Source organism: Gossypium arboreum, chromosome 12, assembly GCF_025698485.1.
Source record: "Gossypium arboreum isolate Shixiya-1 chromosome 12, ASM2569848v2, whole genome shotgun sequence".
NCBI lineage: Eukaryota > Viridiplantae > Streptophyta > Magnoliopsida > Malvales > Malvaceae > Gossypium > Gossypium arboreum.
In genome coordinates, this window is record NC_069081.1 from 105642328 (window position 1) to 105786506 (window position 144179).

The 144179-nt window shown below is 32.6% G+C and overlaps 6 protein-coding genes, 1 long non-coding RNA gene and 1 other non-coding gene across 17 annotated transcripts; 4 read left to right on the forward strand and 4 right to left on the reverse strand.

Moving 5' to 3' along the window:
* Window positions 1-9171: 9171 nt before the first annotated feature.
* Window positions 9172-11484, forward strand: LOC108479452 (mitochondrial outer membrane protein porin of 36 kDa-like). 2 transcript variants are annotated; one of them, XM_017782069.2, is made up of 6 exons: window positions 9202-9460; window positions 9554-9621; window positions 10072-10182; window positions 10368-10454; window positions 10594-10802; window positions 11027-11484. In XM_017782069.2, exons 1-6 carry the CDS (start codon window positions 9412-9414, stop codon window positions 11331-11333), a joined length of 831 nt encoding a protein of 276 aa, XP_017637558.1. In that variant the 5' UTR covers window positions 9202-9411; the 3' UTR covers window positions 11334-11484. The 2 variants fall into 2 exon arrangements, with proteins under 2 accessions (XP_052878693.1, XP_017637558.1); XM_053022733.1 differs by having other exon boundaries at window positions 9172-9621.
* A 252-nt stretch (window positions 11485-11736) lies between these two features.
* On the reverse strand, window positions 11737-15699 carry LOC108479451 (hypersensitive-induced response protein 1). Of its 4 annotated transcripts, none has more exons than XM_017782067.2 (6): window positions 15446-15699; window positions 14338-14529; window positions 13862-13982; window positions 12807-12898; window positions 12625-12721; window positions 11737-12393 (listed from the first exon to the last, which is right to left on the reverse strand). In XM_017782067.2, the coding sequence occupies exons 2-6, from the start codon at window positions 14524-14526 to the stop codon at window positions 12035-12037; spliced, it is 858 nt and encodes a 285-aa protein (XP_017637556.1). In that variant the 5' UTR covers window positions 14527-14529; window positions 15446-15699; the 3' UTR covers window positions 11737-12034. The 4 variants fall into 4 exon arrangements, with proteins under 4 accessions (XP_017637556.1, XP_017637555.1, XP_017637557.1 ...); XM_017782066.2 differs by having other exon boundaries at window positions 15435-15699; XM_017782068.2 differs by lacking the exon at window positions 15446-15699 and adding an exon at window positions 15025-15101.
* Window positions 15700-45013: 29314 nt separating this feature from the next.
* LOC108479895 (uncharacterized) lies at window positions 45014-52099 on the reverse strand. 6 transcript variants are annotated; one of them, XM_017782742.2, is made up of 12 exons: window positions 51806-52065; window positions 51610-51662; window positions 50926-51226; window positions 50209-50286; window positions 49521-50092; window positions 47793-48413; window positions 47531-47685; window positions 46996-47180; window positions 46761-46894; window positions 46311-46666; window positions 46130-46233; window positions 45014-45715 (listed from the first exon to the last, which is right to left on the reverse strand). In XM_017782742.2, exons 3-12 carry the CDS (start codon window positions 51203-51205, stop codon window positions 45645-45647), a joined length of 2556 nt encoding a protein of 851 aa, XP_017638231.1. In that variant the 5' UTR covers window positions 51206-51226; window positions 51610-51662; window positions 51806-52065; the 3' UTR covers window positions 45014-45644. The 6 variants fall into 6 exon arrangements, with proteins under 6 accessions (XP_017638231.1, XP_017638230.1, XP_017638227.1 ...); XM_017782741.2 differs by having other exon boundaries at window positions 50926-51498; XM_017782738.2 differs by lacking the exon at window positions 51610-51662 and having other exon boundaries at window positions 51806-52099.
* Window positions 52100-60361: 8262 nt separating this feature from the next.
* On the forward strand, window positions 60362-62772 carry LOC108478567 (aldehyde oxidase GLOX). Its single transcript, XM_017781031.2, has one exon. The coding sequence runs from the start codon at window positions 60861-60863 to the stop codon at window positions 62538-62540; it is 1680 nt and encodes a 559-aa protein (XP_017636520.1). The 5' UTR covers window positions 60362-60860; the 3' UTR covers window positions 62541-62772.
* A 1249-nt stretch (window positions 62773-64021) lies between these two features.
* On the reverse strand, window positions 64022-68227 carry LOC108476853 (protein NRT1/ PTR FAMILY 4.6-like). The gene is made up of 5 exons (XM_017779215.2): window positions 68061-68227; window positions 67766-67877; window positions 67435-67652; window positions 65402-65842; window positions 64022-65313 (listed from the first exon to the last, which is right to left on the reverse strand). Exons 1-5 carry the CDS (start codon window positions 68061-68063, stop codon window positions 64327-64329), a joined length of 1761 nt encoding a protein of 586 aa, XP_017634704.1. The 5' UTR covers window positions 68064-68227; the 3' UTR covers window positions 64022-64326.
* Window positions 64992-65937, forward strand: LOC128285736 (uncharacterized). The gene is made up of 2 exons (XR_008276277.1): window positions 64992-65106; window positions 65205-65937. It is a non-coding gene; the product is annotated as an uncharacterized LOC128285736 (long non-coding RNA).
* Window positions 68228-74261: 6034 nt separating the features above from the next.
* Window positions 74262-74368, forward strand: LOC128285806 (small nucleolar RNA R71). The gene has a single exon (XR_008276354.1). It is a non-coding gene; the product is annotated as a small nucleolar RNA R71 (small nucleolar RNA).
* A 28570-nt stretch (window positions 74369-102938) lies between these two features.
* On the reverse strand, window positions 102939-105532 carry LOC108479640 (ethylene-responsive transcription factor ERF119). Its single transcript, XM_017782357.2, has 3 exons — window positions 105364-105532; window positions 104671-104961; window positions 102939-104553 (listed from the first exon to the last, which is right to left on the reverse strand). Exon 3 carries the CDS (start codon window positions 104330-104332, stop codon window positions 103316-103318), a length of 1017 nt encoding a protein of 338 aa, XP_017637846.1. The 5' UTR covers window positions 104333-104553; window positions 104671-104961; window positions 105364-105532; the 3' UTR covers window positions 102939-103315.
* Between the last annotated feature and the right edge of the window lie 38647 nt (window positions 105533-144179).

Sequence of the window (144179 nt, forward strand, 5' to 3'; positions counted from 1 at the left end):
ATCAATTATAAAATATATATTGAAAAATAGTATTCACAATAAATATAATAAAATCAATTCAAAAATTTAGATGCGTTATTAATTTGTAATAATAACATGATACTAAATATAATAATTAAAATTTTATTAACATATTTTATATATAAGCATTATTTAGGAGCTAACCCAAACCTTAAAGAGATGTTTGTTTAGTCGGATAAAAAAACATGTATATGTCATGGGCTTAGAATTTTAGTTTGATTAACTGCGCGGCTTTAGGCAATTCCTTTGCTTCAATTCTATGTAAGTCAGCTTATCTCTCGAAAAGGCAAGAATTCTCAAGGAAAATTCTCTAAGGAACCGAAATGAAGCGGAAGCAAACTCTCCAGCGAAGAAGCAAAAAGTGAACAAAAAAGCCATAAGAAAGCTAAACACATTAGGTATTTGAGTAAATGCTCTCAAAATATTTTTATTATTGTAACGACGTAAAAATTTCGGTTTGGTCGCTAGTTGAGGCGGTTATTTGAAAATTTGATAACAGAATTCCGGTTTTAAAGAGAAAATGAGTGGCCACCAATCTTTTTTCTAGGTGTGGTCGGGCACCTAATAAATCCTCTTTTTTTAAAAGAAAATTTATTTTTGAACAAAAATGAAGGCCGAATTTGGGTCTACTCGAAAATCCAGAGAAAAATAGGGTTCGAGAGTCGATTACACACGAGGAAGGTATTAGCACCCTCGCGAGGCCCAAAATTGGTATCTTGTTAAACACGCGTTGTCTTAATTCTCAAAAATACAAGTTTAATTTAATATTTAATAACGATCCAATTGAAATACGAGAATTTGAAATTTTTGGTTTTTTAGAAGGACATCTCGCTTTTAACACGAGCCAATGATATCCACCCAACATAGCGATGAAATAAGCAACTTAGTGTTGAAATCGATATGTTGCCTTATTTATTGAAATTAAAAATAATAATAATATCATTTGCAATAGAAATTTGTAAATAATGCAAACAATGATACAATTAATGAAAAATATTAAAATACAATATTAGAATAAAAATAAAATAATATTCACAATAAAGAAATTATAATAAAATAATGTTCTAATAATATAATCAAAGAAATAATATAATTGTAATAATAGTAGAAAATACTAATATGTACATGAAAAAATACTAATATGTACATGAAAGATTCACATGTGTATGTATATGTTAATAATGATGATAATGATAATAAAACTAGCAATAATAATGAAATACAAAAAAAGCAAATATAATATAATAATAATGTTAAAATAAAGTAATTAAAAATAGTACTATATATAAATATACATATATATACATATATAATAAAATATACACTAGTATTAATAATAATAATAATAATAATAATAATAATAATATTGAAATACAAAAAGCAAATATAATATAATAAAAATATTAAAATAAAGTAATTAAAAAATAATACTATGTATAAATATATATACGTATACATACATATACAATAAAAATATACACTAATATTAATAATAATAATGATAATAGTAATAATATTGAAATACAAAAGCAAATATAATAAAATATTAAAATAAAGTAATAAAAATAATACTATATATAAATATATATATATACATATACATATATAATAAAAATATACACTAATATATAAAAAATATAATAATAGTAATAATATTAATAATATTAGAAATAATAATAATATTTAATAAAGAAACGAAAATAAACAAGAAAGGACTAAAATTGAACTAGAAACAGAGTTTTGGGGCAAATTTAAAAGAAACAAAGGGAAAAAGGATCAAAATGCAACACGCGCGTAATCTGGAAGGACCAAAACAACAATTATTCTTTCCCCTCAAAACGTAGCGCAGCATGGGGGACCAAATTGCAGAGCATAACGAATTTTAGGGCCAAATTTAATTAAATAAAAACTTGATTACAGAATATAAAAAAGCGGAAGGGCCTAATGCGCAAATAGACCATTAAGTAAAAAACACGCGGATCCTGAGGCGAGTTCGGGTCGGACGGATCGGGTCATGGGTTAAAGGCCAAAACGATGTCGTTTTGGGGCTTATGGACACCGGCCAAAACGACGTCGTTTTATGTAGCCTATTTAAAACAAATTTTTTTAAAAAAATTTCATTCTTTAACCTGTTTAAAAAAAAAAGCTCATCTTTCTCTTTTTTTTTTCTCTGCAGAGGGTTCTGCTCCGGTGAGGTTCATCCAGTCACCACCATCGGCCACCGTCGCCTGCCACCGTGGAAATTAAAAAAAAGGTAAAATTATTATTATTATTATTTTTATTATGTTTATATATAAATATATATATATACTGTTTTTTGAAAAAAATAGGAAAAAATATATGTATGTGTAGTCAAATACTGAAAATAAAAAGGGAAAAGAGATGGGACCTTAGCCTTTTGAATCTGTTTTTTTTCTTCAATGCTTGCTGTATTTTCTTTGTTTTGAGACTATTCTGTGCTAAAAAAATGAGATTTATTGCTTGTATTGCTTCTTCAAAAAAATCCAACCCCTTACATGATTTTTGAATGGCTTTTTATAGCCATTCTTTTACAAGTTTTATTATTATTTCTTTATACTGTCTTTTCCTTTTTGATTTTTGCAGGGTGATGGGCGGTGCTGACATGGGCGGTGGAGCAGGTGGCGTCAAGGGGTGGTTGCGGCTGTCAGTTGTGTTAAAGGGGCTAGGGTTTATTTTTTTTTTTTGTATGTTAAGGTATTGGGCTGGTTTAGTGGGCTTAGGGTTTGTTTCATTGGGCTAATTGGGTTTGGGTTTTTTTTTTTTAGGTTTAGTTTGGGGTGGGTTAATTTATTTGGGTTTTGGGTATTGGGTTGTAATGGGTTTAGGAAATTGGGGAGGTTGTTTATTTGGCCCCGGGCTAAATTGGGCCTCTACAATTACTTTGAAGAGTTACAGAGTTATTACAAATAAGGGAGAAGACCTCTATTTATAGTTGTGCTCCTCCAAATTCAACGGTACAATTTAAATTATATCAACAGTCGATATTAAAGTCTATCTACAAGATGAAAATCCTAAGAGATTTAAACTTTATACAGTTTTATCCTTAAAATTTACAATATTCACCATGGTAACTCTAGTTTAAATAAAGTGTTCCGCTGGGCCACCAAGGCTTCAAGTAAATTGGTTTCTCCATATGTTCCTATAACAGCCCAATTTTCAATGCTGTCGGAAACAATAGTTCGAGACCACTAAATCCGACGAGCAAGTTCAAAAATTATATTATTTATTATTTACGAGTCAAATGTGATTCTAGGAAGACTTTTGAATTAGTGATTCGTGTTTTAAAAGGAATTATTAAGTTAAGTGATTTTGAAAATGAGGTATCGAGACCCCGATTTCATAAACTAAGCCGTAAATATTTTTATAAATATTTACGGAGTATAATTGAGTTAGTAATAAAGTTTCGTTAGAAAATTTTAACATTTCGGTAGTTAATTAATTAAAAAGGACTAAATTGAAAAAGGTGCAAAACTTGTTAAAGTGATAAAATAACTTAAATTTAAATGAGGGAGGACTTAAAGGGAAAATTATCCCAAATAAGATGGTTGAAATGGCATAAGCAGAAAAAAAAAAACAAAGAAATTAGGTGACTAAGGGGCAAAATGGGAAATAAAACAAAATTTAATTAGATAAAAATGGGACTTAAAAGAAATATAAACATTTCTTCACAATTCTTCAGCCAAAAACACCATAGGAGGTTCCCAAGAAGCTAGTTTTTCATATTTTTACTTCAAGTGAGTTCAATTCTTGCTTTTTCTTTGAATTTTTTATGTTTTTGATACTTTTACAATTAGGTCCAACTATTTATTGATTCTATGAGTAATTTTGAAAGTAACCATTGATGAGTGCTATATATTTATGATGAAATAACATGGATTTGAAGTTTTAATATTGTTATATGATGATTTTATCAAGTAATTTCAATAGAAATTGATTTTAGGACCAAATTGTGAAAAAGACTAAATCTTAGGGTTTTGTATTAAATTCTGTTTATCAAAGGCTGTGTAATAACTTAGAATATTTAGATAAAATTTTAATTTAGAAAAATTAGTTTATTTGATTGGCTAATTGGTGGGGGACTAAATTGAAAAAAACTGTAAAAGTTACGGTAATTGTGTAATTTTGAAATTTGAAGGCATAAATTGTGAAGTGGACTGAAATTGAAATATGTGCTAATGAATGAATAATTTTATATTTATATCAAGAGCCCGTATATCAACGAGGAAAAAAAGGGAAATTAGCAAAATAATCCCTAACTACTACAAACTTACAATTTAGCCCAGGTAAGTTCGTATGGCTAAACTTTAATATTATTTGTTAAATTTTATGAATATTAAATTGTATTTATTCATATCATATTTTGAAAATAAAATTATTGTTCAAATTATGAAATTTAAATGAGTGTTCGAAGTGAACAGAACGCAGGATTGAGTACAGTCGTTCAGTGTGAAAGAAGAATTGACGGAAAACTACCCAAGTAAACCGGGGTTTAGCATTTGTTGCGAACTTCCATGTTTGATTTCCGTTTAGCTCTCATGAGCTCCAGTTGCGAACTTGCGTTTTTTTTTTAGCTCTCATGAGCTTCAGTTAACTCATATGAGCTTCAGTTTAACCCTTTTAGGTTTCAGTTAAGCTCTTTTGAGCTTCAGTTTAACCTTATGAGTTTCCGTTCAGCTCTTACGAGCTTCCGTTCAACCCTTACGGGTTTCCATTTAGCACTTATGTGTTTCTGTGCAGCCTTCGGGCTTCCGTATACGATGTACTCATATCCGTAATACGTTCACCGATTTGATAAAAAGTTGGTAATTTGGTAAGTGACATATGGAATTATTGTTCGTAGACTCAATGATATTATTGAATTTGAGATGAAACAAGTGGATTCATCAATTAAAGTTGTGGTTGGTAGGAAATGTGTAATGAATGGTTTACTTAAATGAATTGTTGTTGTATGTTCGATAAGATTTATACTAAAGCCAACTAACTTACTGAGCTTCATTAAGCTTACTGTTTTGTTTAATGTTCTTTGTAGATTATCAAGAAGTTCGGAGGATTGGATCAACACATTGGGTCACACTATCCAGATTGCTCCAATAGATTTTGTTATACATTTTATGGTTTATATGGCATGTATAGGATTGGTGTAGAAAATAACTAAATTTGAAGAATGGTTATGAATGACATATGTATACATATTTATATGCATATAACTAGTAGTAAATTTTGGTAAATTAATGAATTGAGTTATATTAATAAGTTTAGGTTGATTGGGTCTATTTGATGTATTGAAATAATGTGTGTAGGTTGATGTCAAAAAGGGTGAGAAAAGTGGCCTTAAAATGGCCTATTTTCATCCACACGGGCGTGTGTCTCAACCGTGTGTGACACACGGCCTGACATATGGGCGTGTAGTCTGGCCGTGTGTCCTCTGCACCTTAAAATTTCAAAACAGAATACCCAGGTTTTTACACAGGGCCTAACACACGGGCATGTGGTTGGCCGTGTGACCCAAGTTAGTAGCTACCCTAATTTGAACACGGGCTAGGACACGGCCGTGTGTCTTACATCGAATACCCATACGGCCTAAGACACGGGCGTGTCACCTGGCCGTGTGAGCCACACGGCCTGACCACACGGCGTGTGTCCCCTTTTCCTAAGAAAAATTTTAAAACTTTGGGAAAAATTCCCTGAGTGTCCGGTTTAGTCTCGATTCACTTTTAGAGTGTATTTTGGGCCTCTAGGGCCCATTTAAGGAACAATATGAGTATTATATGAATGATTCTTGATCTATATAATAAAGGTAATGAAATATTCGTAAATCAATCTGTAAAGTCCAGTAATGCTCCGTAACTCTATTCTGGCGATGAGTAAGGGTTAGGGGTGTTACAGTTCCACGAATTGGGCTAGTTTAAGTGAGTCAAATGAGCCCTATTTAATTGATTGACCTCTATGGGACGTTTTGTGTGCATTTGTCATGGGATTTGGTCCGCGGCTCATGACATTCTCTCCAACCATTCTTGTGACACCCTCATCGCATCCTCAAAATGACACTAGTTTGACTCGTCTCGAAACTACCTCAATGTCTCGACTATTTCCCAACTACCTCTTTGTTGGGTAGTTTCACCCCTCGAAACATTTTTCTTGGCTTATGTCTCCACAGTCGTTTCATTTGAACTATCTCTCTCGTTTGTGCATCTCAATTGTAGGAGCTTACCATTCTTACTTACTCCCATTTTGACTTGCCTCTATTGAGATCCTCTTGATCCTCACAAATAGGTTTAGGTACACCTAAATTGAATATTGGGTTAACCTTGAGTATTGACGCCAATTCCAATTTGTAAGCCTTTCGACTTACCCGCTTTAGAACTCTGAAAGAGCCCCTATGTCTTTGCCAAGCCAATGGTAAGTTATAATGAAAAACAATAGAAAAGTGTTTGAGATGTACCTCGTTCATAGCATGTACTTTGTTTAATTGTCCAATTTGCATCACTACTTTTCTCACAAAGTTTGATGCACAACCGACCTCTCTCATAGGTGGTAGCTCCACTAACAACTAAACAGACTTCATACCATTTTTCCATACCTCTGGCATATCCAATGAGGTCTTTTTGACGCTTCAATTTACCAAGTCAACATTTTCACCTCAAGGAATACCCTTGATTAGCTAGATTGTTGATAGTATCTTGGCTTCACTCTTCATGTCTCGACTCACCGGCATAACACATTGTTGTTGACTAGTATCTAAGAGACAAAAGCAATCGGAAAAAGGAACCAAAAGAACATTAATTTTGTCAATAAAATTCAAGCAAAAAACAAAGTCATAATCATTTAAGTGAATTACCTTGAAGACTTCCTTACATTTCTATTGGCTAATCTGTAACTCAACTCTTTGTGCTAATTCCATATTTGGGACCTTTTTGAAATTTATCATCTTGTCTTCTTAATTGATTTTCTAAATGAGAGACCAAGTTTTCCCACGACTCTTTCCGACATGAACAAATTGGATGCCCTTGTATCAACAAGTGCACTCCTCTTTCAACATGCGATGTTGATGTCCACAAACATCAACCATTTTTACTTATGATCCCTCTTCAAGTTCGTAGAATTGAGTATCATTAATCCAGGTCTCAATACAATTTCCTCATTAAGATCTACTTCCTCTTCTTTACTGATTGTGGATATCTTAGATCACTCTGGACAGTCTCACATCATTTATGGAGCACAACATATGAATCATTGTATTGGCTTCTTTTCATTCTCTTTACCCTTCATATAGTTGTTAGGTTTCCTTTTCTAATTCTGTTGTTTCCCATTACCACCATTCTTACTATTTCCATCGTTGTCATTTTTATCTTTGTTATTCATCATGATCTCCCTTACCATTGCATGTCCCTTTGTCTTGGAAACTCGAACTTCTCTTTCCTCGGACCAAGTTTGACAAAGGACTCTGCCTCAGCCATAACTTTAATAAGTTCTTTAACCACTAATTGATGCAACTCTTGCTTCACCCAATGCTTCAACCTATCCTTGAACTAGTAGAATGCTTTTTTTCCACTCAAATCAAGGATTGGAATAACAACTCAGTCCCGAACATACTCTCGAATTGTGCCTTGTTGCCTAAGTCAATGCAACTTAGCCAAAGCTTCTTCCTCAACCTGCTCAAGGGTAAAACTACTTATTAAATTCATTCTGGAACTCCACCTAAGTCCTAATAGCAATATCACATTATCTCTCATTTGTGGACCTATGACGCCACCATGAAAATGCAACGTTAGTAAAATAAATTGAAGCAGTGTTTACTTTAGTGGCATCATCTTTAATTCCTATCGTATGGAAGTACCGTTCCATCCCCCCGTAAGAAGTAGTCCATATCCCTTACGAACCTAGTCCCCTTAAACCCTTTCAGTTTGGAAACATCTATCTTACGTTTGGGTGCCGCCTTCATCATCCCTTTTCTCACGATAGCTTCGCACACAACGAGCTCTCTCTCGAGCTCCTTAATTTTTGTGGTCATGGTTTTAGTTTCCTCTTTCAAAGCTATGATCATAGCTTCAAGAGCATCATTCCTCTTAGTTATCTTTTCATCAGTGGATTTGAGAGTCCCTTGCATCTCTTCCACATTAACATTGATGACACCCAAATCATGTTCACTGAGTTGATTTTTCCTCGAATCTAGCTTTACAGTACGCCCGCAACTGCTTAAAGTGTCTCCCTTACATCACCCATGGAACCCTTGAGTTTGGCAACCTTGCCTTCTAAAGTTGACATCATATCCCTCAATCTGTTAGCTTTATTACCCCCCACGGGTCTCTTTAGGCTCAACCTGCTTGCCTATTCTTTATGTTATCTCAATTGGTGCCTTACCAGTAGCTCCTTATACCAATTGTCACGAGACTAGAACTTGTTGTATGGCAAATGTGTGGCCTTCAGTGATTCTTTTGCTTCAAAGCTGCTTAAGTTAGCCTATCTCTTAAAAAGAAGAGAATTCTCAAGGGAAATTCTCTAAGATACTAAAATAAAATGGAAGCAAACTCTAAAACGAAGAAGCAAAAAGCGAATAAAAAATCACAAAAAAACTAAGCACACCAATTATTTGAGTAAATGCTCTCAAAATGTTTCTATTATTTTGAAAAATTACAACTGAGTGATTACAAATGAAGGAGAAGGCCTTTTATTTATAGTTGAGCTCTCTCAAATCCAACGTACAATTTAAATTACATCGATGATCGAGATTAAAGCCTATCTACAAGATAAGAGTCTTAAGGGATTTAAACTTTTTACAATTTTATCCCTTAGGATTTATAATATTCACCACGGTAACTCTAATTTTATTGGAGTGTTCCACTAGGTTACTAAGGCTTTAGCTAGATGAATTTCTTCATGTGTTCTATGAATCGAGTTAATTTAAGTGGATTAAATGAGTCTCATTTAATCAACTAATCTTTATGAAACATTTTATGTATATTCCTAACAAATTTTGATGTGCAGCGCATAACATATAGCCTAACTTAAAAAAGAAGGTTGTAAGATTGGGCCCAGGTAAAATAGTTTTAGAAAACCAAACAGGGCCTACATAAAATACATATTAATTATCACATGTCCGTGACTGAAAACGTGATGAGATGCGGCGAATATCCCCAATCTAGATTCCCTAGTCCCAAGGCTTCAACAACCGTAACAGTTAATATCAACGGTCAAAAACAGCGAATATTTTAATCCGCGCAAGATCAACGGTCCATAATCACCAAATATTTAATTTTGCTTTTTTAACTTATTCTTTTTCTTCTTCCGTGTGTTTCGTAAACAACCAAAAGCCAGAAAACCAGCTCTCGTTTCTCTCGTTTCCTCTCCATTTTCTCGGGAAAAAGAAGCATGGGAAAAGGCCCTGGTCTCTACACCGATATCGGCAAAAAGGCAAGAGGTGATATTTCAATTACTTGTGCTTTTTTAGTTTATCTTTATTTTTTAAAATTTTTTCTAATGTTTTTATTTATTTTTTCTTTTCTTAATTTAGATCTTCTTTACAAGGATTACCAGGCCGACCACAAATTCACTCTCACTACTTACACTTCCAATGGCGTCGTGAGTTCGTCTTTTTAATTTTTGGATATCTAAGTATCGTTTCCTTTTTCAGCTAATTTCGCGAAGCTTCTGCTGTTCATTTCCGGTTCTTTTTATTTATTTTTATTTGTAAGAACTCACATTTTAACTTCCCTATTATCTGTGTCCCATAATTCACATCGACTTTTAGTCTATTATGTTTGTTGAATTTCAAGACTTATGTGTAAAATATGTGTGGCAGTTCAGCATGTTATTTACTTGCCATGTTTATGCATGAAATCATTTTGCTTTTGCCTAGTTATAAAGATTTCATATGATTTCTTTTGATATAGTTGCATGAATATTTTGTATGCCTGGTTTTGTGATTAATCTAGAGATTTATGGTTTAGGGTCATTGTTTCTTTTGTATATGCTACCTACTTTCTTCTTATATAATTGGTTTTCTTGTTCTTTAATTTGATAAATATTTAGGCAATCACATCAACTGGAACTAAGAAAGGTGAATTGCTGTTGGCTGATATAAGCACCGAGCTGAAGAACAAGAACATCACAACCAATGTCAAAGTTGACACCAGTTCTAAGGCAAGTTGTCAATTTTTCTTTTTTCACATTTGGTAAACCTTTAATTTCGATGCATGCAATCTCATTACATTGAATACAAAGTTAAGGAATGTTTTTGTCTTGTACAGCTCATGCCATGGTGAATTCAACCTTCTTAGATATACTATCTAATTATGATTTTTGGGGGTTTTATTTTTATGTTTTAGCTTTTCGCCACTGTTACTGTTGATGAACCTGCACCGGGTTTGAAGACAATCTTTAGTTTCATTGCCCCTGATCAAAGGTCTGGCAAGGTAATGGAGACTTCCTTACTCCTGTCATTAAGCTTTTTGTTCTTAAATACCAACATTTGAGCTTCTTGTTTGTCCTTCCCTTCTGTAAACTTGTAGATTTCATGAGTACATGACAAAGTCTTTATTATTGTTGTAACAGGTGGAACTGCAATACCAACATGAATATGCTGGCATAAGCACTAGCATTGGATTGACTGCAAATCCCCTTGTTAACTTCTCTGGCGTGGTTGGAAACAATAGTGTCACTGTTGGGACTGATCTCTCATTTGACACTGCCAGTGGTAACTTTACAAAACTGAATGCTGGGTTGAATTTCACCCATTCTGATCTCATTGCTTCCTTGACATTGTAAATGCATTCACTGGAGCAGGGGCCGGGGTTGATTATTTATGTTTCACATGGAACTTGTATTGAATAGCTTTATATGATCCTCTGGTCATTTATTGATTCATAAGCATTGAAAGTTGCCTAGAAATATCTGCCATTTCCTTTTTTTCCCTTGTGCACTGATTGCATTATTCTACTTGTTATGCTTCTGGTTTTGATAAGGTAGTTTTGTTGATTAACTCTAGGAATGATAAAGGCGACACTCTTAATGCTTCCTACTACCACATAGTTAGCCCATTGACTAACACAGCGGTTGGTGCGGAGCTGAGCCATAGCTTTTCAAGTAATGAGAACACTCTCACAATTGGTACACAACATGCTCTTGACCCATTGACAACGGTAAAGGCTCGACTGAATAACTATGGCAGAGCAAGTGCTCTGATCCAGCATGAATGGCGCCCAAAATCGCTCATCACAATATCTGGAGAGGTGGACACCGGAGCAATTGAAAAAAGTGCTAAAGTTGGGCTGGCCTTGGCACTCAAGCCCTAGGCAATGGCAAAACTGTTTTTGTTGTGTCAGATGGAAGGTGGGCCTTAATTTTGATTGGTTTGAGAACTTTGGAGAAAAATAATGTACTTTCATGGATTATAAAAATAATGTTATTGGCAAACTGAAATTAGCAATTTGCTTTGTTGAACAAGTGTTGCTTACATCCAATTAGTTCACTTGTTTACTTCTTTCAGTCACAAATCTTGCAGGCAGACATGGGATTTGGTCATTTGCCACTATTTGCCTGATTTCAGATTATCTTCCAGAGATCACTATTTATCTAAACCATTTTTTACTAAACATACTAGTTTTGTTTTAATACAATTAAAATGAATTAACACCCTGGCAATTGGTATTTTGAATTTTGTTGATTTGTTGATCATATCTCAAATTGTATCACATCTTTAGGTACAAAGCCATAAAAACATTTTATACAAATTCATAAACCGGGTCACATTTTCTTTAGGTACAATAATAAAGTGCTAATACTATCATTATTTTTTCACAAACAATATATAATAACCTAATTTATAAAGGAAATCTGAACCTTAAAACCTTGAGCTATTAAGACGTATAACAACCGTTTTGCCAAACTCGGATTATCACTCAAATGCATATCAAGAAGGCCATTGTTCTCGAGTAGAATGACTAAACAATACTATGCTGGGTTGCCCAATCTACAACGCAACACTTGAGGGTACTCAGTTGTTTTGGCTTGCTTGAAGAAGACCATCCCTGATTTGAGAAGCAATGTCTCTTACAGCACCTGGCCCATGTGGGATGAAAACAGAGTTGGATTTTGACGATGCACCGATCTCCTTCATTGTGTCAAAGTACTGTGTCACAAGAACCATGTCCATGACATCCTTTGATGATGTACCAGGTACATTCTCAGAGAAGGCCAGCACACTGTCTCTAAGTCCATCTACAATAGCCTGTCGCTGCCGAGCTACACCAAGCCCAGCCAGATACTTTGACTCGGCATCTCCTTCTGCTCTCTTGATCTGCAATATCTTCTCTGCTTCAGCTTTCTCATTGGCAGCCACCCTCATTCTTGCCGCTATTTATTACAAGCCAACATATGTCAGACCTATTTACAGAATTTATGGGGGTTTTTTTTTTGAGAGAACAAAATTTAAGTTAAACAAGCTAAAGATTTTCAAACATAATTTCTTCAAGTGAGGACAATTAACATTAACTAACAAGGCAAGTTCTCAAAAAATTAGGGGGAGAAGAGCCAAATAAATGGCGAAATAAATATATATAATTCATAAAGTTGCACGTATCATACCTGCATTAATCTCATTCATTGCCCTCTTCACATGCTCATCTGGTTCAATATCCACAATAAGAGTCTGAACAATCTCGTACCCATAATGTGACATGGCCTAAAGATTCAAACAATAGGTAAGTTTTAGCTTGTACAACCTTGGTTAATCCAAACCTAAAACAACAAAGCAGGCAGGGCAATACCTTTTCAAGTTCCTCTTCCACAGCTCTCGCTATATCATTCTTCTGTTCAAATACTGCATCCAGCTCCAACTTCGGAACACTTGCCCTAATAACTAAATTAAAGTATATCCCATTAGTTCATCGTCAGAACAGTTATCTACAATCAGATTAACTTGAATTACGAAAAGGAAAAGTATGAGATAGCATGATCAAATGAAAACACAGATTGCAAATTGTTTGGAGCATAAGATAATTAGGCAAAACATTCAAAATCCTTGATACTGAAAAGCTGATAATGATGAGGATGACGATGCTATATATCAATTATTCACATCCTCCACAAGGTGAGGATAAAATGAAAGTCTAGAGTAGTCATGAAACAGTGCAAGAGAATAATGGATTAGAAAGTTCTAAAATAATTGCAAGGAAATCCTTATTGAAACATTTCATAAGCTGCAATACAGCAGAGACAAGATTGGAACCTAAGCTGCACTGGAAAAGCCCAAAGCCAGTCCTAGGGAAAGTGAAGCTCTATAGGGTCTTTCAGTCCAGGTGTGGCAGTTTGCATCTTCATAGATCCCTTTTTTGTCCAATGAGAAAAAGAAGATGATTCCGTGGATAATGGAGGAGGAATAATGAGGAAGTTAGTGGTAGGGCCATTTAAATTCCCAAAACCCATGAACCGAATCATAATTCATGCATAATGCTGAGCATAAGTTACTTTAATCTAAAACAATATAATTATAGTGGGAAATTAAACATGTCAAATAGAGGGCATCATTAGCATTATCCTTTTTCTTTGAAAGTTAGAAAAGAGATATTAATTTAGTTCAACTGAAAACTTTCAAAAGGAAGAGCCCATAGAAGCACAGTAGATAAGTATTTAAGTCCCACACCCCATATTCCATTCTGAGCCCCTGATATGCAAACAAACCGCAATAGCATCCTGCAACCTTCGCAATAATTATAGATAAACTTCAAATAAGCACATACCACATATTTGACATTCTAGATTATGAGCAGAGCAGCTATCATTCAAGTTTTACACAATTTAAGGAAATCTAAAGCACACATACCATCAAAGACATAGGATTGAATCTGGGCTCTAGTGTTGCTGAGTTTATAGAAAGCATCTTGTGCCTTTTCAGCTAAGGCTCGGTATTGAATTGAAGCAACCACGTTAACAAACACGTTATCCTGAGGGCATAATAAAATATCAGAATCAGATGGAATAAATGATGGAGGACTAAACCAAAAAGCCTTTCAACTTAAATGAGCACATAACCAACTATAGCCTCAATATAAATGATTCAGAGGTCACAATGCTGGTATCAAACTAATTACACCTTTCTCTTTATATATATTCCAAAGAATGAAATTTAAACTTCCTCTACCAATTATTCCCCTTGTCTACCTGATGGCAAGCATTCCATAACACAAAATACAGTGATCTCATCTCACAATAACAGCTATTTGGGATTGACTGTTCTTTTTTTTAAAAAAAAAAAAAAAGATGCATTGTCATGCGGGTATCAATTATGCAACAACAAACCTTGGTTTTTGTTTCACATCGAACATCCAGTTGCTGCACACGCAAGGAGAGAGTACCAGCTGCCTGTTTCCCGAAACACCACGGCAAACAATGACAACCAGGCTGAAGCACATCATCAAACTTCCCAAATGCTTCTGTTATAGCTACAGTTGACTGCTCCACTTGAATACACCCAAGAGCCTGCCCCATTTTCTGATCAAAATAAAGTATTCCAAAAATCAATACGCATACACAGCCTTCAATCAATACATTAACTTTAATCCAAAAACATGCACACAAAAAAAAAAAAAAATCTTTTACACACATTTCTCGCCTGGTTTGTAGAAAACTGAATAAGCGATTTCTATAAGTCCTTTAAATACCCCCAAAAAGATATAATACAAGAAACTCATACTAATATTTAACACCCATCATAATAAACAAATGTTAAAGAAGACAGATGTTACCAGTTATAATCGAGGTTTTCGGACCAAAAAGATAAAATAGAAAAGATAATAACAAAACGATGAAACTTTCTTTGAATTTTTCTACATTAAAACTGACGGCAATCAAAGAATTAATAGCAATTCTGATGCAATTACAGTTCAACCCTTTCATTGAACTAATCAGTTTGAGTATAAATATAATTTAAAGATGCAAACAAAATACGCAACAAATAAAAAAACAAGTTTTGAAAAAGAACACAACTTTATCAAATGCGAAAAATCGTCAGCCGTTGGGTTGCTTAGAAACTAAGAAATTTGACAGCAAATCCGGCCTGAGAAACCACCTATAACATTTTCAAAGTATTAAAGAAGATTACTTCCATTAAAATATTGTTTAACTTAAAATTACTACTATTTTAAACTATTCCGAGTAAGACAAAATAAATTTTTTTTTTTAAAAAAAGTCAGGATTGAATTGAAATAAGGAAATCAGGACGGTTCTGACAGAAAACGAAGAAACCGAGTGAAGTCATAAAGAAACTGGAGATTAAGCCCTAATTTCCGACAGCAAAACAAACAGAAAACGAAGCAAGCGAAACCACAGAAGAAACAAAAAAATTGCAGCTGAATTAGCAAAACAAAAGTAATTAAGAAATAACAACAAAAGAATACCTTTGAAATACCTAAAAGAAGGTGAGAAATCGGAATTGAAGAGCCCCAAAAAGTTTGAATAAAATACTACGCTGTTTTGTTTTTTTATACAAAGTGTGCTGTTATTCTGCTGCCAAAAGATATGGTACATATAGTCATTTAATTAAGATTATGCAATTTCTAGGAAACGACGGCGTATAAGAAGAATCTGCAAGGAAACAATGGAAAAGGAATTGGAGACGTTTAGACTTCGGACTCGTTTTGTCTGTCAGTTTCAACTTTTAAATCAGCAAAAGCTGACATTTATCGCCCTCGTCTTTAAGTTATATATTCAAATACCTACCGCAACCAATTTGCAAATACTATGGCATTGGCAATCACAGTTTTGATTTAGTAAATGTATGCCTGAATCCTCACAAAGTGATTGCTCCATAAATCATATCAATACGATAAATTATGGAACCGGAAAAATAAAAAATTATTGATAATATTTTTGCAATGTTGAAATAATAAGAGAAAATGAGGATTTTGAATAAATTTTTCGAGAAATATAAATAGGAAGTCGATTGGGTAAATTAAATTCGTGAAATTTTTGGATGAATAGTTCAAACGTCTAAAGGTATAAAATTTTATTCCAAGTAAGGCCATCTAAATAACAAGTTTTATTTTATTTTTATATAAGCTCAAATTTCAAATATATATATTTACCCAAATTCTTTAACTTGGCGGAAGATGAAATTTGGTTTATGATAACACTCTCATTCCTCATCTTTCAATTCTTCCCTCTCTATATATAATTTTAGACCTTACTCATTATCCTTTTAAAACCAATTTAATAGTCCCTTTTCAATTTTTAATTTTAATTTTAAATAAATATAAATATAAATAATATCTTTTAATTTTAATAGAAATATAAATAACACCCTTTTTTTTACCGTTTTATAAATATAAATAATAAGCAAATATTATTCCATTTCTAATTTTAAGATAAAGCCTTTTTTATTTTAAAATTTAAATAAAATTGATTTAATTTTAAGATAATTTTTTAACAAAACCCTTTTAAATTTTAAATTTAAAATAGATATAAAATTTTTTAATATAAATTGAAAATCAATTGATTTTTATATTGTTAATTTCAAAATTTACTAAATATTTAAAGGTTAAGTAAGCAAATAAGATTTTAAAACGTTGATTGTCATGTTTTTAATATAATTTTAATTTTGAAAGGAAAAAGAAAATAAAATTTCCTATCATATGTTAAATAGAAAAATTAATTAGATAAATATTTTATTATTATTATCTATCTCTGTAGCAACCCTCTTCATTCTCTCCGCTTGTCGAAAATTTGCTTTCAAAATAATTGAAATAATATGTTCTAAATTGTTCAGTGAATTTCTTAATCCTCTAAAGCTTGATGATTTGGAGAAAGAAAATTGATTTATCCATTTGTTTTTGTTGCATAACACTACTTCGGATTTTATGATATTACTTTATTGACTGTTATTTATATTTTAAGATTATTTTTAATTATTTTTATTTTAATTTGAAGTACAAAACATGTTTAATATAATTTGAAAATTAATAAGCTTTTTTATATTTTTAAGTTGAAATTTTACTAAATACTTGTAATATGATTTTATTAAAAAATTAATGGATAATTAAAATTATAAAAATTAAATATAAAAATGGAAAGATTGCAACCTAGCATCACTATATATTTTATACCTTGTTATATTATATATATATGATTAGATATGATATATGATTAGGGTTAGGGTAGGGTTAGGGTGTAAATGAGACACTGGTACTCGCAAGCTATTTGAGTTCGAGTTGAAAAAATTTAAACTCGATTCAGTAATAATCGAGCCGAGCTCGAGCAGTTTGAGCTTAGTAATACGTGACTCGAACGACTCACAAGCATTATCGAGCTTTTCATATTTTATATTATTAAATTACATTATCGTCCTTAATATATATTATTAACCCTAAGCTTGATTTATTAAGTTGAGCTCAAGCTCAAGTAGCTTGATTATATCTAGAGCCAAGTTTGAGCTTAAAAATAAATGTTTGATCGAGCTAGAATCGAGTGTCAGGCTTGAGCTTGGTAGAATTTGGGCTCAACTTGGCTCAACTACACTCCTAACTAGGGTAAACCACACCATTAGTCACTCAACTATAGATAAATTTTTGTTTTGATCACTGGATCTCTAACGTTTTCGAAATTATACTTTTACTCACCCGATTGTTAAATGACTAATTGTGACACTTTTTAGTTGGTATAATAACAATTTTAGTCATCAATTTTTATATTTTCTATCAATTTAATCCTTATTTATATAAAAATGATAAAAAAATTATATTCTTTTTAAAAGTTTAGAAATTTCTAACAAAATTCTAAAACAAATTATAAATTATAAATTCCAAAAAATATATAAAATGAGAAAATGACGGAAATTTATTTTAAACCCTTTAAAATTTCTCTATTTGTATTATCTATATGGAAATATCCAATACCCATTATTTAGGAAAACATAAAAATTTTGAAATATTAAGTAAAATTATTGGTTCTTTGTTTTGACCTCTTCTATTTTTTAACAAAGCCTTCTCATTATAAGGAAAGAAAAAATCAGAATATAATTAAAAAAACTTAAAGATATCTTTAAAATATTGTCAATTTTTAAATAATTTTATAATTTTATTATTTATAATATTTTTTCATAATCATTAATAATTAATTACAAAATTTAAATAATTTTTACAACTTTTAATAATTTTGTAATATCCTAAATCTTGTTCGAATGAACCTACACAAATGGATGTCCAAATTTAAATGAACTTAGATATCCATTGTCTAGGTTTATTTTGATGGTCAACATTGGTCCATATCAGTCAATGATAGTCAACAACACTCAACAACAACCTCATCGATCAATGGTCATGTCATTGATAGCATAAGAAAAAGCCAAATACGTGGTGCGTTTTTCATTGGTTAAGTGTGCCACTTAATTTTTTAGCATCTTTTGTAACGACCCGATAGTCACGGGTGTCAGAAACTGTATTTTCGGGACTCTGTTTTTGTAAATTAGACTCGTAAATATTTATTAGAAATATTTATGAAGTCAGTTGTGCAGTTAATTAGGTTTTGGTTAAGTGAATTTGCATGAATTAAGAGTAATTAGGTAAAAAAACTAAATTGCATAAAAGGTGAAAGTTGAATTATAGATTAAAAAAAATTAAAGGGGCTAAAGAAGGAATTATGCTATTGTTTTAAAATGAGGTGGCATAAGGTGTATATTATTATAAAAATTTAAAGTTAAAATATATATTATAATATTATAATATTAAATCTTAATTATTAAGTATATATATATTATATTATAATAATAAAATAAGTAATAAAAGAAAGAAAGAAAGATAGAAACGAAACAGAAAGAAGAAAGAAAGAAAAGAAAAAGGAAAGAAAGAAAGGAGAAAGATAAGGCTAAGGGTTTCAAAGTTTCCAAGTTTAATTGGTTAGTTAATTCAGTCCTTTTTTCTTGTAATTTTTATATTTTTGGAATTTTGGTGTTAAATACTACTCGACTCATGCCAAAATTTTAGAAATTATTGAGTTTTTAAGTGTTGTTAATGTTGAATTATTTTAGTATTAGGGATTAAATTGATAGATTTTAAGTTAGAAATGAAAAAGGATTGAATTGTAGAATAAATTGTAAATTTTGAGTAATAGGGACTAAATTGTAAAAAATTCAAATTTAGGAATTTAAGTGAAAATAGAGAGTTAAATTTAGTCTAAAGTGGAATTTGCATGAAAATAAAGAATTAAATGTGAAGAATAAAAGTTAGTCTCGGTTTAGGGGCTAAATTGGAATCTAGGCAAACATTGAGTAAAAATTGAAATATTCAATATAAAATTTAATTGTGTTGTATTGATGAATTTCAATTGTTTTAATTCCGTAGCTAATGTCGTATTGGAATCCTCGATTAAAAAAGGAAAAGATAAGGTCGACGAGGAATTGCTCGAGATTTCTAGTTTTGTATTTCTATAATCCGAACTTAGTTATTAATTGTTGTATTTTTAATTTAATGCATATGGTAAGTGTTGACGTGAGTATTTGGAACTTTGTCATTTAATTGAATTTAAGTTGATTGAATGGATTGAATTAATTGGTATATATATATTGAATATATTGATTATTTGAATTGAAATGAATATTGGTTGTATTTGAAAAGTGAATTGGAACCCTATTAACTGTATCGGGCTGAGTCGGATATAGATGGCATGCTATAAGATTGGAAGAGTTTAGGGATTTCTTCAACTTTAAGTTGATGAGACATTGGGTGTCAATTTATTACTTTAGATTTATTCGATAAGGCACTAGGTGTCAATTTACTACTTCAAATTATCCAATGAGGCACTGGGTGCCAAACTGGTGTGTTTGGTTGGATCCGTGTATCCGTCCGAGTCTGAGTTGTGTTAATAGGGGTAATTAAATAAAACAGTATTATGATTGATGTGGTATGTGAATTGAAAATGAAATAGTTAATAGAAATATGCAAGTGAAATACATGAATTATGTATTCATGAATTGGATATGAAATGAGTAATGTTATTGTTAAATGATATATGGATCAAATTGTGAAAAGCTATTATATAGCAACTGATGAAAATTGAGTAAAGTATAAAATGATGTATTCATGATTTGAGTATTGAATGGTTAATGCTATTGTATAAATAAATGTGGTTTTAAATATGTAATTGTGCTTAACATTTAAATGTGTATGTTATATAGTTTTGTTTTTAAATATTCGGATTATAAAGATATCGCTGAGTTTTACTCATCGTACGGTTTTGTTTTCCATGCACAAGTTAGGTACATAATTTTGATCGCTGATTCAACATCCAACAACAATCCTGATCTCAAACGTGGTGATGTTTATCCTTTTGTGTCGACATATGTACCTAGGGTGTCTAACTATTAGATATTTTATGAATTAATTGTAATGAGATTATAAGTTTAATATTGGTTGGTTATATACATATAAATATGTGTTTGCGTTAAAGCTATATATGGCATGTTTAATTGGTGTTTAAGTATTCATAAATTAGGCAAATGGATTGAATTAGGCACGTTTATAATTTCGATTTGAATGATGTTTTGATTATATGAATTAATGATATAATTGTGGTACAATAAGGGTACATTGGTTAGGCACCTAGGATGATTGTTTTGACATGTTTTGAATGTGTTTGGTTGTGATTTGAAATAGTTAAATGAATAATTTTTGCGTTGTTTAGTGTGTAAGCTTGTAGGGAATGGTAAACTTGTTGTTTAAGGTACATTTTGAGTCCACACGGCCAGACACACGAGAGTGTGACTGGGCCGTGTGAGACAAACAGCTAGCACACGAGCGTGCGAGACCATTTGAAAAGAGCACACGGTCTGGCATGTAACAGACCAATTTTCGGCCTAATTAGAACAGTGGTTTCAGAACCACTATTTCGAGGCCGGAGATATTATTTTATGTGTTATAGCATAGTTATATGAGTGCATGAAAATTTCGGTGAAAATAATTTTGGCGATTGCATGCTTAATTGCGAAAAAGGACTAAATCGCACAAAGTGCGAAAGTTTTGTTCTACTAGTTAAAAGTGTCAAATAGCTATGGAACATTAAATTAGATGTCCTTATTGCGTAAATAGACCAATAAAATATTAGTGGCTGGACATGGAGCCTTAATTCAAGGGATGGTAAAATGTTAGGTGACTAAATTGATAAAATAATAATAAACCTAAAGACTAGCTATCATCTTTTTCATTTGTTCTCTTCACCATTGAAAATATTAGCCATTTTATGGGTTTTGGAGCTTAAAAATTTCAGCCACTCTTTACTCTTGCAAGTATGTGATTTTGATGGTCTTTTTTGATGATTTTTGTATTTTGGGGACCCTTGTAATATAAGCTAACTAATGGGGGGACTATTTTGCAAAATAGTTGAGATTCTAGGGTGTTTCCATTTGAGTACTTATGCTGTTTGCTGAAATTTTATGGAAGAAAATGAATCACGGTTGTTAAATAAACAACTTTTGTGAAGTAGTTTTCATGAAAACCCTAACTAAGGACCATTTTGCATAAGTTATAAATTATGTGGTAAATGTGTGAAATAATTGAAATTTTGAGATGCTACAGGCTTAAAATAGTTTCGGCTAGGCTTGGTTAATGTGGAAATTCGATGAAAATTGATTTACGAGCCTAGGGTAAAATCATAATTTTGTGAAAGTCTAGGGGCAAAAATGATCATTTTGCCAAAATATGAATTATGAAATACATTGATTAATATGATGATTAAATTAGTGAATTTTTATCATTTTAGATCAAGAAATACGAAATCGGACCTAGACAGGGGGAAGATCAAGCTAGTAGACTAAATTCAACTAGTCGTCCATTTCTTGTATACTGAAGTAAGTTGTACGTAAGTAAGGCAACTTTATTGTTATTCTGTGTTGAATGATTGAATTTGTGTAATATGGTTGAGTATGCTTATGAATAATGCATGATGAAATTTAAATGTGGTAAATTCCCGGTTGAACCTAGAAATAGATTGGATATCCATGCCATGACATTTGGGTGATATGTGTGCTAGTGTAAGATCATGTTTGGAACATAGTGTCAGCCACAATATAAGAGCCAGTGTAAGACCATGTTTGGAACATGGCATCGACAATGTTATGAGAGCCAGTGTAAGACCATGTCTGGGACATGGCATCAGCGTTGATATGTACGCTAGTGTAAGACCATGTCTAGGACATGGCATCAGTCACATTATGAGAGCTAGTGTAAGACCATGTCTGGGACATGGCATCGGCATTGAGACGAGAGCTAGTGTAAGACCATGTCTGGGACATGGCATCGGCCTCGACATGTGAGCCAGTGTAAGACCATGTCTAGGACATGGCATCGGTAATTTACCCTCTTATGTAATGCTTGTCGAATATCTTTTAGTATTCCAAATGGTTTTACGGGTTATTTTAAAGTTTATGATAAAGATATGGAATGATACATGTTGTGAGTGGTACAGGTTCTTATTCGAAACTCATGAGATATGAGTCTAGTTATGTTGCCTTAATGGTAATAATAACATGAGTAAGTTCTATATATGAAAATGATTTTGGGATGATTTTGTAATATTTGGCTTATACTTGTGATATATAAGTATGTAGTGATATCTACCTATGTTCACTCAAGAATGTTGTATTGATTTATAATATGATATGTGTTTAAATATGCATGGTTGATGTTGTTACTTATTTACACGCAACTTACTAAGTTTTATGATTACTCCCTCTCTTTTCCATTTTTTTATAATTCCACCAAGTTAGCATCGAGAATCAAGGGACGTCGAAGGCATCAATCACACTATCACCTGAAGCTTTTGGTATAGCTAGTTTAAATGTTTTGAGTGTGGCATGTATAGGGACTTGGTTTTTTTTTTTTGTTTAGTGTCATGTTAGTTTAACCACAACTGTTGGTTCATATGGATGATATATTCATATTGTATAGGCCATTAATGTTGGTTAATATTGATTATTATTAAATGCATTTGATGAAAATTTCTCATGGCTGTGGCTGTTTTGGTTATGTGTGTTTGTGCTTGGATTGGTTATGTTTGATGTTGTGTAGGTTGGTGCAAGTAAGAGTGGTAAAAAGGCTTGGTGATAGCCTTGTTTTTGTCCGTATAGGCAGACACACAGCTTGCCCCATGGGCATGTGGTGAGGCCGTGTGTCCCTTGCACTTAAAGTTGGCAAAATAGAATACCCACTAGCAACCACACGGGTGGAGACACGGCCATGTGGCTCAACTGTATGGAGGACACGGCCTAGTACACGGGCGTGTACCATGGCCGTGTGCCTTTAAAGGGTTGCTGACGTTAGAAACAGAATGTTAAGATTTTTGTACACGAGCTGAGACACGGGCGTGTCATGGCTGTGTGGAGGAGACGGGTCATAGACACAGGTATGTGCCAAGCCATGTGTAAACCTTTGTAGGTTCAAATTGAGAAATAAATTCACACGGGCTAGAGACACGGGCGTGTCCCGATATGTTCAGGCCTTGTAAACCACACGGGCCTTTAACATGACCATGTTAAGAAGACACACAGGCGTGTCACCCTTCCACACGGGCATGTGCCCCTGTCTGCTTGAAATTTTACAAAGTTTTCTAGAGTGCACAGATTAGTCCCAAATCAATTCCAAAGTGTGTTCGGGGCCTTGTAGGCCCATAGCAGGGATATTAAGCTATTGTGAAAAGTTTTAAATTTGAGCAAAATTTTATAACTAGGAAATGTATGTTTGCATGTGTTGAGATAGGTAGCGCCTCGTACTCTGATCCGGCGTTGGACACGAGTAAGGGGTGTTACATTTAGTGGTATCAGAGTTATGGTTTAGTCAATTCTCAAGCTAACGTAGTGAGTGTACAAGTCTATCTATACATGCCATAAATACATTGTGATAGTGTGACGACTCTTGACCTTTAAATTATGTTTTCATATAGTAAATGAATCTCGATGGAGCACTGGTGGATGATATGGAGAGTAATATGCCGGCTCCCATTAAGGGGACCGGGCCAATCGAGAGTGGGCCCGTGATACTGAGTCAGGGTAGAGGGGCTAGAGGAGCCTACCTCCATATGATAGATGCTTGGTATTCGGAGTTTCGTAAAAATTCGAACACTCTACCTCCCCCACCCCCTCCAATCTCTCAACCTAACCCCATAGCACCCCAAGGGGTAAAGATGTTAAGAAGGGAGAAACCTCCGGTTGATAGAATCAGGAAGCAAGGGGTCGAGGAATTTAGAGCGAATATAGATGATGACCCAGAGAGGGTGGAGTTCTGGCTAGAAAATACCGTTAGGGTATTCGATGAGTTGTCTTGCACACCTGAGGAGTGCATGAAGTGTGTCATGTCACTCTTACGAGACTCGGCCTACCAATGGTAGAACATTATTGTGTCGGTTGTACCAAGGGAAAGGATTACATGGGAGTTCTTCCAAGAGGAATTCTGAAAGAAGTATATTAGTCAGAGGTTTATAGTTCAGAAGAGGAAGGAATTTCTAGAATTAAAGCAAGGTCAAATGTCAGTAACAGAGTATGAGCGTGAGTTCGTGAGGCTCAACAAATATGCTAGGGAGTGCGTATCTACCGAAGCTATCATGTATAAGATATTTGAGGACGAATTGAACGAAGACATCCAATTATTAGTTGGCATCTTAGAGTTAAGGGAGTTTGTGATGCTGGTTGAAAGAGCTTGCAAGGCAGAAGAATTGACCAAAGAAAGGAGAAAAGCTGATATTGAGTCTCGTGACTCAAGGAAAAGACAGATAGAGAAATCACACCAGTCCTCATCTAAGAGATCGAGAGAGTTTACTACCCGATCAAATGCTTCAGTGGGATTCTCGAGTAGAAATAAGAATAAGCAGTCCACGGCGTCTAAAGCTCAAACCACTTCTATCGTGAATATTGGTATTGTTCGACTAAACAAAGCAGAATGTTCACAGTGCGGCAGACGCCATTTTGGTGAGTGTCGAGGGAATGAAAGAGGCTGTTTCAAATATGGGTCGCTAGACCATTTCATCCGAAACTGTCCTGAAATGGGAGAGAAAGATGAAAAGCAAGATGTGAGAGCAAGTAATGCTCATTTGAGAGGTAGACCACAGAAGAACCCGAGAAGAGGGGCTAATAGCAGAAGTGCGCCTAGAGATTCCGCCGTGAGGTCTAAGGGCAGAGCACCTGCAAGGACTTATGCCATTCGCACTTGCAAAGAGGCATCATCACCGGATGTGATTACAGGTACTTTTTCTCTTTATGATATTTCTGTTGTTACTTTGATTGATCCGGGGTCTACCCATTCGTATGCTTGTGTGAAACTGGTGTCTAGTATGAATATGTTTGCTGAGTCTACAGAATTTGTGATAAAAGTGTCAAACCCGTTAAGCAAGCATGTGTTAGTTGACAAAGTGTGTAGAAACTGTCCTTTGATAATTAGAGGTCATTGTTTTCCGGCTAACCTCATGCTACTACCATTTGATGAATTTGACCTAATTCTTGGCATGGATTGGTTGACTATTCATAACATGTTAGTAAACTGTGGTAGTAAGTTTATTGAGCTGAAATGTGAAAATAGGGATATTATTCGAGTTGAATCAGGTGAACCGAATAGCTTTCATGTACTAGTTTCTTCTATGAGAGTTGTGAAATACATGAGAAAAGGGTGTGAGTCTTATCTCGCATTTATGTTGAATACTCAAGTAGCGGAAGTAAAGATTGAGTCAGTGCTAGTGGTATGTGAGTTTTCGAATGTGTTTCCAGAAGAGTTACCTGAACTGCCTCCATCTAGGGAAGTCGATTTTGGTATTGAGTTAGTCCCTAGTACTGCGCCTATATCGGTTGCCTCGTATAGGATGGCACCGTTGGAGTTAAAAAGAGTTGAAGGCTTAGCTATAAGAGTTAACGAATAAGGGTTTTGCGAGACCGAGCTATTCTCCATGGGGTGCTCCGGTAATTTTTGTGAAAAAAAAAGACGGGTCGATGAGGTTATGTATAAACTACAAACAGCTCAACAAGGTGACCGTGAAGAACAAGTATCCTTTTCCAAGGATCGATGATCTGTTTGACCAATTGAAAGGAGTCACAGTGTTTTTTAAGATTGACTGAAGATCCGGCTATTACCAGCTAAGAGTTAAGGAGCAAGATGTACTGAAAACAACCTTTCAGACGAGGTATGGCCATTATGAATTCCTTGTCATGCCCTTTGGCTTAACAAATGCTCCTGCGGTATTTATGGACTTAATGAACCGTATTTTTCGACTATACTTGGATAAGTTCGTTGTTATTTTTATCGATAATATATTAATTTATTCTTGTGATGAGAGTGAACACGCGAAGCATTTTAGAATTGTTTTGTAGACTCTTAGAGATAAGCAGTTGTATGCCAAGTTTAGTAAAAGTGATTTTTGGCTCCGGGAGGTCGAATTTTTAGTACATATCGTGTCGGGTGATGGAATTAGAGTTGACCCGAGTAAAATCTCAACTATTGTTGAGTGGAAACCGCCGAGAAATGTATCGAATATTAGAAGTTTTCTAGGTTTAGCGGGTTACTATAGACGATTCGTTAAAGGATTCTCCATGATTGCTACTCTGATGACGAAGTTGCTATAGAAGGATGTCAAGTTCGATTGGACAGAAAAATGCCAATAAAGTTTCGAGAAACTGAAAGCACTATTGACTGAAGCACCAATCCTAGTGCAACCAGAACCAGGACAAGAATTCGTAGTGTATAGTGATGTACCCTTGAATAGATTAGAATGCGTGCTCATGCAACAAGACAAGGTAATAGCATATGCCTTGAGACAACTGAAGCCGCATGAGAAAAATTATTCGACACAAGACATAGAGTTGGCAGCCATAGTGTTCGCACAGAAGATTTGGAGACACCACTTGTAAGGCGAGAGATGCCGAGTATTCATTGACCATAAAATTATAAAGTATTTGATGACTTAAAAGGAATTGAACCTTAGCCAACAGAGATGGTTAAAACTCATAAAAGATTACGAGCTGGTGATAGACTATCACCCGGGGAAGGCGAACGTGGTCGCCGATGCTTTGAGTAAGAAGTCATTGTTTGCTTTAAGACCTATGAATACTCAATTGTCTGTAATTGACGATGGTTCGATTCTAGCAGAGTTAAGAGCTAGAACTATGTTTCTTCAAGAGATTTGTGAAGCTTAGAAAAGTGATAAAGATTTAAAGGCCAAGATGACTCAGTGTGGGACAGTTAACGAATCAAATTTTCAGATTAGTACTGACGGTTGTTTGATGTTTCGAGATAAGGTTTGTGTACCTAAAGATGATGAGCTTATTTAGAAAATTCTTTTCAAAGCACATAGTAGTTGTATGTCAATCCATCCGGGTAGTACCAAGATGTATAATGACTTGAAGAGATTGTATTGGTGGCCAGGTATAAAAAGAGATATCTCAGAGTTTGTGTCGAAATGTTTAATTTGTCAGCAAATGAAAGCTGAGCACCAAGTACCTTCGGGTTTACTTCAGCCTGTGATGGTTCCCAAGTGGAAATGGGATCGAATTACCATGGATTTTGTGATGGGATTGCTGTCGTCACCAAGAAAGAAAGATGATGTTTGGGTCATAGTTCATCGATTAACGAAATCAAATCATTTTATTTCGGTACATATCGACTACTTGCTTGATAAGCTAGCCGAGTTGTATATTTCTAAGATTGTGAGACTTCATTGAGTACCTTTATCGATTATTTCGGATAGGGATCCGAGATTCACCTCGCGATTTTGGAGAAATTTACAAGAAGCTTTAGGAACAAAGTTGAATTTTAGCACGGCTTTCCATTCGCAAACTGACGGCCAGTTGGAAAGAGTAATTCAGATTCTTGAAGACATGTTGCGGTGTTGTGTTCTTGAATTCCAAGGCAGTTGGGAAAAGTATTTACCGTTGGTAGAGTTTGCCTACAACAATAGCTATCAGTCGAGTTTGAAAATGGCGCCTTATGAGGCTTTATACAGGCGTAAATGCCGAATGCCTTTGTATTGGACCGAACTCAGAGAAAATCAGATTCATGAGGTTGGCTTAGTGAAAGAGACCGAAGAGAAACTTAAGGTAATTCGTGATTGTTTGAAGGCCGCTTTGGATAGACAAAAATTGAGTTTCAAGTGGGTGATAAGGTGTTTTTGAAGGTGTCCCCGTGGAAGAAAGTCCTCAGATTCGGTAAGAAAAAAAATTAAGTCCACGTTTTATTTGACCTTATGAGGTGACTGAGAGAATTGGATCAGTAACTTATCGACTAGCCTTACCATTCGAGTTAGAGAAGATCCACAATATTTTTCATGTGTCGATGTTGCGTCGCTACCGTTCTGCAATTCGCATGTTCTTTCGCCAACGGAGATGGAGATTCGGTCAGATATGACTTATGGCGAAGAACCGGTTAAGATTTTGGCTCGGTAGGTTAAACAATTAAAGAATAAGAGTATAGCACTTTTAAAGGTATTATGGCATAGACATGGGATAAAAGAGGCTACATAGGAGCCCGAGGAGACCATGAGAGACCAATACCCAAACCTTTTTAACAGTAAGATTTTTGGGGACGAAAATCCCTAACGGGAGGAGAATTGTAACAGCCCAATTTTGGGCCTAGACGGAACAGTGGTTTTGGAACCACTCTTCCAAGGCCAAAGAAATTATTTTTAATAATATTTTATGTGTTATATCATGATTACATAAGTTAATGGAAATTTCGGTGAAATAATTTTAGCGATTGCATGGTTAATTGCGAAAAAGGACTAAATCGCATAAAATGTGAAAGTTTTGTTCTACTAGCTAAAGGTGTCAAATAGCTATGGAACATTAAAATAGAGATCCTTATTGAGTAAATAGACCAATAAAATATTAGTGGCTGGACATGGAGCCTTAATTTAAGGGATGATCAAATGTTAAGTGACTAAATTGATAAAATAATAATAAACCTAAAGACTAGCTATCATCTTTTTCATGTTTTCTCTTCACCACAAAAAATGTTAGCCATTTTAGGGGTTTTAGAGCTTCAAAATTTCAGCCACTCTTCACTTTTGCAAGTGATTTTGATGGTCTTTCTTGATGATTTTTGTATTTTTGGGACCATTATAGCATAAGCTAACTAATGGGGGGACTATTTTGCAAAATGGTTGAGAGTCTAGAGTGTTGCCATTTGAGTACTCATGTTGTTTACCGAAATTTTATGGAAGAAAATGAATCATGGTTCTTAAATAAACAACTTTTGTGAAGTAGTTTTCATGAAAACCCTAACTAAGGACCATTTTGCATAAGTTATAAATTATGTGGTAAATGTATGAAACAATTGAAATTTTGAGATGCTATAGGCTTGAAGTAGTTTCAGCTAAGCTTGGTTAATGTGGAAATTCGATGAAAATCAATTTATGAGCTTAAGGTAAAATCGTAATTTTGTGAAAGTCTAGAGGCAAAATAGTCATTTTGCCAAAATATGAATTATGTAATACATTGATTAATATGATGATTAAATTAGTGAATTTTTATCATTTTAGATCAAGAAATACAAAATTTAGACCTAGATCGGAGGAAGGCCAAGTTAGTAGACTAAATCCAACTAGTCGTCCACTTTTTGTATACCAAGGTAAGTTGTACATAAGTAAGGCAACTTTATTGTTATTATGCGTTGAATGATTGAATTTGTGTAATATGGTTGAGTATGTTTATGAATAATGTATGATGAAATTTAAATGTGGTAAATTCCCAGTTGAACCTAGGAATAGATTGAATTTGTGTAATATGTTTGCTAGTGTAAGACCATGATTGGAACATGACGTCGGCCACAATATGAGAGCCAGTGTAAGACAATGTTTGGAACATGGCATCGGCGTTGATATGTGCGCTAGTGTAAGACCATGTGTGGGACATGGTATCGGCATTGAGACGAGAGCTAGTGTAAGACCATGTCTGGGACGTGGCATCGGCCTCGACATGTGAGCCAGTGTAAGACCATGTCTAGGACATGGCATCGGTAATTTACCCTCTTATGTAATGCTTTTCGGATATCTTTTAGTATTCCAAATGGTTTCACGGGTTATTTTTAAGTTTATGATAAAGATATGGAATGGTACATGTTGTGAGTGGTACAGGTTCTTATTCGAAACTCATGAGATATGAGTCTAGTTATGTTGCCTTAATGGTAATAATAACATGAGTAAGTTCTATATATGAAAATGATTTTGGGATGATTTTGTAATATTTGGCTTATACTTGTGATATATAAGTATGTAGTGATATCTACCTATGTTCACTCAAGAATGTTGTGTTGATTTATAATATGATATGTGTTTAAATATGCATGGTTGATGTTGTTACTTATTTACATGCAACTTACTAAGTTTTATGATTACTCCTTCTCTTTTCCATTTTTGTATAATTCCACCAAGTTAGCATCGAGAATCAAGGGACGTCGAAGGCATCAATCACACTATCACCTGAAGCTTTTGGTATAGCTAGTTTAAATGTTTTGAGTGTGGCATGTATAAGGACTTGGTTTTTTTTTTTGTTTAGTGTCATGTTAGTTTAACCACAAGTGTTGGTTCATATAGATGTGATATTCATTTTGTATAGGCCATTAATGTTGGCTAATATTGATTATTATTAAATGCATTTGATGAAAATTTCTCATGGCTGTGGTTGTTTTGGTTATGTATGTTTGTGCTTGGATTGATTATGTTTGATGTTGTGTAGGTTGGTTCAAGTAAGGGTGGTGGTAAAAAGGCTTGGTAGATAGCCTTGTTTTTGTCTACACGGGCAGACACACAGGCGTGTGTCTAGACCGTGTGTGACACACGGCTTGCCCCATGGGCGTGTGATGAGGCCGTGTCCCCCCCACCTAAAGTTGGATAAATAGAATACCCAGTAGCAACCACAAGGGCTGTAACGCCCCTTAAACCTAAACCGTCGCCGGATCAGGGTTACGGAGCATTATTGGACATATTAGACAACTTAGAAATAATTCATAAATAAATAACATTCATAACATAGTTCAACTTTTAAGTCTTTATAATAGACCCTTAAGGCCCAAAATACGTATTAGGAGTGGAACAAAATTTTATTTTTTTTATTTTTTTATTTTTTTTAAATTTCAGCAGACATTTACGCTTATTTTGTATAAAATCCCCTGCAAGTTCAAACCAAAAACAACCAATACCATATATAAATACTATATAAACTTTTATACCATTTCATTAGTATTAACATTAAAATACTAAATACCATTTTTTTTTACAACAAAAGTCTTGTAACATTCTAATGTGATCAAAATAACACCTATGTACATGCCACTTTTAATTCAAAATATGGTACCTACTTATAAAGCTCTTGAGGATGTGATGAGATGAGAGATCTTCTAGCCGACTCTACCTCTTCGAGTCTAACTGTACCTATGCGTTAAAATTAAACGCGTTAAGCCGGTGAAGACTTAGTTAGCACTACAAGAATAAATAGGCAAATAAATCCTATTAAAATATTATAATCCCATTTGATCAATATATATTTATATGCATATAAGTTTCTTTAGTTGTATCTTATGTTATTAGTACATTGATAATTCGCTTTGGTTCATAACTTATAACTTTAGCCCAAAGTAGACTTTATAGAACACACTGGATATACGGAACAAATACAGAAGTGCATTATTATGCATAAACGAACAGAGAGCACTAAAGTGCTATATAGGGAGCACAGATATGCTAAACAGAGAGCACTTAACGTGCTAATAATAGAACGGAGAGCACTAATGTGCTAATAATCAGAGAGCGCGCTAGAGTTCTTTAATGGCATGCCACTAATATCCTAGTAGTTCTAAACTCATCTACTTGGGCATTAAAACTGAATTTCATACATTTAAATACTTTACATAAATATCTCGAAAAAAATTTCTCATTTCTTTATCATTACAATTTAGTGCATATTACACAATTCACAAATATCACATCTTTTTCACACATATACTTTTATCACAACATTATAACTTCTTACATTCTCCAATTATAATTTTCTTTTCAAATTTCATAATTCCATAATCTATTATTATTATTATTTATTTACTTATAAATTTAAATACATACATATATATTACATTTTTACTTCTAAATAATTTTATACTACAATATAAGCATCTAAATAAAATTAATTTAAAAAAATCTTGTAGTACTTACAACAAAAAGATTGAGATGATGTCTTCCTTCACTCCTTAGCCTTCTCTTTTCCTTTTCTTCAATTAAGTCCTCTCTTTTCTTTTCTTTCTCTTCCATTTTATATAAAACATATAACATTTATATGTTAGAGAAAATAATTAAATGACTTTCCTATGCTATAAAAAAAATAAACATGTATGATATAATAAATTAATCATTTCTTACATTAACTTACATTTCAATTTATTCCATAACTAAAATTATTTCCATTTCTATTACAATCTATACTTTATTTTTATTTAAATTCTACATATAACTTAGTTTAACTCCCAAATTTTCACAAATAACCCCAATTTCAAAACTTCTTATAATTTACTCCTTATTGCAATCTATTTCACAATTCAATCTTTTTTCAATTCTAATTTGAATTTTTCATAAGTTCAATCTCTAATTTATCCATAAATTCAACATAAACTGTATAAAAAATCTACTAACTCTCAAAATTTCAACATATACCTAATAGTATTTTGTTCTAGGATCATAAAAACTCAATAATTACAAGAAAATGAATTGAATTGACTTATGAAATTGAATTTGAACCCTTGAAATCCCAAATTTTCTTTTTCTTTTCTTTCTCCTTTTCTCTATTTCGTCCCTACTATTCTGTTTTGTTTCTTCTTTTTATTCTGTTTCTTTACTTTACTTTACTTTATGTTTTATATATATAATATAATATAATATAATATAATAATATAATATATTATATATTATATATTAATACTTAAATATTAAGTTAATATAATATATAATATCTATTTTATATCAAAAATATCTTAGATTTTTTTTCTTTTAACGTTAAACCGCCTCATTTTATAATAATGGTATATTTATCTATTTAGTCCTTTTTATTTTCTTTAATCTATAATTAAACTTTCACACTTATTTCAATCTAATCCTTTTCCTAATTACTTCTAATTAAGTCGAATTCACCTAATCAAAACCTAATTAGACACATAACTAACTTCGTAAATGTTTATAATAAATATTTACGAATCCGATTTATTGGAACGGAGTCCCGAGAATGCATTTTTTTCTTTCTTTTCTCTTTTTATCAATTTAACTATATAATCAATAAAATTTTCCTATCAAAATTTTCATGCAGTATTCCTATCGTAATATAGACTATGCCACAGTATTAAAATAAATTCTTTCTAGATCGGATTTGCGGTCACAAAACCACTATTCTGATTTTACTAAAAATGGGCCATTACAAGGGCGGAGACACGGTCGTGTGTCTCAACCGTGTGGAGGACACGGCCTAGTACACGGGCGTGTACCATGGCCGTGTGCCCTTAAAGGGTTGCTGACGTCAGAAACAGAATGTCAAGGTTTTTGTACACGGACTGAGACACGGGCGTGTCATGGCCGTGTGGGGAATATGGGTCATGGACATAGACGTGTTTCAAGCCGTGTGAAAACCCTTGTAGGTTCAAATCGAGAAATAAATTCGCACGGGCTAAGGCTACGGGCGTGTCCCGATATGTTCAGGCCGTGTGAGCCACATGGGCCTTGTAATGACCCAAAATCCACGGGCACCAGAAAAGTGAGTTATAGGGCCTCCGTCTTAGTGAAATAAGTTCAAATTGACGTAAACGATATCCATACTGGTGGGCCGGCATGTATCATTTCAGCAATAAAGGCTAGTAAATTACTTCAACGGGGTTGTTCAGCATATTTGGCATATGTTATTAACTCAGATTCGGTTGGAAGTCAATGTAGCAAGATCCAAACAGTTTGCAAATTTCCTGATGTATTTCCTGAGGAATTACCGGGTTTACCGCCCGATAGAGAAGTTGAATTTGCTATAGAGGTTTATCCGGGCACAGCACCAATCTCTATACCTCCATATCGGATGTCACCTACAGAGTTAAAAGAGCTGAAAATACAGTTGCAAGATTTGTTAGATCGTGGCTTTATTCGACCAAGTATATCACCGTGGGGAGCTCCGGTATTATTTGTTAAAAAGAAAGATGGCTCTATGCGACTTTGTATTGATTACCGACAGTTGAACAAGGTGACAATTAAAAATAAGTACCCGTTGCCTCGCATTGATGATTTATTTGATCAGTTGAAAGGAGCTTCTGTGTTTTCGAAGATTGACTTAAGGTCGGGTTACTATCAGTTGAAGGTAAAAGAAAATGATGTACCGAAAACAGCTTTTCGCACGAGGTATGACCATTATGAGTTCTTGGTAATGCCATTTGGGTTAACAGATTCCCCAGCTGCTTTTATGGATCTCATGAATCGTATCTTTCAACCGTATTTAGATCAGTTTGTGGTGGTTTTTATTGATGATATATTGGTTTATTCAAAGTCAGAGTCAGAACATGATCGACATCTGAGGATTGTGCTACGGACTTTACGAGAGAAACAGCTATATGGAAAACTCAGTAAATGTGAGTTCTGGTTATCAGAAGTGGTATTTCTGGGAAATGTAGTATCTGCAGATGGAATCCGAGTTGATCCGAAAAAGATTGAAGCAATTGTTCAATGGAATGCACCGAGGAATGTATTTGAGGTACGTAGTTTTCTTGGTTTAGCTGGGTATTACAGAAGATTTGTAAATGGATTTTTGAAGATAACTTTGCCGATGACCAAGTTGCTGCAGAAGAATGTTCCTTTTATTTGGGATGATCAGTGTCAGAAAAGTTTTGAAACATTGAAGCAAATGTTAACCGAGGCACCAGTTCTGACATTGCCAGAATCGGGTAAAGATTTTGTAGTGTATAGTGATGCTTCTTTGAGTGGTTTGGGTTGTGTATTGATGCAGGATGGGAAGGTAATAGCCTATGCATCTCGTCAATTGAAACCACATGAAAGGAATTATCCGAGTCATGATCTTGAGTTAGCAGCTGTGATTTTTGCATTAAAGATTTGGAGACATTATCTTTATGGTGAAAAATGCTACATCTATACGGATCATAAGAGTTTGAAGTATCTTTTTTCTCAGAAAGAATTGAATTTGAGACAAAAGCGTTGAATCGAGCTTCTTAAAGATTATGATTGTGTTATAGACTATCATCCGGGAAGAGCTAATGTTGTAGCTGATGCATTAAGTAGAAAATCTGTAATTGAATTAAGAGCAATGTTTGCACGGCTTAGTATCAGTGATGATGGGAGTCTTTTGGCCAAATTGAGAATAAAACCAGTAATGTTTGATCATATTAGGTCAGCTCAGTTGGAAGATGACAAATTATTGAAGAAAAGAGAGATGGTACAGAATGGAACAGCAAAAAATTTTAGTATTGATGATTGTGGATGCTTGAGGTTTCGAAATCGGATTTGTATTCCAAATACTTCTGAGCTTAAAGAGTTGATTTTACAGGAAGCTCATGATAGTTCATTTGCTATGCACCCCGGAGGCACGAAAATGTATCGAGATTTAAGAGAATTATACTGGTGGCCAGGGATGAAAAGAGACATAGTAGAATTTGTAAGTAAATGTTTGACTTGTCAGCGAGTAAAGGTAGAACATCAGGTTCCTACTAGATTGCTTCAGCCTATTAATATTCCTGAATGGAAATGGGATCGCATCACGATGGATTTTATTACGGGATTACCGTTGTCAGCAAGCAAAAAGAATGCTATTTGGGTGATAGTTGATAGACTTACCAAGTCAGCACATTTTATAGCAGTCAGGACTGATTGGTCGTTGCAGAAGCTTGCAGACGTGTATATTCGAGAAATTGTTAGATTACATGGCATTCCGATATCAATAATTTCAGATCGAGATCCTCGGTTCACATCGAGATTTTGGAGACAGTTACATGAGTCGTTGGGTACTAGACTTAGTTTCAGTACAGATTTTCATCCCCAAACTGACAGACAGTCTGAATGGGTAATTCAGGTACTAGAAGATATGCTTCGAGCTTGTATTATTGATTTTGAAGTAGGTTGGGAGCGATATTTTCCACTAGCTGAGTTTGTCTATAATAATAGTTTCCAATCTAGTATTCAGATGGCTCCGTATGAAGCATTATATGGTCCAAAATGTAGATCACCAGTATGTTGGAAGGAGTTGAATGAAAGAAAAGTAATTGGGCCGGAATTAATTCAAGAAACAAAAGAAACAGTCAAAAAGATCAAAGATAGATTAAAGGTAGCTTTTGACAGACAAAAGTCTTATGCCAACTTGAAACGTCGAGACATTGAGTATTCAGTTGGAGACAAAGTATTTCTTAAGGTTTCTCCTTGGAAAAAAGTTTTGAGATTTGGTCGGAAAGGTAAATTGACCCCACGTTTTATTGGGCCGTATGAAATAGTGGAAAGAATTGGACGAGTTGCATATCGATTGGCTTTACCTTCTGAATTACAAAGGATTCATGATGTTTTTCATGTTTCGATGCTACGGAAATATAGATCAGATCCTTCTCATATAATTTCTATAGAAGATATTGAAGTTCGACTTGATCTATCATATGAAGAAGAGCCGGTTCAAATTTTAGCACGGGAAGTGAAAGAATTAAGAAATAAAAAGGTTCCTTTAGTGAAAGTTCTATGGAGAAATCATAATGTTGAAGAAGCGACTTGGGAACCAGAGGAAACTATGAGAGTACAATATCCTCATCTCTTCTCAGGTAAATTTCGAGGACGAAATTTATTAAGGGGGGAGAAATGTAATGACCCAAAATCCACGGGCACCGAAAAAGTGAGTTATAGGGCCTCCGTCTTAGTGAAATAAGTTCAAAAATAATTATTAAAAATATTTATGAGCCTAGTGGTGTGTCTAATTAGGATTTAATTAGGTGAAATTAGCTTAACTTAGAATAATTAGCAAAAAGAACTAAATTGAAAAAAGGGTAAAAGTTTAATTCTAAAGTAATAGAAAATAAAAAAGATCAAAATGGCAATTAAGCCATTTACATAAATTGAGGCGGCAAATGGAAGAAAAATCAAGATTTTTCTTGAATGTATGTATTATATATATTAAAATTATTATTATTATGGTTTTATAATTATTATGATTATTTAATGAATATTATATTTTAAATAAATTAAATAGTTGATAAATATATGGTAATAAAATATACATGTGTAAAAATTATATTGGAACATTTGTAATTTAAATACTAAATTACTTATAATTTAAGTAAAAGATATTTGTTAATTAAATAATTAAAATTTTAAATTATGAGATTTTGTTGAGAAACAAATTAAATAATGACAAATGTAATAAAATTATTGGTACAAATGTAGAATTAAATATGTTTACAATTGTAAAATATGTAAATGATGTTAAAATAGATATTTAAAATAAATATATTATAATATATGCTAATTAAATAAGTAAAGCAAATAAATATAAAAGAGAAATAAAGAAACAAAAGGGAATAGAAACAGAATTGAAAACGGGAAGTAGGGGAGAAAAAGAGAAAGAAAAAGGGAAAGAAAAATAAAAGAGAAAACTAAGGATTTGAAGCTTAGAGTTAATTTGCCAACAAAGAACCTGAAGCATCAGCATCAAAAGGAAAGGAGAAAGTCATCGAGGACTAAAACGGGAGAATTACGGTGTGTATTACTATAATTCGAATTTTAATTATTATTGATTGCTGAATTTTTAATTGTTATGTATGGTAAGTAAGACTTGAGGTAAGTATGTGAAATTGATATGAATATTGAGTGAAAATGAAAGTGATGCAAATTGAATTAAATTGAATAGAATAAGTGAATTATGGAATATGTGATTATTTGAAAAGTGTATTGATTGAAAAATGAATGGTGATTTGAATTGTGAATTGAAAGTGATATAGAATTGAGAAAGTGAATTGAATACCCTATTAACTAGTCGGGCTGAGTTGGATATAGTTGGCATGCCATAGGATTAGAAGTGTTCAGGGATGCTTCGACCTCGAGTCGATGAGACACTGGGTGTCACTAAATTCCTTCGGATAGATTCGATGAGGTACTGGGTACCAACTTTACTTCGGCTAGGCCGATGAGACACTGGGTGTCAACTATTACTTCAAACTATCCGATAAGGCACTGGATGCCATATTGGTGTGTTTGGTTGGATCCGTGTATCTGCCAAAGTCCGAGTTACGTTAATAGGGTGAAAAATTGAAATGTGAATTTAAGGCATTGAAATGAGAAAAAGAAATTGAATTATGAATAGAAATTGGAATTGTGATAGAAGTAAAAAAGTATGAGCTAAATGTTCATAAGTGGTTTAAATTCAAGTTTGTGAAAAATACATTGATTGACGAATAATTAAATTGAATTGTTATTATGAAATGATGAAAATAAAAATAAAAATAAAGTATGAATTAGTATTTAAGAAATTAATTGTTATGTATTTTAATATTTATATTTTTATTATTGATGATATATTTTGAATTATGGTAATACCACTGAGTATATCCATACTCAGCGTACGGTTGTTTCCGTGTGCAGGTTAGTAGAAGTCAAGTGTCCTGGCTCAGCATCCAGAACAATCCCGACTCCAACACAAATTTGGTGATGTATATTTTTCTTTTGGGTAAAGGTGGCATGTACATAGGTGTTGTTTAGTCACTTGAATATGTATATTACTTTGGGTAGTGAAGGATGAATTATAAGATTTAGATGGTTAAATGAATAAAGTTTTTAATCAATTTAGAATGATGCTATGATAGTTATTAAGTTAAAATTATGTTAATGATATAAATATTAGTTATATGAATGTGAAACATTGGTGTTGGTTGTTTTGGTTTGAATTTGCGGGGGTTTTAGGTAAAAATAAGCGAAATCTTCAAAATTTTTATAAAAAATTTCCCGGAATACTCGAACAAGTCCCGTTCTACTTTTAATACGTGTTTGAACTTCGAGAGTCCAATATAGGGACTTAATTATTATATTATACTATGAAAGTTATATTAATTGTAAATTATTCGTAAGTTGTCTAATATGTCCGGTAATGCCTCATAACCTCGTTTCGGCGACGGTTTGGGGTTAGGGGGTATTACAGGCCTTCAACTTGGCCATGTTAAAAAGACACACGGGCGTGTCACCCTTCCACATGGGCATGTGCCCCTGTCTGCTTGAAATTTTACACAATTTTCTAGAGTGCACAGATTAGTCCCGGATCAATTCCAAAATGTGTTCAGGGCCTTTAGGCCCATAGTAGGGACATTAAGGTATTGTGAAAAGTTTTAAATTGGAGCAAAATTTCATAACTAGGAAATGTATGTTTGCATGTGTTGAGATAGGTAGCGCCTCGTACTTTGGTCCAGCGTCGGATACGAGTAAGGGGTGTTACATGTCACACGGGCGTGTGGCTTGGTCGTGTGATCCAAGTTAAAGAGTTATACTAGTACAAACACGGGCTAGGGCACGGCCGTGTGTCCCTATTTTGAATGCCCATATGGCCTAAGACATGGGCGTGTCTCTTGGCCGTGTAAACCCTGCTGTTTTGAAAATTTTTTCTTATTTTTCAAACATGTATTTTGGGGCTCGATGGCTCAAATAAGGGATTGCATTTATGAGTTTAATTATTTTTTTACCTGAATATAATATGATAAGAAATGTTTGGAATTTATGTTTGTTTGATCGATAAGCTTCAGTAATGCTCTGAAACCCTATTTCAGCGACGGATGTGAGTTACGGGTGTTAGAAGGGGTGTCGAAAAGTGCATTTTCGTGACTCTGTTTTTGTAAATCAAACTTGTAAATATTTTTGATAAATATTTACGAAACTAGTTGTGTAGTTAATTAGGTTTTGGTTAAGTGAATTTGCTTGAATTAAGAGTAATTACGTATAATGACTAAATTGCATATAGGGTGAAAGTTGAATTATAGATTAAAGAATAATTAAAGGGACTAAAAAAGCAATTATGCCATTGTTCTTTAATGAGGTGGCATAAGTGTAAAATTTATATATATTATTAATAAATTAACGTTGTGATATATATTATAATATGTTTTACTTAATATTTAAGTAAATATATATAATATAATAATAAAGTAAGTATAATAAAAGAATGAATGAATAAAAAAAAAGAGAGAAAGCCAACGAAACCGGAAAGGAAAGAAAGAAAAGAAAAAAGGAAAGAAAGAAAGAAGAACTTACGGCCAAGGGTTTCAAAAATTTTAAAGTTTAATTGCTAACGTCGTACCGGAATCCTCAACTAAAAAGGGGAAAGATAAAGTTGACGTAGAATAGCTCGGAATTCTTGGTTTGTATTTCTATAATCCGAAACCTAGTTACTAATTGTTGCATTTTGGTTAAATGCATATGGTAAGTGGTTTAGGTGAGTATTTGGTACTTTGATATTGAATTGAATTAAAGTTGATTAAAATGGATTGAATTGATATATATATTATGAACGTATTGACTATTTGAACTGAAATGAACAAATATGTGATAATGTGCAAATATGATAATTGGATATAGGTTGTATTTGGAAAGTGATTTGGAACCCTATTAACTGTATCGGGCTAAGTCGGATATAATTGGCATACCATAGGATATGAAGAGTTTAGGGATTTCTTCGATTTCGAGTCGATAAGGCACTGGGTGGCAATTTACTTCTGTTTAACCGATGAGACACTGGGTGTTAAATTTATATAGCTCTGGGCGCATATTACTTCAAATTTTCCAATAAGGCACTGGGAGCCAAATTGGTGTGTTGGTTGGATCCGTGTATCCGTCCGATTTCGAGTCGTGTTAATAGGGATAATTGAATAAAATAGTATTATGATTGATATTGGATGATATTGTATGTGAAATGAAAACGGGATAGTGAATTCAAACATGAAAATGAGACACATGAATTACGTATTCATGAATTGGATATGAATTGAATAATATTATTGTATAAAAGATATATATATATATATATATATTAAATTGTGAAAAGCTATTATATAGCAAGTGATGATATTTGAGAATGGTATGAAATGATATATTTATAAATTGAATATTGAATGGCTAATGCCATTGTTTGAATAAATGTGGTCTTAAATGTTCAAATGTGCTTATAATTAAAATATGCATATTATATTATCATGTCTTTAAATATTTGGATTATATAAATAACACTGAGTTTTACTCAGCGTACGATTTTGTTTTCCGTGCGCAGATTAGGTACAGTGATTTTGAAGAGTTGTATTTGAGGTTGTAAGCATCCATCTCATCACACCTCCAAGTTCCGAGAGGGCATGTTTTAAAATTTTGAATAGAATGGCATGTACTTAGGAAGATCAAGTGTGTTCCAAGTAGTAGGGATTAAAATATAAGTTATGAAAACTTTTTTTTTAATGTTCAAATATATTAGTTATTAGCCAAAATCACTTTGGCACCAAATGTAATATCGATATATCAGGTTCCTTGGGTGAACCGGGTATAGGGGTGTTACATCTTTAACTTTTTTAACAAAAAAAACTATAACAAAAGAATAGTTTAGGTACCAAAATGAGACAAAAAAAGTACTAAAATGAGAAAAAAAAATTAGTTGAAGGCCAAATCGTGACATAAGTTATTTCTTTTTAAGACCAATTAATATAATATTTATAATTGTAACATCCTTAAAGTATAGAGGGTGTGGTTTAATGGCGTGTCAGGTCAAGAAAGTTAGAGAATTTTTGGAAATAGATTAAATAGGAATTTGAGAGTAAAAGTATAGAAAGTAATTAGAGCTGGTAGAAATTAGAAATATTTTCAGGATAGGAAATTATGATTTGAAGTAATGACTAAATTGTATGAAAATGAAAAGTAGTGAGGAAAAATGTAAAAATTAAAAGTTAAGTTAATAACATAAGAGTATATGAAAAACAAGGAAGGATTAGGAATAAATTTTACCAAATAAAATGTGATTCATGCATGGGAATTGTAAAGATGATAAAGGTTAAAATAGTAATTAAAAAAGCAAGATATTTATGGACAATGATTCGGGGCGAAGTGTAAAGATGAAAGGTTGAAGGGCTAGGTAGCAATTTAGCCAATTTTTTAGTAAAAATCAAAAGATTGGAAGAAAAGATGAGAAAGTCTTATCTTTCTCTTCCAACCCATCCTTCACTTCTTTTTCTTTCAAAACCAAACTTTCACTCTTATTTCATCTAAGTCCTTTTCACCATTTTTGAGTCAAACATGCTTGTTTTTTCATTTTTCTTTCATGATTTCTCAACCAAATCAAGAGTAGAGCAAGGTAGTTATTTTAGCTTCATGAAAAATGAGTTGACAGTTAGATGAAAGGAGAGAGAAAGTTAAGGTTAGTTTGTATTAACAAGAAATCAATGTAAGAGGATGAAAATGTTTCATGGTATTCATGTTAATTTCATTAGTTGTGCATAGATATGTTATATGGTTATGATTTTAACAAGTGGATGTTATATATATTTGCTATTAAAATGAAGAGAAAGAGAAGAAAGAAGAGGATCAAATTGAAGAAAAAGAAAAAAGGTGTGGTCAATGAGCGAAGGAAGAAAGAAACTCTACAATCAAGCCTTGTTTGTAAGTATTACAAGGATTTAATCCTATTTCTTTAGATATCTATAGTAAGAATTATAAATTAAATGTTAAATTTTAGATTTATGTATAGAAGTAATATACAAGACTAAATTATAAAGATAGTAAACTATGATACAAGAATGTGAATGTGAATGAGAATCAAAGTGGTAAAGTAAGTTAAGTGTATTAAAATTATTGTATGTGTGTGAAAAAGATGTGAAATTAAATGGAAGTTATAATTGAAATTATAAGATTAAGAACTAAATTGAAAGAAATTGGAAGTTGGTATAATTGATACTAAGCCCAAGTGTATGGATATGAATTATTAAAATATTAATGGCATGCTCTTAAGGAATATACTGCGCGCTTCTTGTTTATCCACTTCGGCGGAGTTTAGTTTCGTTCTGTATGTCCTAATTATTCTCATCAATCTTCTTTGGGCCTTGTAAGTGAAATACGAATTGGTAAGTGTAATTTTGATAAATGTGATTGATACTATGAATAATTATATTTACATATGTATTTACAATATAAAATGTAGTTTATGATTTAGTTCTTGGAGTACTTACTAAGCTATTTTAGCTTAACGCGTTTTCTTTAACACGTAGGTTGAAGTAGGAAAGAGAATTTAGAAGCGGTTTGAGACCTACTGGTCTCATCACATCTCGAGGCTAAGAGAGTATGACTTTTAAATTTTGGGTTAGAAGGACATGTACATAGGTATTTAGTGTGTGTTTCTATTAGAAAGGACTAAAATGTAAACTTTATAAACTTTATAAATTATAAGAACTTAATCTAAATGTTTGAGTAGTATGATGATAAGATGGTGTTATGGTGGTTTTAAATGTTTAAATTATCAATTGGTTGGTTTGCTATTGGAATTTGACATGCAGGGACTAAGGTGTAAAATTTTAAAATTTGCAAAATTTCCTTCAATTTTGGCTCACATGACTTTAGAGAGTTACAGAGGCTAGCTGAACTGCTATGTGAGTGCTGAAATTGGTCAGTTTTGGAACCACACGGCCTGGCCATACGACCATATGCCCTATTTTTCATAAAAATTCATATTTCACTTTAAAACACTGCTTTAAATACTAAAATGTTTAAGGAACTTATTGTGCTCCTTCCTAACATTGATAATGGTAAATTAATGACTCGATAAGTTACAAATAGGTTCAAATTGAGGCTTTGCTTATTAAAGTTTAATTGGTTAATACTTTAATATTTAATGCAACATTCCTATATTTGATTCGATAATCGAGTTAAGTATAGGGTGTTACAATAATAATATTGTTATAATTATTGTTTATTATTTTTATATATTCAATAAACTATTATAAATATAGTAATTTAAATAATAACAACATGAAAAAGCGTACTTTATGCGGTCACTTCAGTAAGTAATTTTGCTAACTCAATCACTTTGATCCAAAACCAAAACAAGAAAGAGCTCACTGAGTCAAAGCTAAGAAGTTACTTTGTTTAAGGGAACACCTTAACTAATATTGTACAACCATACAATGACAAGACTATATCTTTCATTAGCACTTATCTCTTATATGTTTAGCATATGAATCATCGTGAAATCACATTATGACCTACTTAAAACTCTATAGCAATAAGTGCAATCACACTTGAGTACACGTATAGAAAATCTACTATAACTCAACTAATGACTCGCTTTACCAAAACCATTGTCCAAAAAAAAAAAAAAAAACCTTTGCATATTAAAATATTATCAAACTTTCCCAAAATCTTTCTTTTCTCTCTAAAATCACCGGAACAACCTTAGAAAACTTTGGGTAGCAATTCTTATATTAACAATATTCTTAATGTCTTATTAAAAGTATTCTTAATAATTATCTGAAAATACAAAGCAGCCAACTCTTAATCTTATCCTAAAGTAGCCCTTGTTTGGCTAGTGGATTTCAGATCTGGAGATTTACAAAAATAATTTAGTTTTTGGTCAATGGATTATTGGAGTAGGCTTTTCTCATGGTCCAAAAATATTTACATCAACTAATCTTTGGTCAATGGACTATTAGAGTCGACCTTTTTCCAAAATTGGAATTTAGTTCACATTTTATTTGGATTTTGGTTTCGGAGATAAACATCCCCCCAGATTTTGATCATCGGAATCTGACTTTTCTCATGGTCCCATCGTTCGACTAAAGTTGGCATTTAAGTTGGATTCTGGTTGGCTTTATTTAAACTAAAACTCATCATTGGTGCCTTAATTAGTGTTCTAATTCCATTTTGATGTAGCCTATTTTGCTCCTGAAAGACGGCTAGTTTCCAACTGAAAACGGAACTAAAATTGGCAAAGCAGGAAGGTAGAATAGGGAAGGATGAATTGTATGACCAGTAATCAAAATAAATGATGCAGTTAGCAACTTATATCTTATCCACCATAAAATATTCAAATGCCAAAGAAAAAAAACACAAGTACCAGCTTCATAACCGGTGCTAGTCTTCTTGATCTGCAAACTTCAAGCCATTTGGGATGCTCATGAACCAGGGTTGCTTGCTGCCATCTCCATGAGTTACAGCAGTTTTTATAAGAGGATTACGGAATCGTTATTTTTCAAATGTAACATTGCTGTCTTAGAATCCTAATAAGTTTTTGTATGACCAGATTATCCATAAAGCACTCTGGTTCTCTGATTTTTTTTATTTGCAACTGGTACACTCTCACGCCTCTAGATTCTCCTAAAAAGAACATTTCTTTCTTGTCAGAGAGGGTATATAAAAAAATGCCATTCTCAAGATAGCAGCTGCTTGAAGAAATCCTTGCGGTTGTATTTTTCATACGGGTTAGCAAAGCAAGTGCTTTTTTTTGCTCAACACGGGAAGATAACCATCTTGGTTTCAAAGATTCTGCACAATCTGGCAGTAAAAGCCTAATGCCAGGTTACAAAATGAAGCTTTGAAATCCTTGATGGTTCAATTTAAAGTAACATAAGAGACGCAAGTTGAAATCCATCCTAAATAATCGCTATGGAGACACTAGAAGTTGCATTTATCTTCAGTGAGTGCTCTGGGATATATGTACGACCTGTTGCATCATAAGGGATCAACCATAAACATTACATTTGATGATATCCAGTAACAAAGCGTAACATTTTATGGAATGAAGAAACTAAAATGAAATGAGCAAGATCAACAAAAGGTGCCCGTGAGAATGTGAACATAAAATATACTACCTTATTGGTTGAAGAGAAGAAACTACTAAATACAATGTAATCCAGAAAATGCAATCATTATTCTATTATGCTCTAAGTGCACCGGAGTTTTATCTTTCAGTGTCATACATGGATATATGATGTGCTCAGGATCAGTGCAAGGCTAACTATCAAATCATAAATAGATCTCATAGACAACATAGAAACCAGATATAACAATTTTCAATTATGCCACTTGCAAGGTAGATCATTTAATAATAATAATAATACTAAAAGCAGATGGGTACCTTTCTCCTTAACATCAATCCGTAAACTGTCCAAAGTTATAATGCCATCAATTAATGGAAGTAGCTCAAGCTTGATGGTAGCCGTAGATTGAGCAGGAACACATCTGAAGCAATCAATCGAAATTGTTATCATTTTCTATATCCAAATTTTGAAATAGTATTATAAAAGGTGATGCATTACCCTAATGGTACTCTACTCTGCAGCCAGAGATGAGTATATCCCCAATAGGAAGTTGGAATGAAATTAGATATTGTAGTCAACTGCTCATTGGAAGATGTAATCCTAGTCCTAGCGTCACCATTCTGTTTCTGATTCTCTGATACAGTGGGCATTGAGCTGAATCTCTTCACTGCATTATTGTGCCTCTCGCTACTTGCTTTCCCCTCAAGATCAGAAAAACCAATAAATGGGCTCAATGGTGCTGTCGGATAAGAATTCAAGGATACCACAGATGGAGGTGAGGTAAAGGAGGCTGGGGCAAGAACTGTCATAGTTAGATCTTCAGGTGTCAAATTTGATGCCTGAAGAGTTAAGACCTGACAATCACACCAGTTGAATGAGAATTGTCATGGTTAGAAAAATTGATAGTGCACAAGGATGAAAGAGAGTGAGAATCAAATAGCATAAAACCTGAACTGGAAGCTGGGTGATTCTTTCATTGGGTCTAGAATATTGTCCGGACATTTTGCATGTGACAGATATCATAAGATCCCTTAAAACCCGTGGTCTCCAATTTGTTGGCTGCTTTAAAAACAATCTTGATTCTAAAACATAAAAAGGAACCAGTACACTAATAGTTAGAACATGTATATTACTGCAAACTTGTTGGATGATATTGTAAACTGAGAGAAATGCAAGCACATACTGCTGTAATTGCAGCGGCATGATACCATAATTGCATACTTCTGAACATTTGAAGTACTCCCCTTTTTGTCGGAAGTCTTCAAACAAGGTTTCAAAGTGGATGACTTGGACTTTCCTCCATAAATTTTGAGGTCTTTCCATATAGAAGAAGCTGGTTTTAAAATAAAAGAATGCTCTTCACCCCTCCTGCAACAGAAACCATCAATAAGCTCACGGGATAGAACTCTGCTAAACCTTAATTCCAGACCCACTTCAAGATATTAGATAACAGCCAAATATATGTATACAGTATACCCTTCAAAGTCAGTCCTCATGTATGCAGCATTTGTAGCAAATTTACTTATTTAATATTCTACAACAATTTGGTTTTGTTGCTCGTAAAATGAATCAGCCACATTCTAAGAAAGCGTGACTAGATATGGCAAAAAAAGATGAATATATTTTTCTTTTTGAGGGTATACCCTAATCATCATGCTAAACTGCTAAATGTCAAAAAACATTGAGAAGTAAATTAAGGTACCTAAAGTGAAAACAACCTGAGAGCTAGATTTGGCAAACAATGGCCATCTCCCGCTTCAATACATGCAATTGGTAAGGAAGCAGGTGGTCCACCTTTTGAAGCCTCTTCTAAAACAAGTGTTATAGCATCTATGTATACTACAATATCTGGTATATGTGCTGGAGAAACATTCTGCAAAATAACTTCATAAGTAAATAAAAGAACCTAGCGAGCATGTCCACAGAGAGTGGAGACGAAGTGTTTGTGATTTATCAGGTATAGTAAACATTAAGATTTACCTTTATCAGAACACAAAGGAGGTCATCTGTATTACAGTTGGCAGAATAAGAATGAATCTCAACAGGTTTAATTATTTCAAGTTTCCTCCTCCATCTTCGTCCTGGGATATGGATCCCTTCTAATCCACAACGGACAGAAAATCTTTCTCGCTCTAGTGACACACCCCGAAATGATAAAATATCTTCAATCCCTGTTCTTTGACTCTTCAAAATCTTTTGAGAAGAGTAATGGTCCACCTCATCAAGGTCAAATGATAATTTAGAACTTTGTGCTTTAGCGGGTCCACGAGGAGGAAAATTTTGAGGAAGCGATGACATGGAGTAACTTCTAAAATTACTAAAAGAAAAGAGCTGGGAGCCAGAGGAGGCAGAAAGGGTAGATCTATGAGATGGGCTACCAATTCCAGAACCTAAAGGATGAGAAGATAAAGCACGAGGTGAAAGAAGAGTGTTATCCACAGGAAGCAACCATTTCAACAGTTCTCCACATGGATCGTGATTTGCATAAACTCCATTGTCCTCATTCTCAGAGAGGTTTCTGTCCAGATATTTCTCAAACTGAAGAATTTCAATGACAGGATCTCTGAAAAAACCAACGCCAACATTTACTTGTAAAAGTACCTGCATCCTTCCAAACAGAGAAATAGAATGAGAATCATTAGTCTGAATCAACAAGTCAACTAGCCAAGAAAACAGTTGATTCAATATGCCAACTAGAACAATGGATTGTGAAACAAAACAGAAGCGTTGCATCTAAGGGCTTCTGCGGTCAATTGTAGAACAAGAGAAGCCCTAGTTAATAGTTAAGGAAAGTAGTTTAAAATCTGAATAAGCTGAAAAAAAGAACCAAAAAGTCAGCAGCCAGGTTGCAAAATGTAGCAAATTGAAGTTCAGTTACATAACTAGCAATGCCCTCATAAGCAACCCTCCAAATTATAAGGTAAGAATATCCTACCTGAAATTACTTTTTACATTACTCGAAGTTACCAACCTTTTCTCACAACACCATCCAAGAACTCAAGTCTTTGAATATAGGTTACATCAGCAAATCTTGATATCAAATAGCAATGTCTAACACTCTCAGTAGCAAAGATCCACAAAGATGGAGTTTAGGAGCTCAACTTGACATTAAGGTACTAACCAATAGTGCACCCATCTTGTCATAAATATGGTTAATCTTCAATAACTTGGCTCAAAATCTCTCTATTCTCCTCATTTTCTTTTTTCAATTTTTTGTTTGGCTTCGTAGGAAATCCAATTGTCTGTAGCTTTGTTATTAAAAGATTTATTGTCAGAAAAAGGAGACAGTTCTTGGGATAGAAAGGTGAATTCTTGCCAGGTTTTGACAGTGGGGGATTGGAAAACGCTTTAGCCTCTAATTGGAGGCAAGACAGAAAGGGGATGGTTCAAGCAAGAGTCAGAGATAGGTTGCAGAGAATGCATAACTTCTATGCGACCCTGCCCCTGCCATTCTTTTCTCTAGGGAAGTGAGCATTGCTCACTTACCCAGCTAAATGTTTACCAGGTTCAACAATAATACATCCAACATAGTTAGACAGAACTATCGAGCAGCTTTTACAATAACACCATTTGCATGCAAAACAGACACAGTTAACTTGCTAATATCAGCTAAAAGAAATTAAGTGCAAATGCCTGCCACATTTATCTTAAGTCAAAGCAAATAGGAAAACAATATCTTTAACAATTTAGTTCTTCAGTGGTTCTTACCACTATATCTCCATTGGAAAGAGAGCAACAGTTAACAGTATCTCTAGCAACTCCACTAGAAACATTAGCATCAAAGTTTCCTCTATCAATAACCGCAGTCCAACTAGATATATTCTTGGTAGTGTTTTTGGCTTCATTTGCAATAGATTGTTGACTATCAATTTCATATGAATCAGAAGCTATCTGAGAAGCACCTTTTTTTGACCACAAAGGCTCATCCCACTCTGCAATCCTCACAAAGAAATGAGAGTTATTAAACCTTTTCAATAGTGTTTCTGTCTGTCTTCTCTGCTCTTCCATTCTAAGAAATGATTCACTATCAGAGACATCTGTTGCTGGATCAATCTTCTCTTTCTCCAAATTTTCATCATTCTGACTTATTACTGCACCATTAGGACTCACTTCCTCTCCTCCAGCCACTGAACTTGTCTCGCGCTCCATGTCTCCATTTTGTTTCTCAGTGCCTTTCTGCATGCCATTTTTACTCATCACTTCAGCAACTTTAAATGGTGTAATAGTTTCTGTTTCCTGATTACATGCTGATAAGCATACTAGAACATGAACTTGTTCACCTGGAGAAGGAAACAGGAATAGTTTCAAGTTACAAACACAATATCTCCTAAGTGACTGCAAATCAACAGCACACTAAATCTTAGAGAAGTAAGAGATTTGAAAAATAAAAAGGTACCAGGAAAAACAAAAGAACGATCCAGGGAGCGTAATGAACGCATGTGTGGTGCACAATCCCAATCATCAGGGAGATCCTCTAGAAAAGCATATCAAGATTAATATAGGACAAAGAAATATGGAATAAATCGAATACTAGTCCAGGAAGTAGATCAAGAGCATGCACCTATACAAACTTCAGGAAATTATTATCAAACTGAAATATACTTAAAATAATTCCACCAACATCGTGAACCTGACAAGCCATCACAAGCACAATTCTATGCCATACCAATGACTCCTATACTAAAATCACAGCCTACCAAAACATACCTTATTAACCAACTAGATGATCAAAAAAACTTCTAGTACCATCATATTTCAGTGATTAGTGCATTCTCATTCTAGTTTCCAGACATTATAAATCAGCAATTAAAACAAATACCTGGCCATTGGCTTTCTACACAACCTCAACTATTCAGATATAGGATGTTAAAATCATATTGATTCAATGCACAGCATGAGGTCATACACTTGCAGCAAATATCTCTAATAAAGACAAATCAGTATTTTACAAATTTAACTGTTTTCAAGGAATAGGGAGAGCAGAAAAAAGAACAAAAATGAATAAAATTCAATCAATAAAACCATAAATATAGATGGGAAAAACTACAAGAACCAAAAATTGCCAAACAAAAATGTGTGGATTAGTTAGCTTTAGTGGACAGTTTGCACTTACTATTTGGAATAATGATCCATCCATCTTCCTCGGACATATCAATGTGGCTAGCAATGACTGAAGCATTCTTATCACAAGCAGCACCAGCATTCTTGCCTAATAAACCGTTGCTTTGTCCATGATTTTCAACCTTCAGATACTCTGGAAATGGATCCTCTACAATAAGCCTTTCCAAACTAGTCACTGACTTAGGAACATAAGATGATTCCGCCATATCCTCTTGTACTGAAGGTGATTCTGGTGTTCCCTGTTGATTGGACCGCAGCAGCAGAAAGTTCATTGTTTCCACCAAAATCAGCTTCTGCAATGATACTTTACAACTGAAGTACTCGAGGAACAAGTTCTACTCTAAAACAAGAATGCCATCACAATGCGCACAACTAATGGTTATTTCTCTTTCAGAATCGATCAAGTTTCTCACTCAGCTCCAGTTTCTCAAGCAAAAGTGAACGTTAAATTCTACTAAACTGAATGAACCAAACCACTCTTCCAACAATAAGCTAAACTAGACCAAATTTTCTTCACCGAATTCCTTTCCCTTCAGGTCTTCGAATCATCTTGAATTTTAACTTTCTAAGTTTACAATAAAGTTCAAGTAAAATATAATAATAAAAATAATAATTCTAACTAAGTGAAATAAAGGAAACAAAATCTCGTAAACTGGATTAAGCTGTGAACTCTTACAGTCTCCGATTTCCTTATTAATCACGAATGTGCACAATCAGGCAAATCCAAAGCTAGATAAATTTCAAAAAGAAAAAAAAAAAGCGAAAAATGAATTCAAGAACAAAAATGTGATTGAACAATTTGCATTTGATTAAACATAACAAAAGAAACAAAGAGATGAATGGAAAATGGAAAATCGTGAACGGTTGTTTACCTGATCGGAGATCAAATGCTTATGAGCTATCCTTTTCTTCTTTCTTTAACTGTTCGGTGGCAGTGGAAAGGAAGATCTAATTTCCTGAGGAGACATTTTAACTATAATACATCGGTTGTTCAATCTGGTTTTCGCCCGTCTTTTAAAAAAGACTAGAAATTGGGGCTTTGCTCGATTGCGTGCTTTAGCCCATTTCTTCTAGCTTCGTACCAGTTTACTCCAGCCCATTCCAATTGATACTCCATGATTTGCGACTTGAATACTTTTTAAAAATTTAATTTTGTATTTTTCCATGAAAATGATAAATTTGATTTAGTTTTGTATTTGTATATACATTTATTTTATTTTTATAAAATAGGAATAGAATTGTTCCATTTAAACTATGTAAGAATTGTGGGTTAGATATCTAATTTAATTATTTATAGTTTTGTTTTTAGAATTCATTATTTTAGCTTTTAGTTAAAATAATCGTGATTTTAAGTATTTTTTAATCTATTCAGAATAAGTTTAATATGTTTACGATTTTATATATGCATGTTATATTTAAAAATATATGTGAGACAAATTTAAATAATTTTATTTTAATTAAAATTTAAATTTAAAAATAATTTAAAATTAACAATTAAAATTTATTATTAAATATTTAATCTAAATATTTGTTAAGAATAAAATTTATTATAAAAATAAATTAATAAATTTTATTTTTATTAAATAAAAATAAATTCATAAATTATCGTTACATTCATAAAGTACTTGTCACATTATAAGGAAGCACCAAAGCTACCTAAAATATATTTACACCGTTGCAGCCTTTTACACAATTAATAATAAAAAATTTAGACGGGTGTAAAAGTACTTAAGTTTACATTGATGTAAGTAAATTTCTACCCTTTATTTATTGGGTAAACTACATATATATATTCACTCAACTATCAAAAAATCTCATTTTAGGCAACTAAAATAAAATAATAATAATAATTTATAATTTAAGCACCTACTTTATATAATTCGTTCATTTTTTATTACTCTGAGTTAAAAATTCTTTGCAACAAATGCCCATTTCTATTCCGTTTCTTTACGGTGCAAATAGTTGGGTAGAGCGGGGAAGCAGTGAGTGAAGTGGCCCAGAAGAAGACAGCTTAGGACGATGTCAGGTCAGTGATGATTGGGGTGGGTCGGAACCTAAACTCAAAAAATAATAAAATGTTTTATTTTGGTTAATAATTAGTTTTGGGTGAATTATATTTTAGTCCTTTTAAATTTAAAGTGGTATGCAATGGTAAATTGTGTCATATGACTTCCAATTGGTTCACATGTCAAAAAAATGTCATGTCAATGTTGTGTTAGAGTTTTTAATAGGAATAACCAAAATAAAGGAACTATACAATGTAAGTACTTAAATTATAAGCTTTTTATTTTGGGTGCCTAAAGTGTAATTTTTTTATAATTAAGTGACTATTTATATAGATTACCTTATTTATTTATAAGCAAAATAAAACATTTTATTATATTTGAATTAATTATACACATTTCATCTAGTAACATTTGAAAGTATTAATATTTTTAAATATTTTTACACTTTTCTATATTTTAAATATTTTAATAATTTTCTGTATTTTAAAACTTTTGTATATTGAATGTTAAAAGAAAAAAAAAACGTACACTATATCAACCTATATAGATTTTAAAAATTAAATAAATGTATATTGATTGTTTGTAACGTATACGAAATTAAAAACTATAAATGTAGCTTTCTAAAATATAAAATAACTTTACAACACTAATGTTACTATATTAAGGTCGTATCAATTTTATAAAATGATCAACACAAAGTAGCTTTCTAAAATATTAAAGCTACTATCAATTTTATTCAATTTTATTTAAAATCTAATATTATTTATAGTTTTAATTTCAAAATAATTTAAAAATATTATTTTATATTTTAGAAAGCTAGAAAAATTAATTTTCTTATCTTATGTTAAATAGAAAAATTAATTAGATAAATATTTTTTATTATCTATCTCTGTATCAACCCTCTTCATTCTCTCTATCAACACAAATAATTGAAATATAAATGTAGTTTATACTTGTCAAGCCTGACCTTACTTGAAATATGGGCCTAAAATTTTGTTCAAGTCCACTCATATTTGTAAATTATTAACCTAATTCCATTTTAAGCATTTTTAAAAATTTTAAAAATACTTATTTATATTTATATTAATTTAATATTTAATATTTAATAATTTTATATACTTTTTATTTTTATAGTTTTATATGGGTCAAATTCGCTATTAGATCTTATACTTTGTATAAGTTGTGGAATTAGTACCTGTACTTTAATTTGATCAATTTTAGTCCTTGTACTTTTCAAAATTTGAAATTTTAGTCCTGACCAAATGGTAGCAATTAAATATGTTTGGTTAAATTATGCTATTAGTCCTATATTATGTATAAAGTTATAGATCTAGTCTATGTTCTCCAACTGGATCATTCTTAGTCTTTATATTTTTTGAATTTCAAAATTTCAATCTTAATGTAAATGATGGTCGTTAAACCTATTAATTGATTTCTTTTGAGAGTAATATATAGAAATAACAAGTTGGCGTAGCATTCCACTTGCAATAATATGTTTGATGCATCAAATTTCGAAAAAAACATAACTTAACTTAACGAATTTAATAGTTATCATTTAATCAGGACTACAATTTCAAATTCTAAAAGTACAGAGACTGAAAATGACCAAATCAAAGTACAAGTGCTAAATCCACAACTTGTGCAAAGTACAAGGTCTAATAGCATAATTTGACATTTTATATATAGTCATCTTGATTTTTTAAAATGTTTATTTTATAGTAGTATAGAATTAATTTTTATGTATTATAAATTACATTATATATAAAAATAATATGATATAAAACACTAAAAACTTTAAAAATGGGTCGGGCCAGGCTTGGGCCTCGAATATTCAAGCCCAAGCATGGCCCATATTTTATGAACATGCCTAATTTTTTTCCCAAGCCCATTTTTCGAGCTTAATATTTTTGCCCAAACCCTCCCAAATTTCGGGGGAGCTTTCTGGCCTAGGTACGTAGCCCGCCTATAAACATGAGAGAGAGAAAGATGGTTTCTTTGGTGTTGTGAGTAGACTTATATACGAGGGACAAGGGATGCCATGCATCATAAGCTCACTGATGGCGGCACAGTCACATCTTGTCTCCTTATAGCGACGGTGATGTAACCTTTTAGGTTGGTGATGTGGCATCTTAGGACGACCAAGCAATCAATGGGCCTAACGTTCCATGCGCTCTTAGCAGAGATGACTTAGTTAGAGTTTGTCATGGTGCTGCATGATGTTTAATGTAACACCCCTTACCCATATTCATCGCCGGAATAGGGTAGGAGGCATTACCGGAGTTTACCGAATTAATTTTCCATTAATACGAGTTAAATACTATTTATTTACTAAAACATGTCATGGTGTCCTTTAGATGGGTCTCCAAAGCCCAAAACATACTTCGAGACCAAACTAGAATTAAATCGAAACCATAAGGATTTTTTTTTTTTTTGCTCAATATAACCCCTTTATAAATATCTAACCTTCCCTGCAATTTTTAAAACCGAGACCAATCCAACCAACCAATTCATTTCAATCAATTTAATACAAAATTATACTTCTATTATAATTATACTATTTAACATACTCATCATTCTTTACTTTAATGTATATTCATTAAACAAGTCTTAATATTTATATAATCACCAAGCCTTATACATGCCATATAAATCAAAAGGAAATTTACAAAAGCTACGGAGATAATCGGATAGTATGATCCTCTGTGTTGATCCGATCCTCCGTATACTTTCACGTCAATCTACAAGAGACATTGAATACACTCAAGTAAGCTTATAAAAGCTTAGTAAGTTCATAGGGATAAAACATAAATCTTACCAAATATTTATACACTTATACTATATACACAATTATTAAGTTCACCTGTCAATCACAGTCATTGGTGAGTTCCCTGTATAAACTCACTACCACTTATCCATTTCCATTAATTCTTTTGGGCCCATTTGTCATATATCATTCATTAACCAAATTAGGGAATGGTAACGGAAAATTGAGTACTTCACTTTCACTTTGCCATAGTATAACTATGGTCTTACATATGATCACTTATCACTTTTTAAAATCGTAGTCACCTTACGGTCTTACTTGATCACATTTATCACTTGTCATCTTGATCGGATAAGTGTAGCTAAAGCTACCACTTATCACTTATCACTTGTCATTGATCGGATAAGAGTAGCTAAGCCACCACTTATCATTTGTCACTTATCACTGATCAGATAAGTGTAGTTGAGGTCGCCACTTATCACTTATCACTTGTCCTTGATCGGATAAGAGTAGCTAAGCTACCACTTATCATTTGTCACTTATCATCGATCGATAAGTGTAGTGAGGCTACCACTTATCACTTGTCATTGATCGAAGTACTCAAATCAGACATTCCACTCAATTTGATCATTTATTCGATTTTCGGGTTGTTATTTTATTTTCTATTCATCAATAAATATATTTCATCATACATTATATAATTCATAAAATTAACATATAATCATTAAGCTTCAACCATATGAACTTACAGGTCGATTTGTAAAATTTGTGAAAATTCGGGGACTAATCAGCTACTTTTTCTTTTCCTCGACTTGCTTGGGTTCTCGATCTATCATTGTAAAATCATTCATTTATCAGTATTGACTTCATCTTCAACCCGCTTATAAGTAATATTATCTATAATTTAATTGTTTACTTATGTATATTCCAATGCTGTCCATCGGTGTCATAGTCACTAAATTATTTTTATCTTTAGCTACAGAACTCCAAATTAGGATCCGCTAATTTTATCTGAAACTAGACTCATATATATTCTTATCATAAAATTTTTAGAATTTTTGGTTTAGCCAATAAGTACAGTTTATTCTTTAAAGTCACCCCTGTTCTGCTGTCTGACAATTCCGACCCTTCTTCACTAAAAATTAATTATCTCTTCGTACAGAATTCGGATGATGTCCATGTTTGTTTTTATTGAAAATAGACTCATTAAGGATTTTAAAAATATAAATTTAAGCCCCTAATTATTTTTATCCAATTTTTGATGATTTTTCAAAGTCAGAACAGGGGATCCCGAAATCATTCTGACATTATCTCACAAAATCTATTATATGTCATGATCTACAATTCCGTTGCTTACACCATTTCTTCTATGAGAAACTAGACTCAATAAGCTTTAATTTCATATTTTTTTCATCTTCTAATTCAATTTCTCCAATTTATGGTGATTTTTCAAAGTTAGACTACTGCTACTGTCCAAAACTGTTTTAGTGCAAATGTTGATTTCGATTTTTGCCCCAAATTTCACAGTTCATACAATTCAGTCCTTGCTCAATTAATCCCTCAATGAAGCTAATTCTTCCCAATTAATGCTTTACCTTAACATTATAAGTTATTTCACAATTATTTAAATTCATAATTTCCACATAAAACCCTAACTTCAAACTTTTTCACCTTTAGATCCCAAACATTCACTTTCTATTCAATTCTTTCAATAAAATCAGCATATAAACAATTTAAAACTCTAATTCCATGCTAAATCATCATATAATTCCAGCACATATTCATATCAGCTTTCAATTTCTTTCATAGAATCAAAACTAATGAATTAAACAAGTGGACCTAGTTGTAAAAGTCATAAAAACACAAAAATTTCAAGAAATAATCAAGAATTGAACTTACTTGCAGTAAAAATATGAAAAACCAGCTTAAGAAAACCCTTCTATGGTGTTTTTTCTGATGAGAATGCAGAAAAATAATGAGAATTCTAGATAATTCCACTTTAGTCCTAGTTTATTAAGTAAATTTTGCAATATTCCAATTTTACCCTTAATTCATCAATTTTCCTGCTGATTTCATGCACCTTGCCGTCCAGCCCAAATAGACCTGGGGTCTATTTTCCTTTTAAACCCTCTCTCTTTTATCATTTAAGCTATTTAATCATTTCTCATAATTTTATATTTGTTACAATTTAATCCTTTTTATTCAATTAACTATCGAAACTTTAAAATTTCTTGACGAAACTTTAATACTAACTTATTAACACTCCATAAATATTTATAAAAATATTTATGGCTCGTTTTAAAAATTTTCAATCTCTCGATATCTCGTTTCCGATTCTAATTTAATTTTTTTTATTTCTAGTACACTATTCGCTATTTCAAAAATTTTCCTGACTTCACACTTAACTTATTTTCACTAAATTATTAATATTTTCTACTCATTTGTCGGATTTAGTGATCTCGAATCACTATTCCGACATCACTGAAAATTCAGGCTATTACATTTAAAGTCTGCTTAATGTAAGGTTGGCCTAACTAAGGGTGCTTTTGGATGGGTGGTGCGTTTACCTCCAATAAGATTAAAAATAATGATAATAATGAGATTAGTTATTATAGTTGTGAGGCAAAAGATTCCACTGCACCACAGCCAACGCCCATTCAAAGACACCCCAAGACATGAGTATAAAACTAAAAATTATCAATTTGGAGAACAATGACTAAATCTACAAGTTATGCATAATATAAGAGTAATAGCAAAATTTGACTTAATAGATTTAATAGCTATCGTTTAAGTTAAGATTAAAATTTTAAAATTCAAAAATATAAAAACTAAAATTGATCAAATTAAAATATAAAGACTAAAACATCTTAAAAAAACTAATAACAAATTTCACATAAATGCATATAAGGATAATAAATTAAAAAATATAAATTATTAAATTATGTAGTATCAAATTTTAAAAATATGTATCAATAATAAATAACATGATATCATTTATTAAAAATATAAATATTTATTTATATGATTTGTGATGATTATATGATTTCCAAAATCATATATATATTATATAAAAGAAGGTACGAGAGAATATATGAAAATGTTAAGTTCAGATTACTTATTTGAGTTTGAAAATATTTTTTAATTATATTTAAAGTGAGTTTTGTTTTTAAAATAAGTTTTAAATATAAATTTCTTTCCATTAATAATAATTATAATAATAAATTTTAAACATCATCAAATTATATATCATATACTATAATATAAGGTGAGGAACAATGAAATTTGAAGAAAGTTTTAGTTGTAGATGAATTATTGGAGTTACAAATTATTTCCATAATTATTACTCAATTTGATGTGACTTATAAGTCAATAAATGGACATATAACAATTTCAATGAATACACATATGCTCAACATGGTTTTAAGATATATATGTATATTCCAACACACATATTTGAGGAAAAAATGCATATAATTTGGCAAGTATTATAAGTCTGTAAATAGCTTTGAAAAATACATGTATTTCGATATATTATATGATAACAATAAATATTCACTTAATCTAATATATATTTATATATTCATTAATAAAATTTATATATTTACAAAAATAGTTATAAAAACATAATATTGTATAAAAAATTATAAAGTTAAATTTAGTTTCCATAAATAATTAATGAAATTTATTAAAAATTACAAAATGATTTAATTTATTTTAATTGATAGATACAAAAATTAGTGCATCTCACACGGGTAAAATAATTGTTTAACAATATATATATGAATATAATTTAATATATTTTAATTAACATATACAATCAACCTCTTTAAAATAAATTTTAAAATTAAATTACCAATTTTCAAATAAATATCAAAAATAAAAATTGAAATTATTTTGCTTTTACTTTTTCAGTCTTATTATTTTTGAAATATTACCAATTTTGTAACATTTAAAAAAAAAAAACTAGTAATCTATATATTTGATAGAGAACTTGAAATTAATTATCAAAATGAAACTGATAAGACCATGTGAAAGATACGTATGTTAACCGGGCCGCCGCTTACGATATGATAGACAAAAATCCAACAGTGGTGGGGACCCCTTTGCCACTTGTAAGTTACGAATCAAGATTCGCCCAGCCTGGCTAACCATGTTAGCTTCTCAATCACAACCCAACATCATCGCTAACGATGAACCATTGAAAGTTAAACCACCCCTACGCGTTGATCCGACAAACATTCACGAGCTTCTCCATTATTATATACCTTCTACAGCAATACTCATAAATACTGAATTATATATTAACTTAAACACTAAATACTAATGCCAAGAGTTAGCTCTTGAAAAGTTTAATTTTAAATCTAAAATTGTAGCTTTAATATGAAAAGTTTTGGTTTAAGCTTTAATGTTATATTTTAAATAGTTTTAGAAATGGAAATGAAAAAAAAAACAACTTATTTTGAGTGAGATAAATGAGAGGAAATAGGTAATTAAACTTTTTTAAAAGTCGAAAAGCACTTTTGTTTTCTAAAGCATTTTTTCTAGTTTGAAAAACATTTAGTAAAAATTCAAAGTTGTACTTTCTAAAAATAATGCTAAAGAGTTACTTAGATAGTAAACCTAAATCATAAATGCAAATTTAAATCTTATATCACAAAGAGTTGACCGGTGATTCCAAAAATGGAATCACAGACCATGAAGCAACATATTTTCCATTATTACAAACCCTAATTCCCACACGTAGATATATTTCAATTTAAATCCACACTTAAGCAATCATCCTTTACAATCACAAGCTTTCTTTCCAAAATTTTCAATTCCCTTACTTGAAAGGAAAAAAAACTAAAAAGCTGTCTCTCTTGGAAGACAATAATAAAGTCCGCACTCCTCAGCCATTACAAAGTTTTCTCAAACTTGGCCACTATGAATCAAACCCATCTATATACTCCGCAGAGTGTCATATAAGTCCCCTCCAAACATTGACAGGCAGCGGCATCTCTTTCTTTTTAATATTTCCCTAATTTTAATACTAAACATCCGGTGTTTTGTAACTCATCAGCTTCACATGCTGCAATCTCTTCTCTTTCCATACTAATATATTCCTACACCAATCAATTCCCGTTAAAATCTCTCGTTGGCCATCAAGAACCAGCTAAAATGGGGTTCAAGAATCCATCTCTTTTCATGATCTTCTCCTCTTTATGCATTCTTTATTCTTTCTTGAAGTTATCTAAAGCTGACCCATGGCTTTTGGTCAACCAAACCTCGCCTTCCTCCAATGTATCAGGGGGTAACTGGCAGCTCTTACAATCAAGCGTAGGCGTCTCCGCCATGCACCTCCAACTCCTACCAAACAACAAAGTTGTCATCTTTGACCGTACGGATTTCGGCTCTTCCAACATTTCATTACCCCCCGGCAGCTTCTGTCCTAAAACCGACTGCACTGCCCACTCTGTCCTTTACGATGTCGTATCCAACACTCTCCGTCCCCTCCACGTCTTAACAGACACCTTTTGCTCTTCCGGTGCCCTCGACCCCAACGGTACCCTTATACAAACCGGCGGATTCAATGAAGGCGACCACGTCATTCGCACCTTCGCCCCATGTAGCGCCGACTCTGTCGCCTGCGACTGGAATGAACTCAACGCTACTCGCCTTGTCGACCGTCGATGGTACGCTACTAACCAAGTTTTACCTGACGGACGAATCATCATTCTTGGCGGTAGAAGGGTCTTTACCTACGAGTTTTACCCTAAAAATGACGCCCTCAACAACAGCAAGAGCTTTTACCTTCGTTTCTTGGTGGAAACTAGGGACCCTGAAGAGAACAATCTTTACCCTTTCTTGCATTTATTGCCAGATGGGAATCTATTCATATTCGCTAACAAAAAATCCATATTGTTTGATTATAAAAGGGACATTGTTCTAAAACAGTTCCCTCTTATTCCTGGAGATGATAAGAGAAACTATCCTAGTACCGGCTCTTCGGTCATGCTTCCATTGAGGCTGTCTGGGAGGTGGCCTCCGGTGGTTGAGGTGCTCATTTGCGGCGGTGCACCCGCGGGGGCATTCATGAAGTCGGATAAGATGAAGGTTTTTGTAGAAGCGTCGAGGACATGTGGCAGGCTGAGAGTGAACGATGCAAATCCGCAATGGCTTATGGAGGCCATGCCCATGCCACGTGTCATGTCTGACATGATACTCTTACCCACGGGTGATATGATCATTATCAACGGCGCTGCTAATGGGACTGCAGGTTGGGAGGATGCTGTAAACCCGGTTCTCAATCCGATTCTGTACTCCGTTAATGGACAACTATCTCAGAGATTTACGGTTTTGTCCCCGTCAAAGATCCCGAGAATGTACCACTCCACAGCAATCCTTCTTCCAGATGGCAGGATATTAGTGGCTGGGGGAAATCCTCATACTACGTATGTATTCACAGGATTATACCCCACCGAGCTGAGTTTGGAGGCTTATAATCCTTACTACTTGGATGCTAAATTCAACTCGTTAAGGCCCTCCATTATATCGGTGGAGTCGGGGAGTACGGTGTCGTATGGCAGTAGATTCGGAGTGTCCTTTTCGGTGTCGCTTTATAGGCAGGGCACGGTTTCCGTAGCGCTGATATGGCCGTCGTTCACGACACACTCGACCGGGATGAACCAACGCATGGTGGTTTTGAACACGGCGAGCGTGGCTCAATTGTCGATGGCCAATTTCAAGCTGGTAGTGGATGGGCCGACCAATGCTAACGTGGCACCTCCGGGTTATTATATGCTGTTCGTGGTCCATTCGGGTATTCCTAGTCACGCAGTTTGGGTGAAGGTGATGTGATTTTAATAATTGATTTCCCCAACGTGATTGATCATATACAATTGGATACTGTTCTTTTATTTTTTGGTTTCTTATTTGAGCCGAAATACAAAAATAATAAATAATAAATCCATAGCATAATTTAGGTTGATAAGCTTCAAGCAGTAAGCATTGAAGCCCAAATTTTAGCTTCTCCCTTTTTTTTTTTATGATTCTTAAGATTTATTGTATACAACAATTATAATTTGGTTTACAGGCGCTTCCCTTTTCGTCCTTTATGCATTTGATTTTTATTTTCTTACTTAAATCGAAATGAGTTCAATAGTAATATTATATATAATTGTTCATCCATATTAATTCATATATAAAAGATTAATTAAATTTATTTAAATCCATTCATATTTTTTTAAAACTTATTATGTTAATTTTATTTAATTTTAATTAATTTATGTTTTTTATTATATCTGTAGGCAACTCATATATATCTATATATATTGTTAAAATCCATTTTGGATATAATAGTTTTATTCAAAATCTTTCAAATGTGAAATGATGTTTGTGTTTGGATGAATAATGTCTCTTTGAAAATGTGTATTAACTGACAGTAGAATTTTTAATTTGTTTAAAAAAAACCAAGTGTGCTTAATTAATATATTTTTTAAAAATAAAGACTAAATAAATAAGATAAATGGCAATTTCTTGAACTTATTTATGAAGTTATAAAATTACCCTGCATTGTTTAGATTCCATAAGACGTAACATCAAAGATTATTTTCATATGCACTCTCGGTCGAAAGTAAAATTTCCACAATGAAGGTATATAATAAAGCTAAACTACAACTAAAATCATTAAATTATTAATAAATTTATTTTTATCATTTAATTTTAAAAATTATAAAATGGTCATTGAATTAATCGAAAACTATTTAAATATTTTTATTTATATCATTGGGATGTTAATTTTTTTTTTAAAGTCCGGCTAGCGAGCTCTAAGTGAAAATTCGACGATCAGTATGGTGGATCAATACCCATCAACGAGTAAAGCATACCTTATATCCAAGTCAATCTAACAGTTAATGTTGAAGATTGATGAAGAAATTTGTTTAGATTTTGGCTTGCATGTTCATGGCATTCAAAGTTGCTTAATGAAAAAATCTAAACTATAAAAGAAATGGGAAATGGGAGCTTTCGATCGGAGTAGATGATGCGAATAAAGAATGCCATACAATAACAATTTTAACAATTTATTGATTTAAATGAAAACTTTTAATAGTTCATAATCATTTTGTAACTTTTTGAAGTATAGTAACCAAAACGTAAACTCAATAATAGTTTAATAACCTTAGATGTAGTTTACCCTACTAGTAATAACTATGCTGTTTACTTAATTTTTAGAATTTTAAATTTACCACTTTAATTGTGAAATTTTTTAATTTAGGCACCGAATAATTATTCTAACATCAAACTAGGGAGGGGGAAGAAAAGGAAAAGCAGAAATCCTATAATTAGAAAGTCGCATGTTAAATAAAGAGTAGAAAATGCAAAGCCCAAGGAAAAAGCTAAAATAGCTGATAACCAACAGTTAGTGACGCAGTTGCCTATATACATGCTTACAAACAAATATCTCAAAAAGCACAGGGTTTGGCATTTATGTCACGGGCAATTGGGATAAGCATGGGGCTGAGCTGAGGTTTCATTTCTTTGAAATCATCAAGCGAATTACTGGAGCAGAACAAAAGAAAACCCAGAGACTTGCTGCTTCAGTGCATAGCATTTGAAATACGTCAGAATTTGGTAGTGGATGTTTTTACTTGGTAGATCCAACTGATCTGTATTTGTAGCGCATGGCCCAGAACAGGTAATGCATGAAATTCAAGACGCTAAGCACACACACAAGCCAGTAGAATCTGTCCAAACGATACCCATTTATTGTATGACCAGAGAGCCAAGGCTTGTTTCCGGACTTCTCTGTCACGTTATTTACTATTGATACAATCACCGAGCTTAAATAATACCCCATGGCCAAAGAAGCCCAGCAGAGAGATGTAGCCAAGGATCTCATGCTTGATGGCGCCTCTGTGAAGAAAAATTCAAGTAAGCCTGCCAAGGTGAAAAGATCTGCTGACCCCAAAAACAAATACTGCAAAGCAATCCAAAAAATGGTAATGGGTAATGGGTTGTTCGAGTCAAGTAGGCCTGAGTTGTTTGCCAGTGCCACTCTCTTTCTCTTGATCTCAACAAGGGCTGCAACTGCCATGGCTATTATGGAAAGAAATAAACCAATTCCAATTCGTTGTAGTTGAGAGATGCCGGTCTCGGTTTTAGTTAATCTCCTAGCGAATGGGATGATGAAGTGATCGTAAACTGGTGCTAGGATCATGATGAAGACCACAGGGAAAACCGGTAGGGAAGCTGGTGGGATTTTCAATGAACCAAGCTTAGTGTTCATGGTGGCAGCTTGTTCTACAGAAAATGTGGAGAGCTGAGCTAGGCAGCAGTTGAGAATAATGGTGCAAGCAAATATGGGTAGGATTTTCAGAACAATCTTGACTTCCTCCACTTGCTGGACCGAGCATTCAAGTGCTGGGTAAGCTGGCTTGTTCTCCACTGCTCTGTTGATGAATTTGAGGCTTTTTGTTGGGATTCCGTCTCCACCTTGCTCAATTTGTTTAGCATTTTCTTCAGCTTCCTTGCTGGTTTGGGTTCGATAAGAGGGGCTTGTGGTAAGGTTGGCAATGGCATTGCTTGGACTTCGGCTTACGCAACTACTGTTCAGCATAGCGGCAACCAAGACCTGTTGAAGTAAAAACACGTATCGTTACTAGTATCTTATTTTGTGGAATTCATTCAATTAAAACATGTCCAATTTGCTTTTAGCATACCTTGCAAATGGTTGTCAAAGGGCTGCCAAAGGGTATTTTGCTCCTATAAAACGTAGAGCCAGCGAGGAAGATCGGGATTGATAACAAGATTGCAATGGTGGAGATGGCAAAACCCCACTCCCACCCTTTGTTGTCTTCGATCCACACAACAAAAGTGACGGCAATAAGGGCACCAAATGAGAGACTGAAGACAAAGTAGTTGAAGAAGGTGGATCTTTGCTTCCTTCCCTGTGGGGTATTCTCATCAAACTGCTCGGCGCCATGGGTTGGTAAGGAACCCTTTATCCCTCCAATGCCAAGTGCCACAAGATAGAGGCCCATGAACAGCATTGCTGCTTTCCCACCTCTAACTTCCTCGCATGGGATGGAGGATGCGGATGGACTGCATTTGGGTGGCTTTAGGGAAGGTGCCCTTGCTTGTATTGTAAGAATGATCAATCCCTAATCAACCATAACAGATTTGGCTATTTCATTATCACTGCAATCACATATGCTAGTTCAAATCAATCATGTCAACAGTTGAAGCTTATGTTAAAGGCCATAGCTCATTCATTGGACCAAAATGAACCGTATAAAACATTTTGAAGGCCTTAAAATACAGGCCAGAAGGGATCAGTCCTGGACCAAACTAATAGGCCAGTTTCCCTCTATAATTTCCCACATCCAATACCAAAAAACTAAAAAACTTGCACCATGGCTAAAGGAAAAGTCCAACACTTTGGGGTTCACTTTAAAAATCATCCAATGAAGTTAAACATTTCTACAAAGAGTGGGTCCTTCATCACATGTTACCCACACACAAGATATTGGACTACATTGCCGACGAAACGTCATTGTAATGACCCTGTGGCTGTTTTCTACATAGCTTTAAAAAAAATTGGGGTGCATGTGGGTTTGATTCTCACTTCTCATTCCATAGACATTCCAATTCTCACTTTGGGTCTACCATAGTAACCTGTAGCCACACACGTGGTACACGAACTTGCCCAAAATAAGTAACTATTCCTATATATACATATGATTTTTTTTATTGTTGTACTTTAGGAAGAAAATCCCATTTGAGGAAAGAAATAAAGGGATTATAATTGGATTTGATTTTCTAATGATTTTCTCCCACATAATACAAAGTCATTGGTGGATGAAAATACTGTATCTTAAACGTAGACCGTACGAGCTGGAGAGACAAACGTGTCCCCCAACCGTACCCAAAGCTGCGACGATTTGGACGTTCTTATAAACAGGTGTCTAACCAAAAGAGTTACCATCTGTCATGTAGGCTTATCATATCATGGGTGTGCTTTCAAACAGAGACAAGATTTCAAAGCAATAAGACAAGATAGATATAGAAAAAGGAAGTTTCTAATGTCGTAAATAGCGACACAAATATTATAAAAAGGTCCCCGCCACCTCCTCCCTATAGCCCCATCACCAAAGGCGTTGCCTTTGATTGGATACGTTTCAATTTTCATGACTATCCAATGGACCCGACGTTTCTCCTTCCCCTCCACGTCTAAATTTATCTTTAAAATGTGCCTTTTCACAATTTAATTGGACATCAAATAAAATTTGAGGTGAAAGAATCTCAAAAGCTAAATGTTGTTGCAAGTTTTCTCATGTGATGAAAGATTGAAATTTGAAAGAGACCCTTTTACTTTTTCTCTTTTTCATGTTTTGTTTTGAATTATATATATGTGGGATCTGATAGAAAGATTGAAATTTATGAGCATTCATCAATAATGCCTCGATAGATGTACCTAAACAGACGGTGTTCCTTGGATCTATATACCAAAGTCTTAGGGTTGCTTTGCGCCTATGACGGCCCCCAAACTTTAATGCTTTGCACACTAAGATTTTTGGTCATTGTCTTTTTTTTTTCTAAAGTGCTCATCTTTCATGCAAAAGGCCTCTAACTTGCTTTCTCAAAAGAAAAAAAAAAGAAAAAGGAAAAAAGAAGAATCATCGATGAAATTCAAAAACGACAATAGAAATGGTTATGCATATAGAGAGAAGAAGAAGCAGGAGAGAGTTAGTACCAGAAACTCGATGAATGCGCTTATCAAGTAGATGTGATAAGTGGTGAAGAAAGCATCAGATAAGAAACCTCCAAGCAGAGCTAGAAGAAAGGCAGTCCCCATGAAATTGGTGACATTGTTTGCCGATTTAGATGGAGATAAGTGCATGTACTTGGACAAATACATCACTAGGTTGCTGGCATTTGCCAAGTACGCCAGGTTCTCCAGCACTTCCACAACTGACGACACACACAAAAATTATCATTATACCATATCAATGAAAGATAATAAATATATTATATAAGTAGTCCCTTTCAGGCTGGTTCTTTCATAGGTAACTAAGCTAAATTACCCAAGACAAAGGAGGCTGCAAAAATGCCACCATGTCTACCCTTGAGAGCAGGTCGATTCCTCCAATCGGCATAGCCTTCCCATCTGGTATCCTGTAGGTTCACCCCACGTTCCTGCGGCCAAAACTCAAATCAAAACGAAGTGTTATTAGGAAAATAAGAAAGCAATACACAGCTTTCTTGTATGTTAGCTTGAACAAAGCAAATTAAGCAAGGGGGAGGAGTGAAAGAGAGGAGCAGAACATAAAAAGAAAAAAGAAAATGGAGAGAAAATTAGGGGAGGAAAGAGGAACCCACCATTGCTAGCTGTTTCTCTCTCTTAAGTTTCCAACTTGGTTAAGTTGGATTGGATCTCAGGTGAGAGAGGAAAATTAGATTGGAAAAGATGGGTGGTGAGTGGTGGATGTATTTAAAGAGTGGGGAAGGGAACTTTGGAGGAGAGAATTGTCTAGACAACTTAGAAAATGACTTCGATCCATCCCCTATGTTATTTAACTCAAATGATTCTAATCTTCAATATTCGTAAATTTTGTTTTATTATTTTCTTAATATTATTATTTTTATAAGTAGGATTCTTCTGTGATAACTAATGAGATATTAGCACATATTACATAAATCATGTGTGGGTTTTGTATAAATTTATTTTAACTTAAGATCTTATTATTATGTGTGGATGATGTTTAATCCTATTTGTGCTTTTTAATTTCTAGTTAGAGTTATTTAAATGTGTTTGTTATAATTCCAATCTAATATATTTGCCTTTATTATTATTGATGGATATGATTGTATGTTTCATTTTGTAAAAATATAATAACAAAAATGATCACATATTACAACCTTAATTATGAAATATATAAATTAAATTTTTATATATATGTTTTAAATATGAAACTAGTTTTAAGACCCAACCTATTAAATTTTGGATAAATAAAAATTAAAATAGTATATATATCTTTTTTAGAATCAAAATACTTTTTATATTTGTTTTCTAGTATATAAAAATTAATTATTTTAAAAGTCTTGATTATATCTATCAATAATAATCATAGTATAAGATAGAAAAATAAATTGTATACCATCCACAAAGAGGAAAGGAGAGGAAGATTAGGATAAAATTATGAAATCCTCCCAACCCAAAGTAAAAGAGAGGAATAAGGTGTATATTTGACTCTCAACATAACCACATACTGAGTATATTTATATTCAATTACTAAATGTAAAGTTGTTAAAGCCTCAGCCTCCTAGTTATAGTATGTTAGCTTTCGCTAAATAGCAACAATGTTAAAAGGAAAGCAAATCTTTAATCTTTGGGATTTTTATTTATTTATTATTTTCCATGTTTCTAGTACCACTACTATAATAATAAAATATATATACTTGTTGATTAAAATATAACTAAGATGAAAGAACTGATTCGTTAATCCTCCCCGTATACGTGTTCCAACATGATCCTTTAAGCTTTGCTCCTGACTGATCAATTCAAGAATTTTATCTCCTGGATGACGATAACATGTACATGCATAGCAGCTTTTATACAAGTGCATTTCTGCCTGATTATATTTGTTTTATAACTATTTTCCAAAACCCTAAATCAAAGTTTCACACGAATGAATGGAATCTTTGTAGATTTGCTATCATCTATTTTGTTTATTAAAACTGAGTTTTGACGGTCTCTTGTAAAAATCTTGACCAAGGAATACGAGTAAAGAATGATTATGGAGAAAAAGTGGGTCAAATTATAGCTTTTTTAAGGACATACCCACCATCGTCCACTTAACATGCCTAGTGGTACGACCATTGATGGTGATCTTTCTAAAACTATATATAAAAATAAAGATACCTTAGAAGAAGATTTAATTCTTTGGTTTGGTTAAAGTTAACAGACATGATAGAATTTATGCTGGCAACATGGTTTTCAGTATCATTTTTGTATCGATCGATATGTTTCAGTTTTAAACCAATATTATATAGTTTATGTTCTATTCTAATTCAAGTTTCAGTGTATTGGTACGTTTTAACCTACACTTATTAGTATTAGATTTTAATATTTTAAACTAATTTATTTATATATTTATCTTTTAACTATATTTACTTTTTATAATTATAAATATAATCAATTAATTAAATTATTAAATTTAATTAATAATTTTAAAATTTATATTTATACATACATATTGATATCAAAACAAAAACAGTTGAGTGTTAGGATACTAATTATTTTGGCCGGCAGCAAAAGAGGAGCTATATTGTATTATTGCCTTGTTCACTATCTATGGGTTCTAAGCTAACCCTGACCTTAATTATTTATAGAGGAAAGATGTAGCATCCTTTGATCTTTTTCTGTTAATAAAATTTGTAAAGGCATTAGTTAGGAGTTTGGTGTAACACTTTTTAGCCTTTTGCAATTGTGGAGGTAGACCAAAGGATTCCTACCACATTTGTTTGGGAAATTGAAGTTCAACTATTCGTTGACTGCTTGGAATAGCCAATTGAACCCATGGCTAATTGATTCAATTTATCGTGAGAATTTTTTAAACATTCTACAATATGGTGCTTTGATGTGTAATGAAAATTGGTGAAAAGCATAGGGCAAAATCAAAGCATCCATGCTATAAAAGAAGCATTTCATCAATCACCACAAAAATTTAAGATTCATTGAAAACCAACGGGAGAATGCATGCAAGTTGCAGATAGTTAATAAGGCATCATATAAGAAGGTTCACACATTTCCCATCAGATTATGACAATACTTTGTGACCATCATAAACCATTAATTTTAACATGATCCACAAACTTAGTTCGTCCTATATTTCTATATATATAAAATCAAGGTATTCTTTGTTTTACCCAAAATTCTTTTGTTTTTTCTTTCTTTTTACGCCTTAATTTCTCCAATTAAATCTTGCCACATACTGTTTTATCGACCTGTAATAATCTGTCTAACATAAATTTTGATGTAAGCAATGCGTTGTTCAACTTGTATCCAATCAGAGTACGACACCTAATTAATGAATATGATGTGTAAAGGTCGCTGTTTCATGAAAGACGGGAGTTATGAACACCAATGAAATTGTGTCTTTGGACATTTTTTTTTTCTCTTAATCTGAATGCGATTGGTGTTATATATGTATTCGAAAAATGCTTTTCATAAACGAACCATGATGACGCTAATGAGTTTATTCCATGCACATGCTTGTCAAGTTCAGAAATTCATAAAATGGAAACCATGTTCAGTATTTTAATTACAAAAATACTGATGAGGTGAATTAATTTAACAGGCGGGAAATTGATGAAACCGGCCAAAACGGCCGTTTGTTTATTGCGCCAATTATAACGTAAGATTTAGGAAAAAGATTTGTAGTAAATATCCATAATTGAATTTGTCCACATAAAATTTTAAATTTTTTTTTAGTATGATTAAGACTTCTTTCTTGTTTGTTTTATAGTGCATGAAGATCATTTTTTTTTAAAAATTTTGTAATTTGTCTTTTTTTTTTTTTTTACAGCATCATCTCAAATGCTCCAACTTGAATTATTTTCTTTAAGAGTGCATGTACTTTACTATTTATTCATACCATTATCGTGTTATAAAATAGGAAAACCATTTTTGTTTAAAAGTTTTGCATCCAGAATATCCTAATTGGATTTTGAAAACACGAAATCTCGTTTTTACTTTTATTTAATTTTCTACGTTTTTCACCAAAAAGAAAATATTGAAAAATTTCTCTCTTAACATTAAATTTAATTTTTTTCTCTCATTTGCAGATAATTCTCTTATTTAAATCTATATTTATCATTAATCCCTTCCCAATGAACCTAACTCACACTCATTGTACAACATATTTCTCTATCTCGTAACCCAACTTTTATCACTTTTCCACCATTGCGATGTTAAACTGTATAGCTTTCATTTCTTCTTTTCTTTTTCTCTAGTTTTATTTCAACCCTACACTAATCATTCCCTGGGAATATAGTAAAAAAATAGAAGAAAAAGATGGAGAAACTGACATCTACCGTTCATGGCAGGAGTGTGTTTATCTAGTTATAGGAGTTAAGAAAAACCCATATAAGTCATTCGATTTTGTGAGATGCATTGGTAGCAATCAGGAGATTTAAAGAATAAAAAGTTCCATTCGAATTTGAGAGTGAAGGATGTTGTTCATTTTCTATACACTCTCCCAAATCTTATGAAGAAATAGAAGAACCTACTGATTTGTTTTATTCTCTTATTGTTGGTTTGAATATTTCTATAGAATGGGTGTGATTTGTAACACTTCTAGTTATTTTTATTATTTATGATTTGAAGGATGTTTCTACCAGGTTTGATTATTAATGGTGCGGCTTAGGGAAAATTTAAGCACAACTTTTTGTGCAAAAGTAATTCCTTTCTATTGAAGGATGTTTTATGCAATACACATGCTATAAATATTGTCAAACCATTAAAAATATTACGCTATGCTTATTTTTTGGTCATTGTTTTCAAAATTAGACGAAACTAAACAGTCGAATCAACTGGTATGAGGACTAGCCGAGATATCGATTCAGAATAAGTAGTTGGATTAGTTGACCTATAAATTAATTAAATTGGTCAGTTAAACTTGTTGAAATGGGTGGTCAGATTAATTGAATAGATTTTTTTTTAAATTTTTTTATTTTTAATAATTTATTCAACTGAATTGGACGAATCGATCAGATTAGGAATCGGTGATCTGACCAATTTAACCATCGGTCTAGTTTTAAAAACCTTGATTTTAGTGTTAATGTAATTGTATGATGTTACTAGGAAAATTTGAAGTATTTCACAATGAAAACAATGGGTGGAATGGATTTGTAGACAAGGAGTATAAAAAGTGTAGTTTGAAGTAGTTGTGGATATGACTCGGGTTTAGGGTCAGGTTTGTATAACATTATTTTGAGGGTTTAAGGTTTATCTGATTCATTGTCACAATATATAATTGTTATTATAATACATTATAAAAAATGAATTTGATTTATCGCTTGTAATGAAATGATTTTTTTCCCTTTTATTTTTTTAGTTTTAAAACATAAATAAGCAAATATATTTTAAACATGAGCAGGTGCATTAGAAATGCTTAATTCTTCTAGCATTCTGCCCATAAAAAACTTGGTAAAAGTTAAGGGTTCTATTTCTATCCGCTATTTTTTGGGACTTAGACATAAGCTTCCTTTAGTGGTTCTTATTTAAGGATTCCTCCTACTCTTCCCTTTTTTTCCTTTTTTAACTTTTTACTATGAAACTTGATGCAAAAGCAAAAGATGAAGAAAAATAAAATACATCTTTGATATTTTCTCTACAAATTGCAATATGTTCCAATATCTTTTTTTATCATTCAATCATTTCATACTTTTAAGAAACAAATAGTGATAGTCTTTATGTGTTTGGTTTGTTAATCAAACTTTCTATATAAAAAGTTAGCTATATCCATCTTTCTACAAAGTAAAAAGAAAAAAAGAAGATAGACTAAAAACAACATATAAAAAGCTCATAAATATACAATGTTTAAAATAAAGATAAGTTACAATTGTAAATAAGAACTTTAATAGTAACAATTGAAATATGTTAGGTAAGCATTACATTTCTCCATCATTTAACAGAAACAAATAGTTGAAAGAAATGATTCATTAATCTTGATGTGTAAGTTAAAGACTTCTCATATACGTAGTTACAACAAATAATAAAATTACCTTGTAACTAAATTCATAACTACTTGTAACTAACAATAGTTACTTTAATATTCCCCTTACACATTCTCGAACAAAATCATCAAGTGCTAGCACATTCCATCTTATCACGACAACGAGAAAACACTCCTATAGTTAATAGCTTAGTAAGTACATAAACTATCTAATCACTTTCAGATATATGATTAATTTAAAGTTACCCACTAAGAACTTTATCACTCACAAAATGCAAATCAAGCTCAACATGCTTGACTCAAGCATGTAATACGAGATTAGCAGCCAAAGACACAGCGGTAGAGATGTCACACCAAATCACTGGGACACCTTTAAGACTTACACCAATCTTATTCAGTAAGGAGCAAAACCAAGTCAACTCAGATGTAGCATTTGCTAGACTTCTATATTCAGCTTCAGATGTTGATGGAGACATAACACTTTACTTTTTAGAAGCCCAACAGATGAGATTATCCCCAAGATGCACACAAAAACTTGAGGTTGACTTATGATCCTCAAGGGAACTTGCTCAATAAACATTTGAAAAACCTGTTAAAGACATACTCGAAGGCTGAAAACACTAGCATAGTAACCGCGTCGAGGTTGAAAACACCAGCAGCTTTCGTCGGCTTTGTTCTCATGACTTGCCACTAATAGTTATTCAGTGACATTTCTTCAATAAATTCGTAAGCCTCTTCAAGTGTTTTGTTGTTTAGTGTTCTACCGGCGGCTGCGTCGATAAGTTTCCTTGTTGAAGGGTTCACACTGTTGTAAAAGGTCTGAACCTACAGCCATAGAGGTAACCCATGGTGAGGGCACCTTCTCAATAGATCATTGTATCTCTCCCATGCATCATAAAGAGTTTCTAGATCCATCTGCACAAAAGAAGAGATATCATTCCTCAATTTAGCCGTTTTAGCAGGCGAAAAATATTTAAGTAAGAATTTTTCGGTCATTTGTTCCCAAGTGGTGATTGACCTTCGTGGTAACGAGTTCAACCACTGTTTAGCCTTATTCCTTAATGAAAGGGGAAACAACCGAAGGCGAATGGCATCGTCAGAAACGCTATTGATCTTAAAGGTGTCACAGAATTCCAGAAAATTCGCTAAATGAGTGTTTGGATCTTTGTCCTGCAAACTATCAAACTGAAAAACTGTTGTATCACTTGAATCGTGTTAGGTTTCAGTTCAAAATTATTTGCAGCAACAGCAGGTCTAACTATATTCGATTCAGTTCCTGTTAAAGTAGGTTTAGCATAATCATACATAGTACGAGGAGCAGGATTCTGATCTACTGGATTTGCAGCAACCACAAGAGGTAGTGGATTATTCTGATTATCAGCCATCTCCTCGTTGTAGAATGGATATCGTCCTCTCGCTCTTCCTCTATGTATTGTAAGCTGCACATTATTTTTCTTTTATTTTTGCGAGCTGTGCTCTCGATCTCACTATCAAAAAGTAAAGGTCCTGATGGGTTTCTTCTAGTCATTAACTATAAAAACCTGCCAGAAGTAAAGAAAAGAAAATTTAGTGAATAAAAACAAAATTAAATTGTAATAAAAAAATAAAAAAGGCTAAAGTAATAAAAATCAAGTGTTCCTAATATCTTAGTCACCGACAACAACGCCAAAAAATTGATGGTCGCTAAACTAACTAAAAATTTGACTTAAGGCAAGCGCACCTATCGAACAGTAGTATAGTTATGGTGAGACCGGAAATATCGTATCCACAAGGACTAAAAGTACTAGTAATTACTATCTTTTTTATTATCTAGCCTAAAAAATTTAGGGAATGTTTTATCTAAGACTAATTATCTAATTAACTAAGGTTACGACAGATATTAAAGTTGAAAAATACTTTTGAAAAACCGATTGAGAATACAATACCCAAGAAAGAATCCACCTAGACTTCATTTATTACCTTTGAATTAGACGAATTATTCACTTGACTTATTCTGTAGAAATCCTTGATTTATGTTAATATCCCTTTCGAGACTAAAAACAACTGACTCTAGGTTGATTAATCGAAATCTCTTTCTAATTAAAACCCTTATTGTCGCATTAACTCGATCTATGGATTCCCTTATTAGATTTGGCTCTAATCCGACAGATTTATGTCGTCCTATTTCTAGGATTGCATGCAACTCCGCTTAATCATGAATGATCTACTCTTAAACAGGGACTTTTGCTCCACTGAATAAGCACATCAAAAATCTGAATTAATATCCTAGAATATTAAAGCAAGAATTAAAACTCACAATTAAGAATAAAAATAAGTATTTATCATATAAATCAAAGAGTAATAAGATTCGTCTTAGGTTTCATCTCCCTTAGGTATTTAGGGAGTTTAGTTCATAATAATAATGGAAAACATTTCAAAGTTTGGAAAACAACAAAACATAAAGAAACCCAAAGAACTTCTAGGAAATTGGATGGAAATCTTCAGTCTTGATGTAGATCTTGGCTCCGAGGTGATTCCGATTGCTGTTCTTAAGTACTTTTCTGCCTTCTACTCTCCGTGTCCCCCTTAATCCTCTTCTAGGGTGTTTATATAAGCTTTAGAATGTTTCAAAACCCTCTAACATGGCCATTTTTGAGTAAAACTAGACTTAGGCTCAATAGGGACACGGTCGTGTGCCACGCCTGTGTGAAAGTGCTCAAGCCATGTATAATTTTGAGTTGGTTTTTAGTCGACACGGCCATGACACGCGGGCGTGTGGTCTGCCCGTGTGCCTTACACGGGCATGTGGTTTACCCGTGTGGAAGTGCCTAGGCCATGTGAAACACTGTTTTAAGCCCAATTTGTCCGTTTTTGGCCCGTTTCTTGCTCTTTTTGCTATTCTAAGCTCTCCTAAGTGTAAAACTTGAAATTAAAGGATTAGGAGTATCAAATTCACTAAAACCAAGGAAAAATCATTCATAAATATGCCAAGCATATTTATCAACCCACAATTTGTCTATAAAGGGTGTCGAAACCATCTTTCAAAATTTTAATTTTAATAAAAAATGGGGAATCGACTTTTTAAAAAACGAAAATGGAGTCACCACTAATATTTTTTGTTCAAGTGTGATTGGATCACCAAGAATTTTTGGTCATTTTAATAAAAAAATTTGGTTTACTAAAACAACGATTTTGGTCTGCGAATTTTTGAGAAAATGGGTTCGGGAGTCGGTTACGCATGAGGAATGATTAGCACCCTCATTACGCCCAAAATTGGTACCAAACCGATTGAATGTTGTCTTTATGTCTAAGATTTAAAAATGTTTTCGAAATGTGATCCCTTTTACAAACATTTGAATAGCCCGAGTTGGTCGTCAAAATTCTCTTGTTTCAGAGGAATACAGTATCACATCCAGCACGATTGGACACGATCCTTTATACCCTCGAAAGACAAGGAATTTCGAGTTCCGAAGAGTTTATATGTTGGAAACAACAAAAGGATGTCCAGTTATTTAGTCCAACGAGAAAATCAAAACCTAGCACAGTAGGGCACGACTCATCGAATTTCTAGACATCGGACATTGCCTTATTTTAGAATTTGGAGAACATGAGTGAAACTCTAAAGGAATATTCAATTATTTGGAACAAGCAGGAGATCGCAACCCAGCACGATAGGGCACGATTCTTAGATGAATAATTATAAAAATAGCTTAAAGCGCGTTAATGCGATTTGTAATGAAACGAAATTAATCTTAAAGATTTGGACCTTACAAAACCAAATTTCATAAACCAAGTGGAAAACAATGATATGAGATAATAGACACATATGATATACAATCAATTAACAAACTAATAATTGAGCATAACTAAACTAAGAATGTAACCCGATTACAATAATGTATGGGAAATAATTGATATAATAATACAATGATGAAAATAACAATATAACAATTCAATACAACCAAAACAGTACACATAATACATAGCATGATATAAAATAGTCAATGCAAGATGTAAAAAAAACAACACAACAATTAGAAGCTAATGTGCTATAACGATTTTAAAATAATAACGAATAAATGGACACATAATATATAGGTTGACTAATTTGTATAAAAACTAGGGACATATATATAATTTTTAAATAGATATTATAGAATAAAAGTTTGAATCAAATTGCATGTAAAATATTTTAGACACAAATTCATTTAAAAGTTGGCAATGTACATGATAATTTAAATAATGTATATGATATGAAAGAATAATAAAGATACATGACAAGATATAATACACAAAATAGATTTACAAAACATATATACATAAATAACTTTTAAAATAATTATTTGTAAAAACATAGAAATACATACAAGCTTAAATTAATTTTATAAGAAATTATATAATAGATTTAAGAACATGCTTATATATATATATATATAAAAGACTATATGTATAAAATACATGGATTTAATAATATATATAGATCAAATATAGGTATCAATAAATATATATTTGCATAATAATGATTTAAAAGATATATTATGTAGGATCATGTAATAAGATATAAGAATAAATTTAAAAGGAATTGTATGTGTAAAAATAATATGAAATTATTAGTATACATGAAATAAAACTAACTTTGTTATAAAATATGTATATTTATGTGTATAAATAATATATAAGAATAAATTTAAAAGGAATTATATGTGTGAAAATAATATGAGGTTAATAATATATATATGAAATAAAATTAACTTTAATACAAAGTACACATATATATGTATAATAGTGTATATAAAAATATTTACATAAAATAGTGTACAAAATATAAAAATATAATTACCCCAAAAAGTAAGCAAATGATAAATAATGATAAACACGAATTAAAAAGGTATAAAATGAAGAAAGAAAGAAAAAAACTAATTGAAATCAAATTAAAAAATAAGGATAATTTACAAATGAAATAGTTTATAGGGCCAATATGTAATGCGCACAATTGTATGAGGACTAGAACTGGGAATATCCCTGAGTCCAAAACGCAGCGCTACACCATGGGCTAAAATGAAAATACTTGCAAATTAGAGAACCAAATAATAAGAAAGGCAATTCTAGTCCTGAAAATACACAATTGCATGTCTGCGCAAAAAGAGGAGGACTAAACCTGAAAATAACCCTTCACCTCAAAAACACACGGGTCCTAAGGGTATTCGGGTCAGATCAGATCGGGTGTGGGTTTCTTCATGAAACGACGCCGTTTCAATGCCAACACTCCGGGCATAAAACGACGTCGTTTTGAATATGTATGTAAACTAAAACTTTGCCCTAAAACATTCATTTGGCTGATTTTTCTTCCAAAACAGATTTCAAAAACCCTTTTTCTTTAAAACTTTTCAAACCCTCCGCCCTCTCAGTCGACCCATGGCTTCATCGGCGCCAAATGCCCCTCCACTCTGTCGCGGCTCAAGACTCGAGAACAAAGGAAACAAGATGCATCCCTTGGTCCGAATCCACGCCGGAGAAAGGGCTCCCGATGGCCAAAACCGAAGGTAGGATCCTTTTCCCGATCTCAAAAGGTAACCCCTTTTTCTGCCTTCTCCGACTATCTATATATACTATATTCGAAACGATTTTACAAAGGGAGTAATAGGAACAAAAAAAAAACCATCTTGATTCTTTTTGTATTTGATTGCCCTCTTTTTGTGTAATATCTGTTCGTAGTTGAAGTTACAATAAAAGGAATGGCTTTATAGCCGAAAATAATAAGAAAAATACAAAGAATTTCTTTTCTATTTGTTTTTTCTCATTGCTGCTGTTTTGCTGTGCTGTTCTTGTCTTTATGCAGGTACGGAGGAGGACGTGGAGCACTGAGGTGGTACGGTCATGTTGACGTAGAGATGAGGACGAGGGTTGCTGCGAGGCTGTTGCGGCGCAAGAGGGTGACCTAGGGTTCCCGAAAGTGTTTTGATTTTGGGCCACTTAGGCCTTGTATTTCTGGGCTAGCTTTAATTTGGGTAGTGGGTTTTAAGTTGTAATGGGCTTGTAATGGACTGATGGACTTTTATTAATTTATATTTGGTTTATTTTTATTTATTTTTGTATTTTGGTGGACCCGGGCAAATTGGCCTGCTTACAAAGGGTATTATCCACAAAAAGAGAACCACTCAAAGCAGTCAAACAAGGAGAGCTTACCATTGGCATTTTCACAAACTTGGTGTTTGCAATATTAGCGCGCTCCAACAACTTTCGCGCATACTTCGACTAAGACACATGAAGACATGCAGTATGTCTATTAATTTCTAAGCTAAAGAAATAGCTTGATTCGCCTAAGTCTTTTAATGAAAATTTTTCATTAAGACATTGAATCACTTTATCCAGTTCTAAACAATAATCACCGGTTACAATTATGTCATCAACATAAACAAGCATAAACACACACCCAGATACATCCTGCCTAAAAAACAACAAAGGATCGACTTTTAAATATTGAAACTTTAACTGTTAAACAAGAAAACCTTATAACTTCTCAAACCATGCTCTTGGTGCCTATTTAAGACCATACAAAGCTTTGTTCAGTCAACATGAAAGTGTATTCTCATTATCATTATACACATCAAACCTAAGAGGTTGCTTCATGTAAATAACTTCAGCCAAGTCACCATTTAAGAAAGTATTGTTCATATTAACTTGATGCAACTTCCACTTCCTTGAAACAAATAAGGTAAGAATTATTCTGGCAATATTAGCTTTGACCACTGAACTAACGATTTCATGGTAATCTAGCCTAAGAGCTTGTAAGAACCCTTAAGTGACAATACAGACTTTATTACGAGCAACACTTCCATCAAAATTCTTCTTAACTTTGATAACCACTTATAGCCTACAAGCGATCCATCTGCTGGTGGAGAAACTAAACTTTAGGTATTATTCTTGACCAAAGCTTGTAATTCATCATACACATCATTCGTCCATGATGGGATATAGACATAACTTCATGAATGTTCACTGGCTCAACCAAACTCACCACAACATTATACGCTTTTGGGTTGTAAACACCAACCTTTACTCCAAGTTATCATAAGATGACAGCTGGACATCTGCTGGTTTGAAGACAACAAGGGAGTCACCACTGGATTACTTGGAACAATCACCAAGTTTGGTATAGACAAGATTGGAGCATTATCACTAGTAAAGGTGGTGGCAACATGCTAGAGACACAATAGAGAAAAGTCAACAGTACCAAAATAGAATACCATAGAGGAAGTACTCACAGAAGAAGGAACCATGATGATTGGAAGTGTAGTGATTGTACTTGAGTCATTTGTCACTGAAATGAAACTTGAAACGGGCAATTTGACCTTGGCAAATCGAAAAACCTCATCATCAAATTGGACATGGCAAGAAATGTACACACGCTCAGCCTGATCCAAGCAATTGTAACACTTGTAACCCTTTTTTATATTCAACAGATTCACTAATTTAATTTCATCTTTGGACTTCAATTATTTGATTAAATAATAATTCGAAAAACTTAAATTTAGTTCTCATGTCATTTTCGTACTTAGTGAGAAAACACATCCATTTCCAACTGTGACACATTTCTATAACTTTATCATTTTCATCCAATTTTGTTAATCTGATTTTATATGCAATTCATTTCTGATTTCAACAATATAACGGAAGGACCAATTAGACATATATAATTAAGGCTAAAATTATTTATAATTAAATTCCAGTTTTTTTCTTATTACTTATAAACTCATTTAGCCACAAATTCATTCCACTATAGTATTGTGACTGAGATCTCCCTAATTACATACCATTACAAAAACTACTCGATTAGTGCTCATCCAATGTCCTTATCATAAGTATGTTACCTTAATAGGATATCATTAATCTCTTTAGGATAAATTTGTTCTCTTAATATGGTTCTATTTTATCTAATGGTAATCATTACTTCTTCCTTTATGAAAAGTTAATTACTATCAAATAGTAATCAAGTCATTTGTCACAAAGACAAATGGCCCATAACCATATTTACTTTTCATCTATCATGTAATGTCAATGAAAGAATAACATTTACCCATTTATTGGGTTATAAATTCCACTATAATGAATGATGCCACATACTGCAGAAGTCGTATATCCAACGCACTAGTTTTTTTATTCCTTATCTAATTAAACTCAAGCTTTCACTTATATCAAAGCTTACGAATCACGCATACATAGCCCATCATTTACTCAGGATTAAGGTATGCCACACTATGGACGTTACAAATGAATAAATCCATAAACGGATTCAAGATCTATTCTCTTTGGGTTTTGTCCAATATATTGTCAGCCCATTCAATCAAATCTATGTCTCTATCTTCTAGGAGTCATCCGTTCTGATGCTTAAGATAAAAAAATCTGCCCAATTGGACTTGATAAACAACATATTAGTCTTTCAATTATTTTGTTCATTTTCGATTAGAGTAAAACATGTTTAGGTTCATCTACTAATATAAGTTGTCTTTCTGTATTACGATTCAACCACGTAATATCGCTTAGTATTAGTTAAATAATACAAACCTAGTGAGTCAATATTTGCTTTCATTTTTCTTTGCATGAAAAAACCATTGAGGACAATATACAAAAAAACATTATTGTAATTAATGGATATTATTATTAAATCATTTTTTCGAAAAAAACAAGTATACATGTACGAGAATACTACATTTAGAGAACCAGATCCAACAGCCCCACAATTATCAGACCACATAATGGAAAACATCGATCAACCAAGAAACTACTGCTAAAAGCCCTAGGAGACCCACTACATTAATGATACATGAAAAGCCAACTCTCAAATGACTTATCCTCCTTCTCAAGATTGTAGAGTCTAATTTTGCAAACACCATCATAGTGTTTTATTCCAACAAAGCCCTTTAAAAACAATTCCTAATTAATATGACAACATCCTCGCATTGGCAAATCCCATATATACGCCAAAATATTACTAGAAACAAAAACTAAAACTATCACTGCTTCAAAGAAAGCAAAGTAAAAAAAAACTCCACAATTTTTAGAGGAAACATAATGGATTAAAACTAAAATCAAAATTACTACCGCTTTCAAAAAGAATAGAGCGGATTATTATATACAAGCTTTCATACAATGGTGTCGACAAAACTAAGTCACCATGAAAACCGTCGCAAAAGTAGCTGAAAATGAGTTTGGAAAGAAAAACCAAAAAAAAAAAAAAGTTGAGAGAGAAGGGGTGGTAATGTTATTGAACGTTCTAAAAAAAGGCTAAGGAAAAGGTTTTAACGAAATCAACCTATTATAAGTAAAGTATAAAAATTTCTAACACAACAATAATTCTATTAGAAACCGTTAGATATTTTGATATGCCAAAATTTTCCTTTTTTTGCCTATATATGAGAACCAATTGCTTGTACCAAATTTCTATTGTTATACCAATCTTTTTAGTGCATACCAAAATTTTTAAGAGATGTCGTTATATATTTTGCTGTTCCAAAATTTTTAACCAAATACCAATACTTTTAATGAGATATTATTACTTTTAATGAAAATGATTAGATATTTTGGTATACAAAAATTTCTCTTTTTCTACTCATGTGGGGAGACCAGTAGTCTCTATTAAAATTTCTGACGCAATGCCAAAATTTGTATCCAAATATCAAAATTTCTAACCAAATACTAACATTTCTAATGGATACTAAAACTTGTAACGAAATACCAAAGTTTCTAAAGCGATACAAATATACATAATGTGATACCAGAAATTCATGTTCTTCACTCTTTAGAACTTTGGTCTGGAAAATTTAAATCTTTCTCTGAAAAACTTAAAAATTTCAGATTTGAGTAATCGAAGTATGGAGAATTTTTAGAATAAATTTTTTTCAAATCTTTTTTGGTTTTCTTTCAAGGCTTCATCCTTTTATTTTATCTTCTGAAATCTATAGCTTAAATCTAAAAAAATAGTTTTCAAAACTACTATCATCTTGCTTTAATCAAAACTTTCTAAAAGAGTTGAATTTGACCTTTAATCTTTAAAAAGAAGATGAATTGTTGTTTTTTTTAATGGAATTACTGATTAAAACATTAAATTCTTAAACGTGTCAGCTCGCATGACAATCCATGTGTACTTCAATCTAATTTCTTTTCAACTTTTTATAATTTTGATTTTTTTTTTATTTTTGGAATATTTTATTATTTATTAATGTGACATATAAAATAAATAGTGTTATGTGAGCATGAAATTCACACGGGTTACCATGCCAACATCATTAAAAATATTAATATTGTAGTCAACATTTTCGTTAAAAAAAGCGATTTGATTTTTTTTTTTTGAAAAATTAATGTCCAAATTTAGCTCAAAAAATGAATAAGAGCCAAATTGAAAAAAGATATAAACATTAATGGAACATTTGGTTCACCGAATCGTAATATTACATTCTAGAATGAGATTACGGTGTTTGGATTTCAACATTCTAGCCATCTCGCCATCTCACATTGTGACCCTCCCATAATCTCACATTACGGTCATCCTTTAATATAGAGTGTAATATCATTACAACTCATTCCTTAGGTAATTTTAGATTATGGGCATAATCTTAAAATTTGGACCAATTTGCCCTTTGTTTTTATTATTCTAATCAATTTAGGCTTGTTTTTTCTTAAATATAATTTAAGATTAATTAAAGACAAAAATATATATTTTTCTTTAGTAGTGAACTAGTAGATATCAGACATTACAATTATGATCATTATATTTTATTCAAAATTTATTTATTAATATATTAATTATTGTTATAACCATAATTATGGTTGGTGCTACAATCATTTTTCATGAATTATAATAATTATGATTTATAAATTTATTTTAACACAATATATTTACTTATTAATATATAATTTTAGTAAAAATAAGAATTGCAATAATTTATCATAATTTTATGGTAATTGAGACTAAAAATATTAATGGAACTAAACTTGTTAAAAAAATAAATTTTGTAACAAGGACAATTGAGTAAAACGTGTTTTTAAGTAATTTTATATTTCATCAACCATACAACTGAATATTATATTCCAGTCAAATGAATCAAATAAGGTAATATCACATTTTACTTGTAATCTTGCATTCTCTAAATGTTATTTCGAAACATAATCTAAGATTTGATAAACCAAATGCCCTCTAAGGGTTAAATTTATTCTTATATCTGATTTTTTTTAACACTCAAATCTCTCCATGCAAACAAAACCAAAAATGGAAATTGTTAAGATATTTCTAAATATATGCCTAAAAATATACAATAACATACAATATATTCCTAAAAGATAATATCCCATAATAATATCCTAACAAAAATCCCTCCATAAAAACAAATTTCTCTCCTCATTTGATTATTAAGGCAAGAACAGAGATAAATTTTGATTATAATGAAGAAAGAAATTAAAGAAGAAAGGTTTTTTCTTTCAAGTTGAAAAGTTGATGTTCAATAACAAAAGCAAACGAAACAATGGGTTTTCTCTTTTCTTGAAGAATGAAAGAGGGGAGTTGTTGGCTTCTCATGCAAATTTTGGGTCACTTGTGATAAATTTGAAGAATGAAATGATAGTTTAGGAGGAGGTAAAGTAATATACTTAAATCTTAGGCCGATTGGAGAGGGAGAGTTCGAAACTATAGTTGTATATCTAGGAAGACGGGGGCTTATTTTGGCAAAACCTTCTTAAATGTTAGGGTAGATTTTTGGTATGGGTTAGCCATCAAAGAAAGGCGACCGATGGTGGCGGGAGGCAACCTTCTTGACAATAGTTGTCTGATTCTAGATTTTGGTAAATTAAAATTTCTAATTAATAACAAAAAATGTTTGGTATATGAAAATATCTAACGAGATGCTTATGGGAATAATCGATTACAAATTTTATTTTATATGAAAACTTTATAAAAAGCTTATATTAGGAAGTGTACGCTAGAATTTTTGGAAAAGGAGAGACTAATAAATGAGTAGTTTTAACCGACAAAAAAATACCTTGGGTTCATTGGCAAGGGAAGCACAATATATATATATATATATATATATATGAGAAAGAAAAACTTTTAAAATCTATTTTAAAAAACTATAAAAAATAAATTAAAGATTTCATATAACAAAATTTCGATCTTGAAGCTTGCGGACAAATTTGTAGAGTATAACAACAGCTGATAAAAGTTAATGCGTTAATTAATTAATTACCAGAAAACGTAATTATTTTAGGCGGATGAGCGGCTGATGTTGAAATTTTGATCATCTGACATTCAATATTGAAAGTAATTAAGCAAAAGTTTTAGATGTGCGACGTGGCTTATTTTCAATCTTAGTGAATTTAATTTGGCATATAATCACTAACACCGCTTGCATATTTACTCATATTCAAATGTTTGATAGCTTAGGTTAGGCATAGTTTGAGATTTTTCAAATGTGGGGAGTTGAATGTTATGAATGAATTTCTGTTTATAATTGCTAATATCATTCTACCATTCTTTTACTTTGTGTTGCTTAGCGATCTAATTTTGTTGTTATGTATATACAATTAAGGGTTAATTTTCCCAAGAAAAAATATTAACCATTTTTAATCATGGATTACAAACATAACTCATGATTCTATTATAATTTTCATTCTACTTCTTATCTAATAAAATTTTAATATGAAGAGAAAAAATTTAAAATTAAGGATTGCATTATATTACTAATGAAGGTATATAACTAATTTATTATTAAAGGAATGGATAGTGGAAGAAGATATTTTGGCAAAAGAAAGTGGAAGGGGCCCAAATTATATTATAATATTCATTCAGCATAGTTTAATTAAATGATATAAAAAGATTAGCTTTGTAAATGCATGAATTATATAGAGAAATTAGGAAAAGGGCGTGTGGTTCAATACATCATGCTTCTTTAATACCCATTTAGAGACCCTCCCCATTAACATCTTTTCTTTCTCTCCAATAACATAATTCATGTTTTTTTCTTTTCACATTACATCTAAAAAAAAAAAACCCCTCTTATAATTAGGTATTTATAGAGATATTTGGGGTGGAAGCATTGTTCTAACTTTTTTAATTTTAGTATTCTTCAGATGAATTCTAGAGAATGTTGTTGGTGAAATAAGAAATATCCATGATCATGATGATGATGATGATGATGAAATTTGAGAGAGAAAAAGTGATACAAAGAGACAATGACTAGAGAGAAGAGATGAGAAATTATTTACTATGGAAATTGAATATAAATAGCCATTACTTTTCTTTTCTTTTCCTTTCTTTTGTTTTTTGAAAGAATTTTTATTTATATCTTTCAATATTACTTTTTATCTTTTGAATTCAACCATTCTTTTTTTTTAGATAGAAAGAAGAATGATAGGATAAAATATTAATATATTAAGCATTAACAATATCACTAATATTAATATAATTTAAATAAAGTATTATGTAATTAAAAATATTTTAATGGATTATCAAAATAAAATAGTTACTTATAATTTTATTATATTAAATTATCATTTTAAATATTTTATTAATATATTATTTACATTAATATAATTATTAATTATTAATTATGATCTATACTTTCTACTCTTATATTTCATTATATTATTAAAATATTATTCGTAAATTTATCTTTTAAACATATTCCTTAATCCCCATTCGACCAACAAATAATGTAATACAATTACTAAAAGCATTCCTACTTTATTTCATTCTCTTTCTATTCAATGAACCAAACATAATATTATTCTTGAAAATTGTGAAACAAAGGCTTTTTACTGAAATAAATTAAAAAATTATTTACTAAAATAATTTGTCAGCTCGATTATTTATTAAAATGGGTCGTTTTTTCATTCACACCTATCTGACAGACGCGATTTTTTTTATATTAAATTTTTTTTAATAAAATATTATTTTTTAATTTTTATTAAAAATATTTAAAGATATATACAGGTAAAAATACAGTCTAACGGGTCAAAATACGGGTAAAAATGAGTCGCACCTGTCAGATAGGCGCGATTAATCGAGCCTGACAGCTAGGCACAAATGGGTTGCCCGCATAGTCCCCCTCTTGCAGCATCTACTGCTGCATGCCGCCCACCCTGCTGCCCCTTCTGCCTGCACAGTACTTCTCCTCCAGCATCTGTTGTTGCATGCATGCCCCCCTCCCCCGCTCCATCTGCCAGCAGCTGTTGCTGCATCATGCTGCAGCTGTGTCTAGTCCCTTCAATGGGAAAAAGTTGCAAATGGGGAACCTTATAAGAATGGTCCCCCAAACCCCATCCACCGGAAGAGAGAAAGATAAGAAAGAAATGAGAAGAAGAAAAGAAGAAGAAGAAGAAGAAAGAAAAAAAAAAGGTAATGTATTTTTTAGTAAATAATTTTGTTTATAATTTAAAGAGTTTAATTAAGATATTGTGATTATTTTTTTGTTATTAATTATTAATTATAAAATATTTATGTTTAGTGTTTATAGTTTTGGATTAATATTTTGTATTGTCGAAACTAATTTTTTGAGGTTTGGAAAAAACAGGAATCGACTTTAAAAAACGAAAATGTGGAGCTACCACCAATCTTTTTTTGTTTAGGTGTGATTGGACCACCTAATAAAACATTTTATTCCATTTAAATTAATTTTGGCTTGCGTAAATATGAGAAAACGGGTTTGGGAGTCAGTTACGTATGAGGAAGGATTAGCACCCTCATTACGCCCAAAATTGGTACCAAATTGATTAAATAATGTCCTTATGTCTGAGATTTAAAAATGTTTTTGAAATGTGGCTCCTTTTTTGAATAGCCCAAGTCAGTCGTCAAAATTCTCTTGTTTCAGAGGAATACAACATCACATCCAGCACGATAGGACAAGATCATTTACACCCTCGAAAACACGATAAATTTCGACTTCCAAAAGTTTATATGTTGAAAATCACAAAAGGATGCCCAATTATTTAGTCGAACAAAAAAACCGAAACCCAGTACAGTAGGCATGATTCCTCGAATTTCTAGACATCGAACATTGCCTTATTTTAGAATTCAGAGAACATAAGTGAAATTCTAAAGAGATATTCGATTATTTTGAACAAACGGGAAATTGCAACCCAGCACGATAGGGCATGATTCCCCGAATTGCCAAACATCGAACATTACCTTCGTTTTGAAGAATTTTTAAAGACATGAGTGAAATTCCAAAAGAATATTCGATTATTTTGAACAAACGGGAAATTGCAACCCAACACGATAGGGCACGATTCCCCGAATTGCCAAACATCGAACATTGCCTTCGTTTTAAAGAATTTTTGAATGAATAGTTATAAAACTAGCTTAAAACGCATTAATTCGACTTGGAATAATGGAATACTTAGTTTTAAAAAAGGGGTTGAAAATTATAAAACAACATTTCGTAAACCAAAAGAAAAAATAAAAGCATGGGATAATATATGTGCATAAGTACCATGATAGATGAATGAAAATAAAATAGCCTATTTAATCAACTAACAAAATAAATAATTAAATATAGCTAACCTAAAAAAATATAACCCAATTTCAATCATGCATGGAAAATAATTGATATAACAATACCAAAACGAAAATAATGATATAACAATACATCACAACAAAACAAAACAAAATAATGCACACACTAGTATGCCACAATAATATACAAGGCCTAATATGATATAATCAATACAAAATATACAAGTAAAATAAAAAAAATGTGGTATACAACTAGTTTGAAATAATGATAAACACGTAATGTATAATATATGAATTGATAGATTAAAAAAACTAGAGATATATGTAATCTTTTAAATGAGTGTTATAGAATAAATATCTTAAATCAAATAATATATAAGGTGTTAAAAACATTTTAAAAATACATGCAATAAAGGTGAATTTAATAATATATATGTAAACATGAACGGATAGCCAAAATATATGATAAAATAGAATTTTAGAAAATATACTATATACATAATGGATTGAAAGCATACACACACATATACATATATATAAATTTAAAAGCAATCACATGTAAAAAATAACATAGAAATGATAATATAAGATTAAATTAATTTGATTGTATGTGTACAAATATATAAAAACATTTAAATGAGGTACCACATAATATACTAAAATAATATGACATAAAGAAAAATCTCAAAATAATAATTTTATAAACACAAAAAATAAAATTCTCAAATAACTTTACACACATAATTAAATGAATTTTAAAAATAATAAGTATTTTTAAATAAAAAAACCATTAAAATAATATATGTACAAATATACACAAAATATCTAAATGAGACCTTGTATATAATATGATAAAACCAACTTCAAAATAATAATATAAAAAACAAAGCAAAGTTAATAAAATAGATAAAAGTATTAAATGAATTTTAAAATAATAAATATTTCAAATAGAAAGCTCAATATGAATATTTAAATAAAATTTTACGCATAATGTAAAATAAAATAATGATTTCAAATAATGATTTATTTAAATAAAATAAATATTATTAAAAGTTTGGACACATAAAAAAATATTAAATGAATCTCCTCAAAATAATGAATCATATAAACAAAAACCTAATTGAAATAAAATTAAAATGAAAAGGGATAATTTATAAATTTTGAAATTAAACGGAGGGCTAACGCACAGTACGCGTAAATGTCAAGGGACTAAAGTTGGAAATAATCCTAGTCCCAAAACACAAGGCTTAAACACTGGTTAAATTGATGTGATTTCTTAATTCCAGATGCCATTTAAAAATAACTAAAGTACACATAGGGCCTAATTCCACATTAGAGTGAATGAAAGGGGTCATGCGTGCAAATCTCCCAATTTAAGCCAAGGCACATGAATTTGGCCTGCTAAATGGGTCAACACGCGGGTCTTTATAATGGCTAAATCAGCCAAATCAAACTAAACCCCCTTTTTCCCTTTATCAAACCTTAAATGTCCCCTCTTATTGTCGATTCATCTCAGCTAATAGTGCTCTCAAGCCTGAGGAATGACTTTCAACCTTGAAATCTTCCTTTGGCTTCGACTTTAACGAAGCAAAGAAAAGAAATCCATGGCATTTTGCAAGGTAAAACTTATCTTTTCCTTTTTCTTTTATTTTTTTACATGCAATTGCGAAAGACTCAACAAAACAAAAAAGAAAATGGAATCAAAAATTAAAGAGACTGGAAAATAGAGAATCACCTTTCGATTTTGATAGCCTTTTTGTATTTCAATATGCGTAGTATGCTTCCTTTTGAAAATACATTGTTTTTTTTTTTGGCTTTATAGCCAAAATCCCAAAACAAATAAAATAAAAAAAGTACAATTTCTTTGTTTTTTCCTATTTGTTGTTGTCCTGCTGTCGTTTGCTTGTTTTTTGTTTGCAGGTACGGGGTACGGGGCTAGCTGTGGCGCACGACTCGTTGACGTGGAGGCGTGGGCGTGGCTATGGCGCAAAGAGGCCGTACAGTACTGCGTACGAAGGTATGGAGGGGGCAGTCAGCGTTGGAGGCTGCTAGGGTTTCCAGTAACCAAAATTTTGGGTCGTTTGGGCTTGTTTTGGGCATTGGACCATTGTGTTGGGCTTTATATTTTATGTTTATTTTGAATTTTGGTGGACCCGGGCAAATTGGCCTGTTTACATGTATGAATGTAATTTTTTTGTTTTATAATTATTTTAAAATTAATTTGTTAGTAATTTAGGATTATGTTAAAATTTTTTCTGTTTGTAATTATTTTAAAATTAATTTATTAGTAATTTAGGATTAAGTTATAAATTGTTGTGTTTAGTTTAGTATTTGGTGAGTTTAACATATAAGTTTATAAAAAATTAAAAATTATTTCATTTTGAAAATGAATTTGGACAAATGATGTTTAAGCTCATTTAAAATTTTTAAGTTATTGTTAAGTATTGGTATGTTAAAGGTTCTTTGTTAACTCATTTAATTTTTTTATATCAACTTGGATGTCAAGATTAAGTTATATGAATTATTTAACACCCACAAATATCAATGTTTCTAGTGTTTTGTATTTTTTTCATGTAATTTTTATATAATGTAATTTTATTTGATTTTATTTATTTTTCAATTTTTATTGATTTATTAAAATGTTGATTAAATTTGTTGTTATTTTTATAGGTTGTTTTTTGAAAGAAACTAATCGGTATGTTTCTATTTCTATTTTTATTTTTTAATTAAGTATATTTTTATGTTTAGATAGTTTATATTAATTTTAATTATATTATTGTTGTAATCTAACATAATTTTTTATTATAGGTAAATTATGGGAAATTATTAGATATTTACCGTGTTTTGTTTCGAAATTTGAAATAATTTATTGTATTTTCTGAAACAAATTAAATGAATTCATTTTTTAATTGCGATTTGCAAAAATAGGTTCTTTGATTAATAATAATAATCACATATCAAGTACTATTAATGAGATGGTAATGAAATTTTTATTTGATACTCATGTTATTTGCAGAATTAAATTATATAGTATTAACTATTTTGCTAATTTAATAATGTTAGGGCCCGTACCGCTTATTGAGGGGTCGTGTTAATAATGTAGGGTTTCTGCCCGATAAACGCCTAATACCATACTTGGAGTTAGCCGGGTTCAGATCAGCGGCATTGATCCGGACTTTTGATCTGCGATACGACTTGATTTCCATTTTAGTCGAGCGATGGCGTCCGGAGACCCACACATTTCATTTGCTGTACGGGGAGTGTACCATCACTCTAGAGGATATTGCACTACAGGTCGGGCTTCCCATCGACGGGAATGTGGTCACGGACGTAAGTTCAATCTCTAGGTCAACTACCTTTTGCTATGAATTACTTGGACGCTCGCCAAGTGAGGGAAAATTTACCAGTTTGAGGTTTTCATGGCTAAAGGCCAATTTTGAGCATTCGCCGAGTATTGCCAATGAATGGGAGGTGATGCAGTCCGTTCGAGCTTACATTATGCACCTTATAGGGGGTGTACTCATGCCGGATGCAAACGACAGTATGGTCCATTTGATGTACTTACCCCTATTATCCAATTTGCATAACACCCGTTCATACAGTTAAGGGTCGGCAGTGTTAACCATGCTGTATTGCGAACTTTGTCGGACGACAGATCCTTCTGCGATGGACATAGGTGGATGCCTCATACTGCTGCAGTCTTGGGCATTTTACCGGATGCCATTCTTGGCATCCATTAGTCATCAATCATATATATTTTCACTCGTTAATAGGTGATGAATTTTTACTCGTTATAAGAATTAGTTGATTTTTTTTCGAATTATATTGTTCTAACAATTTGTTTTCATAGATGAAGCACTAATTCGGGTATCGGGAGGTCATACACGGTTTCGATATACCGTCTGATGATTAAGAATCATGCTGGAGAGGGGGTAAGTTTTTCCGATATACAGCCAGTAGACTCGCCTGTGTGTCTAGGCCGTGCCAAACCTGTAGAGTATACTAACTCAAATTGAAAGGGTACCCAGGGGACACACGGCTGTGTAGCATGACCGTGTGTCTCAAACGGCTGAGACACACGCCCGTGTCTCTACCCGTGTGGACAAAAGTAGGTTATTTGTAAAACCAATTTGCCACCCTTCTTTTATACACACAAAACAACCCATATGGTACCATTTCAATACATATTTTAGCAATCAAAACATGCTATTTCATTCACATATCATGCCATCTATCCACAACCATTTCAATTACTTAATTCCATATTCAAAAACATGTCAAATTAATATGCCAAAATCATCAAGACTTATTTAAGTTCTAAATGCATTTCCTCATCAAGTTATCATATATATCATGACACAAAAATTGCACGATATCATCATCTCAAATTCAAACCACAATAGGTTAATCTTCCAAGCATTAATACATCATTTAATAATTAACCAAGTGAACAACCATTTAGCTATATCAACAACTATGGCAAACATACCAAAACAAGCTAACATATAAGGAATTATATACATCACATATATCACTTATCAAACATATAATTCAAGCTAACTTAAATGGCCATACACACCAACATTTTCAAGCCATATCTCATGGCTAATATCATAGCTCAAAACATACTAAAATGATACTAGCCTATACATGCCAAATACCATATATACAAAGCTTCAAAAGTACTAACAAAATGATCGATTATGTGATGACGCTTCCCGAAGATCCTCGAGTCCAAGTTAGCTTTAATTCTCTATAAAATATAAACAAAAAACACACAGTAAGCTTCATAGCTTAGTAAGTTTGTACAAAATATACTCAAAAATTCATAATATACAAATCATCAATTCATACTATTTAATATCTAAATCATGGTGACCAACAAACTTTCCTCATACTTACTCAAGTGTTTATGAACAAGTTCATAACTTCTTCTATTTGAATTTCATGCTTTGTATGTACATACATGTACAAAATCATATTGAACTCATACCTTTACGTAATAATGTCGAATATTCGATATCTCGCACACTAAGATCCAAAACATAACCGAAGTTATTATAATCTCGCACACTAAGTGCCTTTCACAGCCGAAGCTATCTCAGTCTCGCACACTAAATGCCATATATAGCCGAAGCTATTCCGATTCGCACATTAAGTTACATAATCTATTCTTCGTCGTACACAACCATCGTCTCATATATATAATTTATGTAATATTAAAGCATTAAAAATATAATTGTAACAATTTTTATCACGTACGAACTTACCTCAGACGTAAAAACGACGAAACTAGTCGAGTACTTTGTTCTTGCCTCGATCTAAGTCTGGGTTCCTCTTTTCTTGATCTATATTATAACAAATTCAACTCATTTAATCACATAATCTTTCAATTTAGTCCACAACACATATTTGGGCATTTTTACACATTAGTCCTTAGACTTTCACATTTAATCAATTTAGTCCCTATTTCTCAAATACATCAAATTCACATATTTCAATTTAATCCATGCTTATCCGGATTACCATAATACCCCTAGCAACCCATATTTCACACTTATTCACACTTTTAATCCATATTTTTTTCTTTTCACAATTTAATCCCTAATTTGTATTTTTACTAAAAATAACTTAACAAAACATATTAGTCTATCAATAATTATTCATTTTCGATCATCAACACTAAAAAAAATTAAGCTATCATCAATGGTAACTCAAAAATTCATCAACAAATTCAAAAATTGAGGCATGGGCTAGCTATTACTCAAAGTAAGATCACAAAAACATAAAAATCATCAAAAACGGATCAAAAATCGTACCTTAATGAACTAGAAATGCTTGGCTGAATGAAAACCTAACCTTAGCTATTCCTCTCTTCAAGTTTCGGCTAATGAAGATGATAATCTAACAAATTTTAGCTTTTGTTTTATTTATTATATCATTTATTAACCATTTACCAATTTAACCTTAAAATTAATTCAATATTTCAGTAATGCCAAACCAAATATCATCCACTACCTCACAATAGGGCTACTTACCTCATAAGGACTTTAGCTTTAAAGTTCTATAGCTATTAGACACCTTTAACTAATAGAACAGCACTTTTGCACTTTACGCAATTTAGTCATTTTTTCTCAAATTGAGCAATTAAACGATAAAATTAGCTCACAAAATTTTCACACATACATACTATTATGCTTTAAATACCAAAAAAACTAATATTAAAATATTTTTTAACATCGAATTTGTGGTTCCGAAATCACTGTTCCGATTTAGCTAAAACCGGGTTGTTACATATTGTGTATCACAATACGTCGAATCTGGTTCCTGACCGAAGAAGCGTTAATGTTTTCATCGTCATTCACGTCTTCACCGTCAATATCATCGGGGACCTCGTCCACATCGGCATCACTATCACTATCAACCTCGTGATCACAAGGATCACTATTATTGTATCCATCATCACCAACCATATCAATATCGGATGCAACATTAAAATCGATATCGATCCCGCGTATAGTCGATTCGCTATCAACGTATGATATTGGAGCCAGCATACATGGTTCTTGAGCTCCATGTTCTTCACCTAATGTAGTGAGATTTTTAGTTGGCTCCATACCAACTAACTCAGCAAATAACTGAATCGGTGCAGTTTGGTCACTCTGATTCCCACAATAAATAGTGATCATTGTCTCTATTTCTTCATCGTCTACAAGTTCTATTTCGGTGAATTTGATGGGATATGTCAAAATTGGAAACTTGTAGAAAAGTTTCGAGATCCTTCTCTCACAATGTCTAACAATTTTTGCGCTAATTGTTTCCTTTATATCATCGAACGAGACATTTCTATTAAATCTCATTGCTATTTGTTGGCGACATCCAATTATACATCCAACGGTTGTTGTCAAGATGATTCCATCGAAATAAACGCATATGAAAAACTGATTATCCATCTTCAATACTCAATCTATTAAAAAATAAACAAAAATTCTCAAAACAATTTCAAACAGCATAAAAATACTTACATAAAAATTTTAAAGAATAAAAAGAGATTATTTCTAACAATATCAAATTTATTGCCATTTCTAACAATATCTATAATGAACTATTTTTAGTATTTATCTATTTTTTTCTGTTGTTATCACTAACTAACAATTACTTTATAATAGTTACTAACATAAAACTTTCAAATATATTAAAAAATTTAATACATAACATTCATAACCTAACAAATCAAAATAAACCTTAAACAAATAATTAATTTAAACACAAAACTTACTAACAAATCACAATGAACAAAATAATTTTAAAATAAAATATAAAAATAACACTAAACAAACTATATAATACTAACAAAATAATTTTTCTTATCATAATCTATTTTATTTGAAAATAACAATAAAAATAAAAATACATTTTCTTTCTTCTCTTTTCTTTCTTTCTTCTCTTCTTCTTTTCTTCCTTATGTTCTGCTATTTTTCTAACTGATACAAAAATTAAGCCGGATGGCAGAGGGGGGGAAATGGTACTGGTGCCATCTATCAAATAAGGGTCACCAGTGCCGCCCATCAGATAGGGGTCATTGGTGTCGCTTATCAGATAGGCACCATATCCCTTCCGTATAAAATACCGCATATGTACCATTCTGGACAAAGTGGTGTCACCTATCAATTTAGCTAGACAAAGTGGTGCTGCCTATCAATTTGGCACCACTATTAAAATACATATATATTTAACTCAAATGTGTCAGAATTTGAGGGTGATGCTGCCTATGCACCACCCTCCACTTAGTTGAATGTATTATTTTAGTACATAATTTATTTAATATGTCATTTCAGTAATTTTTTTTTTAATTTTATAATGTATAGGTAAAAACCCATATATGTGAGTTCTTTTATTTGTACATTTTACACATTAATAATTTATTTTATAATTTTTATTATGTTTATATTAGTTTTATGTCATCACTCGATTCATATCCCTTTTTTTCTTGAATAAATTGTTAAGGTGATCCAATTTAGTGAAAATTATTTTGTTTTGTTTTGTTTTTGAATGATATATTTAAATTAGTTTATCCAAAAGTTGAGTCATTAATAAATTTAAGATTAAATTTAACCAATGAAGAAAAAAGTTAAAAAATCATTTAAATAATTAATTTTTAATTTAAAATTATGTATTTACAAAATTTTTGGTACATTAGTCTGCAAGTCGATTTAAATATTATCTCTACTTCACTTGCAAAACTATTATTTATTTTTAAACGATATCTAATATTAAATAATTATAGCAAATTTAATTTTCATTAAAAATTAAATGAATATTTATCATTTAATAAAACTTAACTTAAAATTAATTTCAAAATTTTACTATTAATTAAATAATTAATTAAATCTACAACTGTAATAAATGTTATTGCCTTAATATATTAAAATCCCTTAAATTATTACACTTTGTTTAAACAATCCTTTTAACTACAAACATAATATAAGGCTTAATTCGGGTTTAACTCAACTCAAAAAAATAAAAATAAAAAAGAAGAAAAAGGAGAAGAATTTGGTAGAAACTGCTTTGATTCTTAGGTTTATTGGAGGAAGAAGACTAGTAAATCAAAGGTAGGTTAGCAGTATCTATAGATGAAATTAGCATTCCCTATATTAATATTCTTTGGTTTTTGCCTCTTAAGGTGTGTTTTTCAAATGGTCCCTTTACAGCAAATGATCATTGCCTTGGAAATGAACCTTTCTTTTACCAATTTCTTCGCCTAGTGTTTTTGACCATTCACAAACGGGCTAAAATATTATCATTGAAGACGTTGATGAATAAAATCTATATAGTTGAGAAATTAAATGCCCAAAGAGGGCAAAGTCAAAAGTGTGGTGCTTTCCTTTTAAAGGATTAAATAGGACCACAAAGCAAATAACATCGGCACAATTGCAATGTCATGCTGATATTCTTCCCCCAAAGAATCTAACTTTTCTTTACCCCACTAAACAAAATCAACTTTAGATCATATCATATGGTATTCCAACATCAATTTAAAGAGAACCAACCACTTAGAAATTAGTGAACCCCAAAACGTTAGTTTTTAATACAATATTTCCTTTAACATTCATCATTGGACAATTGTACTATATAGGTTAACATGGTGAATTCAAGTCACCTTAGTTCTGCATGCATTCCAACCCACACTTCAATTTTGAAAATTGTGAACAAATGATGGAAAGGGAAATCCAGATTGGGCTTTAGTTTGGGTCTTTTTAAGTGTTTGACCTTCAAATGGGGTTGTTTGGGTTTCAACACATTCATTCATAAGACCCAAATAATTAGGTCTTTCTTCATCTTTTCGGATTGGGCTTAAATATACTTGAATAGGGTTGTATTTAAAGCATGCAATCCATTCACTCCCGGGGCCTTTAATGGCTGCATTTAAAGTATGCTGTTAACAGGGGGTCACGATGGAGGAAGTAAGAATTTTTTTTTTCTTTTATTCAATTAAATATACATATTTAATTCATTTTATCAAATAATTAATTTAGTTACAAATAAAATTTAAATTTAAATAATATTAGAACTTTACACATGTTACAATCCTATTAGCCCATTGTGCCAGCAGTTTTATAAAAATAAAAACAACCATTATTTGTGGCAAGTCCTTAGTTGTGTTATATTATAATATAAATTAAAAAATATTATATTTATTTTTAAAATTTTGTTATTAAATTTATAAGATTGAGCAAGTAGGATAAATATGTTTAAAGTTACTTTTTGTATATTTGAAATTCAATTATTTTACTTTTTAAGGAATTTAATTTCTCTACTCTAAGGATTTAGAATACAACTTCAATCGTTAATTCTGTTAAGAAACTTCCATTAAATAGAAATCTATTATGATGTTAAGTCTACCAAGGAGAATGCTTTTTTCAAATATCATACAACGGAAGTTAATAAAAAATAAATGGTATTAATAATTGGATACGAATGTTGAAATCGAAAAGTAAATGAACTAAAACCTTAGAAATAAAAGTAGAAATTTTCAAATGTAAAAGAATAGTTTAACATAACAAATAATATGATTACTATTTATAAATTATGTTTTTTATATTTGAATCATTGATACTAAATCATATAATATACTTTTATAATTAATGTTTTTATATTTATGTTCAAAACTATTATTAAAAATAATTTATTGTTAACGAAAAAACTCATTTATTATATTATTTGTATATTCAAAAACTACTTAAACATGATCAAAATCTATTGCATTTTTCTTTTTAATTTTAATATTATACTTTCTTAATTATTAAATTTATGTTTATGGAAACGTAATCAAAATTTAATGTAACAAATTTAAATGTATATCATTTAAAACTCTAAACCTTAAATGTAATTAAATATCATTTAATTTATATATTTTAGTTTACAATCTCTTATTTAAAATTGACATTTAATTTAGACTTGTGGCTAGTTTGAAGGTTTATTCAAAAATAGAAGGGTTTAGACAAAAATATAGACTCAAAAATAAATTTAGATAAAATATAATGTCCGTTTTCTAAATAGGTCGGGCCTCAAGTAAGCTTTTTTAGCCCAACCTGAATTTTAAAAAAAAAGTTGTTGCTGCTTTTTATTATTTTTCATTACTTTGCTATCATTTTGTTATTATATTACTATTATTTTATTGTTATTATTTGAATATTATATAACTCTTGTTTTATTATTAAGTTTGTTATTATTTTAGAGGTATTTAATTGATACATTGCACTTATCTTAGTGTCATTTAAGTATATATTTTTCATTTGTTGGGAAACATTTATTTTAATATTTCTAGTGTATTTGATATATTATATTTTTAAAATTTATTTTTATATAAAAATATTATAAAAAATTTAATACAAGCGGGTTAAACTTAAGTTTTAGTATTTTTTATTCGGATCAGGCTTGAGCCTAAATTTTTTACTTGGCCTAGCCCGGCCTATGAGAAACTCTACTTTTATTTTAAAAAATAAATTTTAACAATAAACATTTAAATTTTAAATAAAATATTCATATTACTTTTCAGACAGAATGGTAAATAAATGATAATGAACTAAGTTAAAAGCTAATTCTCCTTGTGTGCCGTTGCTTACAAGTTACTCAACATTTTATTTCCCTTGATAGAAATGATTAAGAGTTAATTAAGAGGTATAATCAGCAATCGACTACTTTAATTATCTACTAGTTGTTTAATCCCACTAACCAAACTTTTCTAAGTTGAATGTCTTGTGGTGGAGAAGGAATAGTCAATGAAGACATTGATTTCCAAATTCCAAGAGTTTGTCGCCCTGTTTAAACACGACATAGATTTTTCTTTTTTCACGTAAATTTGTTCAATGCCCATCCTATTTAATTGTATAAATATAAACCACCTTCAATTTCATATCAAATTATATTCTCTGTGCGCAATCCCTAATTGTTTTCTTTACACCCTTTTCAATCCATGAATTGAGAATATAAATGCTGTTTGAAAGGTGAGAAAATACAGTGAAAGTGAGAAGGTTACATCATCAATTTCAGTTAAAATGGTTGAATTACTTTCACTAATTCGTTTTATTTAATTTAATAAACTATTAAAAAATTAAAAATATAGAAAATTGGTTCAATCAATCCAATCAACTAATCGGTTGAACTAGCTTGACCACTCAGTTCAATTGGTTTACCGGTCAACCAATCAAATCCCTTAATCTAGACCAATACCTTGATAGATTTTCGATTTAATCAACCAATTCGATTCCAAAAATAATGATAAAATGATGACGAAGCCAAGAACACACAAGAGGGTTGGCAAGGCCTTAGCCCCCTAAAATGCTAACATTTATTTGTACTCCCTTTAAAATTGATATAATGGTTAAAATGCACTTTGACCCTCGATATGGTAAGATTTCAATTTAGTCTCATTAAAAATTATTAAATAATATTTTAATACAATGATAAAATTATACTTTGACCTTTTAAAATATAATTTAATCTTGCTCCGCCATAAAATATTTTTTTACTTTGTCCCTAAATGAAAGAATGATATAAGAAAATAACAAATTAGCCATAAATGTTTAGCATAATCGTAAGAGATATTGTTTTCTCAAGAAAGAAATTCAAGTTCAAACCATAAAAATGACATTATTGGAAGGGGTAACAATAAGGTTAACTTTCTTTTTAATTTTATTGACGTAGCATACATGTGGATTACCACATGGATGAATATGAGTAAAATATTTAAAATGTTATTTTTTTATAATTTTCATACTTTTTAAATAATTTTAATGCTTTGTAATTTTAAAAATATTTTTATATATTTTTAAAATTTTAAAATTAATTAAATGTGAATGTATCATCCACATGGTTATTTACGTGTATGTTATGTCAATAAAATTAAAAAGAAGTTAACTTTTTAATTACAAATTTAAAATTAAAGAATATGAAAGGATAAAATAATTTAGAAAAAAATTATTGTGGTAAAGTGAAAAACCAAAGAAGAAAATTGATTATTAAACATTGAAAACCAATACATTATATATACACATACATTGAACCATTAAAAGTTGAAGTCAGCCAAAGTCAATAATTAATCTTAATGATGCCATACCCCCATTAGCTTACCAAGTATTTGAAGCCAAAAGTTGGCATCTAGGTGTACACATCTACACCCTAATATTATTAGATATTATGTTTTTTTTTATATATTTTATATTTATATTAGGTGTTATGTTTAAATATGGATAATATTTTTTGCTTAATCTTGTATTAAAATGTATAATATTAGATATAAGAATTATAAAAATATTATATTATATGAAATAGGAACACAATTATAAAAATATATTAATTAATGGGTTGTTAAGTAAAAATGAGAAAAAGAAATGGGAGGCATTGACTTAGAAAGATGGGGAGTGGAGCAAATTGCGCACCATCTATCCAACCATTGGCTATTGCATGCTCTCAGAAAAATAATCAAATCATATGTTCACGTCCTAATCAGTTTCTACTCTTGACTGCCAACACGTTTCATTGTTTTGTGCAATCAATATAACGTCAATCTCTCACATATTTTTATTTACATATTTAAATGAAAGCACGTGATTCGCCTTTTCTTATGTGTTTGTTTTTAACTACAACTAGTACTGTTCCAAAATAAAATTTTAGTTTGAAATTCTGTCTTTTATTTAAGGAATAGGTTGGATTAAAAAGTACACGAGTTTTTCTATTAAAAATCATATTTATTTTTATAAATTTTTAGCAGTAAAAATAAATTAAATTCTTAATAAAAAATTAAATTATTTATAAAGATTAATTAATTTATTTATTAAATAATGAAAATTTTACGGTTGATATTATGAGAAGAAAATAAAACCTATTTTATGTTTTATTCTCAATTCCCAAGTAAAAAGCGTTTTCAAGATAAAACATTAATGTTACAGTCAAAATGTATATTTTTAAGGCAAAAATACTAATACAAACAACTATAGCCAAGAACATTAAAGAGACGTCTACCATCAACACATCAAATTCATAAATCATTTTAACCATTTGTATAAGGAGACAATTATAAACTAAATTAATTTTCCAACCTACATGTCAAGTACAATATAAATATTTAATCATTTTAATTATTTATTTAGTTGTTAGTATAATATGGAACTTGAAATTATTAAAACTAGGAGTAAAATTAACTTCAAAAAATGCAAAAATATTTTTATTTTTATTCCACCAATTAAATTAAACGTGGGTAAAAATGAAAAGAGTAGAAAAAAGTCCAACTGAAGGCATAGAGCAGAAAAGACATAATGAAAAGCAGCCGTTCCCTTAGAATCAAAGCATTAGGTAGATGTAGTTTTCAAACCCCAACTAGAAGATCCCAAACCCCTACTTTTCCCCCTTTTAACAACAATAAATGGACCTAAGAATATATACCGCTACTCCTCAACCTCGTTTCATTAAAGCACGCTGATTCATCCAACTACCATTATCATATCAATTTGTAGTAACCATGACAATGAATCAATGTTCTAATTTAATTAAATAAAAACTTCATTCCATCAACAAAAAATATAGAGTATCTTAAGCATGTGAGAATGAGCAAAAAAACCAAAAAAACAAAACAAAACAGTATCAATGGTGCTCCAAACATCAAAACACTTTCCAGATATACGAGTCCCTTGGGACGGCTCTATAGCACAAGAAAACCCAAGGGAATCAAGACCGCTCATTTCTCCTTTTCAACTCACCAGCAAGACACATACTAGACTCTGCACTCACAAAAATAAAGCACATCACTAACAACTCGTCTTGGAGAGTCCCTGTGATCACTTTCTACTTTCATGATTTGACCCAAAACTTAGCTAATAACGCTTTATAATATTAACTTCTCCTAACTGCAAAATTTATGGGCAAGCAATGTTGAGGGGGGTTACTTCATCGAAAACAAAATCATCAGTGCTGAAATCACAATCTGGTAGATCGCTTGGCTCATCGGCTCCGATCCCGCAAATACTCAGGTCCTCAATGCTGCAATAATCCTCCAACATCATACCAAAATCGTTGACAAACAGGTAATCAGCAGCCTCAGCATCTATGTTCAGCTCTTGTCCAACTGAGCCAGATAGCAATGGATCATCAATGAAACAGAGGTCAGGTATCGGTATATCAGCAAAGTTCGCATCGAACACCTCTTTGTTGGCATCACCGCAATCATCATTGTTATTAGAGACTGAAACAGATGCAGAAGTATCCAATTCATGCATCGAGGATGGTGAAGTATGCGATACAAGGCTCTCAGACTCTTCTGAAGCAGAGGGAACAGTGTTGTTGTGAGAAGCAGCTGCAGAACATGAAAGGTCGTTGGTTTTATCAGATGAAGCAGAGGCGGCGGCAGCAACAGTGAGAGCCTCAAACTCGAGCTTCTTAGCTTCATAAGCCTTGGCTGCTTCTTCAAGGGTATCGTAAGTTCCCAACCAAATCCTGGTTTTCTTGAGTGGATGCCTGATCTCAGCAGCCCATTTGCCCCACTTCCTTTGACGAACCCCAACAGGTTTTTTGGTTTTAGCCACCAGAGGTTTGTCTTCAAGGGTTTTACTCAAAACCCTTTTCCTGCTAGTAGGGGTTTTAGAGTTACTGTCTTGTGAAGATGTCTCGGATTCAAGAGGCTTTACCTGAGGAGCCAAGCCTAAAACAGGAACTCTAATTTCACGAACAAAACGCCTTCCCCTTGGAGCCTTTCTAGCAGCACTTCCCTCGGATTCATCTTCACTTGAAGATGAATCGGTTGCATATGGATCATGGAAGATGACTCGAACTTTCCTAGTCATTTGGGTTTCTTCTTCACTCATCGTTGATTCGGGTTTTTTAGGCTTTTTGCCGGACTTACTCAGATTCATGGTTTGTTTTCGATGCTCTAACATTTTTGGAAGCAAAACTCGGTAAAACTCAACTAAAACCCCCCTCAAAATACCCGGAAAAACTGTAGACAACTATTTAAACAAAATCAAATGACAAAAAAGGGTGACAAAGTCGAAAACTATGAAAGCTGTATCAAGTATGAGCCCCTCTTAGAAACAAGAAAAGATAAAAAAATCGTTGTTTTATGTGAAAACCTCCAAAGCACTCAACTCCAGAACAACTCCTGCAAACCAAAAACAAAGCAATCCGACATCAAAACAATGAAAATACCCAAAAGAAAGCACAACAAAAGGCAGATTCACATAAAAAACTAAAACACGGGGTTTATCTGTTGCCATACTTTTTGGGTCTCAAACGCATCGAAACAGTCGAGAACACGATATTCAGTCTCTGCCTATAGAAGCAGAGAATCATGCAAGAAACAGCCAACAAAGCGGTGATGAACAAGCGAGCACAGACAGTTGTTGTAGAAGATGAAAAACAGAGCTGCAACTGAGCCCCAATCAAAGCCAAATCAAACTCAGCCGACATAAATTCACTAATCAACCTCCCTTAGCTCTTCCAAAGCGCAACCGAAACCACCAACAGAGAGAAAACAACGCTCAACAAAGCCTCCTCTCTGCCGTTTTGCCTTCTCAAGAGAACCCAAAACGAGAACAAAAGAAAATAGACTTAGATACTGCTAGATCTAGCAGAAAAAAAGAGAGGAAAAGAAAAAAGGATTAGAAATCTATGGCTCTGATTTTTCTCTCTCAAACACTATTACCCCTAACAAAAAACCAGCAAAAATAGCCTCTTATCACTTTGTTTCGAACAGTAATATAGACCACACCACCAGAGTGAAAAACAGTGTAAAAAATAATACCGACCAACGAGGTTAACAGAGAAACACAAATCTCAATGGAAGAAAAAACATCATAAAAAAATTATTTAAAAATAATCAACAATTAAATAAAATAATAAAAAACCCAAAAAACCAATTCCATTTCCCTAAAAATTCAGGAAAAAAATAATATTTATTAGTTACCATTACCTTCTCTCTCTAGTAGGTATGGACTGACTCTGGATTTTCTACTATTTTTATTCAAATCTTGACGTCGCTTTCTCTTTTTCTTCTGCCCTGTTTTTCTTCTTCTTTCCCTAAGGCCATTCACCTTTTACCACCGAGCAGCCTAAAACCGGCATTAAAGCGAATTATATATGTGAATAAATATATTATTAAATTAATTAAAAGAAAAAGTTAAATTGAATTTATTTATGGAAATAAAAAATCAATATGAGCTGTCATGCATATCGTATCATCATGCATGACCAATCTTACCATCTCATGCGTATCATGTTTCACTTGGCACGGGGTTTTTAACTAGCACTTGGCACTCGTTATTGTGTATCCACGCTCGCATCGACCATCACAGATTGGTCCAGTTGACGGCGTGTTGAACACACACCTTAAGTGAGAGAGTGGGGATAGAGCTTCTGATGTCCGCATCTCTATTTTGGTATGGACGAAGCGCCGCGATTCGGCAACGTATTAGTGAAGGATTTTTTTTGGTGTTTACCATAGAATTCGCGTAACATTTGGGTCTAGGACTCTACTAAATTACGATATAACCACTGAGGAAGTGACGGGGTTTCATTTCTTCTACGTTCTAGGATTCCCTTTTTATCACTTTAGAAGATTTTTAGGGGGAAATCTCCGTATTTTTCTGCTATTTTATTTTTGTTCTCAAATGATTCTGGTTTGAAAATAATAAACAGCCCATAGGTGATCTTAAATACCTCATAACACCATAAATGTGTACCTCCAATTTATTCTAACTACAAATACAATTATATGCACGAGGAAAACACATTAAACATAAAATCATGCATAATTATATTTTCATCTTTTGCAAATACATTAAGGTTTTAGGTTTTAAAAGGAAAATTTGGTTCACATAAAAAAATAATAATAATAATAATTAAAATCGATTTAATGTTTGGACAAAATGAAACACGTTAAAAGTTGATGATATAAATTAAAACAACACGTTTTATATAGTTAAGTGAAATTAAAGGACAGCTACCCAGACATGGCAATGCAATGCAACCATAATGTAAAGTGGAAAAAATCCAATTACATTTAACAATGCATTTATTTTTATATAAACATTTAACTGCAGCATTTACAAACACCGTAAATTCAACCTTTTCTTCTTCAACAAATTTATTTAAACTTTTTTTTATTATCTTTATTACACAATTAAAATTATTTTTGAAGGGTTTGATTGTAGGAAGGATCCTGTATTGAATGTGATTTAAAACACCATAACTCATGTAGGTTTGTTACACTCATAACCACTATTTACAAAACCATTCAATTAAATAACCAACTAATCATCATGTATTTATGTAATTGTAAAATTTCTCACTCTAAAATTTTAAATTCAAGATAAATGTGGTATTTACTGTATATTGTGCATTATTTTTCATTTTCTTTTTAAATATGATATTTATATTCCTTTTGTGCTTAAATTCTAGTGTATATATATAAAGAGATTCTATAAAACTGTGATTCTACATTATCTCACTTAATAGTTACTAATTTGTTATGAAATAAAAATAAAAAGAGTAAAAGAACAAAAATTAGGAGAGCCAAATAGAACGTATTTTATTGATTAACAGTGTGCACTATGCTTCTTTAAACTCTATATTTATATATATATATATATATATATATATATAAGTATAAATGAAATAAAACTTTATTTATGATTAATATTAGAGTTTTAAAGTACATCAAATTTATATTTATCTTAATGCACACCCACTTAATAATAAAATATTTATAATACTCCCCTTTAACATCTATTGGTAGATTGTATCTTAGTAAAACTTTACCGAGATAAAAACAACTTTATGTGGGAAAAATTCCTAGTGAACGAAAAATAGTACACATGTTTATAATACGCATAACATATTGCATTATTAAAAATCTTACTAGGAAAATTTAATGGAACAAAAGAAGAAAAAATAGTACAACACTTATTTACCCTCCTCACGACAACATCGCATGATATCTCATATTCTACATATTCCATTTTTTAATACTATAACTTAAACAATTTTGATAAACATTTATATTATCATTCTTCTGGAAGTAGGAAGAATTGGGGAAATATATTTTAAACTCTTCAAGAATTCTAACAATAATCATAATAAACTTTTATCATTAACATTCTATGAAAATATATATGTTTAAATCAAATCAATTCATATATTAAACAATTTTCATGCAATTCCTATATGCTTTTAGCAATTTGAATTTTCAAGGATTTTAATATAAATTTCCACTATACAATGATTCATATAAAAATTGTAACAATAATCATAAGACACATGCCAAATCTTTCACAAACTGGCACTTAATAATATATCTAAATGTTATTGCATCTACTAAAAATAAATATTATATATTTCATAACTAATACTTAGAGTGATCATGGTGAAATTTGCTGCCCTACCAAGGCCCGCCTTAAAAATGGGAGGGTTTGGGTAAAAATATAGGCCCAAAAATGGGCTTGGGCAAAAAATAAGGCCCGTTTAGAAAGCGGGTCGGGCCTCGAGTAAGAGTTTTTGGCCGGGCCGACCCAATTCAATTATATATTAATATATATTTTTATTTTATTTTTATTATTTTAAATTTTAATATAACCATTTTTATTATATTATTAATTTGTGTATTGTTTTAAGAATTGTTTTAGTATTATTTTTATTTGTTTTAATATTTGTTTTTATGTTTTTAAATATATTTGATTTATTATATTTTAAATTTTTTATTTAATGAAATAAAAAAATTTAATATGGGCAGGGTCGGGCTCGGGCTTAGTAATTTTATTTCGGGCCGGGCTTGGGCAAAATTTTAGGCCCATATTTCGGGCTGGGCCGAGCCCGGGCCTAGTAGACGGGCCTAAAAATTTGTATGGGCCCGACCCGGCCCATGATCACCTCTACTAATACTAGGACTTAGTGAAAAACTTCAGTTTTCTTATTTCGTCTTCGCAAAACTTACTCATCTTTACCCCGCTAGCTTTATACCTTTAGACTTTTGGACTAATGGTCCAGTGTGGAGTATTCCTCACATTTTTTTTAAAACAGAGTTGATGTCCCGACGAGAAGAGACATCTCATCCCGACGACACAATGAAAGGTGTCCTGACGAGGTAGCAGCCATGTTAGGATAAGGCGATGTCTTATGCAATTTTCTTGGTTTTCCTTCTTATAGTCAAATTCTAATTATTTGTCCCAGTCGAAGTTTAATTAGTGTTAGTTATTTTAATATTATTTGACCTATGAATTTAGATTATAAATAGGTCATTTTTCACCCTAAAAAGATAATTCATATTACACATTTAGGTATTAGCTTTTAAAAGCTTTCAAGGAATTTTGTGTTTAAGTTTTGAGGGTTCTTATTTTGGGTTTCGCGATTTAGTTTTACCTTCATCTTTTGTACTATTTGTTTTTGCCATTTTAGTGAAATTATCTTTACCCGTGATTTTTATCCTTTTCAGATGAGGTTTTTCACGTAAAATATTTGTGTTCGATCTTTTTAATTTCTCCATTATTTTAATTGTTCGTTGCTTAATCGGGTTTATCTCCAACAAACAGGTATTAGAGCTAGTTTGATTTCTGCATTTGATCCGTTCAGATATAGAAACAACATGGTTTGATATTAATAGGTTTGGTGACATCGCAAATTTCAATCTGTGACAATTCTGATTCAGCGCGATCTTGAGAAGGTCCTTACAGAGATGAAGCCTGTAGACATTGATCAATCAGAATGAGATAGGTTAGATAAAAAGGCTTTATCCACAATTAATTTATGTTTAACAAATAATGTGTTGCAGTAAGTTTTTATGGAGAAAACAACATTCATCTTGTAGAAATGGTTAGAAACCCTTTACGCGACAAAGCCTCTGGCTAACCGATTAGTGTTGAAATAGCGATTGCACACGTTCTGCATTAACGAACGTGAGCACCTTAGAGATCACGTTAGTCAATTTATTAATCTTCTGAATAATTTAAAAAAATGTGATGTTTAGAATGACGATGAAGATCAGACTATGCTATTATTATGCTTTTTACCCTATTCATACAAGTCTTTCAAAAAGACGCTAATTTATAATAGAGATAACCTCTCATTCAAGGATGTAAAGGGTCATTTGTTAAGCGAAGACAAAATCAACAATTAGTTTGGTTCGGATAACAAGTCAGGTAGGCAAACATGTAATCAAAAACATAATATTCATACATTATCGGGGTTAAATCAAACTTACGGAAGTTCAAAAACAATTCAAAACAAAGTAGAGACTAATTTGAAACATTTTAGAAAAAAATGATAAAAATGCAAAATAGGGGTCATACGGTCATCTGGCCTGGCTTTGTGAGAAAGCTGAGGCCGTGTAGTGGTATAACACAGCCATATCTCCAAACCATGTAACAACTTGTGTACCATGTAAGCCAAGGTCAAACAGCCGTGTTGCTAGGCCGTGGAACAATTTGTGGCCATGTGAATTGTCCTTTGCCTAAATTAAATAGACCACACGGTTGTGTCCTGCAACTGTGTATGGAACACGGCTATGTGGCAGGTCATGTGCACCTATAATGCATTTTACAACAAACACAAATGACTCAAAATCCCTTAAGCCTTAAGTCAATATAATAAACCCTTGATCAACCTGTTTCAAGACACCAAATTATACCAAAACTAACATAATTCATTCAACCTAAGTGCCTAAGTGAATTTCACATTTGGCACCACAACTCAAACATTAAATAATAAGCATTCATCACCATTCATGTCAAGATATTCAACCCAAACACACATATACAACCATTATTTCTTTAACTAAGGTATCATAAGCAAAGTTCAACAAGTGACCTATTTTAACAAGCAAAGCATACCAATGCCTTTACCCATTTCATACAGTCAATCACATCAAACATAAATATTTACCACCACAACCAACATTCATTACCAAGTCATGCCATTACTTAAACATATATATAATGCTATTCAAATCTGAGCCAACATCATCAACTTACTAAGTATCAAATAGGTCTAAACTTTTAACACCTTAAATCATCTAAAGTTAAGAATATAAATTTTTTATTAATTTTACACAATTTTCCTAAAATTTTTCATTTTATTCAAATTACTCCCTAAAATCGAAACTATTATATATTTCAAATTCAAGCTTTGATTTTCAATTCAATTACAAATTCATCATTGTACTCTAACATCTCGTTTTTTAATAATGTCGAAAATAGTGATTCCGAAACCATAACTCTGATGTGTCAATCTATAAATATTAAATAATAATATTTACAAGTGTAACAGCCTAATTTTCAGTGGTGTCGGAACAGTGATTCGAGATCACTAAATCCAACAAATGAGTAGGAAATATTATTAATTTAGTAAGTACAAGTTAAATATGAAGTTAGGAAAAATTTTGAAATAGTGAAATGTACAAAAATATATATATATTAAAATAATTAGAATTGAAAACTAGGTATCGAGACCTCGAATTTTAAATCGAGCCATAAATATTTTTATAAATATTTATGGAGTGTTAATAAGTTAGTATTAAAGTTTCACAAGAAATTTTAAAATCTTGATAGCTAATTGAACAAAAGGACTAAATTGTATCAAATGCAAAATTGTGGGAAATGATTAAATAGCTTAAATGATAAAAGAAAGAGGGTTTAAAAGGAAAATAGACCCAAGGTCTATTCGGGCTGGACGGCAAGAGCATGAAATCTCCAAGAAAATAAGGGCAAAATTGGAAAATTGCAAAATTTACTTAATAAAGCTAGGACTAAAGTGGAATTATCTAGATTTCTCTTTATTTTTCTGCATTCTCATCAGAAAAAACAACATGGAAGAGTTCCCTTAAGCTGGTTTTTCATATTTTACTGCAAGTAAGTTCAATTCTTGATTATTTCTTGAAATTTTTTTGTTTTTGTGACTTTTACAACTAGGTCCATTTGTTGAATTCATTAGTTCTTAATTCTATGAAAGAAATTGAAAGTTTCTATGAATATGTGCTGGAAGTATATGATGATTTGATATATAATTAGAGCTTTAAATTGTTTATATGCTCATTTTATTGAAAGAATTGAATAGAAAGTGAATGTTTGGGACCTAAACTGTAAAAGAGTTTGAAGTTAGAGTTTTATGTGGAAATTCTGAATTTCAATAGTTATGAAATAACTTATAATGTCTAGGAAAAGTATTAATTGAGAAAATTATCTTAATTTAGGGGTTAATTAAGTAAGGACTGAATTGTATGAATTGTGAAATTTGGGGCAAAATGAAAATCAACATTTGCACTAAAATAGTTTTGGACAGCAGCAATAGTCTAACTTTGAAAAATCTCCAAAAATTGTATAAATATAATTATAGGATGAATAAAATATGAAATTAAAGCTTATTGAGTCTAGTTTCTTATAGAAGAAACGGGGTAAGCAATGGAGTTGTAAATCATGAGATATAATAAGTTTTGTGAGACAATGTCAGAATGATTTCGGGTTCCCCTGTTCTGACTTTGGAAAATCATCAAAAATTGGAGAAAAATAATTAAGGGATTAAATTTATATGTTTAAAATCCTTAAAGAGTCTATTTTCAAGAGAAATAAGCAGGAACATCATCTGAATCTCATATGATGAGATAATTAATTCTTAGTGAAGAAGGGTTGGAACTGTCAGACAGCAGAATAGGGGAAACTTTAAAGAATTAAATGTACTTATTGGCTAAACCAAAAATTATGAAAATTTTATGGTAATAAGATAAGTAAGTATAGTTTCAGGGAAAATTAGCGGATCTTAATTTCGAGTTCTGTAGCTTAAGATATAAATAATTTGGTGACTATGACGCAAATGGACAGTTTTGAATATACATAAGTAAATAGTGAAATTATTGATAATGTTACTTGTTGCATTTTATATAAATTAAGGATGTGGAATGGAGAGGAGGAGGAGGAAAAATATGTATGAATATTCATCTAGCATGGCTAATTTGCATGTTTTAGGCTCAGGGACTAAATTGAATAAAAGTAAAACTTTATGGATAATTTTGTAAAAATGTCAGAAATGACCAAATTGCATGAAATGGATTATTTTATTATTTAAATTACAAAATTGAATGAAATTATTAATTTAGCTCAAGATCGGGGAAAAACATGTTTTAAGGATTAAATTGAAAAGTGTTGAAATGATGGAAAATTCTGACATTTTATAGAATTCATAGGTTGTTATCAATTTGTGTGAGAATAACGGCTGGAAATAAGGATTAAATTGCAATAAGTTTATTTTAATTTTAACCTAAGGATGAAATCGTCATTAATTAAAAGTTTAGGGGCAAAATGATGATTTTGTTTAGAGCATTAGTTGAATGTATTATAACATGAAATAAATGAAAACGACAATCAAATTTCTTTATAAAGATCCGGATGACTTGAATACGAGACTTGAACGTGGTAAAGAAAAGATATCGGATTAATGAAATATCTGATAAATGAATCGGTAACTCCGGTAATGCTCCGTAACTCTATTCCGGTGATGAATTCGGGTTAGGGGCGTTACAACAAGTTCAATAGTGTTGTATTAAAATTTGGTTAGGAAATTTTATCGTTTAGATAGTTAATTAAATAAAAAACTAAATCGTAAAAGCTGTAAAAGTTAGGTTTTATTAATTGAGGTTGTAAACTAGCATGAGAAAGGTTAATTAAAGGAATTTATTAGTAATTAAGCCATCTCTACAGGTTAATTAAAGGAATTTATTAGCAATTAAGTCATCTTTACTTATAGTAGACGACAATGGACTTAAAATTGTGAATGATAAATGTTTATTACAAGGGCAAATATGTACATAGGTAAATAAGTAATATAAACAAAATAAACATGTTAAAAATTCATATCATCTTCTTCCTTTCAACATTAGAACCGAAATCCTAAGGGAAGCTTGGAGAACATTCGGTCAAGCTTGGGTCTCTCAATAGGTAGGTGAAATCTTATCTGTTTTTAGTAATTTTTATGTTTTTGAGCTCATATTAGCTTAATCTAGCTAACCTGGCAACTAATTTGTAAAACTGTAAAATGTTTTATATTGTGCCATTGTTGAGTTTGAGTTATTCTTGAAGCTTTATGGAAGATTATTGAGTGTGGTTGTTAGATAAGACTATTTTTGTGAAATACTTTTGATGATTTTAATGTTTAATGACTAAATTGTTAAAGTGATAAAATTACAAGGACTTGATATGAATAATTACAATTATGGACTATAGTGAGGCCCTTGAATATTTGGCTAAGCTTAGGTTTGAATAAAAATGGTTAAATTGCATGTTTTGGGCTTGAGGACTAATTTGCATCAAAACAAAATGTTGAAGGTGATTTTGTAAAAATGTCAAAAAAAAGACTTTTAATTGCATAAAATGAGTTGATTTCTTTGTTAGAATTAGTTAATCGAATGAAATTACTATTTTAGATCAAGAACAAGTGGAAATTTAAGGAAAATAGAAAATTGCAAAATAATCTCTATATTTTTGTCGTCGTTGTAGTTTAATTTAGTAAGTTTGTTTGGTTTAATTTCAATACAGTTCAAATGGTTGTTATATGAACTTAGTTATTGGATACTGAATATTGGTTAATGAATTAATGTTTATACATGGAAATCGAATTAACGAGTTATTATTGCATTAATCACTGATGAAATGTCTTGAGCCGAATGAACATAGGATAGAGTATGATTGGCATGCCAATAGGTTATTTTGCGCCTGGTATGGGATTGGTATTAGATATGACGATGATTTTTTTATATCCTCATTTCACTGAATATGCTGAGGTTCTGCATTCGTTGCGGACTATCATGATATATTACAGTGTTTTCTACTGTGTTACGGAGGTGAATGTTAGCCTACGGGATAGGCACTTAGTGTCGAGGTGTGTTATTGGTTAAACTGACTCGTATAAGCATCTGGTGTGTGTTTTGGATGGTTAACTATGTACTCGTACTCGTACTCGTATATCGTTCATCAGACATTGTTTATTAATCACTGAATGTTATTGAAATGTAGACAATTGCTTTGTATGATTGTTTGAGCATTACTCACCTGTTGTGACTTGTGGTTGACAAGAATTCTGTTAATAACCTTGTATTTAAATTATTATGTTTAATTTGGCAAGCTTTATCGTTTAATCGACAAACTTACTAAGCTTTATGTAAGCTTACTTGTGTCATTGTCTTTCCTTTTTAGATTGAGTTTTATGGAAATTGAGTGATCGAATCAACTCAAAAAATCACACTATCCGATGACCTCTTTGGTAGATTTTGAATTTAACTTGACTTATATGGTATGTAATAGAACCATTTGGTCATGGTTGTATTGGTTCATAAGTATTTTATAATGTGTATGTGTTGTGCTTTTGATATTCTAGAACAAGTAACTAATATGGTATGCATGTTAAGCTCCAAGTTTAAGCATGTGTGGTCAAGTATGGAAAGTTAAGTTTGATATGAATTGAGCAAGGCATGTTAGAATTGGATGCAAGTTATTTTGAATGAGTTGAGGCTTGTGTAATGTAATTCTAAGTAGGTGAAATGTTAAGTCTTTGAAATGTGGTGTCATTAATGACACATTGGTTAGGCCTTAGGTTGATTGTTTAGCATGTTTTGTATGTCATTGAAATGCATTTTGAAGTCTTATAATAATGTGTTAAGAATTGGTTTAGGTATTTAAGCATTTAGACATGAAATGAGCACATTTTGGGACATTTTTGGGCACACACGGGCAACCTACTCAGGTGTGTGCCCCGAGCGTGTTAGGTGCAGGGTTTGTAACGCCCCTTACCCGAGACCGTTGCCGGAGTCGAGCACAAGGCACTACTAAACTTATTTGAGCACTTAACCAAATTCAGATAATTTATATCATACTTTTCAGACAAGCTGTCCAACTGCGTCATAGTTGCTAAATAATTCATATCTCGAGTTATAAAACTCAAAATCCAAATCCGTAAATTTTCCCCGAATTTATACTCATATATCTACTTACCAAATTTTTTCTAGAATTTTTGGTCAAGCCAATTAGTACAGTTTATTAGTTAAAATCTCCCCTATTTCAGGGTTTGACTACTCTGACCTCTGTGTATTACGAATCAGATATCTCTCTGTACAGAGCTTCAATGACTATGACGTTTGTCTCTAATAAAACTAGACTCAATAAGGAATCTTTACATATAAAGTATGACTTCTAATTATCTTTGTAAAATTTATGGTGAATTTCCAAAGTCAAAACAGGGGATCCAGAAATCGCTCTGGCCTTGTTTCACAAAAATTTAAACATCTCATAAAATATAGCTCATATACCTGTTTTGCTTCTTCCATATGAAAATAGACTCATCAAGATTCGATTCCATAACTTATTCATTATTTAATTCCATTTCTACTATTTTTAGTGATTTTTCAAAGTCAAACTACTGCTACTTACCAAAAACTGTTTTAGTACAAATATTGTTAACTAGTTTATAACATCTTTACTTCAATTCATTCAAACTCTATACATGCCATATAAATATTTAAACATAAAACAAAAACTACCGGAATTGATCTGAATAGTGTGCCCTGTTGTGTTGATCCGATCTACCAACTTCTCTTTAATTCAATCTACAAAAGAAATTATCAAACACACACAAGTAAGCTTATTGAAGCTTAGTAAGCTCATAGGCATAAAAACACAAATCATATCAAATATTGTACACAATCATATATCTATTAGTTTAACTATTTCATCCTCCAAATCACAATTTCATTAATAACTCATTGGAATAATTTCCATATGGCTACTCACAATTTAACTCCCTTAGGCCCATTTCTCATTTACTTCATTGTCAAATTAGGGAACAATAAGGGAATTGAGTGCTTCATTATCACATTGCCATAGTAAACTATGGACTTTCACATTGTTACGCATCACACACCGAAGCCATAGCCTTGCGATGGTCTTACATGGTTCACATATCATACCAAAGCCATATCCCAGACATGGTCTTATACGGAATCACATTATCACATTATACTGATGCCATAGCCCACTATGGTCTTATCTGAGTCACATTATCACATTGCACCGATGCCATAGCCCAGCTATGGTCTTAAACGGGCGCACTTATCACATATTTTTCGTCAATTCATCAGGGTCACAGAATAGAAGCACTCAAATCCATTATTCCTACTAATTTGTACTTTTAGTTACACATTATTTATTAGTTAATGCAAATTGATAGTATTCATCAACAATAAAATACTTTAACAATCATAAGATTTTCATATCAAAACATTGAACTTTGCCATATGAACTTACCTGGACTAATTTGTAGAAGATATTGAAATTTAGGGACTATTCCGCAACTTTTTCTTTTCCTCGTTCTTCTTTGGATTCTTGATCTATAATATAAAATATTTCTACTCATTAGCATTTATTTGATTTCTATTTCACTTCACAATTTATGCTGTTCAAATTTCGAAATTGCACTTTTACCCCAAAATTTATAGTTTTCACAATTTAGTCCCTGCTCAATTCACCCATCAATTGAACTAATTTTTCTCAATTAACACTTTATTTTATCATTATAAACTATTTCAAAATCTTTTCTATTCTGAATTTCAACAGCAACCTTCAATTCACAACTTTTTCACAATTAGGTCCTAAATATCATTTTCTATCAAAATCACTTAATAAAACCACCTTAATATGAAAATTAGAACTTAAATTTCATAATAATTCATCATAAAATTCCCTTATCCATCCAGGGTAACTTCCAATTTCACCCATAAAATCAAAAACTAATGAATTCTATAAGTGGACCTAATTGTAAAAGTCATAAAAACATAAAAATTATCAAGAAAAAGCAAGAATTAAACTCACATGATGTAAAATATGAAAAACCAGCTTTCTCCAGACCTTCTATGGCGTTTTGGCTGATAAAAATATGAAGAGATCTCTAGATTCTTCAATTTTATTCTTATTTTATATGTTAAAGTTGTAAAATTTCCAATTTTGCCCTTATTTCCTTATTTTTCTGCTGATTTTCTTGCCTTTGCCGTCCAGCCTATTCACTTTTAGGCTTAATTTCCTTTAAATCTTCCATCTTTTAACACTTGAGCTATTTAATCCTTTTAGCAAAATTTATTTTATTACAATTTAGTCCTTTTATTTAATTGACTACCTAATCGTTAAAATTTCTCAACCAAACTTTAATACTAGCTAAATGAAACTTCATAAATATTTATAAAATATTTATAGCTTGATTTTCAAATTCGAGGTCTCAATACCTCGTTTTTGACCTGTTTGACCTAATAAATTCTTTTAATTCACTAATTTCACCATTTCACAAATTCTTCTAAATTCTTACTTGACTCATAAATATTAAATTACTATCTTTTTCAATCTTATTTGTCGGATTTAGTGATCTCAAATCACCATTTCCGACACTACTGAAAATTAAGCCGTTACAGGGTTCACACGAGCTAGCACATGGTCGTGTGACCCAGGTTAGTGAGTTACACGATTGGACATACGGGTGAGCACACGGACGTTTGAAGTAGCCACACAAGCATGTGGGATAACTACATGGCCCTTTTTGGAGCTACACGATCTAGGCTCTATCACACTGCCTGGACACACGGCCGTGTGACCCTTATTTTGAAAATTTTCAAGTTTTCCCTAAATTTTATGATTTGCTTCGAATTGGTCCATGATTGTTTCTAAACTATTTTTAAGGCATCGTAGACTCGATTTAATGTCCATAACTATATGTTTTACTCCAATTTGATTATTTATGAATTTGGTAATTCAATTTGTTAAACTTGATGCTATTTGTTATTGTTTGTTCTGAATTGTACGATAATACTTCATAACCCTAATATGGCAACAGGTAGGGGTATGGGTGTTACATTTACATCCCTCTAAAAACATAATTTTCAAAAATTTCATGACAAGTTTCACATTCTTATGATTTAGTCCTTATAAGCAAAACTAACAAAATTTACTTAATAAATTAGTCTTTAAACATATGTTCAATCAGTGTAGAATGAATGAAGTGGAAGAAAATCCTGTGAGCTTTGTAATTCCTAACCTACATAAACCTCATTTTGACAGCAACTTATTACGTTTAAATTTGGATGCATAAAACTTATATTGAACAACTTTGAACTCCTCCTACCTACCTTTGGTATTCCAAGGAATGCTTCTTTTTTCTTACTTTTTATCTACCGACATTACTTTTTATAATCTTTAGGAAAAAGAAGCCCAAGACAAAACATTGAATTTCATGCATTACACTTTGGCATCCATTCTCTTGTCCCAATTTCAAAAGATACCAACTTTTAAAAGCATAACTTAGATTCCTGCAATGGTATTTATTCCACCCATACCTTAAAAGAATAATATATCACATCAGTTTGATTTAAAAAAAAAAGAAAAGAAAAGAAAAGAAAACATTATGCAATCAGATCAACATAATTACGTAAACAACTCTCATTCACCCTAATCTTCCAATTACGTATAAAAGAAAAATTATGACCTAAAGATATCTCCATTAAAAAAGAATTGCAAGTGTTGATATTTAATTTTTAGATTTGGTGGTCAATTGAAGCATTGTGGAATAAATTAACATTGATTTTGTATTCTATTCTTGAACAATCCTGTCTTGTTATGATAACTTCTTTGGAAGAAGAAGAAGATGATAACTAATCAATTTTAGGAGTTATTGGAGCAGCCCGAGTGTTGAAAATGGGATGGTCAGAAACCCGAATCAGCATTGACTAAAGTGCAAGACATGGCGCCATGCACCTGACCTAATCTGCCCAATTCCATGGCGTCATCTCTGAAGTCAATCCCCATATGGAACCGATGGCCTCTCGTTTCCAAATATCCTATGAGTTTAGCTCTCTTTCACATCACGTCACCTCATGATAATGATTCTCTCAAGCTTGTTACGTTAATATCCACCCTTTTTCTCCTCTATGTTCCTGTTTATATATAGATCGAAATTCATCTTGCCACCGAAATATTTGGCTTCTCTTTCCAAGGAAGTAAGGATTCGGCGGACAGAGATGGAGGGGAAGTCGGAGGTGAAGGGCGCCGTTGTGGGGGAATCTCAGAAGAGGGCGAGAGAGGAGACGACCGTGACGGAGGAGGAGGTGGAGGAATTCTTGGCCATCCTAAAGCGGATAAACGTGGCGGTAAATTATTTCAAGAAGGGCAACCGCGACATACGAAACCTAACGGATTTGCGAATGGTGGAGGACTCCCTGAATGTTGAAGTAAACGACGGCGAGAATGTGGGTTTGGACTTGAATACTGACCCGGATACGGGTTCAGACCCGTTTTAATCATTGATTTCCGGTTTCTTTCTTAGTGATAGGAAAAGGATAGTATGGTCATCATCTTTTGCTTCTGAAACGCCTTTCTTTCTTACTGATATAGGAACAAATTATCCCTTGTATTTGGAAAAAATTTTGCAGTAAAATGACGAGCATTCAAGTAGTAATCTTTAATTCACATGCGTTAAGCTGTAACCTAGGCTTGAAGTTGCCATACCCTTTTTGTGAAATCAGAAGCACATGATCAGTGGGTTGAACCAAAACCTACCATATTACAAAAATGATTTTAAACCATCATCTTCCTCTTTTTATATAATATCTTTAATCAAAAATAGTATCTTCTTCTTTTACAAAAATGATTTTAAAGCAGCATGTATTCAGAAGTGTTAAATTTCTGAAAACTTACGAGTTTGAACAAGTTTAAAAATTAAGTTGTTAAAATTACAAGTGAAGTGGTTAAAAATTAGTTTGAAATTTTAATTTCTTAAAAATAGATTTAATAAAAAATATGAACAAGATCATAATTAAACTTAATATTTATAACATCAATTTCCGATAAGCTTGGCAGAATAAGAGTTGAATGCTTGGATTTTAATTATAGACTGCAGAGGGTCAACTATGACAAATTAAAAAATAATAGAATCATCTGGAAAATGTTTTCACCTAACAATCCTGTTACGAATCGATCCAATTAACAAACGAACAAGAAAAAATAATAGAAGAAATTGAGAAATTGAATACACAAATTTAACGTGTAAAATCCTCCGAAAAGGATAAAAAAATCACGAGCAAATATAATTTTACTATAATGGCAAAAGAATGAAGAGTACAAAAGATGAAGATAAAAACTAAATCCCAAAAAACTCGAAAACAAAGAACCCTCAAAACGTAAATACAAAATTCTCTAAATGTATTATGAGTTATAATCTCTAATAAGTGTTTTTTTAAGGTTGTAAAAGAGCCTATTTATAGGCTAAATAAACTATGCTAATAAATACTAAATCTTTTAGAAAGAAAATATATTTTCATTTAACTTAACTTGCAAGCAAACTCTTAGAATTTGAGTCACATAACTCTAACAAACCCTCCTTTAACCGCTTTAGGTTAGATTTATGTGTCTCACAACCTTCCCTTCTTCATTCCCATAACTTGAATTCAATGTTAAGTTATGCATAAAAGATTGGTTCACTGTATATAAAATGGTTGAGATTTACATACTCCTTTTTTTATAGTTGAATTTTGACACTCAGAATTATCTTGAATATTATTGTATTTTTATTTCATAATTACTCATATATGTATCCTATTATTGTACTTATACATGTTCTTAAAGAAATTATAAAAATTTAACCACTGCTTTGAAATCATATATGAGTTGTACATAAACACCCTAATAAGAATCAATCCCTTTGTACCCAAAAATAAATCAATCGCTTAATTCACATATTCAAACATAAATTGGATTTTTTTTTTTGTCATGAGTGATATTTAAATTAGTTTTTTCTAAGTCGGGATTTTCATTAGTCTGACAATTAGTTAAAACTATTAAGTCTATTCAGAAGAATAAAATTAATTTAAAATTATCATGTAACAAAAAAGACAAAAAAATATTATTTTCTCTCTTTATATATAAATATATATTCTTTGTATTCTTCCTTTCATCTTAGGTTTCTCCTTCAAGCATGAGCATTTTGGGTTCCAAAGTTTTGATCAATTTTTTTTAGAACTGAATGGATGGTCAAATCAGACAAGCCACAAGCTTTCGATTTGAACAGTTAGTGCAGTGCGATCAAATAAATTATTAATAAAATTATAAAAAAATTATTTTAAAATAAAGAAAATCGGTTCAACTAGTATATACAAGTTTGCATTTCAATCGATTCAACTCCTATCTTTGGATCGATACCCCGATTGGCTCTTAAACAAATCGACTAGCTCAATTCTAAAAACACCAGTTTTGATCAATGAAAGAATATTTCAATCCTGTCAAGTCAAGCAAACATGCAGTAAAGTTTGAAAATAAAATTAAGTGCCAATGTCTCAATGTTGATAGGGCGAATTTTGAGCATTGTTGTCATTGTCAAACATTATAAAGGAAGAAGGCAAGGAAAAGTAGAGGAACAATGTAAAAGAAAATTCAAGAATTAAAATTTTTTTTTAAAAATTTTATATGATGTGACAGTCTATTATTGGATAGAATTTTTTTAATAGATTTAACATTTTGGTGTAAAATGGCTAATAGAAGAAAAGTTTGGGTACCGACTTGGAAAAAATAATATAATTTAGGTACTAATTTGTTGGTTAAGTCTTTTTTATAGAATAAACTTTATGATTTGACTAACATAGATACTAACTTGGGAAAAGAAGTAGTTTAGATACCATTTGTGACAAAAAAAAAGTTTTAGGTACTAATATGAGAAAAAAGGGTATAGTTTAGGTAACAATTTATGGGTTAAGTCAAAATCAATTAATAGTAGTTTATAGGGTAAACTATAAGAATAGCCACTCAACTATGCCTTAAGTTCTATTTTGGTCACCCACTATTAATTTTTCGATTTAGTCACTCAACTTTTGGAAATTAAATATTTTAGCCACTCTCCCATTAGTTGGCGTTAGATTAGTGATAGAAACCTCACTGTGAGCTTTTCTTATTGGCGTAATAACTAATTTAACCTCAATATTTACAAAATTTGTCAATTTAGTTCTAATTTTAAAAGTTAAAAAAGAAAGAAAAATTTAAAAATTATTTTTGGATAAAAATTATAAAAATAATATAAAAACAAAAAATATAAATAAAAATCAAGCATATGTTTAAAAAAGGATAAATAAATTAGATGATTCAAAATGACATGAACATGAAATGGATTGATGGTGTTACACTCAATTTCTATAAAACTTTAATTTAAAGGAATTTGGGACTTAATTGAATGCACAGAAGTTGGTGCACTTTATTAGGAAATTTTGAGAAAAATTGTGTTTGTTTGGTTAGTTAAGCTTCAATTCTGGTTTGGTTAGGTTGGAACCGACTGGTTCCATAGTGGTAGACATAATGATTGTCGGTTATCGACTAAAAAAAGTTGAGAGAACGTGTGTAGAAGTTATATATAAGTGAAAATGGATATTCTTACAAAGGAAAAATCCTCCTTATTTTTCTTACAAAGGAAAAATCCTCCTTATTTTTCTGTGCGCAAATTTTTTCTTACTTTGTTTTCTCTGATTGCTCCGAAAAAGAGGAAAATGAGGGAGGCTCTGCATGGAGCAAAATTTGTGAGAATTGGAGTATAAAAGTTGAGAAATTGAGAAATTGGTAAGCTTTCTTAGCCTTATGTACTCAAGGATTCGAAGAATGAGAAAGTAAGGAATTCCTAATAAGTTTCTGTAAGGTGGGTTTTGAGTTTTAAGGCCTAAATGTCTTCGATTTAACCAATATATATTTCGTGTTTGGAAAAGCTAAGCTATCAAGGATAAATGAGCTTAGGTGAGATTCTGCACACCACCTTGGTTGCTTGTTGTTGTGTTGGAATTGCCATGTTCGTATACTTCTTGTGATTTTAGTCTGAATTCACAGTCGTGTGTAGTTACGATGAATGAGTAGGCTAAGCATGCATTATGCTGTAGAAAACATGTTTTCTTGCAAGTATGCTTTTAGCATGCAAGATGTGGTATGTACTATAGTATTAATATGTGACGTGCTATATGTCATATAAATAAGTGCATTGTTGTGTGTAAAGCATGTTTCTATTATATGTGGAGTATGGAAGGAATTTACCATGACAGGATAAAAGGAGATAGATGTAATTGGTGCATTGGAGGAATGGAAGGATCAAAATGGGAATTCAATGGAGTTAGACGACATCATGTAATGGATCACTAAAGTGAAACCGTGACGATGGTTATTGACTAGTCCTTCAAGGCAACACCGTGACAAAGATAAGTAGGTTCCATAGAGCAATATTGTGATGGTGGTCTGTAGGCTCTATGGGGCGACACCGCAACAACAATATAGTCCTATGGGGCGACACCTCAAAAGAGGTATAATGTGTAATACCATAGCTCGACTATGGCAACCAATGAAGTTCGTTGGAATAGTAAAAACATGTTGGTTTTCCGGGACATTAAACATAGGATCATACTATCACTACACGAAAATAGGGCTTTAGCGGCATTTTTAGCAGCGTTTGAACAAAAAACACTGCAAAAAGTATACATTAGTGGCGTTTAAAATAAAACGCCACTAAAATCGAAACAATAGTGGCGTTTCGGTCCAAACGCCACTAAAATCGAGAAATAGTAGCGTTTGGTCCAACCGCCACTAAAATCGAGCAATAGCGGCGTTTGAGTCCAAACGCCACTAAAATCGAGCAATAGCGGCATTTCAGGTCCAAATGCCACTAAAATCGAGCAATAGCGGCGTTTTAGGTCCAAACACCACTAAAACCGAGCAATAGCGGCTTTTCCGGTCAAAACGCCACTAAAACCGAAGCAATAATGGCGTTTTGGTCAAAACGCCGCAAAAGTTTATCTATAGCGGCGTTTTTGGTCCAAACGCCGCAAAAAGTTGAGCATCCATTTTCAAGTAGGGTAACCTATACTCGTTTCGATTTGATTCGATTTAATTTTCATATTATTTTCTTATTTTTGTTTTGAATTTGATTTTATTTTGATATTTGAAATTGACTTTATAAAAAATATAAACTACACTATTCACTTAGCTATGAGAAAGTTTCATTTTAGTTACTTAATTATGAAAAGTTACGAATTGATAATTAAACTATTTAGAAGTTTTCATTTAAGTTATCAAGCTGTTAAAATCGACGCCGTATGGCTTTCTCTAAACCCTTAAACCCTAAACATAGACCATAAATACTAATCTATAAACCCTAAAACCCTAAACCCCCAAAAATCATATGGATGTTGATGTGTATATACATAGATATTAATGAAAAAGCTTACGTTCATTATAAATTATGGAAGCAATACTTAATATTGATTAAATTTATTTTTGGGTTTAGGGTTTAATAGTTAAGGTTTAAGGTCCTGTTTAGGGTTTTATAGTTTAAGGTTTAATGGCCATGGGCCGTAGTATGTTAATCTCAAATGAATCATATTCAATTAAATCCTAAACCCTATTATTAATATATATTTAAGGGCATAACTAGGGGTTGAAAGGGTCTCAACCCTATAAAATGAAAAATTTTCCACTTAGGTTTTTAAAATTTTAAAAATTTTAAAGGTAAAATTGCACTTTATCCCTTTGAAAATGGAAAATTTTTGATTTAATCATTTCAAAATTATAAAATATATGCTATCAAAATGATAAGATTGCATTTTTACTTACAATTTAGGGTTTAATGTTTAGTATTTTAAGTTTATGGTTTAAGGTTTGTTATTTTGGGCTTGGGGTTTGTTATTTTGGGTTTAAGGTTTAGGGTATATAATTTTAGGCTTTAGGCTTTAGATTTTAGGGTTTAATGTTTAGTATTCATGGTTTAAGGGTTATGATTTGTTATTTTGGGTTTAGGGTTTAAGGTTAATAGTTTGTGGTTTAGTGTTGTCTTAGTGTTTATGGTTCTAAAGGGTTAGGGTATTAGTGTTTAAGGGTTAGGATTTTGATAAAAATAATAAAATAAAATTATTTTAGGGTTTAATTAAACAATAAGATTAATTTTAATAACTTTTGTACCTTGTAATATATATATAGGGTTTAGGGATTATGATTTTAGAGTTTAAGGTTTGGTTTCATTTTTTAAAATTAATTTCAGTCACAATTATAAAATTATACAAATTAATTTTATTTTATTTAAAAGTTTAATAATTTTATTAAAAGTTTATAAAATTATACTAATTCATTTTATTTTATTTAAAAGATTAATAAAATTAATTTACTTTTAAATAAAATAAAATTATTTAAAAGTTTATATAATTATACAAATTAATTTTATTTTATTTAAAAGTAAATTAATTTTATTAAAAGTTTGTAAATTATACAAATTAATTTTATTTTATTTAAAATATTAATAAAATTAATTTACTTTTAATTAAAATAAAATTATTTAAAAGTTTAAATAATTATACAAATTAATTTTATTTTATTTAAAAGTTTAATAAAATTATTTTACTTTAGGCTAAACATTTTACTTCTGTACCTTGCAAAACGATGGCGTTTCCTTAGCGGCGCTACCTAATAAACGTTTCAATAGGTTGATTTTTAGCGGTGGTTATTGAAAAAGCCGCAAAAGGTCATTATCTTTACCAAAACGGCGTCATTTTGGTTTCATCAGTTTTATCCCCATCACTATATTGAAACCCATTATTTTTCCCCCCAACAAAATTTCCCCTAATCCCTAAATTTTCCCCAACTTAATACCCTAACTTGGAACCCTCAAATCCCCAAAAATTCTCCCGATTCGAAATCTCCAAATCTATTTCCCAAAATTCCCAAATCGAAATCCCTTTTACTTTCGCGAAGTCCGTTTAAGGTGTTTATGAAATTGGATATATGGGGTTATGAAGTTAAAACCTCTTCCGATTCTTGCATATCTGTTCGACGCCAACTATCACCAGGTATTAGCTCTTCTTCATCTTTTACAACAAATATTATGGAGGGTTTGACATCATTAGGTGTTTCAGAAACAGACTTAAAAACTCTAGCAGTATAGCCAATTTTAAAATTTGAATATAATGCTTGCTTTCATAACCAAACAATGTTAATCAAGTGATGTGTCCGATCAATTACATTTTTAATTTTTTTATTTAATCACTTCAATTCAAATAATTACAATATGTTATATAACAAAATAGTTAGAGTTAGAGATTTATATATAATTAACTATATACATTTTGTACCGTTTCAATCAAAATGAGAAGATAATATATCAAGTTGGGAAGCTAAAATGTCACTACCTAGCTGGTTTTATTTTCTTGACCTACTTTGCTTGGGAAGATAATCTATCTAGGGAACAAAATGAGTGACAATGTGTGTTACGACACTTGAATTTAATCTTATGTTAACTCTTCTCTTTTGCCAATGTTTGTAAACATATTACTAAAATTTTTAAACTTCACACCTAAGTTAGGTTTACTATAATAATAGAAAAATAAATAAAATATGTGATAATATTTTAAGTGAAAAAATCATAATTAAGTATAAAAGAGAAACATCACATTTTTTAAAATATAATAATTAAATATGTAAAACAAAATTAATTTTATAATAATATGAGTGAATCTATGCTTAAAAACAAAATAAAAGTAATTAAGTTTGAGATGAAGATTTGGGAGTGAGAAATAATAAATAGGAATATTAATAGGACGGATTAAGCAATATCACATCGATAAGAAGCAATTTGAGTTTTAGTTTTATCCTTTTTGGGTTGTAATGATGTAATTTCAAATTTAACTTTCAAATTTACATGTTATTCTTTTTTAGTTAAATTTGACTTCAAGACCATCAACCTTTTAAAAGAGTCAAATTGTAACCATTAGGTGTAGCGTAATGATTGTTAATCTCATCCTTTAACCATGAGGCGTGAGTTCGTTCCCGTCGTCTTTGGGCGACCTCTTTTTCCCCCTCCCACCCCTATGGCTGTTGGTTGATCGCATCGTATGGTTTGAATAGCGATTTGGCTTTGTGCTTGTTGTTGTAGGCCAATTTTGGGCCCTTTACAAAATCTTGGACAATTAGTTCAACACTACTCGTTTTGTTGGCAATGGTTCTTCAACGATTGGAATGGTTGCTTGTAGGGGAGCAGATTCAAGCTTTTTCTTTCAATAGCCGATCTAAAAATAATAATATTGTGTTGGGTCCTGAGGACCAGGATGGCTGAAGATAAAAAATAAAGCAACTCTTCCCGCATCTATCAATTCCTTCAAACAAGCCCTTTTTTTGCCTTTTTCTGTAAGCCTAGAAGCAAGTCAAGCTCTTGGTCTGCTGAGAGAATCTTCCCTCTTCTCATACTCAATATGTTTTCAGAGATAGAATTCGCGAATGCGAAGGGCTTACTCATAACATAAGGAAAACTCCATAGAGGATGTCACTCTTTTGATGAAGCCGTAGCAATTTAGCCACAAGCCTTAGCCATGTCTCCCTTCCTAGAAACTGGAATACCAGGAAGTCTAGCTAGATTACCAAATCCAAAAAAGGAAATCCGTCTCTTTGATGACCCTTACTTCAAGCACCAATCCAAGACTCTGCTCTTACTACCACCGAAAGGGGATCGAGCTTCCATCTAGACTACTTGGGTCAGCGCGCTTCGCTGGACTCACGAAGAATCCTGCAGAACCTTTCCAAGAGTTGAGCGTTTCTGTCCAATCGCTACATAGACACAATACAATATCTCACTCTCAGAGGTGGCCCTTGAGTTCATTTACTTTTGGTTTAATATGGTATCAATAGCAATAGCTGTTTTTCCAGTTTGTCGGTCTTTTATCCATACTTAAACCTCAACCCATTTCATAAACCTAATACCCATCTAAACTAACCCAAATAAAACCCAAGTACAACCCAATTACCCAAACCCCCTAAAACCCAAATACAACCCAATACCAACCTAACCACTACCCATACCCAAATTAGCCCAATAACAAATAGCCCAATTCTAACCCTAGCCCCCCAAAAAAACCAAAACTTTCAGCCAAGGGAAACCCTAGGCCGCCGCATGCTAGGCATGCCTCCACTCCTCTGACACCAGCACCATCCCTGGTCACCCCCATACCTAGACATCGCCCATGCTTCTGCCAACACCATCCCCGCATGCCTGGCACCTCCATACCCTGCAAGCAGCAATGAAGAGACAGAAAGTAATAGAAAATAAAATTGTAAGGCTATAAGAGCCTTGAAATCAAATGTAAAGCTTCTTTTTTTTCTTTTTTTTCCTCTCCTATTTTCGGCAACTCTTAAATAATACGAAGAAAAGCATTCGTTTTTTAAGCAAAAAGATAGCGATTCCCTCAATATTGAAGAGAATAATCACCAAATCAAACACAAAATCAGAGAAACAGAGAACAAAATCGAAATCAAAGAACGAAGGTGATTTCCCTTTTTTTTTCTATTTTATTTTCATTTTTTAAGCTTATTTTCTCACTTATATATTTTAAAACATATAAAAATATAATAATAAAAAATATAAAAAAATTTTACCTTTTTCCACCATCAGTGGGTGGTGGCCGTGATGGCCGTGGCCATGACAGACGACGACCAACGATTACGGTGGACCCCCCCGGCCGGATTTCTTTTCCCCCCCTTCTCTTTCTTTCTCCTTCTTTTTTTTTTTCTCTCTTCAAAATGATTTTTTTGTCAAAATTGGTTTTATATAGCCCTCCAAAACGACGCCGTCTTTTGGGTCGCCTTTAACCCCAAAACGACGTCGTTTTGAGCCTACCCGACCGATCCAAACCCGCCAAGGATCCGCGTGTTTTCTATTAATGGTTTATTTATGCTGCGGTCCTTCCTTTTCACTCTTTTGCAATTAAGTCATTTTTATTTTCAATTTGGCCCCATAATTTTTCGCGCCTTACGATTTAGTCCCATTCAATGCGGTGCGTTTTGGAGGCTTGGGAAAATTTCCCTTTTAGCCCCTCCAAGTTACGCGCATGTTATAATTTCGTCCCTTTCTTTAGTTTTTATTTCAAATTGGCCCCAAAATTTAGTTTTAATTCAATTTCGTCCTTTTTACCTTTTTTTCGTTACTCTACTTTAATTATTTATTATTATTATTATTATTATTATTATTATTACTTCTAATGTGCCCATATTATGTAGTGTACTATGTGTATATATATATATATTTATATGTTACGTACTTTTAATATTATATTTATATATATTATTACGTATATTTTAATATGTATGTATTCGTGAAGTATTATCAATATTTTTTTATTATTAGCGCTTCAAAATGTATATATTGTGTTTATATTTTAATACTACGCTATATATGTTCTGTATTATGTTTGTATATTTTTAATATTATATATTGAGTATTTCTAACGTTATTACTATATATACGTATTTATTTTTATTGCATAAATATTTTTATTTATCACTTCTAATGTATATATATATCGCATACGCTTTTATATCGTATATTTCCCTCATTTATTTTTTATTAGTTATATGTTTTTATTTCATGTACTTATCTTTATATTGTCTTTATTATTATTAATCTTAATACATGTTTTATATATATATATTATGTATATTTTAATATTATATTTTATGTACGTATTCATATTATAGTGTTTTTAGTTACATATTTTTGTACTATATTATTTTATTAGTTTTGCTATTATTAGTATTAGTTTTAGTTTCAATAAATATTCTAATATGTATATATATATATACTTTAGTATCATAGTTGTATACTTTTATACGGTCTTATGTACATATATTTACACGCATATTTTCTTTTATATACATTTTAATATCACATATGTATATGCTTTTACTATATTAGTTAGTCTTTTTCCTATTTTATATATATATTTCAAATACTATGTATAGTATATTTATGACTCCATTACTATATATATCTTATGTACACACTTTTAATAATATTATTATGTATATATACTCGTTGTTTTTATTTCATGTTTAATGTTATCATTATTTACATTTAATATCGCATACATGATTATTGTTTTTAATATTATTATCCTATTTATTATTTGCTTTAATATATACCTGGCACTTTTATTTATTTCTATTTCATATCAATTTGCTTTGCATTATTTCGAAAATCTTATTCCTGTTTTCCGATTAATTTCGAGGCATAAGGCAACATATCGGTTTAACACCAAGTCGTCAATTTCATCGCTATGCTGGGTGAATATCAATCGATTCGTGTTAAAACGGTATATCTTTCTCAAAAAAAAAATAAAAAAAATAAAAAAGATTGAAAATTCTTGTCTTTTCAAACGGATCACGATTTAATCTTATATTGAACTCGTATTTTTGCAAATCAAGACAACACGTGTTTATAAGATACCAATTTTGGGCGTCGCGAGGGTGCTAATACCTTCCTCGCGCGTAACCGACTCTCGAACCCTAAATTTTCTCTGGATTTTAACGTAGACCTAAACTCAGCCTTTTATTTGTTTTAATAAGAGATCTAATAGGTGTCCGATCACACCTAGGAAAAAGGATCGGTGGCGACTCCCTGTTTATTTCAAAAATCAAACGTCAAATTTCAAACTTTTTTTCAATAAATCGCCACAATTTTATGTCGCTACAGCTGGCGACTCCACTGGGGAACCTTTTTGAGAGTCGAGTCGAATTAAACTCGCGTTGTCAAAATTTTCAAAGTTCCTTGTTCAAATTAACATTTAGTCGTGATCCTCAAATTTTTTGTTTTCAAAAAAATCATGCATTTGCATCGTGTTATATATTCTAACTTGTTTTATCCGGTTGTTTTTCAGCTTTAAATTTTTGTGATTTTAGTTTTGGTTTAGTTTTTTAAATAAAACGTAAAGGTTTGTGAGTTTCTCCCCACACACCGTGCACAAGCATCTTTGCATAACATGAGCTTTATACCCGGGCTCCGTCAGTTTAAGTGAAAGTAAACGCTACGCCTTCGTGAGTTAACTCGTCCCTCTGCACAGGCTAGTGAATATTTTCAGGTTACATATGACTTATGCTTTCGTGAGTTAACTTGTCCCTCCGCATAGGCATAAGTAAATGTAATCCCTCGAATTGAACTCGTAAGCCTGTGATGGGCTATGACCTAAGCGTCGTACTAATCTTAGCAGATGACAGTACGGACAATTCGAGTACCTATCTAGAACCAAAACCGCATATAATGAACCATACGAGCCACTCAACTAGAGCCATGCTGAACCTCCGTCCGTTTAGTAGTTACCCAAATAAGTGCGCGGGAGGAACGCCTCTTACCTTTTGCACTTTCGCTTTTTATGCAAGGGAATCGAGTCCATTGGACCAAGTAGCTTAATTTGTTAGATTTTCCACAGTTTTTCTCTGATCATATATGTTTCTATTTTTCATCATGCATTATAGGCATCATATTAGGAAGGTGTTGACTGGAGATTGGTTGCCAAAAATGGGTTTCTGATGGAGGAGTCAATTACACGAGTGACTGAAATGTTGTGTAATAGACTCTTTTGATTAAGGAAAAGCCTAAATAGGGGCTATCTTGAAATTAACACCAATTTCTTGCATTTCTTTCATGACTAACATTCATTTGTCATTCATCCATTCATCTATTCATTGAATGTACATATCACCATAATCATTTACTGAGGCTAAAACCGTATAATCTGCAGTTACGACACTCCAAGTCTGGAATCACGCCATTCTTATAGGACGTGCCGAAAAACTAGAATTATGGAAGCCGAGTTCAATAAGAGAATTGAAAGGATGGAAAGGACCCAAAGAGAATTGCAAGAGCAGTTGACCAAGTCACAACAAGAAGCAAGAGATATAATGTTAAGATCTCGAGAGGAATCGCTCGAACAAAGGGATCAAATGGCTAGAATAATGGAGATGATGTCAGTTTTGGTCAAAGGAAAAGGACCCATGCAGAACCCCGACAGTATGGAACCTCAATCAAGAATTAATCATGACCAGGATCCACTCTATCCCCCAGGATTTACTCCACCACATGCCCACGTAGCACGAAGAGGGTATACACAAAGGGAATCCACAGGCTTGGAACAACGACCTATGCCATTTGCTCATCTAGGGCAATGAACATTTATGTCAAATCCCAGAGCAACCCCTGCCAATCCTGTAGTTCCAGATTTAAATGATCTGGCCGAAATAGTAAAGTTGAAAATAGATGATCACGAGGCTCAAGAGAGGTATAAGAGTTTAGAAGAAAGACTCAAGGCAATAGAAGTCACTAAAGCCTTCTCGGTACTAGGTGCTAAAGAACTCAGTTTGGTACCTGATCTAATTCTGCCTCTGAAGTTCAAGGTGCCTGACTTCGAAAAATACGATGGGACAAGATGTCCAAAAGCATATCTTGTCATGTTTTACCGAAAAATGATCGGTTACGTGAACGAAGATAAGCTACTTGTACATTGTTTTCAAGATAGTCTGGTAGGATCGGCTCTTCGGTGGTACAACCAGCTCAGTAAGGAAAGGATTCGATCCTGGAAAGACTTGGCGTTGGCATTCTGTGAGCAGTACAAGCATGTATCAGATATGGTGCCTGATCGGATGACTTTACAAATGATGGAGAAAAAGCCGTCAGAAACTTTTAGACAGTATGCGCAGAGATAGAGGGACGTCTTAGCCCAAGTGGAACCCCCACTTACGAAAACAGAGATAACCGTCCTTTTTATCAACACCTTAAAGACGCCGTTTTATGACAAACTAGTGGGAAGCGCCACGGAAGACTTCGCGGATATTGTAATATCCGGTGAGCTTATAGAGAACGCCGTCAAGAGTGGTAGAATGGAAGGTCAAGAAAGTTCAAGAAGGGTAGCGCCCATGAAGAAGAAAGAACTAGAAGCCCACATGGTGGGAATGGGAAGCTGTTATACCCCTAATCTATATCCAAACCAACCCCGACCTCAGAATTATCCACCTCTGAATTTCTATTATCCTCCTCAAACCCCTTACTACCAAACACTGCCTCCTTACTCTTCTTACCCCGTTTACGCCACAAGTAACCCGAGACCAACTGCCACATTTCCACAAAATACAATACCCGCCCAAGATCAACCCAAAAACGAGCAGAGGCCAGTAAAACCCAATTTCGTGATACCACAATTTACCCCTATTCCTGTGTCATATGGGGAACTGTACCCAAAACTTTTGGAAAAGCAATTGATATCCCCGCTTTATATGGCACCCTTGAGGTCCCCATACCCAAAATGGTACGACCCAAATGCTAGTTGCGTGTACCACACCGGGAACCAGGGACACTCTACGGAAAACTGCCTTGCCTTCAAAAGAAGAGTTCAAGAACTCATCGATGCGGGTATTCTGCGATTTGATGGTACTGGCGGTACAACCGGGAGCCCATTCCCTAACCATACCGAAGGAAATGTGAGCACAGTAGGGAAATAAGATGAATGGCAAGTCAGAAGATGTGTTTTAGAAATAAGGACGCCTCTGCAGAAAATCTGGGAGGCACTGGTTAAGAAGGGATTGTTCTGTCACCCAGACGATAATCTCAGAAAAGAATGTCAGGTTTTTTTGTGATTTTCATGGAATTGTAGGGCACGACATTCAATCATGTAAGGAATTTAAAAGGTTACTGCAAGACCGGATAGATAACAAGGAGATTGAGATCATTAATGAAGGAGAGGCCAATGAGAGAGAAGTATGTGCCTCTGACAATCAATCGTCGTTTTCAAATATAATACCGATCGACCATTCGTAATTTATTACGATGCAAGGAAGGAACCGGTGAAACTAAAAATGATAATTGAAGTACCATCTCCTTTTCCCTACAAGGATAATAAAGCAGTACCATGGAAATACGAAGTCAATATCGTCACACCTGAAGACAAAAAATCCAAAGCTGTAATTGGAAACGTTAGAGAAGTAGGTCATTTCACTCGCAGTGGGAGATGTTATTCGAAAGAAGTCGAACCAGCGAAGAAGAATAGTGATTTGAAACAAAAAAGAAAGGCACCAATGTATGAGGCTAAAACTAAGCACGAAATTCCGCCCGAGCAATAAAAAACTAAAGAGCCGGTAGATGAGGAAGAAGTACGGGAATTCTTAAAGTTTATCAAACATAGTAAGTATAATGTGGTGGAACAATTGAGCAAGCAGCCAACACGAGTCTCCGTATTGTCTCTACTGTTAAATTTAGAATCCCACCGGAACGCCTTGTTAAAGATGTTGAATCAAGCTTACGTGGTAAACAATATATCCGTTGAGAAGCTTGACAGATGGGTGAATAATTTAAACGCGGATAATTTCATTTCTTTTAGTGATGATGAAATATCGCCCAATGGTAGAGGCTCTGTGAAAGCATTACATATTATAACCCGCTGCAAGGGTTACATAATACCAAACGTGCTTATCGACAATGGATCGACACTCAACGTCATGCCTTTGGCCACACTTTCCAAGATTCCGATGGATTTATCCTACCTAAGGCCTTGCCATTCCACAGTAAGGGCATTCGATGGAATAAGATGAGAGGTCATGGGAAAAATCGAGATCCCTCTAGAAATAGGTCCCTACATATACGATGTCGAGTTCCAAGTCATGGACATTACACCATCATATAATTGCCTTTTGGGAAGACCCTGGATCAATTCCGCCGGAGCAATCCCATCATCCCAACATCAAAAGGTGAAATTTATCATGGATGGCTGTTTGGTCACTGTCGAGGGAGAAGAAGACATTGTAGCATCCATTTCTGCCGACGCACCATATATTGAAGTAAGTAAAGATGCTGTGGAATGTTCCTTCCGATCTCTTGAATTTGTCATTGCCACATTCGTCGCTGAGGGAAACAGAATTCCTGAGCCAAAATTGTTGAGAAATACCAAGATGGGTGTCAAGTTGACCGTAGGAAAGGGAGCCCGAGCAAGGAAAGGTTTGGGAAGGTACCTACAAGGAATAGTCAGGGCTCTAAAGCCAGTGCACCACATGGCCCGATACGGTTTGGGGTTTCAGCCGGACATGCGTCAAAGAAGAAAACAGTGGAAGAAGGATCAGGAGAGAAGGATTGCGAGAACTTTGGGCCGAGAAGTAGAATGGGAGCCCATAACGTACCCTCCTTTGTCGAAAATATTTACATTTGCAGGGATGATATACCCCGGATAGGATAATATACAAAGCACACTGTTATTAATTGAAAGAGGGCTTCAAAATGTCAGTATAAATGTCATTGACAAAGAAAGTGGGGCAATTAAAGATGTTTCAACGATACGCCCTTGTCCTCCCGGTTTCATGTTGAACAATTGGACTGCCGAGGACCTTCTTGTAGTTTATAAGTCTTCAGAGTAATGCTCAAACGTTAACATTCTGTTGTGTCCTTAGATATAATAGAGTTCTTTTGTAAGAGCTTGCATTCGCTCTTTATCATTCAAATGAATATCAATGAAGATGCATTTTGTCATAATCTTTCACATTATTACTAATTTCATAATCATTTTCTCATTTCATAGCCAATCCTTACATTTGCCTCATGCCATGCCATAACATTTCGTTTGTTGGTTCCAATACTTGGATGCCCCTCTATAGTTTCCTTTTCCATTCAACTTTCAGGTGCTCAAATGTCAACAGCATGAACAAACCTGTTATGAGTCCTGAAATCGGTTTTGAGAAGGTTGTTTGTTTAGGAGAATTCGAAGCCGAAGAAAATGCTGAAGACTATGTCTCATCTCCTGACTTGCTAAGAATGGTGGAACGAGAGGATAAACAGATTTTGCCTCATCAAGAGTCTGTTGAAATAATAAATCTGGAAACTGAAGAAAGAAAGCAAGAAGTAAAGATTGGGACTTCTATTTCAGGGGGCACCAGGTATAATTTGATTGCTTTGCTCCGCGAGTACAAAGATGTATTCGCATGGTCATACCAGGACATGCCTGGATTGGATGAAGAGATAGTGGTCCACAAACTCCCATTAAAACCAGAATGCAAGCCCATTCAACAAAAGCTAAGACGGATGAGACCTGAAATGTTGTTGAAGATAAAAGAGGAAGTCAAGAAGCAATTTGATGCTGGCTTCCTACAAGCCTCCAAATATCCAGAATAGGTGGCTAACATAGTCTCGGTACCAAAGAAAGAAGGCAAAGTATGAATGTGCGTGGATTATCGTGACCTGAATCGAGCAAGTCCTAAAGATAATTTCCCTTACCACACATTGACACATTGGTGGATAACACAGCAAAACATTTTTTGTTTTCTTTCATGGACGGATTCTCGGGGTATAATCAGATCAAGATGGCCCCTGAGGATATGGAGAAAACTACCTTCGTAACAATGTGGGGAACATTCTGCTACAAGGTGATGCCATTTGGGTTAAAGAATGATGGGGCAACATATCAGAGGGCTATGGTGACGTTATTCTATGACATGATGCATAAAGAAATAGAGGTCTACGTCGACGATATGATTGCTAAATCCCGAGGGGAAGAAGAGCATGTAGTAAACTTGAAGAAATTGTTCGACAGACTGAGAAAGTTCCAGCTAAAGCTCAATCCGGCCAAATGTACGTTTGGGGCTACCTCGGAAAATTGTCGGGCTTCATTGTCGCGAAAGAGGTATCGAGGTTGATCCAAATAAAATAAAAGCCATTCAAGAGTTACCACCTCCGCGCACGCAAAAGGAAGTCAGAGGATTTTTAAGGAGGTTAAACTACATCTCCCGATTCATCGCTCAACTTACCAACCAATGCGACCCAATCTTTTGGCTTCTTCGAAAACATAACCCGGGAGAATGGAATAAGGAATGCCAGGTGGCCTTTGATAAGATAAAACAATATGTGTCTAGTCCTCCAATGCTAGTACCGCCAACTCCGGGAAGACCGTTGATATTGTATTTGACTGTGTTCAAAAATTCAATGGGCTGCGTACTGGGGCAACACGATGAGTCAGGAAAGAAAGAAAAGGCGATCTACTACCTCAGTAAAAAGTTCACTGAATATGAGGCAAAGTATTCATCCATTGAAAAATACTGTTGCGCTCTGGTTTGGGTAGCTCGGAGACTCATGCAATACATGTTTTATTATACGACATGGTTAATTTCAAAACTAGATCCAATAAAGTACATGATGGAATCACCTGCACTCTCAGGAAGAATGGTACGGTGGCAGATCTTACTATCGGAGTACGACATCGTGTATGTGAGTCAAAAGTCAATAAAAAGAAGCGCAATAGCTGACTTCTTAACAACCCGAACAATGGATGAATATGAGCCATTGATATTTGATTTCCTGGATGAAGATTTGATGTGCATTATAGAAAAAGAGGGCGAGTCATCAAAAAAGGAAGTCATGGAAGATGAGCTTTGATGGTGTATCGAACGCATTGGGGCATGGGGTTGGAGCAGTCTTAGTATCGCTAGAAGGGAACCATTACCCACTCACTGCCAGGTTGAACTTCTTTTGTACTAATAACATAGCGGAATATGAGGCATGTATCATGGGACTTCGTGCAGCTATTGAACGAAACATCAAAACTTAAGAGGTATATGGAGACTCAGCCTTGGTGATTTACCAAATCCGTGGAGATTGGGAAGTGAAAGACTCGAAACTGGTTAAATACAGAGATCTAGTGGCAGAGTTGATTAAAGAATTCGAAGAAATAACTTTTAATTACCTCCCACGAGAAGAAAACCAATTGGCTGATGCCCTGGCCAATTTGGCTTTAATGTTCAAAGCAAACAGAGAAACAGAAATAATACCTCTTCAAATGAGCATATATGAAGTTCCTGCACATTGTTTCAGCATTGAAAAAGAGCCAAATGGACGGCCATGGTTCCATGATATCTTAGAATATATCAAGAATCAAAAGTATCCCGAACAAGCAAACGAGAACGACAAAAGAACAATCAAAAGAATGGCAGTGGGATTCGTTCTTGATGGGGACATCCTGTACAAAAAAGGAAAAGATCAGGTGCTCTTGAGATGCGTAGATGCTGTTGAAGCCAGAAAAATACTTAAAGATATCTATGAGGGAATTTGTGGGACACATACCAATGGTTTCACTATGGCCAGGAAGATTATTAGACTCGGTTATTACTGGCTGACGATGGAAAGTGACTGCATTAATTTCGCACGAAAATGCCACAAATGTCAAATTTATGGTGATAAAATTCATGTAGCCCCTTTGCCCCTTCACGTCATGACTTCTCCGTGGCCTTTTTCTATGTGGGGCATGGATATTATAGGGTCAATTTCCCCAAAAGCTTCTAATTGACACCGATTCACTTTTGTGGTCATTGATTACTTCACAAAATGGATCGAAGTCGCTTCGTTTTCCAATTTGATGAAGACTGTAGTTTGTAGGTTTTTGAAAAAGGAAATCATTTGTCAATATGGTTTGCCTGAAAGAATCATTTCAGATAACGCCTTGAATTTGAACAACAAGATGATGAAAGAAGTGTGTGAGCGATTCCAAATAAAGCATCATAACTCCTCGCCCTATCGCCCAAAGATGAACGGAGCTGTTGAAGCAGCTAACAAGAATGTTAAGAAGATTATTGGGAAAATGACCGAGACATATAAAGACTGGCACGAAAAGCTACCATTTGCTTTGTATGCATATCGCACATCTGTACGGACGTCTACGGGGGCAACTCCTTTTTCTCTGGTCTATGGAATGGAAGCTGTGCTATCTATCGAAGTTGAGATCCCCTCTCTACGAGTCTTAATGGAGTCAAAATTAGAGGAAGCAGAATGGGTTCGAGCTCGACATGACCAGTTAAACCTCATCGAAGAAAAACGTCTAAAGGCAATTTGTCATGGACAGATGTACCAGAAGAGAATGATCGCGGCTCATGATAAGAAGGTACGGCCAAGAGAATTCCACGAAGGAGAACTCATGCTGAGAAAGATTCTCCTAATACAAAGAGACCTGCGAGGAAAATGGGCACCGAATTGGGAAGGACTATACATCGTAAAGAAGGCATTCTCGGGTAGAGCTTTGATTCTCACTGAGATGGATGGGAAGGAGTTACCGAATCCAGTGAACTCAGATGCTGTGAAGAAATATTATGCCTAAAAAAAAAAAAGGGTGATCAAGGTGAAAACCCGAAAAGGGCATCTTAATTAACACAAAAGATTAGGATGAAAACCCAAAAGGGTGTTCTAATGAAGCAAGCACTGGCTTAAAAAGCAAGGCGTTTTGAACGTGGGTCAAACAGAGAGACTACAGTATTTGAAGCATTTCTGAAAACTCGAAATCTCTTACGCAAGAAAGCCATGCTTGAAAAGATTCTTGATTGAAGAACGTGGAAGAGTTCATGCGTTGAATATCTAGAGCATTTGTATTTGTTGAAATGCGATCCCCTTTCTCTTTATGACACTTTTTTTACTATCATTGATTAACTTTCTTTGTTTGCTACATTTGAAATGAATAAATGTGAGGTATCCTTTTGTCCCTACCTGACCATTTTCATGCATCTCATTATGTGGTTCATTTACATGATAAATAGTGAAATGGCATACTCTAAACAAAAGAAATGTTAAGCATTACCCGGATAAGAATTCGATAAGTACAAGAGCCTCAAACAAAGACAAAGTTCAACCAGAGGCAAAAGAGTGATATCTGAGAAACGTAGATTACTCATGAAGCTTGAGGATGTGTACATGGCCTAAAGAGAAAGTCAAGAGCCGAAGTAATGAATGCAGATCATCAAAAAAATCGTGACGAAAAAGGGAATACGAGAAACATGCCTAAGGCGCAAAGCATAATCATTTAGGCATAAAGGCACTTAGGACAAACATGTGCATATCATGATAACATCATACATGACATATACAGGTACTCCAGTAGAGCAAGAGTATGTGATGATAGCTGTACTGAATCAAAGGAAAAGACACCTAGTTCCACCAGATGACAGGTTTTGGTATTCTGATGTTTTATTTCTGTTTTCAAAAATCAACTCATTTTGCGAGAGGTGAGTTGAGCCTCAGGCCACGCTGAGGTAATTTCAATTTCTGTTTGTCAAAAATCAACTCATATTGCGAGAGGTGAGTTGAGTCTCAGGGCACGCTGAGGTATTTTCAATTTCTGGTTTAAAAAAAAAAATAAACTCATATTTCGAGAGGTGAGTTGAGCCTCAGGTCACGCTGAGGTATTTTCAATTTCTGGTTTTCAAAAAAATCAGCTCATATTGCGATAGGTGAGTTGAGCCCCAAGACACGCTGAGGTAATTTTAATTTCTGTTTGTCAAAAATTAACTCATATTGCGAGAGATGAGTTGAGCCTCAGGGCACGCTGAGGTATTTTCAATTTCTGGTTTTCAAAAAAATCAGCTCATATTGCGATAGGTGAGTTAAGCCTCAGGACACGCTGAGGTAATTTTAATTTCTGTTTGTCAAAAATTAACTCATATTGCGAGAGATGAGTTGAGCCTCAGGGCACGCTGAGGTATTTTCAATTTCTGGTTTTAAAAAAAAATATCAACTCATATTGCGAAAGGTGAGTTGAGCCTCAGGGCACGCTGAGGTATTTTCAATTTCTGGTTTTCAAAAAAAATCAGCTTATATTGCGATAGGTGAGTTGAGCCTCAGGACACGCTGAGGTAATTTCAATTTTTGTTTGTCAAAAATCAACTCATATTGCGAGAAGTGAGTTGAGCCTCAGGACACATTGAGGTAATTTTAATTTCTGTTTTTTAAAAAAATCAACTCATATTGCGAGAGGTGAGTTGAGCCTCAAGACACGTTGAGATATTTTCAATTTCTGTTTTCAATTTTTTCCTTTCAAATTCTGCTTTTTAAATCAACTCATATTGCGAGAGGTGAGTTGAGCCTCAGGACACGCTGAGGTATTTTCAATTTTCGTTTTTTTAATTTATGTTTCAAAAAAGAATCAACTCATTTTGCGAGAAGTGAGTTGAGCCTCAAGACACGTTGAGGTATTTTCAATTTCATCTTTCAAAAAAATCAGCTCATATTATGAGAGGTGAGTTGAACCTCAAGACGCCGAGGTAATTTCAATTTTGTTTGTCAAAAATCAACTCATATTATGAAGGTGAGTTGAGCCTCAAGACACGTTGAGGTATTTTCAATTTTTGTCTTTCAAAAAAATCAGCTCATATTGCAAGAGGTGAGTTGAACCTCAAGACGCTAAGGTGTTTTCCATTTCTGTTCTTTAATTTCTGTTTTTCAAAAACATTAACTCATATTGCGAGAGGTGAGTTGAGCCTCAGGACACGCTGAGGTAATTTTAATTTTTGTTTGTCAAAACTCAACTCATATTGCGAGAGGTGAGTTGAGCCTCAAGACACGTTGAGGTATTTTCAATTTCTGTTTTTCAAAAAAATCAACTCATAGTGCGATAGGTGAGTTGAGCCTCAGGACACGCTGAGGTAATTTCAATTTTTGTTTGTCAAAAATCAACTAATATTGCGAGAAGTGAGTTGAGCCTCAGGACACATTGAGGTAATTTTAATTTCTGTTTTTCAAAAAAATCAACTCATATTGCGAGAGGTGAGTTGAGCCTCAAGACACGCTGAGATATTTTCAATTTCTATTTTTCAATTTTTTCCTTACAAATTCTGCTTTTCAAATCAAATCATATTGCGAGAGGTGAGTTGAGCCTCAGGACACGCTGAGATATTTTCAATTTTCATTTTTTTAATTTATGTTTCAAAAAAGAATCAACTCATATTGCGAGAAGTGAGTTGAGCCTCAAGACACGTTGAGGTATTTTCAATTTCTGTCTTTCAAAAATATCAGCTCATATTGCGAGAGGTGAGTTGAACCTTAAGACGCTGAGGTAATTTCAATTTTTGTTTGTCAAAAATCAACTCATATTGCGAGAAGTGAGTTGAGCCTCAATACACGTTGAGGTATTTTCAATTTCTGTCTTTCAAAAAAATCAGCTCATATTGCGAGAGGTGAGTTGAACCTCAATACGCTGAGGTGTTTTCCATTTCTGTTCTTCAATTTCTGTTTTTCAAAAACATCAACTCATATTGCGAGAGCTGAGTTGAGCTTCAGGACACGCTGAGGTTATTTCAATTTTTGTTTGTCAAAACTCAACTCATATTGCGAGAGGTGAGTTGAGCCTCAAGACACGTTGAGGTATTTTCAATTTCTGTTTTTCAAAAAAATCAACTCATATTGCGATAGGTGAGTTGAGCCTCAGGGACGCTGAGGTAATTTCAATTTTTGTTTGTCAAAAATCAACTCATATTGCGAGAGGTGAGTTGAGCCTCAAGACACGTTGAAGTATTTTCAATTTATCATCAAAAAAATCAGCTCATATTGTGAAAGGTGAGTTGAGCCTCGGGTCACACGCTGAGGTAATCCAATTTCCGTTTGTCAATTTATTTTTCAAAAAACCAACTTATATTGCGAGAGGTGAGTTGAGCCTTGGCTCACGTGTTGAGTCACTTTCAATTTCTGTTTTTATGTCTATTTTTTTAAATCAACTCATATTGCGAGAGGTGAGTTGAGCCTCAGGACATGCTGAGGTAATTTTAATTTCTGTCTTTCAAAAAAAAAATCAACTCATATTGCGAGAGGTGAGTTGAGCCTTGGGACACGCTAAGATAATTTTTATTTCAGTTTCAAAATTCAACTCATACTGCAAGAAGTGAGTTGAGCCTCAAGACACGTTGAGGTATTTTCAATTTCTGTCTTTCAAAAAAATTCAACTCATACTGCAAGAAGTGAGTTGAGCCTTAAGACACGTTGAGGTATTTTCAATTTCTGTCTTTCAAAAAATCAACTCATATTGTGAGAGGTGAGTTGAGCCTCAAGACACGCTGAGCTAATTTCAATTTCTGTCTTTCAAAATAATCAACTCATATTGCGAGAGGTGAGTTGAGCCTCAGGACACGCTGAGGTAATTTTGATCTCTGTTTTCGAAAATCAACTCAAATTGCGAGAGGTGAGTGGAGCCTCGAATCACATTTCGAGGTATTTTCAAATTCTGCTTTTCAAATTAAGTTTCAAAAACCAACTCATATTGCGAGAAGTGAGTTGAGCCTTGGCTCACACGCTGAGCTATTTTCAATTTCTGTTTTTAATTTCTGTTTTTTTAAAGGGTCAATTCATATTGCGAGAAGTGAGTCGAGCTCAGGATCACACGCTGAGTAAAGAATCAAGATTACAACTGATTGAAGACACCAGATTTTGTCTCCCTGAAGTTGCAGTAGAGTTGATCGAGGATATCAAATCTTGCTTTTCTAAAGTGGCAGAAGAGAAGACCAAAACCTTATCTCACTGAAGCGATAGAAGAGCAGATTGAAGTTGTAGATCTTATCTTTCTGAAGTTACAGTAAAGCGGATCGAAGCCACAAATCTCATATCCTTGAAACTACATTGGAGTAGATTGAAGCTACAAGGCCCATATCAGAAGATGCAATGAATTGAACCAAAGCTACAAGATGCGGTGGACTGGAGAGAGACTACTTGAACAAGAAGAGTACCAAAGACGTCAAGACTTAGCAAGACTGGGCAAAATTGACCTTTATTTGTGTCTTTGCTCTATTCCCGTTACACGACAATGAGCAAAGAGGGGCAACTGTTGTAGGCCAATTTTGGGCCCTTTTACAAAATACCCACAACCCAATTTTATCCATACTTAAACCTCAACCCATTTCATAAACCTAATACCCATCTAAATTAACCCAAATAAAACCCAAGTACAACCCAATTACCCAAACCCCCTAAAACCCAAATACAACCCAATACCAACCTAACCACTACCCATACCCAAATTAGCCCAATAACAAATAGCCCAATTCTAACCCTAGCCCAAAAAAAAAAAAACCAAAACTTTCAGCCAAGGGAAACCCTAGGCCGCCGCATGCTAGGCATGCCTCC

Excerpts from the sequence above, each read along its gene's own strand:
- LOC108479452 (XM_053022733.1), top strand. The coding sequence starts at position 9,412 with ATGGGAAAAGGCCCTGGTCTCTACACCGATATCGGCAAAAAGGCAAGA. Across the intron at positions 10,183-10,367 it reads AAGTTGACACCAGTTCTAAG|CTTTTCGCCACTGTTACTGT; the intron begins GCAAGTTGTCAA and ends TTTATGTTTTAG. Across the intron at positions 10,803-11,026 it reads CTCATTGCTTCCTTGACATT|GAATGATAAAGGCGACACTC; the intron begins GTAAATGCATTC and ends GATTAACTCTAG.
- LOC108479451 (XM_017782067.2), bottom strand. The coding sequence starts at position 14,526 with ATGGGGCAGGCTCTTGGGTGTATTCAAGTGGAGCAGTCAACTGTAGCT. Across the intron at positions 12,722-12,806 it reads TGGAAGAGGAACTTGAAAAG|GCCATGTCACATTATGGGTA; the intron begins GTATTGCCCTGC and ends TTGAATCTTTAG. Across the intron at positions 12,394-12,624 it reads AATGAATGAGATTAATGCAG|CGGCAAGAATGAGGGTGGCT; the intron begins GTATGATACGTG and ends TGTAATAAATAG.
- LOC108479895 (XM_017782738.2), bottom strand. The coding sequence starts at position 51,205 with ATGAACTTTCTGCTGCTGCGGTCCAATCAACAGGGAACACCAGAATCA. Across the intron at positions 46,667-46,760 it reads TCACCCAGCTTCCAGTTCAG|GTCTTAACTCTTCAGGCATC; the intron begins GTTTTATGCTAT and ends TGTGATTGTCAG. Across the intron at positions 46,234-46,310 it reads CAGAGTAGAGTACCATTAGG|ATGTGTTCCTGCTCAATCTA; the intron begins GTAATGCATCAC and ends TGATTGCTTCAG.
- LOC108478567 (XM_017781031.2), top strand. The coding sequence starts at position 60,861 with ATGGGGTTCAAGAATCCATCTCTTTTCATGATCTTCTCCTCTTTATGC.
- LOC108476853 (XM_017779215.2), bottom strand. Across the intron at positions 67,653-67,765 it reads TGCAGCCTCCTTTGTCTTGG|TTGTGGAAGTGCTGGAGAAC; the intron begins GTAATTTAGCTT and ends GTGTGTCGTCAG. Across the intron at positions 65,314-65,401 it reads CTTTGACAACCATTTGCAAG|GTCTTGGTTGCCGCTATGCT; the intron begins GTATGCTAAAAG and ends TTACTTCAACAG.
- LOC108479640 (XM_017782357.2), bottom strand. The coding sequence starts at position 104,332 with ATGTTAGAGCATCGAAAACAAACCATGAATCTGAGTAAGTCCGGCAAA.